General features: G+C 38.0%; 3 protein-coding genes across 9 annotated transcripts; 1 reads left to right on the plus strand and 2 right to left on the minus strand.

Moving 5' to 3' along the window:
* Positions 1–4,900: 4,900 nt before the first annotated feature.
* On the minus strand, positions 4,901–13,092 carry LOC149068074 (heparan-sulfate 6-O-sulfotransferase 3-B-like). The gene is made up of 2 exons (XM_089251625.1): positions 12,404–13,092; positions 4,901–10,032 (listed from the first exon to the last, which is right to left on the minus strand). The coding sequence occupies exons 1-2, from the start codon at positions 12,979–12,981 to the stop codon at positions 9,378–9,380; spliced, it is 1,233 nt and encodes a 410-aa protein (XP_089107751.1). The 5' UTR covers positions 12,982–13,092; the 3' UTR covers positions 4,901–9,377.
* Positions 13,093–13,427: 335 nt separating this feature from the next.
* LOC149068075 (protein phosphatase 1L) lies at positions 13,428–36,355 on the plus strand. The gene is made up of 4 exons (XM_089251824.1): positions 13,428–14,036; positions 33,021–33,246; positions 33,355–33,485; positions 34,617–36,355. Exons 1-4 carry the CDS (start codon positions 13,587–13,589, stop codon positions 34,983–34,985), a joined length of 1,176 nt encoding a protein of 391 aa, XP_089107950.1. The 5' UTR covers positions 13,428–13,586; the 3' UTR covers positions 34,986–36,355.
* A 10,686-nt stretch (positions 36,356–47,041) lies between these two features.
* On the minus strand, positions 47,042–81,502 carry LOC149068076 (cysteine protease ATG4A-like). 7 transcript variants are annotated; one of them, XM_089251818.1, is made up of 13 exons: positions 81,288–81,502; positions 74,664–74,800; positions 72,010–72,099; positions 67,842–68,012; positions 67,521–67,619; positions 66,075–66,147; positions 65,108–65,187; positions 62,877–63,058; positions 56,045–56,123; positions 51,343–51,488; positions 49,019–49,075; positions 47,588–47,705; positions 47,042–47,428 (listed from the first exon to the last, which is right to left on the minus strand). In XM_089251818.1, the coding sequence occupies exons 2-13, from the start codon at positions 74,701–74,703 to the stop codon at positions 47,313–47,315; spliced, it is 1,251 nt and encodes a 416-aa protein (XP_089107944.1). In that variant the 5' UTR covers positions 74,704–74,800; positions 81,288–81,502; the 3' UTR covers positions 47,042–47,312. The 7 variants fall into 7 exon arrangements, with proteins under 7 accessions (XP_089107944.1, XP_089107943.1, XP_089107948.1 ...); XM_089251817.1 differs by having other exon boundaries at positions 81,199–81,379; XM_089251822.1 differs by having other exon boundaries at positions 74,670–74,800; positions 81,199–81,334.
* Positions 81,503–109,105: the final 27,603 nt, after the last annotated feature.

Consider the following 109,105-nt stretch of genomic DNA (forward strand, 5'->3'; position numbering starts at 1 on the left):
CATCAGGTTAGGTTTTTTGATTTCAAAAACCAACTCAGTATTAAAACAGTCATAAACTTATTGTCAATGTTGTCATTTTTCTTCAACCTGCTATTTTAAGTACAAAACACTTACTTTTATGTAGATTAAAGGGTTTTACATTCAGAATTATAATTGCTGAGGAAAAATACCTATTTTGATACATTAAATTTTCTGATCCGCCTAAAATTTTATTCCATATAAAAATTCTCATGCAACATCTGTTAATGCACTAATTAAACTCATTTATTTTCCCCTAAAAATTTCTTAGCTTAAGCTGTATAAATTCACAGAGTTTTAAAGAGTATTTTCAACCAAAGCAGAGCTCTGATAGGACTTGATACCCAAAGCATTTGTTTTGCACGTTTAAATAAAGCGTCAATTGGAAAACCATTGCATCATAAATGCTAGTAAAACTTAGTTATTTTTACTTTTAAACCACGAATACGTTACAGGAGTTCCTTAAGCATGATATACAAGCCAGTACGGTCAAATTAAAATTCATTTTAGTCCTACAATTTAGTATTTTGATTGCTAGATATATTCTGATATGTACAATAAGGGTATTGTGTTGTATCAGAAATCAGGCTTATACTTGCATAAGTATGAATCGTACGCAATATGTAAGCCTTTAAAAAGTTCTTTTACACCATATATTTGGTGTAAAAGAACTTTTAAACACCTATCTATATTAAAAAAAGTACAGCATGTGGTTTATATTACTACACATATATAAGCAGTTAAAGAAATTTTGGAAGGTCCAAAATCATCTTAAATTGCAGATATCAAATCCTTCCACAGTTTTTCCTTCAGCGTTTATGGTATGCTTTATTCAAATTTTATATGAAAAAAAAAACATGTATATTGTCCAAAATAATTGTGTAGAGTAGAAAATTATTTTTTAATCATATTAAATATTTAATCTTTGTATAACATAGTTACTTTAAACATTACATGCAATTAACGTATTTCCAATGGGAATTTTTATATTGAAAAGCAGTATTTGAGGTTTTTGACGTGACAGTTTAAACCATAGTTTCCCAAACTTTTGTGTCCCATTGCCCCTTTCTTCAGAAATTTTTCCTCCCCCCAACGTAATCAAACCCATAGAATCCTATGTTATACTCGTAGCTTCTACCGCCCCCCCCCCTGGAACATTCCATCACCCCCGGGGGATGTTAATGCTCACATTGGGAATCACTGATTTAACCATCAAAAACTGCCATGCTTCAAAAACCTGCCAATCCCAATTATAATGTGTATAAGGAACCCCTTTTTTCCCCAAAAATAGGAGGGAGAGGGTTTCTTATACATTAGTATTATATGTATTTTTTCAACTTTTAAGCCTGATAAGATCAGCAGAGGTTCCTTATACATATTAAAATACAGTAGGTTATAGTCCAAGCCCCAAATTTAGAGCCTTTGTGAAGTGGCTTCTTCACAGAGACCTCAGACATTGGCCACTGCACGGAGATACTTCAGACATGGCCCGTAACTCATGCACTGGAGATCTGTAACCATCTTATTAGCAGGGGTAGGGTGGGGTCTGTGGTTTTTATTATTCCTGCATTATATTTTTATGAGGGTCGGGTCAAGAACCTCTAATTTAAATGATAGATTCTTTATTCACACGCAGTAACATTGCCTACTTAGAATGCATGACATAGAATGTGCAAATATGGATTTGTTATATTTAATATGCATTTTTTACATACAATATCTTTTAAGTTACAGAATTACATCACATAGATGGCACTTGGATGGTATTGACAGAAAAGTAATAAAAACAAAGTCAACATTTAGGACTTGATAATAGCCACATTTCTTGACCTATCAGCATAAGGGCTGCACATGGCAAAAAAAAAAAAAAATTGTCATCCTTTCCGAGATGAAAATAAATCATCTTTCATTTAATTAATGTTTTCTCATTTGTTAAAAAAATGGGTGTTAATGTTCAGAAAGAACCAATTCTGCGGTCTTGAAATTGTTTTTGATTAATTGATATTTTAATGTTTATACTATGATTTCGTAGTCAATAATCTACATAAGTGCAGCAAACTACAGAAATCTTATTTTTAAAACGCTGCAGCAGATAGGCCAAGAAATACAGAACACATATTTATGATTCTTCTCACTCATTTATTTGTACAGTATCAAAGCTGCTTAAGAATAACAATAGAAAACAATCTCTCTGATTTACAGGAATGTAGCATTTCATTTTTCGACAAGAGCAACTCAATAATTAATGCAATGAGATCTTGATCATGTTAAGTTATCCAACCTATATGCATTGAATTCATTATCGGTACCAAAAAGTCTTGTTACCCCGACGAATTGCTGTCGAAACTCAATTTTACAAATAGACTTGTTTTTACAAGTTAGTCTTACTGGTCCCAATCAGTCATTTCTTTATCTTTATACATCTTTCCCATTAGACAAACTTTAGATTTTACAAACTAATTTCAAGCCCGATTGAGTTTATAAAAACAATCATCTGCTGTGCATACAAAAAAAAATTTTAAAACTCTGACAATATCTGTACAACACATAGACTGTTCCACCCCATGATTGACATTATAACATACAGCTTGCTACATGTGTCTTTAAAAATAAAATGCCTCAGAAAAATAAAAGTTTATCCTGAGCTTTTCAGCAGGGCGGTCTTAACACATAGGCCTAAAGTGCCTCATGAGATCTGGTATTATGGTTTTTGAGACTAAGTATATAAAAAGATGGTAGATGCTATTAGGAATAAGCCCTACTTTCCCCGATTTCAAAACTATCACATGCCATTATTTTTACCTGAATAATTTAAACTGAAGAGAATTTTTGATGGAAGGTGTTTCTCATTCTGTATATCAATATGAACAGCTACAAAAAGAAATCGAAGCTTCAGAGAAAAAATTCCGAAATTTGCATGTCTATAGATAGCTAGGAATCTGAAAATTAACTCAGAGAATGCTATAGTGATTCCTTTATGATCGAATTCAGCTGCATGGGCACTGTGCTCGAAGGGTGCCTCATAATTCGACAGAAGAGCAAAAACATTTGATTGGTACAAGTTTGTGCTGGAAAAATTCAAGGAGGGAGATAAAAACTGGGGACAGAACTTTGATTTTGCAGGTATAAGCCACAGGCGGTAAATAGCGATCTGCAATGTGGTGATTTTGTGACAAGTCTACAACAACATCGAAGAGAGAAGGAAGCGCTAAAGGAAAGACAGTGGCTTCTTTCTTCTGTAAAAGGCAGCCACATTGCTACATGATCAATTGAAAACAAACGAATAGTAACCATAGACATAAATTCATATTATTTTGCCTCAGAGACGTCCTAAACTTTTCCTTGAGGTCTGCGTCATCAAGACCATAATGTGCAGAGCCAAATTTCTGGACTCATTTACAGCAGCTGAGTAAAAGCTATATGCCTACTCGGTTTGACTGTGGGGCAGTGTTAGCCGAAAATATAGTTTTGAAGAGTTTTTGAATCTCTCACTCCTCGCCAAAATTTTGAGGGGGATTTTTTTCTTTTATCAGAGAGTAAAAATTTAAAAGGAGCATCTTCAGTCCACAATAAAATTTGGAAGAGTAAAATTGAATTTTGATGCATAATTCATGCATCTAGATGTGCATTGGCGAATACTGTTATAGGATAATAAAAAAGATAGGTATGAATTTTGTTTTTTTTTAATTTTCCCACCCATGCTTAAACTATTTGCAACAGCAAGCGCCGCATCCTTGCACCATACTATTTCTGAGAGGCAACATGCAAGTCTCTCTGATGAGTCTATGACGACTATTACTACACAGCACGTTTTGTTAATATTCCTCTGAGGAACTTCTAACATATTGACCATAACTTGTCGACTAACATACACGGCACATGTCGGAATGTACCATGAAAATACGTTCTGTACCTAACATGAAGTTTGTTTCTCAGGAAGGCGTGTTACATGTTTAAAAAGTGCCGCCACCTGCCTTTCGAATTTGGAAACGAATGACTCTGAAGGCTATTTCGCTCATTGTATTATAAATGAGATTTAAATGTATGTCTGATTGCTCTCTGTGGAGAGACTTTTTTGAATAGGAGATCAGCTCACATTTGTGCCGGCAGTAATTTGATCCACACACATATTGTCATTTGCCTAATACTGATTCATAATAAAAAATTTCACGACATCCATGCACATTCATGGGGGGAGGGGGAAGTTCAGCAAATCACACAAGGACAACACATAGCATGCAAATGTAGACAGACTTTTGTAGAAACTCTGAATGACATTTTTTAAGACCAGCAATCAGTGTTTTTCGGGATAATCAGAAAAAAAAATCTGTGGCTGCTTTTCTGGAGATTACTTCAAGACGAGTTTCTTTGACTCGAACTCTTACTTCTTTCGACCAGTTTATATTGTTAATGAAATTTTGGTTCTTAAAAATTTTTTTAATGACCATGTATAATGCAAATCATTGTAAAAAGCTGCAGCGGCATGAATATCACAAAAAATAAAGTGTTTTCGATTTTACGAGATCATTTTTTCTAAATCAACTTTTTTGTAGCGCCAGATTTTCAATTATATGCAATCGAATCAAAACTCATTTTGCCCAGATATACCAATACGCTTTTCTGTTATTAGTCATACAGATAAGTGTTTCTTCACCAGGGGGAATCTGTCCAAACAAAATTCTGTCACATCATTCTGTGTGTTGTGAAAGCGCATTTCACTACCTTTTGGAGACTTCTTATTCAGAAAATTTCCTAGATCTTTCTGTATTGGAAAATTGAATCGACAATTTTCAACAAAAATAAAGGAACGTTTTCACAAAAGCAGGCCATTGTGTGTGTGTGTGGGGGGGGGGGGAGTCTGGACAGACCCCCCCCCCCCCCCCATTAACATAATTGACGCCAATATATAAATATCACTAGTTGTATATTTAAACAAAATAATAACAGATAGCTGCTGCAATTAAAAAATATATATAGAATAAAAATATAACATGAGTATACAAAAAATGGCAAACAGCTTTGGACATATATACAGGGTGTTTTGATTCCTCAACCCTGAATTTTGCTCATAAACAAACTATTGGTCAGAAGGTAATGAAATTTTGCAACTTCTCAAAGTGCTACAAGTATGAAAGCTACTTGTGCTGTAACAGCATGGAAGGTATGCATACTCCTAGAAATGTACAGGAAGCTTACACATACACCTGAAACACACAAAGAACCTGTCATCGATGTTCCATCTCCAGGATCGAACCCGTGAACCTGACAGCAATCCTCATGGTGGCAGAGGAGCATCTTACCACTGTGCCAATCTGCACGTATGGAGAGGTAGTGATGCTGACGGCAATTAATTGCTGTGTTAACAACCATACCACTCATGCATCTAGGTATGCCAATAGTGAATCTCATTACATTAATGACCAACCGTTCGACCTTCATAAGCAGCGAAAATTCAGGAGGCGAGAAGTGAATGAAACCCGATTTCATTCTCAAGGGTAGTGTAAGTAATGATTTGAAGAGCTGCAAAGCTCATGAAAGAGCTATGGACGAAAAAAAGACCAAAAAAAAAAAACCATTACTAAAAACATGAAGATCAATTTGCCACACCAAAAGAGTCCGAACGTGAAAATTCCTACTACAGCCGAGTTGGCTAGAGATCGTATTTTACATGGTACGGGTGGTGATCAGCCATTTATACAAGAGCCAGTCAAAAGAAAAATGAGACCGATTCAGTCACTTGCAAAAAACAGTGTTCGTATTTCTTTTTTTGGAAGTGCCCAGCATCAACTCACATGCACATAACCAAGAGTATCTGCAATTCCTCAAAACATGCTCTGGAGTCTTTTTTGGCATCACTTTCAAAATGACCTTCCGATTCTTCAAAACCACTGTCCCAAAGAGGTCACATTCAAACTAATGTTATGCCATGGGCGATATCAGGGGGAAATCACTGCTGCAGCAGCCCAATGAATGAAAGTTTTTGATATAGCATCTTCTTCAGAGCCGTTGACGTCACAGCAAAATTAGTGGACTATTTTCAAGGAGATAACCATTGTTGCACAGAGCATGTTTATGTTACAGTCAAAGCCTGAAATCATCAGTTGACCCAGCCAATGTTCAAAATTCAACAAAATTTCGGCTACTGGCTGAAAGTGGCTGGAAATCCTTTTAATGATGTAATAATCAATCCCCTAAGATATCGATATTCTGATTCCTTCGATCATTAGGCGACAATATTACCACAAAAAAGTATGCCAGCTTGGAGATAACCCTGAATCATGCCTCTTCTTTGGTCAGGAATCTCCAGCCACTTCACGAACAGACTGGCGAAATCCCCAATTCGGACATTCTCAGGTCAACTGGCCAATTTCTGGCTCTGGCCATAATATCTACAGTTGAATTCCGTTATAACATACTCTGAGAGACCGGAGAAATCACTTCATTACAACGAAATTATAAAGGAATTCCAGGTTTTTGCATTATTTCTTTGTTTATCTGAGGGATTTCTTTGTTAACTGTTTGTTAAAATGGGATTTTTGCTATAATGGTATTCGACTGTATATGGTGGCAGTAGTGCATGTAAGATCCACTACTGAACCAGACATGCTCCTCTGCGGAACTTCTAAGGAATTGGTACATGTTGGAATATGTGTTTGAGTAGTGAACCTAACGTGAAGTTTTGTTTCTGTGTAATGCTTGTTATGTGTAGTGCTACTACTACTAAACCACACATGTACCTCGTCTATATTCCCCTACGGAACTTCTAACGAATTGGTACATGTTGTGAACCTAACGTGAAGCTTGTTTTTGTGTAATGCTTGTTATAGTGCTGCCATCTACCACATATTTTTTAAACTATGAGTGAAGTGTAATGTTTGAAGATTTTACCATTATAGGCCTGTTGCTCTCTGCAGTGAGACTTTTTAATGGGGAGATCTGCTTGCATTCGCACCTCGAAGTTGGGAGAAAACCAACTTCAGCCGGCCACCACTGCGGCAATGGTGAGGTTCGAACCAAAGGCATTGCGATGAGAGTCTGTCACTATGACCACTTGACCGCCACAGTGGCTATGTGTAGTGCTGCCATCCAGGGGCGTAGCCAGAAATTTCGTTCGGGGGGGGGACCAAAGTGACAGAACAATGGATTTGGCCATCTTTTCCCCTTTTTTCGGTCATTTTCTCACATTTAGGGGGGGGGGACCAGACCCCCAAGTCCCCCCTCCCTCGCTACACCCTTGCTGCCATCTGCCATCAGTTTTTTTCCTAACTATGGGTGAAGTGTAATGATTGAATAATTGTACTGCTGTAGACCTGTTGCTCTGTGACGAGACTTTTGAATGTGGAGATCAGCTTGAAGTTAGGAACCACAGAAAACAAACTTCAGCTGACCACCACTATGGTCATGGTGGGGTTCAAACCCGGGTCCTTGCAATGCAAGTCCATCTTTTTGGACGAAATGTCAGGTACTGATATTGGCCATGTGAAGGCGTGCAGCGATTTTACTCAACAATGGTGATACTAAAAAAAAAGTGGTGGTTTCGAAAGCAAAGTTGAAAGGCAGGTTCCAGCATGTCTATCGAAAACTGCAGATACGCTGAATTAAGTGCATACAAGTTGGGGGGGAAGACACACACACCAAAGTCATTTCAAGCTCGACTAATGTAGTCAAAGGCATGAGTAAATAGAAAATAAATTAACTTACATGTTGGCAAAATTTCTCCCGTTCTAAGCATATTTGTTTTTTTGCGAGAAAAACGACCCAAAATAATCCTTTTTCAACTTAACAGAGAATTGGAAAAATACAGTCACCAATTCTGATTTTGTATCTCCCCCCCCCCCCCCATGGTGATTTGATGCTCTGGATTTGTCAAGCCCTGATATAGTATTTGACAAGTCTACGTACTTCAGAGCAAAACTCTGCTATAATAACCTGCTCACAATTGGAATGGAAAATTGCTATAAGAGCAATGGGTTACCTTTCACATCGGTTCTTTGATGATAATTTGTAAGTCACTCAGAATAGCTAGCTTTTCTCGTTATATAGAAACTGTAGAGGGTGATTCAAAACGCTTCATGAAAACTATAGAGGGATGAATGTATGATTTTTTAAAAAAAACTTGTAATCTAAAAAGGGCACATGGCCAGAAGTGGTACCAACCCCCCCCCCCACCTTTTCTCGAAGTTTGTTCAAGAAGTTTTGAGCCACCCTGTACACATAATGGATGAGTTTTGATACTATAAATAATCTACAAGTTTGAAAAGATCACTGACTTGCATGATGATGATAATCAACAAAATCCTGTCTCTGTTCAGCGATTTTGGCAAGCTTACTCATGATAATAATGACTTTGTGCAATGCAATGGCGATAAGTAACAGGAACCCCCTTGTTACTTATCCCCCTAGTGACTGATGGCTTGGAATCTGTTATTTTCAAACCTGATATCACACATACTTTAGGTGAGATCAAACTGTATGCGTGCTGTCAGTGTTTCAGAGCTAATATGCCCCCATTCCAATTCTGAACAAGTCAAGATTTGGTTCGATATTAATCAATCAAATTAGTAACAAATTGATTAGATGCAAGCCGAATCCAGGAAAATGTGTTGTTAGAGGGGCGATTTATCACATTGGTTTGTTGCATCGTCCCATATTTTACAGGACACGCCACATTTCCCTCATATTATTTGACTCTTGGGAGGAGCGATTGCCCCCCCCCCCCTGAATCTATGCTTGATTGGATTGCAAGGCAAACAACGTAGGCATGATTGTTCACGTGCAAATCTGTTACTAGAATGTGCCTTTTTAACATCGCACCAGTAAGTGTTTCCCGAACAAGAACTTACTACATTAAAACGTCATTGAAAGAACCGACGGGTATCCATCAGGGATTTAAACAAGTTAAAAGTTTGCCATAGAATTGATTCGCCAGATTCTAAAAAAATTTAAATATCGGACACGATTTTCTCAATCAGGTGTCAGTACTTACCAACATACAAATAACTAAATCTGTCTGCAACAGATGGTGCCGCAATATCAACTGAATGTATGATACCCTATCAGTACCAGGATTTATTGCACAAGAGACTAGGCTTAGCATCCCAATGATAAAGTATTATTTGAAGCTGCCATAGGCGAAATTTTATTGATATATTCTGGCAAAATATTTTTTCGATCATGGGATAAATAAGTGACTGGGACATTCATTTGGAGTATTGGATGCCCGGCAATCCTAGTCCACATTGATACCGCAAAGTTTTTTCACTTGTTCAGAAATGAGTTAATGGCACATTTTTTCCCTTTTTGCCCCCCTCCCCCCAAATAAATATCCAGATAGTTAATGAAACGAACTTGATGATCCCTCACGATTCATCAGTGTCAAACAACTCATCTATTTTTTTGCGTCTCGCACCCAGGGTCTTGAAATTTTCCTCAAAATTAGCATCCATGTCTTTGACCCGTTTGAAACGCTGAAACAATAAAGATTTGGCAAACTCTAACAAAGCGATATCGAGATGGTTGAGCTGCTTGATTCTTGTCAGGTCCTCTGGGCTGATTTCATTCATCGTCAAGCTGCTGTAAGTGGTGTTGAGCTGAAAGAACGGCTGGTTGAAGTACAAGTGGAAGGTGTGTTCGAACAGGTACTGTGATATCTTCTGGTACTCGCAGATGCCAAAGAACGCCATCTTCTGAAGGTTCTGCTTTGCACTCGCGAGAAGCATAACGTCCCTCTCACGCTTGCTCATTATGGACCTGTTGTAACAGCCAACCAACGTCAGGTCTGCAAGCATTCTCGTCTGCCTGTTGATTGCCAGATTCGATTCGCAGTTCATGAACTCTTCCAGAGTGACGTCTTCCCATGTCTCGCCGCTGTAGCATTGCGGCAGTTCTTCTTTTGTCGGAGATCGTCCTCCGCATAAGTGTCGGGCGGTTTTCCACGTGGCACCCCTCTGTACGTGTCGGAACTCGCTTAGAAACCTTGCAACTGGATCCCGCAAAAGAGTCACATAAAAATACCTGAAAATAAAAAAGAATATTTTTTTAAACAAAAGCTGTTTGCGCCTGACATCTATGTAATCACAAGGTTAGCTAAAAACGTAACCGGCGTAACCGGCTGTTTATGTGAGTATGCGGAAAATTCACAGCCAAGTAATTCTTCATCAAAACTGCTACTGAAATTCACCAACACACAATTCATCTACAACAGTTTGACCTGCATAAACAACAAAAATTCAGGAGGCGAGGAGTGAATGAAACCTGATTTCATTCTCAAGGGTAATGCAAGTAATAATTTGAAGAGCTGCAAGGCTCATGGAAGAGCCATGGACGAAAAAATACCAAAAAAATGTACTCACTCACTGGCTCACACAGACATTCATTCCCTTTGCTCAATCACTCTGTTATCACTCACTGGTGATGAACTGTTGCCAATGAATTTTTCATAAATTTTTTTTTGTGCAACCTCCCCACAATCAGATTGTGGCCTGTCACTCTGGCTAAAAAAAAGACTGACCTCTGCTTTTATTTCTCTCGTTATGTCAGGCATTTTCAAGGGTGACAATGTAAAAATGACACAAATTTGGTGCTGATTCGTTAATTTTAGATACGAAACGAAATTGTTCATAATTGTATTAAGAGACTGACTACATCACGACAGAGAAAATATGTGAGCCTGCATTCCCCCCCCCCAACCGGCTCTTTATTAATTTTTTCTTTTACAGCTTTTCTACAGCTGCCTCGGCAAACTTTTTTTAACCTGTCCAGAACTTAGTTATTGAAAATTAAAAATTAGTTATGAAAATTTAGAAATTAGTTTATCCTGTCACACCAGTTTCAATGCAATACACATGTTCCCCCCTATTTTCCGCTTCTAAATTCACCTCTTTCTCTCTCTCATTAGGGGCCATTCAAGTATTACGTAAGCATATTTTCAGCCATTTTTTACCCCTTCCACCCCCCCCCCCCCGTCAGCAAAACACTGACCCCCCTCCCTGTCAGCAAAATTTCGTCAGCAGCTTAGAATATTTCATATCTTCAAAAACGGGTGGTTGATGACATAAGCAACCTTCAACCCCCCCCCCTGTCATCAAAAGTCAGCAAATCCGAAACCCCCCCCCCCTCGATGCTGACGTTATACTTGAATGACCCCTTACAGGTGTATCTCTCGTTTTATACATATTTGCCATGGCTTCAACAATACTCCAGCCAAGGGAACCTGGAAGAAATGTTTTTTTATGCTGTAGACAGGTCCTGTAAAGCATACCGGCATAGGGCCCACAGAAGATCTCACACCCCCCCCCCCCCATTGAATAAATGAGACAAGAACGAGACTGGTGTTTGGCTGTGTTGCCTTCAACAGCACTGCTAAGAACCACGCGTATTGAGTATATACGTGTCTGGCAGAGGGAATTAAGAGGAAGAATGTGTGATCACAGCAAATGGTATCCTAGGATCGTCATCCCTTCGACAGCAGCTGCAAGACATGTGAACGAATTAAACTTCGTGATTGGTCTCATACAGAACAAACAAAGGTATCCTACACCGGCAGCTGGAAAGACATGTAAACAAAACACGCTTCGTGATTGGTCTTGTACAGAATGACTCCAGGATTTGGAAGAGAGCAGTATTTGCTATAACACAATTAGAAAAATCACAAGAAGAGATTTCGCAAATCTTCTTAGCCATTTCAACACATGGGCCCACCCAGGCATGGCCCAGGGTACAAAAAGAGACCCTCCCCCGTGATAATAAGATCTAGTTATAATTATTTTTAAGGGTATGCAAACTGGTAGGTGGGTTATTTCTAAATCTGTAAGGGGGCATAAAAAAATCACTTTGCACGAGGACCTACGATTCTCTTAAGACAGTCTAGCCTCTTGAATGGTGGCCCCATAATGGGCAACAACAGCTTTAATTTGCTGTTTTACAGAAAGTATTTATAGCGAAATCCCTCTCGGTTGCTGCCCCCTTAGATGCCGGCCTGTTCTAACCGGGGCCTGTTCCTCATAAGTGCAGGCCCTGGGCAAACAAAGCTTTTTGGGGTGATTTAGCCTATATATAACATTCTTTGAGGAAGAGGCTTATGCAGGAGGTAGAGTGGCACGGAGAGCCCATGAGAATTTGTGGCTCTTGGGCATGTGCCCACATTTACTCATGCGAGAAACATGCTTTGGCGGCCAAAAGATAATTTCTTTTCCATAATAAAAGTATGCATTACAAACCCCTGTTATGGATGAATTCAATGTCCCGCCAATATTTGCAAAAGAAGAGTTTTACAGTACATTCAAATGAAATATAGTGAATTGTATAGGGAGTGTTTTGAATGATTAATGAATCAATTAAGAAATCAATGAATGAATGAATGATTAATTAAGATAAAATACACAACCTTCGCTTAGCGGACTCTTTCTCCGTCTTGTCCATAGCAGTGTCGACACAGTTTGTGAGTTCGGTCCAATCCGCATGCAGGCCGCACTTCCAACCTGTAGAGTATCTACTAAATAGCCAGTACCTATCAGAGTCTGGCCTGAAGCATTTGCATTTCTTTTTCCCTTCCTTGCACTGGCATGGTTCCTCGAGGTCGAGGTCTCTCACTAGGTGTCTCCCGAACGCCGTTCCGCCAGTCTTCTGTATGTGGAGGAACACCATGACGTCGGAACCCTTGATGTCGAACTCGAAATCCTCTTGCTTGATGAGATCCTCGTAGGAGAGCTTTATTCTGGAGCCCCTCCTCGCAACCGGGTGAGACAAGAACGAGACTGGTTTGCCCATGTTGTCTTCGAGGGCTCCATTGAGACCAAGTCTGGACCAAGAGTATTGAGTGTACGCGTGTCCGGCGGAGCGAGTTAAAATGGAGCATGTCTGGTCCGAGCAAAGGTACCCTAGGATCATCATGCCTAGGACAGCAGCTGCAAGACACGTGAACAGAACGAGCTTCGTGATTGGTCTCGTACAGAAAGACTCCATTTCAAAAGTCTTTCGTCATGAGGAAAAACGTTCCTGTCGTCTGCAAAAAGTCATCTTTTCTGTTTTGATCAAGCTCTCTCAAATCTTTCAGTGTTTACATTATTGTTTACACTACATATTCCTATTGCTAATCAATTATACAGAGTTTTTGGTTACATGACCGATTTCTGCTCGATAATTTACACACCACCAGACCATACTTTTAGAAAATGAATGTTGCTAGATACGGGACATCAGTTGTCACCAAAAAAGCGAAAGCTTCGAAGAGTAAAGAAATTGCTGATTGTTGTCTCTAAACTAGCATCTCCAATTGAATATAACTGGTTGATAATAAGTGGCTAAATTCTGGAGTAAAATTTTTCAATTTTAATGTTTTTTTTAATTTCTGATCATGAACTCGGTAGAATTAGAAAATCCGTAGGATTCGTCGAATCAGCTGATCGATGGAAGGGATACAAGAACTTATTCGTGGTAATAGTTCCCATATTGTGAAGTATGGGGTGTTTGTGTACCAAAAGAGGAAGGGAACGAACATAATGAAGCAAGCTGAGTAAATAAATACGTATATTCGGAAACATATCGACGTCGTGATCCGTTACAGTGCGATGGAAGACGACACCGCCGACGAGGTAACGAACATCCACCACACGCTGTCCTCCCACGTGAAGATTATTACGCACTTTCTGTGGGGTCTGCCACCTCTGAACGTCGCGTATTTCGGCAAACACCTGTGCATGTATCTGCTAAAGCCCGAGTCCGTCATAGCGGTCGTGGCCGCCGTCGTCCTGGCCGTCCTGCTGTGCAACCTGAACGATCACTTCTGCCAGAGGTTTTGGCTGACCCGACTGCTGAAGAGGAAGTCGTCCCTGTTGAATCCGATCTCCATCTCGGATTTCTTGAGCGAGAATGAGACGTGGACGTTCGAGGACAAGAACGGTTGCGGCGTCTTCGCGCTCAGGGGCAAGAGATCACACATGGAAGACAGGTTCAGTGTCATCCAGGATAAAGAGAGCGGCATATCCTTATACGGCATATTTGATGGCCATGGAGGGGAGGTAAGTCCCAACTATATTTATTGATGCAATAAAATATATTTAGGGTTTATATATATGATTGAAGCTGTTGGAAAAGCTATATTATAATCTCCTTTGGAGACTTTTAACTATTTATAGTTACTTAATATTTAAAAAAAAAGTTTTTTTTTAATATCCAGTATGTCTAAAGCGTATAGGGTCCACATATCTAGTGATTTCCAGCCGCTGATTCAGATAAAGGTAATTGATCCTCCAGAGAGAGGGTATTATGGGAAAAAAATGCATTGGATTGATGCAACGATTGGTTACTTCCTAGTATACGGTATATCTTTTTGTCACTAGGTTTTGACTATGCCAAAGTGCAGATGTGTCGTTAACGTAATCCTCTCTGGAACATTTTTAAACGCTATTAGGCATTTTTAGACGCTGAATCTGGATGATTCAGATAAAGGTAATTGCTCCTCCAGAGAGAAAAGGTATTATGAGAAAAAAAAATGCATTGGATTGATGCAACGATTGGTCACTTCCCAGTGTACGGTATACCTTTTTGTCACTAGGTTTTGACTATGCCAAAGTGCTGATGTGTCGTTAACGTAATCCTCTCTGGAACATTTTTAAACGCTATTAGGTGTTTTTAGACGCTGAATCTGACTGATTCAGATAAAGGTAATTGCTCCTCCATAGAGAGGGTATTATGGGAAAAAATTCATTCATTGGATCGATGCAACGATTGGTCAATTCCCAATATACGGTATACCTCTGTGTCACTAGGTTTTGACTATGCTAAAGTGCAGATGTGTCGTTAACGCAATCCTCCCTGGAACATTTTTAAACGCTATTAGGCGTTTTTATCATTCCATTGGTAACCCTAGCAAACAACGTCAAATTTGGTCTGGCGATAAAAAAAAATAGTTGCAGAGTATTTGGTATATTGGGAATTAACCCAATGGTCCTGCAAACCTATGGCTTGACAAATTACAAAATGATCTAGGTGCCTGAAGAAATGTTTTCCCCATGAAAAACAGGTAAAAAATTTACTTGTTTTGGACGTCTTTTTTTGCCAAAGAAAAAATCACCAACACATCGCCAAAAAGGGGATACTATGACTTTTGAAGCGAAATGACAAAAAAAACTACGAAAATAATAAAATATTCTTAGACTAAATAAAGAATCAAGATTAAAAATGTGACGTTCTAGACCAGAGATAAACGATCTCCTGCCTTCACGCCACAAGGATCCAGGTTCAAACTCCACCGTCACCGCAGTGGTGGTCGGCTGAAGTTGGTTTTCTGGGATTCCCAACTTCAAGGCATGAATGCCAGCCAATCTCCTCATTAAAAAGTCTCGCCGCATAGAGTAACAGGCCTACAACGGTATAATTATTCATTCATTAGATTTCACTCTTTATCAGTTGAGAAAAAACTCATAGTTTAAAAAAATTGATTGCAAACGGCACGGCAGCATTACACAGAAACAAACTTCACGGTAGGTTAACATTCCAACATGTACTAATTCATTAGACGTTCCGCAGAAGAATATGGATGAGATGCGTGTCTGGTTTAGTAGCCTTTATGCAAAATGTGGCCCACCAAGAGACCATCTGGCTCACGAGAGGTTGTTTCAGTAGAGAAGTATCACAACTCACAACATGATAAATACATAGGTGGGCCATATTTTAGTCATAAAAATATAGGAAATCTCGACCCATATGAGGTGTCACCAATTATATTGAAATTTGAGTAAAGTTGCCAATAACAGCCAAAAAATTTTCAAAGGCAAATGAAGTTGTGAATTACATCCCAAAAAAAATTATCGAGGGTGTAATTAATGTCATGAAAATAATCTTAATTCTTGATCTCAAAATTTCAAGTTAGCCTCGTTGAAAATATGAGGAAAAAAAACAAATTTTTTTGCCATCATTGAAAAGTTGGGACGACCAAAGTTTTTGACCTGCGAGGGGCAGAATTATCACATATCTGGCCCAGGGACTAAAAAGGTTGTACACCCCTGTCCTAAACAATATACATCATTGAAAATAATAAAAGCGAGAGAAACTCTTCTTTGAATAATAATCAAGACAAAAAATGCTCTCTGGGTTTGGAAAAAAAAGTATCTGGCTTCAATAAATACTGTGATTGCGGGATTAAAACTATAACGGCTAGTATTAAAAAAATTGATAAAATCAAAATAAAAGGAGACAACCTGAGAAAATGAGATATTCCAACGAAAAAAACAATGTAACATACTGGGAAAACAGTACACCATATACACGAACAGAAGAAAAGCTCTAGAATGCTAACAGACTTGATGTGGAGCTCAATACAAAAGCCTATTATTACTAGCGACCTCTTGGGGGGGGGGTGCATGAGGTCACCTTCAGTCGATAACCAACAGTAAAAAGGAAAATGGCAACCTAGAAGCCAAAGGAATAGTAATAATAGCCAGCAGAAAAAAAACGCGAGACCATCACCGACCAAGAAGAAAAAGTTCCAACAGCCTACAAAGGACATCCCCAACATCTGACTGTTCCTGTACAGTCAACATACATGGACAATCCTGTGTGTGCGCATGGGTTCTAAGGAAAGATTTGTTGCCTTCGTACTGTAGTGGTCCAGCAAGTGAGAGGACGTGGGTTCGATTCCCAGCAGAAGCAGTTGAATTTTCTTTCCTGAATTCAGCTTTGCATCAGCCAGTTGTTAAAACCTATGTACAGGAAGACATTCCAACACAAGAATGATGAACCAACTAAAAGCAAGCGTTTACATATACGGAGAAGTATGAGAGGGAGGACGCACCATTTATATGTGAAACGATACACTACAAATAGCAACATGTTGGAATGCACTTTAGTCCTCTTAAAAAAAATGTCATCCTCTCTGGAGCCGTTCTGTTCTTGCACTGCCGATTGAAGTTTATTTCATCACCAACACGTTGTGGGAATCAGTGTATTTTCTCGCTTGGCAAAAAGTTTCCAAAGGTGGCAGCATTGTTTTCTTTGTTTCTGTATTGATAATAGGAGAGGAGAAAGAGGGAGGGAGGAGTTGCAGAGTTGCTATCAAGGTTTTTGTACTTCTCTTCTGTGATTCCTGACCATTTCAATAAAAATTTAGTCACATTTAATTTGTTCTTTTTTGGTTAACATTTGGAAGTTAAACGTTTTAGGATGTGATTTTATTTGTATGGCTTTCGTTTGCTTACAGGTATGTAGTAAAAATCGGTTATAACGTCAATTAAGATTTTTGTCGTCACACACACTCAACCAGAATTTTTGTTGTTACAACTGAGGTTGCCTTTTTACATGGCACATTTTTGTTGTAAAAAGATTTGTCAGATACAATCAAATATCGTGCATGAAGTTTTTTTCCAGGGAAGAGGGCTTAAAGGGTGCAGTCACCGGTTATTAGCGGTGATAGCTTTGGATTTAATAGACACAAACAGTTTTAAAAATCTCCAATAGGTTATTTATCATCCACATCATATGTTTTTGAGCCATAATTTGGCAAAGGTGATGTTGAGAACATTTGAGGCAGTGTCTCTTGATGCATGGGCCCCACCTGAGCCTCATGATAGTAAGATCTAGTTATAATTTATAATTTTCTAGAATAGGTAATTAAATTGGAGACAATTATTTATAATAAGAGGGGGGGGGACAAAAACTTAGCGTGGGGCCTATGATGTTGCTACGACGGTTCTGATTTGAGGGAACAAACAGGACCTGGTACTGTAATACCAGAAACAAGAATGTATTTTGTCAGAAGCGGGCAAATGTTCATTTTTGTGCCTCCACCCAGTTATGTTTTTCAGAACGATCAAATAAAGGCATAGGAAGAATTCGGCTTCTCACTTATCTGGTCTCTGGAGCACCAGAAACGCCTTTGAAATAAATTTCTTGATAAATGTTGCCTTATTATATTTGCTCTTTACAAGGCAAGTGTGAATATGATTGATCACCAATAAGAGCTGTAATCCGGTTCAAGTTATCTGGCATAATTAAGATAGAATGAGGAAAAAGGAACAATCTTGGATTAAAACGTGAAGGACGTATGGGCAGGCATGTTTTGCTCAATAAACAATGATGAGCGCCTTTATACTAAAGTAATATGTTTGTCTCTGGGTTCAGCCTTCCACGAGGGTTGTCTTTTGGGGCCATACATGAAGCTTTTCAGCAGTTAAGCTTGAGCCACTCCGGTTTTAACATTACTATGATTAGGATGGCCCTATTTGATTGAGTAAAATATGAGAAATTGGGATCATAAATACTAGACATTGCCAATTCTTGCGTCAAATATGTAATGTAATCTCCCCCCCCCCCCACCATTACACATCAATAGAACAACAGACAAACATCGCCTCAGTGTGATGAGCTTGAATTCTAAGAATTTCTTGGAGAAACAGTATAAAAAATGGATGTGAAAACGACAGAAAAATGTGTAGCTATATACGAGTTCTTGAATTTTCATCATCGTTACAAGCAAGATTCATTAGCATGTTTCTCTATAATAATCGGCCTAGATAACTACATATTCATGTTAGAGCTAAGGTGTCATTACAACTGATGTCGTTATAACAGCAGGGTTTACAACAGTGCTTAAAAACTCCTTATAAAAGTCATTAATTTTCATTTCCGCTTTAAGGGTCAGGGCTGTGGTGTGGCTTCTCAAGGCCCCAGGGTAGACTTCACCTTGGGGCTCCCCTCTTGAAAGGGTTATTATTATGCAAAACAAATGTACATTTTGGGGGGGGGAGTGGCCCATTCGGCTAGTGGCCCTGGTTTTCCCATCCTAGTTAGGGCCATGTTAAGGGCCCTTTAACTCTTCCAGCTGTTTCTAAAAGAAGTCATTACTTTTCCCCCCACTTTGGAATACTTCCTGCTAAGGTTGATGATACTTGATACTAAAAGAAGGTCCGGAAAAAAAGGGGTTGGGAGATTTCTTTATATAGAAATTTCAAGGCCACCCTGTAGCGGGCGAGAACAGCTCTGCGGACGACCAGCGCAGCTAAAGCCGGGTTTTCCTAGAAGTAGGTTTTTTGTGCCGCTTGAACCGAACGGGATCATTTCACGACGGCAGAAACGTGTTGCATAATCACGCTACTCGTTTGTGTTTTCCTAGCTTGGCGCATCAGCTTAGGGCGGCTATATATAGTATATGGCCCAGGAATCGGCTATTCTGCCGTCTGCATGCTCCGGTTTGAAGGGAAGGGAAAGAAAATACAACCACAAAATGAAGATCGGCGAAACGCGCGGCGCACGACGCATTTAACTCCTCCAGAAGCAGTCGGGCAATCACGCCCGACGTGAGGTGCTGGCGTGAGCATAGGCGGAGATAGACTTGAAAGTATGGGGGGGGGGAGGCATGATGATTATGATGTCAATTCATATATACATTAGATCAGTCATCTCCACCTTCGTCGTTGGGGGGGGGGGGAGCGTGAGGCTTGTTGCGCTCTGTAGGAAAACATTCGTAGCGCTTTTCTTATTGGTGAGTGGACGGCAAAATGGTAAAAGAAAGTTATTGTGCTGTCGAAAAAAATTGACTATGAAATCGAAATAGAAAAAAAGTTGCTAAATTCTAACTATCATTCTTGCCAGAACATGGTGCTACTACCAGTGGTGGGAACTCCTCCTCAAAATTAACATTCTGCTCCAATAGTGTATTTTCGTATTTTTCTGCGCCAAATAGCACTTGCTTGCAATTTATATTTTTTGTGTGTTTTTCGCAACTCATCGAAATACTTTTGTATGTACGGTGTCGCCAATGACGCACTCAGCGCTTTAAATTCCCGGTCTTTCGGAAAAGGGCGGTAAAAATTTTGCTCCCGTGCACCGCGAAACGAACCTTTCCCAGAAAACGTGTTTTATTCCTCCTTCACTTCAGCGCCACTTCTTCCATAGTCACACTCAAAATTATCCGAAAAAAATGATTTTAAAGATTACTTTCACTCCAAAATTTTAAAGGGTAATTTTTGAGAAAAATAAAGCGGTATTTTATTATATAAAAAGGAATTAACGAAATTTAGAGTAAAATTGAATTTTAATGTGTATTGGTGAACAGCATGCGTGTTGCTCTATGTTCTGACCTTGGAAAGTAGAGATCTCCGTTGGAAAGAAGCGTGACTACTGCAAAGTACAGTACTGTATTGGGAAAAACTCACGGGCTATGTGTGTGAGAGACCATGTGTGCTTTTCACACTTTGCAAGCACTACAAAGCTATTTTTTTTTTCATTTGAACGACAATTTTCAATCCAAAAATATTTAATTATTATTTATCCTTCATCACTTTACTTCAAGACTCGCAGGCTTTTTTAAAGACAAAAATGTCGAACCCCGATAATCCACCCGATCTCTCCTTGAAAGCAGGGCCATATTTACGTTTTTTCCGCCTGTGGGCTATACAAATTTTGCCGCCCCCTCCCAATTCATTCTAACTTTTTTACCCCCTCCCATGCCATTACTAATAAATCATAAACAAAAGACAAAAAAGTGGTTCTATATAGTTGCGCCTAAATTTTACTTTTCTGTCCTGTATTCGTATCCTATTCCGATCCATAATGATTGCCATATAGGTCTGGACACACATATCCGCACCGTGCCAGGACCGTAGCTCGGACGTCAGTTGGCCGTGGCTCGGCTCGTTCCTCTTCAGACCACAGCTTTCCGTGTGTTGCCCGTGTCGCTGCCGTATGCTGACTACGAAGCTGTGTCGATTGCTTCAAGTCTTTAACGCAGCCGGTTCGGTGTAGTCAAAATGTTCAGTAAATTAATTAACAAGAGTGATTTGGATATAATAACCCTAAATTAACAATAATTAATTGTTCTAAACATTTCTGTAAATAATCTATACATGTATATACATTTTTTATCTGTCTGTATATGTGTGTGTGCATGTGTTTTTTATAGAAATTTTAATTTTGTTTTTATTTTGGATTGATAGATTTTTTTGTATGTGACAAACCCGCAGAAAAGTATAGAATCTTTAAATGCAGCTGAAAATAAAAAGACGGCCATTTGCTTAGTTTGACTGTATACATTCTTGTTTTATAGTTTGGATAGAGGAGATTATTTACAGAGTGATGAAAGAGAGGGGAGAGAAGAAAAAAGTCATTATATATATATATATAAATTAAAACAATCTGTTGGGGAGAACGGTACTCTTCCTCACTCGTTTTTATTCAGAGTCAACGGCCATCATAAATATAATCTTCTGTAGGGGCAGGTGGTGTCAAATTCCGATAACACCTCGGAGAAGTGTATCTCAGCTCAGTAGGAGCATATTGTACGAAAGAGCGCGCATATCTTTTACTCTGTGTGTGTGTGTGTTCGCGGAATCTTCTAAACTGAAAATTGGCTCCTCTGCGGATGGCAAATGGGTATTAAAATCAATAACAATTGGGGTGTTTAGTCTGCCAGGGCAAAATTCAATGATAAAGCCTCACCAGTATTCGATAGTAATTTAAAGCACTCATTGCCAAAGTCCCAGTCGCTGAAACACCTTTGTCAGATATTTAGCACAAAGGTGCTCGACTTTTTGGAAGGTGTGGGCCACTTCATTGTTTTGAAATATTTCGCGGGCTTCTTCAGTTATCCAGAAACGAGTCTCGATCCTCCAAAATTATCTAAAAAGAAGTGGCACGTGCCGCTTAAGTGATCTGCAAGCGTGCCGCGGGCCACTCGAGAGATCTGGAAATGTGCCACTAACCACTCAAATAGGATAATCTGCAAATATATCACGATCCACTTAAGTGAACTGGAGGTGTGCCGTTAGTCGCTCAAGTGATTTTGAAATGTGCTTGAGACCACTCGAGAGCCTTGTTTTGTTTTTTGTTGTCACGGGCCACATCAAATGCTTCCGAGGGCCGCATTTGGAGCACAGGACATGGGTTAAGCATTTATGGCTTAACATGTTGCATCTGATGTGAGTACCAAATTTAAAATGTCTCCTATATTTTCCCATAAGAAAAAAACCCAAAAATTTTCGAACCGTTTTCTATTTATATATATAATTTATGTTAAAACCAAAACGATGATTCATTTATAGAGCATCGGAAATTAAACCCAGTTAGTTTTCCAAGTTTACATTATTATTTTAACAAAAATCTCCCCGGCAAAATTTCGTTATGCGCTATGTGAAACATAATTTTAAACTTTGTTTTCCCATCAAAGTTGTGAAAATGTTTATCCATATGTTTTCTACATATTACGCTAGTACCACAGAAGCGGGACCAGGTGCGTCTAAACAATTTTGGGGCACGAAAAATGTTTAGGACACCCCCTCTCTTTAACAAGATTTCATATATTTTGTGGGGAAGAGGGAATCGGCATACTGAATACACACGAACGCTAAGAAATACCCCCGTACAAAAAAATAATAATAACTACACAAATGTGAATTAACACAAAAATCGATGGAGGTAGTTTTAAACTAATGTGAGAAACCGTTTCCGAAATTAAGGAAAACTTCAGAATCGATGGATTAAAAATAATTGAAAGAAATTATTTCAGTACCAATGAAAATTCAGAATTAATAAAAGAAATAATTTCGGAATAGATTAAAATTTAGAATTAACGGAAGAAATAATTCCAGAACTATTGAAAATTCAGAATTAATAAAAGTAATAATGCGGAAATTGATTAAAATCAAGAAATAAATGGAATTAATAATTCAGCAATTGATGAAAATTGAGAAGCGACATAAAATAAATGAGCGCTCTCTCCTCTTTTATAAAAAAAATCTGCGCTCTCTCCCGAGACCGCACCGTCACCGTAAAAATATAAAATAAACTAGACGGTGACGGTGCTCGGCTACGGTGCGGATATGTGTGAACGGCTGCATTGCTTAGCAAAGAATTATTCTTTGACCGTGTGATGACCTACACTCGGCCGACGCACGTGTCGGGCACGGTGCGGATATGTGTGTCCAGACCTTATAACGGGGAGGTGCTGAACCTCCTGCCCGCAGGCGTCAACACATCGATGAAAACACTCATAAATTTAATTCGAATGTATGGTGCATAAATTCGAATGTGAAAGTATCTCGGCACTATTGATTGGTGCCGAGATACTTTCTGCGTACTTGGTTATAGTCTAGCAACAAAATCAATAATGCATTGCATAATATCTATACATTTTATGTTTTACCGCAGGTCCTAAAGTGTATTTTGAAATAATTTCTCAAAATTGTTTCGTGGACCGATTAAAATTCTAGACGGGGCCCGCCAGTGGTTCGTGCACTCGTGTGATTTGAATGCTTGCGTTACTTGAATGTACAGTGTGTCTCACAATCGCCTGACGGCTTTGAAAATCGGAATAGCAAGAAAACGGTGACAGATATAAAAGCCATTCTTGCGGAATGTAAATGTGCGAAGTCAGGAATTTCAGCTACGTCATTCGTGTTTCATGGGATTATATTGTATTTAGAAGAAAAGAAAATTAACCTTTTATACGGACAACCTGTGCCCAAAAACCGAATTAAAAAGTTGTTGCCCCTGTCTCTTCTGACGCCAACGAAGAAATTTCCACGTTTCTAAATGCAGTTTTCGCAGATATATCTGAATTAAAAAAATCGGAGAAAAGTTGGGAAAGAAACGTTGACCGTTAGTTTTCCATCCGCTTTTCTCCCGATTTTCGCATTCAAATATCTCAGTAAATACTTAGAAACAAGGAAATTCTTATTAATTAAACTGCTTTTATTCCTTCCATTTTTGTTCTTTTCCGCATGCTACTTTTGTATTTAAAGCGTGAATTGAAAAAAAAAATTGTTTTTCTTCTCTCCCTCTTTCTATACTCCAAAATTTGCCGCCCTGCGCTATAGCCCGCTTAGCCCCCCCTGTAAATACACGACTGGCTGGTCTATTGTCCCGGACCAGAGGGAACGCAAATTTCACCTTTCAACTTCTTCATCATTACAGGGGAGCACCAATCCTCTTGCTTACCCCGGCTGACCAAGCGTCTAGTTGCGGCCCTGCGTGACCCATAGCTCAGAAATCCCTGACTGTAAGTGGAATTGTACGATTCATCTTCTCGGCAAATCAAATTATGGGTCACGACAAGAATCCCCGGCTTCAAGTGAAATTTGTGTGATCCTTCACGGAAAAGCCCCTGTGACCCAAGTTTGGGTCGCGACTCATAGGTTAAGAACCCCATAGGTTAGAATTTCAAGGATTGAATCAGCTGTGCCCTATTTCAGTCGGAATGGTGCCGAGGCCCGCCTCAAAAATGCAGTCGTTGTGATATCTGAAGGTTTCGATTGATACGAGTCTCGCTTATCTTTTTTTCTTCTAAAACATCGCTGCGACATTTTATGTATAAAATGAGATGAGAGTGCTTATGGTTTCTCTTAAATGTGATTCCCCCCCCCCCCCTTCGTGATGATGCTGCTGCCATATCCTCTTCAGTCTGTAGGAACTTATCGCACGTGTTTGACATTCTGCGAACCAGCTGCGACTGAAGCCCGCTCTCAAACATAATAATGAAAAATAAGATAGGGCTTCTTCACCCAGACATGATAAAGCATTTTTTTTTTTTCTTTCTCGTAAAGCCGAGCCAATTCGGTAGTAGCAGTAGCTGTGCGTTGCTCTGGTTTTTGAGGCTTATTGGACGAGGAAAGAAGGATACAAGACACCACACACTGAACGTTTTCTTTATTATTATTATTTTGTTTCCAAATTTAACTACGCCATTAAAGCGGGAAAATTTTATTTTATTTTTTGGCGTGAATTGGCAACGGCAGTTCATTATTCTCTTTTCTGATTCTTGTTGGCTGCGGGAAGGGAAAGCTCTCGAACCCATCGTCCTTATAGACTTTTTTTTTTTTTTTCTAATTTCTAGAAACCACGTGATTGTGGCTCTCTTGTTATTATTTTAGAGAGAAAAGCGTGTGTTTAGTGCGAGATAGTTGTGCAAACACGGAGGGAGGGTGACTGAAATCGGTTTGGGAAACGTGCGGGAATGAGTATTGCAACGCTTGAGGTGTACATTGTTTTCACAATTCGTTGCGAAAGTGCGAACCCGTGAGATCTCCATTGCGCATTTTTTGCGCCGTACTTCTTTTTTCAGCATTTCATAATACGTGCCAGTCGAATGAGAAGCTCGGTTCCGGCCCCGATTCTTACCTTTCTTTCGATTTGAAATGGAAGTAAATTGCCCTGCCGCTGTTTGTGCATCGTAAGGAGCCGGGTTCCAGTGGCCGACACGCATAGGCGGTGATAGACTTGGAAGTCGGGGGGGGGGGCACGATGATGATGATGTCAATTCATGTATGCATATACTGTATACATTAGATCAGTGAACTTCACCTTTGACGCTTGAGGGGGGGGCGCCCCCACCCCGTATGTCCGCCCATGCCGACACGGTGGCGGTCGGGTGAAGTTCGTTTCCCGTGGACCGAGTGCTATCATTTAAAAATATCTTCCCACAGAGAGGAGGAGGTGGAAACTCAGCAATGCAAAAAAAAAAAAAAAAAATTAGCAGGGCTCCCACTCAAAAAATGAGAAAAAGTAGGAAAACGCAGGAATAAAAAGTAGGATGGGGGAGGGTAACCCCCCTTAGACAACATAATCATAGCATAATGGAAAAAAATCCCTAAAAAAAATTTTTTTTTTTGCAAAAAAATAATTTCAAATTTAATTTTGAATTACCTTTTTTTTTTCATAGCACTATTTCAGTTTCCTATAAGATTGACTCAAGCTAAAGCAAAATGATAAATGACTTGGCTACAAAACCAATTTTTGGCCGAAACAGTGCACTAGCAACCACAGATAATTCTTTGCTGTTTCTCCTCATATATATTACATTCTTTTTTTGGAGTCTTCCAAAGTGCAGAGCTTGTCAACTCTCTTCGACAAGGCACAGCAAATTTTGAAGCCATACGTTTTTAAAAAATGATGCTCACACAAAGACCACTTTCACAAGCACAGTGCAAAATGTGTAGATTACAAGATCCAATGTAAATAAGGCAAGGTGAACCTGTTTTACTGCGTTGTCCATCATTTTTTAAAGGGATTTGTTCACATTGTACTGTTCAATGCCAGTGTAATCATTTTTGACAAATGAAGCACTTCCATTTCTAGCTCTTTGCTGAGCATTGTAAATATTGTTTATGCTTCTTCATGCCTTAACAATACAGAAGACAACTGAATGCTATTGGGGAGCACCAGAATCACCAAACCTAGAATACGCCTATGTATCTAACTGCTTTGAAATGCAAACTGTTGTTTCACCTATTTGCACCGTAATTTTGAATGTTAGTTACTGTCCAAGACCACAAAGTAATAAATACAAAATTATTTTTCCCATCCAGACAGAAGTTTTTAATGACTACTACACTTGTTGAACCCTCAAACTAAGCAAATGAAAAATTAATCAACCAAATGGTCCACATACACCCCCCCCCCCCCACTCCCCAAATAACCTTAAAAACGAAACAATTTCTGCTTTGGCAGAATCATTAATTGCATTCTTCAACATTTGTAATATTTGGCAATATATCTATGATTTCCTGCTCAATTAAAATCAATTACACAAATTTTTGTCGATAGGATTTGGTAAAAACAGTAGGACGAGTGGGAGCCCTGAATTAGGCTTCTGACAGTTTCAACTTAGATACAACACGATACTGACATAACATGCAAATTCAAGCATTTCCATCTGTATTCCGAAATAGATTGACAACACCAGCAAGAACATGAACAAGCACAATTCTGACAACATAAATACATTAGGGCCACACGTGCACTTAGAACAGACATTCGGGCGTATACCAATTCGTTAGAAATTCTGTAGGGGAATGTGTGTACGATAAGGTGCATGTACGGTTAAGCCCCAAAGCAGAATGTTTTGCATTTTTCTGCAACGAGCCCTTAGCTGACTGGAAATGTTCTGCAGTAAAAGTTCCCATAATAGTGTTTTTTACATAAGTGTTTTCTTAAAATTCTTCCAGATTGTTCTGCGACATACGTCGCAGATTTCGGCATATTCTGCTTTGGGGCGGTTAAGTAGTTGTAGTTTCAACTTAGAAAATAGATGGCAGAACTCTATATATATATATATATATATATGTATGTATTTGCACATGATCCCAAATATACCTCAGATCGCATAAATATGTTGAGATATACACACTGGGTGATCCAAAAAAAAGTCACAGAAAAAGTGAAAATTTAATCATTTGAAATGTATAGGCATTGCAATTCTGTAAAAAAGCACATATTGCTATAGAAAGACATAGGGTATTTTTTTAATAATAAGAAATGCGTATCGCCAGAACATTTACATATGCTACCAACAGTTGGTGCTCCAGTTCATGGACATGGGCAGAGATACGGGGGACCATGGGGGAGCCCCCCCCCCCCCCAGCATTGAAGGTAAAGCTGACTGGTACAATGTATTTGCGTACATATGAATTGACATCATCATCGTGCTCCCAGACATGAATGTTCAGTTTTGCACCGTTTAATGATTGGTAGTAATGGATCTGTTTTGATAGGTTACACCAGTGATTCCCAACGTGGGGGCGATGGAATGTTCCGGGGGGGCGGTAGAAGCTACGGGAATAACATAGGATCCTATGGGTTAGATTGCGTTGGGAGAAAAAAAATTCCGAAGAAGGGGGCGATGGGACAAAAAAGGTTGGGAAACTATGGGTTACACTGTCAGACCGCAGCCTGTTGCTTTCTGTCAGAAAATTTTTGTAGCAGTAATTTTTTTTTTTTTTTTGGTATGTAAAAGAAATCCAATGTTTTTCTGCATTAACTGCATCATGCTACTCTGTCTATTTCAAATTATCTGAATTCATGGGCGGAGATACGGCGGGGGGAGGGGGCAATGCTCCCCAGTGTTAAAAAGGGAGTGGGCAGATCTAATGTATAGTAGCAGATCTAATGTTGTGTAGGAATTGACATCATCATCGTGCCCCCCCCCCCAGCAACAATGACCTTGCCCCCCCCCCCAGACTTCCGAGTCTATCTCCGCCTATGTCTGAATTTATACTTTCCCCTGCGACTTTTGAATTGCCCAGTGCATACACTTTTCAAAAGTATGTTTGCTACCGATTTGTTAGAAGTTCCTCAGAGGAGTGTTTATGAGGTGCATGTGTATACTTTAGTAATAGTAGCAAATCGCCTTATGGCTATGAATAGGATCTGTAGGTGGGCTATGTCATTGACCTTGGCTGCTATTTTGAACTTCATTGCAGTACTATGAGGCCAATTTGATGTCCAAATATGAAAATTTATGCTCGTGAAGGAGACATTGTTGGATTTGTATTTATAGGTCCATCAATAGAGAGGACATCTCTCTGGCCACCTTTGTTAAAAACAGAGTTTCCCCTAATAGATCTTGTTGCCAGAAATAGAAAAATGAAATGTCAAATTAAAAATGATCAATTCACAATTAGAGTCATTTGTTAACATCCATGAAGACATTACTGATTTGTAGATACCACCCACTTCTATTAGTTACATACTTAGAAGACTTCGAGTGTAGCTGGTTTTGTCATTGGTGACCTATTCTCAATACGATATAGACATGGATTTGGTACGCAGAAGATGCAGACCTATGTGTAGGGTGCTGAGGTATTCTAGTTTGAGAGCACTGCCCCAGTTTTTGAGTTTTTCCACGGGATAATTTTAAATTTTAATTGGTTGTACTAATGGTTGTAAACGGGCAAATATTTCATAAATATAGTCGTAAATATTTTGCAAGAATCTGCTACATATCCCTGTTTCTTCCCATTCAAAAATTGGTCACCCCCATCTACACACATCAATAGGGCATCGTTTCAATGAGATTTATCCATAGATTTTCTTAAATTTCCATACATTACAGAAAACGGCTCATCTTTTATGTACACTTCAAGGCATACTCATATGATTATATGGTACTGTGTTGGATTTGCCTATCCATACATGAACTCCCTTAATCATATATCTATGATAATCAAAGTTGGACGTATTGTTCTGAGCTGTTTACAGCTGTAACTACCCATCAGTAAATTATGAAACTTTAGACATGTCCTACCCTTATAGTGACAATGGTGAGATATCTTGTGTAACTTTATGTGCTTTATTTCGGTAATCAAGAAATATCACGGCTCCTTAAAACTCTATTATTTTGGCAATGACGAGCCTAACTACTGCATTGAAGCTGTTTTCACAGTCAAACATGTTTTACATCCCTCGACCTATTGATCGCCAGAGGGCGGAGTCAGCCTTTGTTCAGAGTTTGGTAACAGAAAAGAAGCAGTGTTATTTTTCTTCGTGGGAGTAGTATAGGAATGTGCATACAGAATAAGTAATAGAAAAAGTTAGAGTATTTCTCTTCCTTTTTTTAAAATTCCTATTTGTTTCAGGGCAAGAGGGCTTTCCGCCTGGTGGCGACTCAGTATCACATATGGTTCAGGGTTTCTTAATTCACTCTATGTACAATCAAAGAGTCATTCAGCCTCAGCTAAATGAAAAGCACATTCTATTGACAATTCTTGTTTCTTGCACAATCAATGAATGTATTTATTATGATTTGTTTCCAACTTACATGATATTGCTTAATAATTTACACATTTCTGTTCTTCCACAGATTTAATGAGTTTTGGTAAAAAACAAGCAAACTCTAGGCTCTTTCACTTTTTGTATTAAAATTTCAAGTCCAATGGTTTTCATGTTGGTACAACATTTATCATTATTTCAAATTGACAATTAGGGCATCAAATTCAAAGCTTTATACAAAAACAAATTGTTCTTTTTTTTAATCAGAGGAACCCTAGTGCCCCATTGCAATGAATTGCAAATACTTTGTACAGTTATATCAAAGTGTTAAGTTAATTTTTCTGCACTGTACCTAGGGGAATTATGTTCAAAAGCGTTGTTTTTTTTTCCTTTAATTAGAACAAAAATGACCTACCAAATAATTTATATGATAACTACTAATTATCATTTATACTTTTAGTTCAATTTATTATAGTTTTCTTATTCTACTTTTCACAATGTCGGATATAAAGGGTTAATCAAGAACTTCATTTCAATAATATGCATACCACATACTAGGCTACTTCTACTTCAATATCATTGAAGTCAAATAAAGGAAAAATGAAATTTAAATTTAGTGGTTTCAGTCATAATTTAAATTAAGCTGATTTAAATCAGCATACCCTGGTGTTGTGGATAGAAACTTTGAAGAAAAGTTTAAATTTTTTGATTGTGCTTGCATGCTCAGAAAGGCTGCGAAGTCAAATAATACGGTCGCAATGTTTTGATATACACTGCTCAAAACAAATAGGGGAGCAAGCAAAAAAGTGAAGAAAACCGTGCGAGACAGGTATTGGCATACAATGGATAGTACACGCGTATCAATGCACAATACAGAAAAAAGACGTAAAAAAATTTGGAATTAAGCTTTAATTCTTTGAAAATATGGAAAAAACATGAAAAGATGATTTAGGGCAACAATTTGGTTACATGTAAATGATAAAAAAAAGTACTGTTTAGACATGATGCATGAGTTTTAATAGGGCACATGGTCTCCTCGAACAGCTAAGACTGCTGCACACCTGTTTGCCATGGATGCGATGAGGTTATCGATCAGACTTTGGGGAATACTGTTCCACTCCTCAAGAAGTGCAATCTGCAAGTCTCGGACAGTAACAGGCGGCCTGGGTCGCGCAGCAATGCGTCGTCCGAGCATGTCCCAAACATGCTCGATTCGATTCAGGTCAGGAGAGCACGCTGGCTATCCCATACGCTGTATTGTTTCAGCTTCAAGCATGTTCTCCACCAGACGAGCTCTATGCGGTCGGGCATTATCATCCTGGAAAACAAAGGAATCTCCAATGGCTCCAGCGTAAGGGATGACATGAGGTCGCAGTATCTCGTCTGCATACCTTCGGGCCGTCAAAGTGCCATTCCGAATGATATGCAGGTCCGTACGTCCGCCTATGCTGATTCCACTCCATACCATCCAACCAGCTCGTCTGTATTGTGACCTTTCACGAACGAATGCAGGGTTATTTCGAGTGCCCCTGTCCCTCCATACCAGAACACGTCGGGTGTCACACTCCAGACTGAATCGGGACTCGTCTGTAAACAGCACTTGGCTCCAATCATGTTGCTCCCAATCTCGATGTTCAGCAGCCCATCTTCTTCGAGCCGCACAGTGGCGTGGGGTCAACGGAATGCAGACCATTGGCCTACGTGCATAGAGCCCTCCCTCATGAAGCCGATTACGTACTGTTTGGCTGGACACCCTTCGTCCTGTTGCCAAGAGCAACCGTCTTTGCAGCTGCGTAACATTCTCTGTTCTGTTTCAACGGGTTGTTAACCGTACATACGGGTCATCAGTTGCTGTAGTGGTGCGAGGCCGACCTTGCCCTGGTCGACGTCTAACATTTCCTGTTTCTTGGAATCGATTCCACAGCCTTGCAACAACACTTCTGGTGACTCCAACAGCGTCCGCGACACTACGTTGTGTTTGCCCGGATTCCAGTCTGCCTATAACACGCCATTCCATGGATTCCGGTAAATCACGTTTTTGAGACATCCTCAAGTCACCTTGTCTCAAAAAAAAAATACTGCGCAATCGAATTTCACAGTTACGGCAGTAAAACAGACGTTTCTGCAACATCCCTTTTTCTGGTTTTTGACGTCATGAACTTTGATTTGCATATCAAGTTTTCTTCTTCCGTTTCCTGCTAGGCTTTAAATTATGGATGATTCATTTTATGTTACTTATCGGTATACATCTTTGCGTAATTTTGTTAAAACCAGTGTACTACAACTTTTAACATCATGACTATCCTTGAGCATAATGCAAAAACAGTCATTTCTGTATTAAACTCTTGTCTTCTCCTAGTTTCCTTTAACTCTTTTACAGACAGGCAGATATGACCGCCCAGAGAGACCATCTTTGGATGAACTCTTTTACAGCTGGTTTCCCCCCCCCCCAGAATACTCGTCTGAGTTTTGACTAATCTTTTTTTCTCTATTTTTCACCTCGCCCTTCTATGGGTTTCCGCCACTGACGAGATCTTTCACTTTTTTCACCCTTCACAAATCCAAAAAATACCCACACACCCTATCTGGGCCGTCTTCGCATGTTTTGGACTTTATATGATTAAATGCACGTGATACAAATTTCCCTTTTTTTTTTTTTTTTTTTTTTTTTTTGGCATTGATTGTTTGCGATTGTCTAGTCTGGAAGCATCTTTGAAATTTAGTTATTACTTTTTGCATTTGTTTTAAATCAGCATTTCTCAATTTGCGGCCAGTGTAAAATAAGACAGATGGTCAACAGGCCAGGGCTTGACAAATCCAGAAAAAATTAAAAAATTAAGCACCTGTAAAGTTTTATAGTCTCCTAAGCATTTTCCTCCCGATGAAATTGATCCAAAATAGTATGCTGTACACATTGACCTTTCTGGGACTCTGGGGAGCTTTCATTGCCAGCAGACAAGCTAACATAATTTCTAATTATTTTGTGCTGTCCCCAGACTTCAATTTATTATTACACATTAAAAAAAGAATAGATACCAATGTGATCTTTTAAGTCCCCATGGTGACGGGGCACCTGGGATCTGTTTAGCCTTGCTGTTGGCAGATTCCAAAATTTAATAATAAATTGAATTAAAATGATTAAGACAATTAATAACCAATGAAATTGTATATGAATACCATAAGTTGCAACAAAAGATTGGACGCATTTGATTTAGAGGATTTTCCTAAGTGTTTAAGCCCCTTTATTAGTCGTTGGGTCTAGAAAGATTGAGAAACACCAACAATACGCTCCTCCATAAAGGGGAGAAGCCATTTGATAATTGGTGCCAACAAAATTACTATTAAATGCTACTAAATGAAGTATATTCAGAGTTTCCACACATTCAGAAGCGTCTGAAATTTTCACTTTCAACTTGATTATCCCAATACATGTTGGAAATTAAAAAAAAGTGAGAAAAGTGAATTATGGATTATTATCATGTTAAAAATTCTTTCCCCCTCCCCCCCCCCCCCCCCTCTTCTTTCAGTTTGCTGCCGAATATGTTGTAAAGAACCTTTTCTCGGCTCTCTTGAAAAAAATGCAGACTGCTGCAAAAAGTGACGGAAGCCAAGAATGCCCAGTGAATCCACCAGTCAATGTCAGTGCCACGACGAAAGCGTTCATCAAAGATTTTGCTCAGCTTCTCACCGAGGAAATATTAGCGATTGACTCGAAACTCTTGGCAAAAGTTAAAGCAGCCCATGATGTTGCAGGTAAGATAACTTGATTTTGTTGCAGATCGCTGTGACCTAAATTGATTTGATGAAGTAATTCTATGCCATTAAACTCCTTTTTTTATTGACATAATCATTTTTATCCAGGTACGACAGCTTTGGTTGCAGCTGTATATAAGGATCAACTCATAGTAGCAAATGTAGGAGACTCCAGAGGCGTCATCTGCGATGCTAAAGGCAATGCTGTACCGTTGTCTTTCGATCATAAACCACAACAGGTATGTTGTGTATTTATATATAGCTGCATCATTGTTTTTCCTCAGATTAACCTCTTCATTTGGATGATGAGTCATCAGCTCAGTGTTCACAAGCACCCTGGTGTTCATTGTGTCTTTCTTTGATACCTGGGAAATGACTATTATAGTACTGTATCAGTAGTTTTGACATAAAATTCAGCCATTTGTACCTGCAGTTTTTTGGAAGAATTTGAACAGCGCATACTTAACATCATCTATACCAGGGGTTTTTTTCAATCCGTGGCATGCTCTTCCCCTGATCAACACTTATCTGTGACTCCCCCATGCACTTTAATAAAGAATCTATTTAAAAAACTTTGTTGGGGTTTGAGAAGCTCTGAACAGAGAACAAACAGCAGTGCAGTTTGAGAACCCCTGATCTACACTACACATGCTCAACCCATGACCCACAGGTTAGCCCTTGGAGTCGTCTGATGTGGCCTATGACCTCAAACCTAATTTTGCAAGAATGTATTAAGTGGCACATACCACTTAAGTGACCCATGGTGCAGTTCCAGATAATTTAAGTGGCCAGCTATACATCTCCAGATCATGTAGGTGACCCGTGGCATATTTACTAATTTTCAAGTGACCCGTGGTACAGTCCTAGAACACTTTAGCATTTACAAATTATTCAAGTGATCCATTGCATATTTCCATATCACTCAAGTGGCCCATGACATAGCTCCAGAGCACTTGGCCTATGACACATTTTCATATCACTTGAGTTACCTGAACAGCACTGTTCCAAATCCCTTAAGTGGCCCACGATACATTTTTAAAGCAATGAAGTGGCCCCACACTTTCCAAAAGGTTGAGCATCCTTGATCTATACCTAAAATGCTACGTGCTGTCCTTGGGGAGGGGGGGCCCTGCCATTCATAAAGTTTAATAAGAATCACCATTATTCACCGGTTTGCTAATCACTTTCTTAATGCATTGAAATGCAACTATCCTCAAAATATTTTGCATCTCACAGTGATCCGATCAGTCATTGTGAGCATAAAATTACTCTAGTGTAATGAAGTAAATCAAAAAACTACAAGCTGCACTTTACGTGTAGTATAATTCTGGATTAAACAGCATTTTTTAAAATTCTATTTCATGTTTTAGCTAAAAGAACATCGCCGCATCAAGGAAGCCGGTGGTTTTATCACCTTCAATGGTGTCTGGAGGGTTGCTGGTGTTCTGGCAACATCGAGGGCTCTGGGCGACTTTCCGCTCAAGGACAGGAAACTGGTCATAGCTGAACCAGATATCCTGACATTTAACTTGTCTGACATGAAGCCGCAGTTTATGATCCTAGCCACGGATGGACTCTGGGATGCGTTCTCCAACGAAGATGCAGTGAGTTTCGTCCGCGACCACATAGGCGATGCTTACCACGGTGCAAAGAGTCTGGCTTTGCAGGCTTACAAGAACGGCTCCTTAGATAATATCACTGTCATGGTGGTAAATTTCCAGGCCGGTAACGGTCTGTAGACAGAGAGCATTCTTTAAAAAAAAAAAAAAAAAGCTTCGCGCATACACTATTGTGATATTGGAAAATTCTTGAATACTATGCTTTTTTGTGTTCAGATTTATCTGCAGTATTCTATAGTTCAAAAAGGAAACAACAAAAAAAGTATTCTAGTGGTATTTAACTTCTTTTACTTACATGTTATTTGTATAACGTACGAAAAAATTCCTTTACTAGTTACTCGTATTGATTTGTTGCCAAAATATTGTGCCTTGTTATCGGACTGAAAATCATAACCAAAATTTGCTTTTCCCTCGATGTAATACACGGTCAGTTTGAATTTCAGAGAATTTTTTATCTGGATTTCGCAAAAGAAAAAAAGAACTAGCAATAGTTTTTAGAAATTTTACGTTAATGTCGGGATTCAGTTCGCATCGAGTGTAGGATATTTTCGATTTCTCGGAAATGTCTTCTATTTTTTATATGTGTAGTTAGAAAATTATAATGTTCGGAGAAACGTGTCTGTGTGTATATGCCATGATATCCATGCTTAAACTAAGTTTCAAGTAATGGTCACCAAGTTCTTATAATGTATTTTTTTCCCCATTTGTCTTTGAGCGTAACTGACTTTTTGCACGAGTAGCGCCTTGAGAGGGAAAATGTTGTGGAGTGCTGTGATACTTGCATGCATTGGATTTATATTTGTCTCTACATCGAGTGGTCCCCTCTCCCCCCACCACCACAATACTGGACATGCTAATAACTGAATGTTAAATATGGTTGATGTGATTAATGTGCATGTCTTACACCATTCTCAATGAAAGTAGAAACCAGTATTTCTTAAATTTCCATCACTTGTAAATCCCTAGTCATAGTTTATGCAGACTACCGATATATAGATGGCGCCTTTGTTCCCCACTCAACTCCATTGGTTGCAAGTAGCCATATGGCGATATATGCCCTGAGTTAGTGTGCAGTAAAGTAGCAGTCAAGATTTATCAGTGACTCCCCATATTAGTCTAATGAAGAAATGCTTTGAAGCACCGAACAGGGGTACACAGAGGTGGGATTTAGTTTTGCTGCACATTTGGGCTACACAAATTTCTCCCATTCTAGTCTAATTTTCTTGACCATTCATTCCTTAAATTTAGCCTACCTAACCCCCTCCCCCAACTCCTGTAAAAATATGCCTGTATCCAAATCACTCTTCCGATCACTTCCATGCTTACACACCCTCTAGGTCACTTTTGATCATTCACATTCTTGTACATGCGCTAGATCAATGTTTCTCAACCGCCGGCATGAGTCAAACCGGTTGCGAGTGATTCATCATTTCATATATTGTCATTCATTCATTGCCTATTAGTCTTGCTTAAGACCAGGCCTTCCACTCAAAAGAAGAAAAAGGATCCTACAGGGCTGCTGTCTTCCAAAGGTTGAGAACCACTGCTATAGATCACTCATTTGGTCATTCACATTCTTGCACACGTCCTAGTCACTTACCGACCTAGATCCTCTCTATTTCCAGGCCACTCATGAGCTTGCAAACTCTTTAGATCATTCACTAATCCGATCTCTTACTTCCTAGGTTATTATAATTATGTACCTATGGGTTGTATAAATTTTTTCACCGTTCTGTTCATCTTAACCACTCATTCCTCAAATTTTCTGCCGATTTTCCTCTCTGAACTTGCTGCATTGGGCTAAAGCCTGCTAAGCCCCCTTTCCCTTGTAAATATGCTCTGGGGCATACATCTGCAACTTGCCATGATGCCCCTAAGAGTTGACACACATTGTAAAAACTACTGCAATAAAATTTTGTACATATGCATTGAGTTACATTCTACAACCTTTTGCCTTGTGAGAGGCTGTAAAAGTCAGTGATTTTTGCAATACCCATATCTGCCAGTAGTCCATGGTATACTGATTGCTTAACTCTCAAAGGATGTATGGATGACACACGTATGTGTGCATAGATACATGCATCACTACATATATTTTTTGAGTAAATGACATTGCTATCCAAGATGTGCAAATAGAAGATGTGTCTGTTTATGGTGATTATGTTGATCGCTTTGCCTTTCACTTGATATCTTTATCGACATATTTTGGTCAGACAGACAGAAACAAAAAGAATGGGTAGAGCTGATTCTATCATCTGATTATGAAGCTCCATTACCATCAGTGTTGAAAATGAGTTATAAGAACTTGATGATTAGTTTCTTAGTATAGGTTTTGGGAATTATGTATGTTTGCAACATATTATGATGAAGACTCACAGCAACGAGAGGAAAAATTACTCCTATATATTGAAACCCTTGTGCACACATGACATTAGCAAACAACTCTGTGCAAGAAATCTGTCATGATATCATGGCATTGTTTGCCACTGATTTTTTTTTAAATTATTGAATCAATGTAAAAATTTTAAGCCAAATTAAGTTTTCGAAATCTATATATAATGTGTTGTTGATCGGAAATTCAACTTGTGTGTGTAACATGCAAGGCTTTTACAGCCATCATATAAAGAATTATACTCTGTTTTCTGGTTATTATATATATATATAGGCCTTTGTGGTTCGAAGTTTTTTTTTTCTTTCGTTCCATTTACAAGAGTGAAAAGCATCTTTGAGATATTTACAGTTTCGATCTTATCTTTGCTTGCCCTTTTTTTTTTTTTCTAATTTGACGATGTGTCAGGGTAAGATACTGTTGACATTTCATTTCAAGAGTGGAAAGCATCTTTGAGATTTTGATCTTATCTTGCCTTTCCCCCTACCCTGATGATGTTGGGGTCATGACATAAAAAGTCTCGAAGATCTCCTTCGTCACCCCCTTAATCTTTTCTTTTTGTTGGTAAGCTCTTCAAAATCAGAAATATGTGCAATACAATTTGCTAAGCGTCAGTTCGTCCACATGGACCGATCTTGGCATCTTCGGTATTTTCTATCATGATGGAGTCCTTCAAGGAGTTTTAAGCATTTTTTATGTTCAAGGGCTGTGTTATGCTCTCATTTCAGCCGCTGAACTGTCATAAAAAAAAAAAACTCATTCTTAGCATCGTGATTGACAGGGGATGGCTGTAGAGCGAAAACAGCAACATTTCGAGAAAACTCCACAGAAGCCATTTCACAAGAAATGATGGAATTTAGTTATACTTGTTGTAATTTTGCAACACTCCCGACCAATTTGCATATCAACAATGAGTGCACGGCTGGTGCCATGCCCACCTTGAAGAATATGCATTGCTGCAATCCAATGTGATCACTACTACTTCAGTGCCTTTTACTATTGCTATCATGAAATAAATTCTATTCAGTTACCAGCATGGTGTTGCTGTTTCGATCTTTCCCCCTCTATAATACTAACCCTAAATTATTAATATTAAGAATATAATAACATGCCAGTACTCTTACTGACGAAGCTGGGCTCATTTGAATGATGTCTGGTGAAGATGGAGCTTATATGTTCACACATTTTCTATGCTTCACTTGCACTATTCTGTCGATGTTGGCCAGTTGATAGCATGAAATAGACGATCAAGATGTTGCCAATCAAATAGCTTGTGCTCAACTGACCAATCCTGAAAGGGTAGTGCAAATTACTTTGGGATGATTTTTGAAACGGAAGGGAAATTTCCGTTTTTGTCGGACATTTTTTTTGTAAAGAGACGCTATAAGTTTTTTCAATTGCTGTAATAATGACTGCTGACATTCTCAGTCAGCCAGTCATCATAAACTCGAAGATGCTCACCACTCATGTGAATAAAACATTATGAATAATCATAAATTGTTCCTAATGTCAGTCATTATCTTTATTATACAATAGCGTTTTTTTTTTGTATTGTTATAATAACCATGTGTATTATAAGAGTATTTCCCATAGCTTTTCAATACAGAAATTGTCATTATTCATGCGCATAAAATAATGGATCAGTTCACTGTTATTGAAGCAATTATAACTTTAGCGTTCGTTATTTTTTTTTTTTTTTTTGCTCCCAGGGAGAATAGAATGCCTGTTTACGGGATCAAAGGGTTTTCCCCCTCTGGCATTGTTTATTTTGGCTGCTGTGTTTTTGCGTTTGCTTATATGTTGAAATAATATGTTTTGATCGTGTGGAAAGGTATATTTTTCTCAATAAAACCTATCGGATATCTATTCGTAGAATGATCTAGTCAAAGGAAAGGCAACTTTAAAAGTGTATTTTTGGATGGAAATGCATGACGCATTTATATTTTTCATTATATCTTGTATTAATCATGTAAGAGATACTATTGCTTATTCAAGAGCATTTATCTATTGTTGATTGGTCGTTGAATGATATGAAATTCTATGAACAACAGATATGTACATTTACATCCTGAAACAATTTTTTTAAATATGAAAATTTATTGTAAGAACGTTGTTTTCTAAAAATTGACATGACTCCGAAAGTTAAGTTTTCATTGTCTTGAGATTTTGTAAGCTGAAAATAAATTATCTTTTCATAATAGATAGTTATGTCAGAACCTGTTCATCGTAACACTTGGGCAACAGGCAAACTTTATTTCTTTGGGAAACCCCCACACTTGAAGGAATCATGACGGAGTATTGTGTGTGTGAGAATCCGCATGGTCTCCAAATAGGGAAAGGGGCTAAGGCTTCAGCCCAGGACAAATGCTACTATTTTGTGTTATTGGTGGTTGTTACATACTCGACAATTTACTACAGAGGGTCTGTGGAAAATTATGGTATTGGGACCCTGCAGAAAATACGTGTAGGCCTGTGGGACATAGTGTTCGCTTATTTTACAGTGTTAACATTTACAAGTATGATAAAATTTGGGGTTCTAGGCAAGTGTGTGTCCTGTTTGCTCTTCCAAGAAAAGGGCATTGGGTCAAGAGTAATTGAATTAGATACAGCTGGTGGTATGAAAGCGAGGGTAGATGGCAGCACTATAGCAAGCATTACACAGAAACAAACTGTTAGGTTCACAATGCATGCACAGACATTCCAACATGTACCAATTCGTTAGAAGTTATGCAGAAGAATATGGACGAGGTACGTGTGTGGTTCAGTAGTAGTATGAAACAGGAGCTGGGACATCCAGAGAGTTCAAACGCAGACATGTAAGCAGGGTCCCAAACAATAAAAGGAGTACTGCTCAGTGTGTGTTGTCATATATAGAGTAAGACAAAGGATCTAAGTGTATTTATGGCAAGTTGTTCATGCCTGACATGGATCAGTCTATCTTGGATGTTGCATAGCAATGGGATATTCTTGAACCCGACATCAAGAGTCTATCGTGAGTACATTGATTGTGGTAAAACTATCTTGGAGTCAACTGATGAGGACAAAAAAGGTTTCTATGAGTGAGGGGTCAATGCCGGCTAGTTCACATGGTAACAGTGCAATAAATCACTCAGAAATTTAACACTAGTGCATCAAAATGTATAAACAGCTACACCCTACGGATCATTTCCTTGCTATGGAGTACAGAAGCCATTAATCCTCTCATGAGATTTAGTTCCGCATACCTCTAATGCAATTATATTTGACTGTAAGCGTCTTTATTTATTCTCAGTCATCATGGTTAGAACTTTCTTCTTCGTGATAAAGCATTTTCATGCCCAGGAAAGTATCAAAAAAAATTGTCAAGCTAAGCTCAGCAGGCGCTATTTTGATAGCATCATAAGTCTGTGGGTAAAGTGATATCTCTAAGGACTTGTACCTCCCTATCAATTAAGATACTCTCAAAAATTGTGACCAGATCCCACTGAACTCATTTGGGTGAGTCCCCATGTGTTAAATTAGCTGATTTTAGTGCCCTCTTAAGTAACCAAAATAAATAACTTTCAGTAAAAATATCAGTAACGGTTAGAGAGAAGTGATCAATTGAATCTGTAAAACTATGTTTTCATAATTGTTGGGCTTTTTTCGCAGGTATCATAGAGAACCATGACTGTTTCTCTATTCATACAATTCCGTATAAATTCTCCATTTGAATACATACTCTTGTCAATACATTAATTTTTTTCAGTTGCAGTTATATACAATCTAATTTGTTGCAAAAGACAATTTCCACTTAAAAGATTTTTTGCTTTATATTTTTCCCGGCTTTATATAGTTATTTGAACCCGAGTGCTATATTGTACGTGTACAATCACATCGCAGTGTATTTTAATTACGATCAATAAAAAATGTATATATTAAAGAAAAATTGATTCACTGATTGCAAGAGAGAATCGTGTCAAGAAAAGCTGATCAAATGTATTTATTTCCAGAGAAAAAATAAAATCTATATATTATTCAAGCGCCTTTAGTTTTTGTTTCAAGTATTCAGCGGAATAATTTTATATCTATCTTGTTGCTTCCATCAGTAATCAGTCAAAATTAAATAAGTAATCAATACCAGGTTGTGAAAGTCTTGTCACTCAGAAAGCTTAAAGAGGTTTATTCAAAAAGCATCAGACCATAATTTTTCGTACTTGAATCAATGAAGTTAGGCAGGAACGCCGGAACATATATACTCATGTTGCTAAAGCAACACCAATCATTTGAATGGTATTGCTCAGCAACACTAATCATCATTCAAATGTAGCTCATTCCCCCCTCCCCCAGTTTGGGCGATGGGAGATTTACCAAAAACGGGACATTTTTGTTGAACATGTGACGTATGGTCTTCATATATATCCAAGTGAACATTATGTTCATTGCTCGAGCAATACCTAACATTTTTCACTTCCGGCGTCCCTGACGTTAGGGAAGTATGTATGCTTGAACTTTTTCCTGCAGAAGCTGCCAATCCACAGACAGGACCGTCTTAAGAGCATCATGGGGGGGGGGGGGCCCCTGGCCAAGTGATTTTTCTGAGGCCCTACCAGGCAAATTCTCAAAAATTTCAACCAGATCTCATTTTTATGAGGCCCCTCTTCTCTTGAGGCTGGCCTGGGTGGTCCCATGCCTTAAGACAGCACTGACCACAGGTAAATGAGTAAGTGCGAGTCAAATCTTCGTTTTTGACAAAATGGCAAAAAAAACTTCAATATATAAGGGTACTGCATTAAATTTTATGTGAAGCTTGATTCCAAGTGGAACCAATGCGCAAGATTCAGCAGACCTTCGTAGATGAACAAATGGGCACCACACAGACAGGGTTGGGTTTCTTCCGAGACAGTGGAAGAGAATGTGCACTAATTATTGTTTAATTAAAATACGTATTAATCCTTATTATTTCACCTCATTAGTTGTGAAATAATATAAGTTTTAAAAACAATACGTTTCTAACATTTCATTCTAAATATCTTACCACAGGGTGTGCAATATATAATTTTTCAGTAAAGAGCACGTATTAAAACAAATTATTTCAATTACTGCGCAAAATGTTAATCTGAATATAAAAAAATTATGCATCCTAAAGTGTAGTTAATACATGTTTGTACAAAATAATTGTATACATCGCAGAATCATTTCATGGTAAAAATGTGTTAAGAACTTGAAAAGGTTAATCAATGGCTTTCTACATGATAATGCAATGAGACCAAAGCTACTGGGAGACATCACATACAAAGCCGATCGAAATGCTTAAGAAACATTTTTTATTATTGTGAGGGGGAGTGGTAGCCCAGGTCGGTAAGATACTCACCTAAAGTACCAAATGATGTTTAGGTTTCGCGAATTTGATACCCGGTTCGTCCTTGTCAGAAAACTTTCCTGACACAGGGGTACAACAGAAATGGTGACATGACCGGGAAAAAAAAATTCTATTGCAGGGAGTCCCCCATCAAGGGGTTAGCGCACCAACCTCCTGAGTATAAAAAAAAAGCCTGTCGTTCGGAATTGGCAAGTAGGCCCCAGTCTAATTAGCCCTCGTATGTAGTAAATTACCGCGGTGCGACAAAAATGATCAAATGATTATTGTGAGAGACTATCTGCATGAGGTGGATAGAACCATACTCAACATAATTAGAAATTTTCAGTAGTGTGGATAGTTCAAAGATTTAATGAAGCAACTCTAACCCATTTCTATAGCACTCAATGTATGTATCAGCTACAGAGATTGTAGTGCTGATTCCTTATCATGAATGAAACAGACTTTTTACGAAATGCTGACTTGATGCCTTATTTCTAAGTCATAAAATTAAGATACGAAGAGGCCATTCTCCTCTTCATCATTTGCTTGCATGCCTCATTGATTCTGAACTGACCCTAATGGGTGAAAGATTAAATTCTAAACAGCAACGGTGGCAAATAACTATGGAAAAATATAGTAACTTGTGTTTTTTTTTTTTAACTTCATGTGCAAAAACTTGTTTCAATGATACTGTTCAAACTACTTTTAATCTAGTAATGCGATGAGAAATATCAAAAAATCCTCAAAAAGCTGCGATTGTGTTCAAATGCTTCTAAGTTGTCCCACAAATTCAGGTTTAAGAAAAGAATTTAATATATATTTTTAGATCATCCACTCAGCTTCGGAACAGTCTAATGGCTGCCCTAACGAAAAAAAAAAAAAAGTTCTATTACACCATATTGCATTGAACTGATAAAAGGAAGAATTTCAATTTTGGAACTTTTATATTTCTTGTCAATAAAAGCAATTTAAAAAAAGTTTACGCATAAATAAAGGACTTTTTACTTAAATATACAACTAATAGAACCTTCCAAAATGTATACTATATACAAATAAATACAAATACAACGCCACAACAGGCAAAATACCCAACCAGGTGGCACATAGTTGATAACATCCTCTAGTAACTGCAGCAAATTATGATTGTGTGACTATAGATCAGTTTCTTTCATTTTTTTTTTTATTCAGTTTAGGAGACCTATTTCTTCCAGGTGGTTTTCTCCAACTCTGAGGAAACTTCCTAACCTTAGCAGCACATACTTGATGAATTTCGTAAATGTGCTTTTAAGCACTTCAAGTTCTGCAGGACTCAAAAGAATTTTCTCGTCTTTTGCATTCATTCTTTATAAGCTGAGAAATCGATTACGGCATACAACTGCTAAAAATACTTTTTGTTTTTCCAGTGTTGCATTGCAGTGAGGAAAATGAGGATTTTGATAATATTTTCCGATATCGAAAATTGTAATTACCGTTTGTAATAATCTGTGTCTTCTAATGATCTTTACATTAAGATGAAATTTTCTTTTTTGCAATAGTTCGAAAGAGATCAGTGCCATTTAATAAATGAATAATTTTTTTTTAATTGTTTTGTGACTTAAAACGCTAAAAATACTTTTATCAATTAAACTAAAATTAGATGAATGAATTTTTAAACTTGCAATGAAATTTCTCCAGGTCTAATGAAAAGATTCAGCTAAATGTGTGACCTTGATCAAAAGACTGACACAATTTTTACATTATAAGTGTAAATGATGAATAATATAAAAGGAAGACTAGTTTTTTCTACTGGGAAGAAGCAGAGTTTGCAGCACAGTTTCTTCCGAGCGGAAGAAACCGCTTAACTCTGCAAGATACTGATGCAGTTATTAATTTGCATACATAACTAAATTAGGGAAATTAAATTTAATTAATTAATTAATTAATTAATTAATTAATAGATATAATTTTTTTTAAGAAAAAAAATTATATCGTAAATCAGTCTATATGATCTTTTTACTTACACATTTGCACCAGTCTACACTCAATGGCCAAAAAATTAGGAAAACCCCCCCACTCAAAATTTGACTCGTTCGTGCAACACATACAGTGACGTAATAAACCGGATTTGCTGATAAAAAGCATTATTCTGTTCAGAAGCACCAGTTAACGTTGCAATTTGCCTGTTTATGGAGAAAGTAAGAGATTTGAGTGACTTTGAATGCGTCATGATTGTGGGCACCAAATGGAGCGGTCTAGTATCTCCGAAGCCGCTAACCTTCTTGGCTTTTCTTGTACAACAGTATCTCAAGTCTTCAAAGAATGGCAGCTAATCCAAAAAACTTCGTGCGGAAAACAGAATAGTGTGCTAAAATCACTTGTGAACAAAAGAGGTGCCAGGCGACTGGCACTCATTGTGTGCAGCAACAGAAGAGCTAAAATGCAACAAAATTGCAGCGCAATATAACTAAGGATCATCGCAAAGCATATCTGTATGCTCTACAAGATGGATTTTAAAACGAATTAGTTTTAATAACCGAAGACCAACAAGAGTCAATTTGATTTTGCTGCAAAAACGAAGAAAATGGCTTTTTTGGGCTAGAGAACACAAAAATTGGGCACTTGATTAATGGAAGAAGGTTGTCTGGTTCCCCCTAGTTGCGACCCTGCTCCCATGAAGCTGGAATTATGTTAGATTGGTTTGAGGAACATGATTCAGAGTTTCAATTGCTTCAATGGCGTCCTAAGTCACCTGATCTCAACCCAACTGAGCATTTGTGGGACAAGGTTGAAAGGTCTGTGTAAAGCTCAGAAACACCACCTTCTAATCCGTGGGAATTAAGAGCTGATATTTCATTAGCATGGGCTAATATTCCCCCTCAACGGTTTCAGCAACTTGTAGAGTCCATGCCTAGAAGAATATCCTCTGTCATCAAAGCCAGAGGAGGTCCCACATGATATTAGTGGTGAGTAGCAGAATGTTCCTAATTTTTTGGCCACTGGGTGTAGATAATCGCTGTGCCCTATCCTGCTTTTTTTATCAATGACTTTCAAGAAATCACTTGGAATGGCAAAAGCCTGTTCTTTATTTTTAAAAAATGCTCTCCTTCTACTCTCCTTCATAGGCACCTTAATACAACCAATCACACGCATAGGTGACGTTGCAGTGAAATTTACGTGTGTTTTTTGAAAATTTGTATTTGATCATATCAATTTCTTTGGCACTTCAGTGTTGCATGCATGAGAGCACATAGTTAATGTTATAAAAAATATGCATTCGCTATATCTAAAGCATAAAAATCGAACTTATATGATAAATTATTGAAGGAAAAGTAGTTTCTTCCGGCCATTTTTCCCATGGTTTTTTGCACTGTTTTTTCCATTTTGGAAGAAACCGTTCAGCCCTACACATTAATAAAGGACTGGTACGACCGCTTCAAAGATGGTCGCATATCAATGGAGTGAATCACGCTCTGGTAGTCCCTCAACATCCAGAAATGAGATCGTTACTGACCAAGTGAAGACTTTGGTGATGCAGGATCATCGAATCAAGATCAGAGAACTTGCAGACGAGCATCAGCATTTTACCTGCTCATTCCATTTTGACTGATGATTTTGGTCTTCGGGAGATGCAATGTCAAAGTCATGCTTACTGTCTTCTATGGCTTCAGTTGCATGGTTTATCATGAGTACACACGGCACAATTAATAGCACCATCAAGAGTAGCGTTGTTCATGTTTTTCCTGCCATTTTGTCAAAAACAAAAATGTGATTGCATACACACACCTACAACACACCTACACTTCCTCACTCATCAGTGGTTTGCCGGTGATTGACAGCTTCTGCAGACAGAAAAATTCAAGCACGTAGACTAGGATTGCCTATATACGTACTCTTTTTTAAACCATGCTTCCCTAATTTCATTGATTTGAGCACGAAAAATTATGGTCGCATACTTTTTGAACCACACAGAACTTACTCCCTATGGAACTAAGATAATAAATTTGGACAACAGACACTTTCAGATGACGTGCTAAATTTTACTGAATCTGCAAAAATTTACTTATAGGTGGCGTTGTTAGCAAAGTTCCTCAATTTTTTTGCATTCATCACAGTTGTAGCTTTGCAAAGAGGGCATCGTCCAAGGTGATGCCTTTTCCTCCAATTAAACACTTCGTGAATAACGTTCATTTTGCTAACCAGAAATACATTCCGAGGCCTTCTGATGTCGTACTTAAAATCAGTGGGCACTTAAGATTTTATAAGCTTATTAATCAGTGACAAATTACTCAAAAAATATCAGCTATGACTAAAAAGACTCCTATTTCACTCTCTGGTAGGCGCTATTTACACAATACAAAAAAAAATTGATATATTTATGAACACAAACAACATATTTCTAATTATCATCATCTCACAAAACAAGGTAGTTATGAACATAGACATATTTTAAAAAATAATAAATCAGTAACTTTTCAACAAAACACAAAATGAAGTAATTTCTTCTGCGATATTGATGCCGTTCCTTTAATAGCGATATTGATTGCAAGCTATCACCGCTGCTGCAGCTTAAATGTTTTTGAATCGATATAAAAAACTTATTCCTGACATATTTTGTACATGCGAATGTTTCCTCGTGTGTGTGATCGATATACATTTTTACCTTCCCTGTGGCTTCGAAAGCTCCAGTGCATAAGTTCACCGGTTGTCAGATATTACCCACTGTAGAGGTTTAAAGTTATACAATAAATAGTCGAAAACTTCATATAACGCCAGAGTTTGTTGCAGAGGGACTGTGATTGACGAATACCGGATCGAAAATCTCAAAGTCGTCGTCAGAATCGTCTACTCTTCTATCCTTTTCGACGAAATAGAAATCTGAAAAGACGTAATGAATGCTCAATAGCAATTCTATCCTCAAGGAATCTCATCCACTATACCACATTCCTAATCATTTACTAATTAACTGTTATAACAACAAAATCCTGAAATGCAACAAAACACACATTAATTGCATTTAACAATGAAAATAATTACCTTCAGAAGTACAGACAGATGTCGGATTCATGTCAGGCACCAATTCCAGCGGTGGCCAATGGGATGGCCTCTTCTTCTCAAGCTCGAACAAAGGCGGCTTTTCATGGGCAATAAGGGTCTGAAAAGTTTAAAGAAAGAAATATACTTGTGCAGACATTATATGAAAGTTTATGATTTCTGCCTCTACTTCAGCTGACCGCAAACATGTCAATCTTCAGGTTGATTCCGGGCATCCAATGCAAAGTCCAGATAATACCCACAGGACCAACCAAGCAGCATACAATGTTTACTGAATTGCCCAAGAATGCTTGTTGTCTATGTCTGATCTCACAGAATTGACCAACTCATAGCTGGATACTGGAGGGGAAGGGGGCAATCTACTTTCTTCGCTAAAAAAGTGTATAGCATGGGTGGGAGGACAGAGATGGCCTGTTGACAGCCCCCCCCCCCATTTGAAAAGGGCTCCTTTCAAATTAACTCCATAATTAAACAACTCCCTCCTCCCTGTTAAATAACATTAGAGAAATTACTGTTATGCTCTGACTTGAGTTTGGATATGTGCCAGGGGGGGGGGGGAAGAAGGGGGCCTTTGCTGAAAATTCACTGAAAACAGTATATTCACCTGGAAAAAAATTCACTGTCACGCAATTCATTGACAAAGTGTTATAGTTAAAAATGAGCGGGTGAATGAATAAGGGAGTTAGTAGGCAAGGAAGTTGGCGACTGAGCAGGCGAGCAAATGAATGAGAGTGCGAGGGAGTTGAACAGATTAATAATTGAGTGAGCAAATGAACAAGTGATTGAGTCACTCATACGGTCATGCACACACTACATTATCCGCTAGCTCATTCACCAACTCATTCCGTCACTCACTTGATCAATCATTCTGCCACTCACTCACTGCTGATGAACTGTTGTCAGTGAATTGGGGGGGGGGAAAGCAAGAGTAATTGCATATTTTAGGAGAAACAAAAAAAACAATGTTATAAAATCACCCCCCCCTCCAAAAAAATTCAAGTTACTGCCCCGCAGAGTTGCAATCTGCTGCACTTAGTGCTGCAGCATAGACAGAGGATAACTGATCAAACTACTTTTCTGAATAATCTGATATCAAAAATGTCGAGTCATCTCTGGCTAAATCTTATGATATCCTAGAAGACTACAGCACACCTCCTTTAACTGTGCGAATAGTTGTGTACCTTAATCTTTCTGTACACAAAAGTTAAAAACATTCCTCCATATGACATAGCGGAAAGAAATTCAACATTATTTGACATAAAATAGCAGTTTAAAGTTTAAGAAAGACTAGTTTCCAGAATAACAATGTAGGATGCAATAATGAGCATTTTCGACAGGGATGAAAACACCCAAATATTGTCAGAAGAAAATATAAAAATAAATATTTTAAAAAAAAGGAAGCAATATTCTTACATCATAGGCTATGCGGCACCAAGTGTCAAAATCCTCTTCATTCTCGAAGAAGAAACACTGAAAATAAATAAAACCCATCACACACAGACATCACACAAAGAAATCCTAAAGCAATAAACATAATCCACATTGTGGATGGTATGCTGAGAAGCAAATTGACCTTCAGCTCCCGCACATTTGTAACACACGATAGACCTCCACTTACCACAGAATTGGATGCATTGTCAGACCAGCCACCTCACCAGAGACTCCAGATTGTTTTTACCTTCCTCCCGCTCCCTGTATGTTACAAATTTCTCCGGATTTTCAGAGAAAATTTTTTTGATTTCTTTTAGGTCAAAATATTTTAGATTTTTCCTGAGCTTTACCGGTGTCATGACACCAATGACTACAGTCACCGGTTGGGGAAAACACCTATAGAGGGCAGCCAAAGTTCACGGAATCTACCTACTCGGTTAAAAATGTCACTTCCGTCGTTCAGCCATAAAAAAAAGTCTTGGTGACTGCATTTAAGCGAACTGGTAACGACGTAACTTTGTTTACATAGCATTTATCGGCAACCATCTACCAACATCCTGTATAATTATTATTCTATTCTATCAAGAACCATGCGGCAAACATGATAACAGAGAGAGATTGATAGTACACCATATGATACGTGATAACTCTGGAGCTTTTTCGTCAGCAGACTCATGTTTTGAAGTTTTTTGCTTTCTCTGATCAAATGTCTTCAGAAGGGAAATATACAACTGCTTTTGAGAGTCTGTATATCCAAGAGTATACATCGCTGATAGCGTCCACAATGATTATATTCTGCTCAGGGACTACCCAGGAACTTCTTCTCACTTGACGAAAAAAGATTTCCCGAAAAAAAAATCACAATTTTTTTTTATATCGGTTCTGAGGGGAGGATCGGGATAATCTCCGGATTCCAAAAATTGACACGTCTGTGCGTAGGTTCTTAACATGGCAATAAAATGACAAATATGTGACATGCAAAAGTATGCTTGTCGGATTTTCAAGTAAATTGCCAGAGAAAATTGCAGGATTTTTACCTTCTGAAGGTTGACAGGTGTGCATTGTGTTCGCAATCATGTCCACTGTTATTTTACCGATTAAAAACAATTTTTATATACATTCCCATCATATTACAGTTAGATTGTAACAAAGAGATAGAGCATGCTTGGAAATGCATTTACCTTTTTCTGTGCTCTGGAAATAGAAATGCCTTTCTTCCATCAACAATGTTTGACAGGTGAAGAATGTCTTGTCTTGTTGACAATGTGTCAAAATTACCTCAAAGTATCTCAAAAGGTATTATAGTACAACACAAGGCCTTTTCTGTTTTAAATAAATGTATACGAATGCCAGTAAATAAAAAAAAGATCAATATTTTTCGATTTGTTACACCCAGGTGTATGGGGCATAATAACAATTTGTAAGGTCACTAGACCATTATTTTATGGAAAATGTGCACACGACAAAATTGTAGAGCAACCCTGGTTTTCTGCCGATAAACGTTACGTAAACAAAGTCACGTCTTTGCTAGTTGCTTAAATGCGGTCACCAAAACTTTTTTTTTTAAACGGTTGCTCGATGGAAATTAGCAAGGCTATCTCTCTATGGGTGTTTTCCCTAACGAAGAACGGCAGTCATCGACGTCATGACAAAGTGATAGCTTGCGGAAAATCTAATTTTCTGCCAAAATCTGGAGAGCAGGAGAAAGAGTGGAAAATCCAGAGTCTCCTGCCTAAATCCAGAGAGTTGGCAGGTCTGTCTATGTGAAATGTTATACATTAGCATTCTTTAGCATATAGTCTGTCGAGATTTCCTGTTGGTCCACAAAGAATTTTGCCAAAATCATTGGCTGTCAGCAGGTCTGCGAATTGTTTATCCTATTTCTGCCAATCCGTGATATTGTTCGATTATTTTCACCACCCACCGATATATAAAGGTAGAAAAAAAAACACTGTTACACCCTCCCTGTATAACAGGCCATGCAAATAGATTGATAGTACTATCTGTTTTGATTTTGTGATATGGATATTTCCCGAAAAATAAGGATGGCTTTCTAGTACAGTGATATCCCGGCCTACTTCAGTAATTCGTTCCAAGATGGACGACATAAGTAGAGGTAAACTTTTCCAATAGTAATGCCCCTGTGTATAGTAGAACATCTCAGAAAGAAAAGGGAGGTAATTTACAGATTCTAAGGGCCCCCAAGCTTCATCATTCTTGGTACAAGGTGATGGTCCTTGATGCTGGGTGAGGTTAAGTCAGGCTATTACTTTACCCTATATTGTACGATATAATAAAATACTTGCCACTGCTATAGATGGATCCATATCTGAAATATGTGTGTGCTTCGTGCGGCCATGTGGAACGTGGAATGAAGTATCGTCAGGAACCTCGCAGTCTAAATTCACATATGGCTGCGTAGTATGAGGGTCTATACACAATAATTCGGAACCTGAAGAGAAAAAAAAAGTAACTTAAAGAATTCATCAGTAATAAAAGTACAAGGATCACCATTTGCAGGGTTGGTAAAAAAAAAAAAGTGTTTTTTTTGGTTTAAATATCATTAAAAACAATAAAATTTCTGAAAAATCATTAAACTGCTAATAATTAATTAAAATAGAATGTTTATTAATGTAATTAACACAATTCCCATATTAATTTATCTATAAATATTCTTTACATTTTAATAATATCAACTTTTGCAATTTTGTTATTTTATAGCTTAAGTCAAGAAAGTATTTTGTATTTGAGAATTCTTAATGTTATAATTAACCATATAATATATAAAGATGTTCAACCTAGTTACTCTTTCAATATGCTCAATTAGGACTCTATTTTGCAAAAACTATGATAAAAACAAGACAAATATAATGTGTTTAATGAAGCATAATTAATGCAATTTAATTAGCAATGATTTGTGATATACAAGGTGATTATAACTAATATGTTATGATTTCAAAACACTGTGTAAAATGAAAATCACTGGTCGGAATGACTTGAGAACTTGTATGAATATTCCTGAGGCAATGGAATTTTATATGGCGAAGAGGGAAATTTTTTTTAAAAAGGTAAGATAGATGACACTGTACTCAACCAGAATGCTCGCAGAATGGATATGACTGCCAGTCAAGGCAAAATGATAATGCAATTAGCATGACACGATTTTGTAATTCATGGAAACATCACAAAAATGAAGCCATTTAAACAACACAAGAAATGTTAAATAGATTGCCCACCGTGTTTTAGCTGTGAGGTGGAAGAACAAACATGTTTGTTCAACAACAGGTGAGAGTAGACTTATGCCACATTAATGATGTGCTTTCGATTCAGCAAAGTTTGTAATCTGACCACTGCACATTCCATTTTGGGGTATTCCTAAATCCAAAAGTTGCAAGGGTTATAGTAGCGTTCACCTGTCAGGTGAACATGGTGGCCAGGTGTTGTGTCATGTTGTTATTGTCAAAATGGTTCTTCAGCAGCTGCTTCGCTGGTGTTGCATCTTGATAAAAGTTGTGCTAACCACCAGGACTGGACAAATCAAAAAAAAAAAATTTAGGTGCCAATTAAATCCATTAAGAGCAAAGCATGTTTTTTCCCCAAGAACAGTCGAGTATTGGGGTTTTTTTTTTTCACTTTTCCGGGACTTTATGACTCATTCTCATGTTGGAAGACACATTATTACAAAATCAAAAAAAAATTGTCTCATGCTTACACTTCGTTTTAGCAATGATGCATATAAAATTTTACGCTCCAAAACTGATTTTCTAGTTGCCCCAGCATCTGGGATTTTCCAACCCTGCTATTCACACAATGATGCTGCTGAAATGATGTGGTTGCGCAGAATAGATTACACCACTGGCCAAGTAGATCATCATCTACTTGTACATTTTAAAGTTGTTTTTTTTTCTTTCGCCAAAGAAAATTCCATTGCTTCATGCAATGGACTCATGCATATTTCCAAGCCATTCTGACCAGCAGTTCTTATTCACGTTTTGGAATCGAACTTTAATTAGAATCACCCTTAATATAGCTGATTATTTTTCATTTATCACTTACTACTGTAGATCCTAACCAAGCAATGACCCAGTACATATTCCAAGGAATTTCTAACTGAAAATTTTTTTGGGCAGGGATCACCAGCCACTTCACGAACTCGTCAATTTCAGGCTTTTACTACTACACAGTGGAACCTTAATTAACTGGGGGGTAATGTTGAAAATATGTAAAAATAACAATAATTAAATATTAAGCCTGGTGGAGTTATACAGTACGAGATGTGCTGCTTCCTATGGAAAGAAAATGAAAATGTCTGTCATCTACTAGTAATGCAATTACTAGTACACTGGTCTTACTACATAAATGAACTTGTTTCCAGGATGCGTTTAACGAAAATTATATAAATAGACGATACTTAGTTTTCATTAATGTTAGCACACATTTTCTTAACAAATATAGTAAGACCTCTGTATATAATGTTGATCACTTTAACACTAGAAAGAGAGATCGTGGGACTATATCTAGAAAGACGACAGGAGTATCTGTGCCCCCCTCCATAACTTTTTCCGGCAGTTTTTGAACATTGATTTTATAAAGAATGGGTATAATATTTTTTTTAAGACAGAATATAGTTGTAGCACAAAGAGTTAATGGCAAAACTCATAATCTATTCATCTATTTTTATTATTTAGTTTTTAAAAACATTCTGTGTGCATGACCTCTCTTGATGTGTCAGTGTGGAGGAAACTCGAGACAGAGGGATTTGTATTTCTATATTCTAGGTTTTTAATAGGATCAACGAGTGTGATCTTACTTTACTTTTTTTGCAGTTGGAAGCACCTGACGAAGACCTTTCCGAAGGATTTTGACCAAGTTTGCTGATTTCCATGTAAAAAATTCACAATCCACTGATGTGAAATCAGTATTTGTATCTAAATTTCTCAGAATATTTTTGAATCCTTGACATTCTATTCATGCGGAAGGGTCCCGCGATATTTCACGTATTTCCATCTGCAGTAGTTTCTTCGCAACTGATAGACAGGATATTATTGAGATGTCAGTTATTTATGGAAATCAGTTTGGGTGTAGTTCTAGGTTGTTTTTGTCTCTTTAATGTAGTTTTCATTTATTGCTTCCAGTAGCATTTTATTTTGCATCAGCTGAAGCACTGTTAGATGTATAACTTCATTCTGATTCACACATCTATCACCAATGATATTGCTTAATCACAAAAGTTTTGCTTTGGGTAGTTTTCATTCTTGAAATTCTCATCACCGCTTCTGGATTTTTCTCACACAATACTTTTTTCAACTTCTGAAAAATTTTCACTTTGGTATAAATCTGCATCTTTTTATAATTTTCACAGCAATCATAAGCATGTGGATATTTCTACTTTGTAGAGCAAACGATTTATCGAACAAAATGACAAGAATGCTTGACCATAAAAAATGACTTCTGCTGACCGGCATCTGCAGATAAGAATGAATGTAAAAAAAGTCTCAGGAATGGAGATTACATCATATTAGATGCACAAAGAGATTATCAGAAGAATTTTGACCTTACAAAATCAATTGTGGCAATGTTGGTAGCAGTGCCATAACTAGGCAGGTGCACACGCACAGGGTTCGCTTGGAAGGGGGCAAAAGAATGGGGCCTAAATTCAAATTCTTGCACAAGGCACTGGAATGGCTAGTTACAGCACTGGTTGATAATATTATAGTGATTGTGTTCTAAAATGTATGGGAGGGTCAGTGTGATCCCTTTCTGTCTTTCTGGATATATCGGTTCGTAATTTCATTGTTGAGATGATGAAAGAAAGCTTTGGTGTACAATAAAAACTTAATTCAGAAAAAGTCAAAAAATTTTGAAGCATTTGGTTTATTCTTCCTTAAGACATGAGAGCAGAGAGAGACACTGACCCTGTATGTCTTTCTAGTGTTATAGGTCATGTCATTCCACCTATAACATCAGTTCTTTAATGGTCCTAGGAGCTTAATTTGCAAATTTGGCTTGCTTGTTATTAAATCACTTCGTTTATGAAGTCATTTTTATTCATTCCCAAGGGGTTGCGTTACACCAAATTACCGAAGTCTAACAAAATAAGGCCATTACATCACACCTTTTGTGCAAATTTTTTGTCTTGTTTAGTTGAATTTGTATTTTCAATTTTTTATACTTCTTATGCAAGCGATTCTGAGCTGCAATGGCAAAATTGTTTTGTCATTTCTTCTAGGAGCAACACTGGCATGATATTGTAACCTTGTCAATACCTTTATCTATTTTATACTTTCTTTTTTTATCTTATTACCGTTTTCATAGGCGAATACAGAGGGCGAGAAATAGGGGGTGGTGGATTCCCCTCTTAAAAAATTTGAATTATTAGCAGGTGGTGAAAAAAAAAATCCAACCCACTTTACACACCTCTCTGTGATCCATCCCCTCCTTTTGAGGTGCTTGTATTCCCCCCCCCCCTCTTTATGACCGTACATATATTTTTTTCATCAATTAAAATTAGATGAAGGGAAAAGAAAAGGATCTACATAATTTGAGAACACCACTTTTCCCCTCCATTTTCAAAATGCGACAAAGGATTCTGCACTCGGCCGATAACTTTCCACAGCTGAAGAATGAAGCTCTTCAATCTTTACACTTCACTCATGGTTCGAAAAATAAGTGGCAGATGGCAGCACTATAACAAGCATTACATAGAAAAAAGCTTTACATTAGGTTCACAACACGAACACGCACATTCCAACATGTACCAATTCATTAGAAGTTCCTCAGAGGATGATGCATGTCTCGTTTAGTAGTAGCTGAAGAATGAGCTCTAAATTCCAGTCAGGCAAGGTTGGACTGAGATCTCAGTCCCTTGCTTGAAATGTGTTAGTAAAAAAATTTGTTAGAGGGAAAAAACTCTTGGCTGTCCTACTGATACAAGTATTGTTCATATCTGGCATCATAAACAAAACAAAATGTTAGTAATAAATCAGGTACCAATAAAATAATAATTACCTTTGTAGCCAATGAACCATAAGGCATGATTTGGTTTACCGCCGATTATACCGACTGACTGTTTCAATGTGAACGTTTTCTGAAATGAAATTCCAAGATTAAAAACTATTCAAATACACATATTTTGTTCTGCAAAACAAAAACGACTGGTGTATCTTATTGAAGAGCGTCTTCAAAAACTTTGCATTCTTCTTAAATACACAAAACAAAAATAATTTAAATCAACCATCTATTTCTATATTACAGTGAAACCTGACAGATAATGTGTGAAACAGAGACCTGTGTTGAACAGAATAAAAATGCAGCCCCATTGCTGATAAGGGGCCGTTCAAGTATTATGTAAGCAAAATTTCATCATCACTGCCCCCACCTCTTAACGCATATTGGTGGGATCAGAAACGTATGAGGGAGAGGCATAACGGCTCATGCGCCCACCCCCCTTAGACGAAAATGAAATTATTTTTTAATTAAAAAATATTTTTAAAAAATTGAATTGGTGGGATCAGAAACGTATGCGGGAGGGGGGCATAGGGAGCTCGTGCAGCGCCCTCCCCCCAGATGAAAAAAATATTTTTAATGCAAAGAATATTTTTTTTAAAAATTAAAATTTCGAAAGAAAATACCTTAATGTTATAATGGATTTCCGTTAATTTCAATGCTATTTGAAGGGTAAGAACTCAAAATTTCTCTTTAAAAAATTCATTGCGGCCCACCCTTTACGCCATATATGATAAACACTTGACCCGCAGACCAAATGGGGCCCTGAATGTGGTTTCCCCTTTGAAACCTAATTTTGAAAAAATGAACTAAGCGGCACATTTACAAATTGCTTAAATGACCCATGGCACAATTCCAGAGCATTAAATGGCCCGTGGCACATTTTCAGATCACTGAAGTAAGCCTCAAAGATCACTTTCACAATCAAAGATCACTTAAGTAACCCGCGACACAGTTACAGAACACTTAAACGATAAGTGGCACATTTAGAGATCCCTTGAGTGACATGTGGCACAGTTTTAGAGTACTTAAGTGGCCCCCAGAGTAGTTCTACATCACTCAAGTTACCCGCGGAACATTTTCAGATTACTGAAGTGATCTGTGGCATAATTACGGATTGAGTGATGCGTGGCACAGTTGGCAAAGTTCCAGAGCACTTAAGCAGTCCGGACAAATTTCCAGAGCACTTGAAGGAACTGAGAAACATTTAGAGATCATTAAAGTGGCTTTGTAGGGGACTTATCAATAGGGAGAATTTTAGTTCAGGTGCCCAATAACTATCGAAAGTTTTTTTTTCCGTTTTTGGCGCACAGAGTAAGATGCCATTAAGAATATTTCATATCTTCATAAAGGTTTGGTTGATGACGTAAGCATTATCCAAACACCACCACCCCCCCCCCCCTGTCATCGAAAGTCAGCAAATCGGAAACCCCTCCCCCATCGATGCTGACATAATACTTGAATGACCCCTAAGTGCTTTAATACACATTTTATGAAACAGAAACCTATCTAAAATGGAGTATTATTTCAGTCTTTTGACAGTCTGTTTTCTACTGCATATTATCGGCTACTAGATATTTACAAAACAGTGCATGGTTTCTCACACGATTTCCAACAACAGCATTCCTCATTTAAAGTTAAGAAATGGATCAATTTTTAATGATTTATCTTAGAATTCTCTATTCTACTTGACTCGTAAAAACTATAACAATAGTCAGTCATCTCTTTCACCTGACATCGAATCCATTTAACTTTTGAGTCACTGTGCATCTATTGTTTCTCGCTCCCTTTTGATACTGTAGGGCAGAGTTGGGTTTTTGACATGACAAATATCAAAAAATGATTTAAACCATCAAAAACCTAAATTAATGCTTTTGGGTAATGTTTTGAATACAATAGGTATACAACATGATGCAAAAATTGCCTCTTTTGCATATTACGTTTTGTTTTTAAGCAATTTATTATAATAATTAAAACAAAAATAATTATAATTTGTATTATATATATATTATATATATTTAAATTTTTCGACATAAAGAGTCTAGACGATATAAAATATAATTTTATGATTTATTTTATTTAAACTATTGATTTCCCGTGTTCAATTAGGTAAGCAAAATAGAGCTGTTTATTCAAAATATGTGTGATAGAGCATCAGGGTAAGGTTTTTGACCTCAGAAACTATCTCAGTATTAAAACAGTTAAAAACTTATTGTCAATGTTATCAAATACTTTTTTAACCTGACAGATATTTTAAAAATAACAAAACACTTATTTTTATGTAGATTAAAGTGTTTTATATTTTGAATTATATAATTACTGAGTATAGAATATCTATTCAGATATTATAAATTTTGTCATCAGCCCAAAGTTTTGTTTCATATAAAAATTTGCGCCCACGCACACACACACACACACACAGTCTGTTAATACAATAATTAAACTCATTTATTCTCACCTAAAACTAGCTTAGGTTGGTTGTTTAAAATCTAGAGTTTTAAAGAGCATTTTCAATCAAAGCAGAGCTGACAGGACTTCATACCCAAGACACTGTTTTGCATGTTCAGATACAGTTTCAATTGGAAAACCAACCATTACATTATTTAAATGCTAATAAATAAACCATATCATAGTCAAACTTGGTTATTCTTACTTTTGCACTAAGAATGAAGTTTATACAATCAGAACACTGGCAAACTAAAGGACATTTCAGTCCTACACTTTAGTATTTTGATCGCTAGGTATATTTCAATGTTATGCACAATAAGGGAATTGTTTTAAGTATCAGCGATTATCTAGGTAATTTGATAACTGAAATTAGCATTACATATATAGTGCAAGAGAGTTTTTTAAACACCAATCTGTTATAAAAAGAATACAGCAGATGCTTATATAGTAAAACCTGTCTTCAATGGAGAAGCGACCATGTTTTTTTTTTTGTTGTTGTTGTTGAACACAGGTTTCCGCTTAATAAAGGTTCAATTTATATAATGTGTAAAATTATGCAACGAATTTGTAGGCAATTGAAATAAAATATAAAAATAAATCAAATTTAAAAACACAAGATAAAAATTAATTATATTTAAAATAATTAAATATATATAAATAAATGAATAATCAGTCAATAATTACCAAATACTGTATTTAAGTTTTGTTCACATCTGCACAAAGTTCCGACCTACACAGTTTTTCTTCTAAAATAACGACATTTACCATCTTTTTTAACTTCTTCAAAAATTTTCAATCAGAGTGTCAATATCTGTTTCACGTCAGTTTCAGTTCGTACATTCTCATGTTTATTTAATTCTCAGAATCAGGGCCGTAGCAAAGAATTTTGTGAGGAAAAGAGCAACATGATTTTGCCACACCTAACCATTGTAAAATTCAATGATTTTATAATGGTGTTTTTGTTCCTATCTAAAATTTGCAGCCCCTAAATTTTGCCGCCAGGGCAGTTGCTTCTTTCCCTCTAATTAATTCCGGCCCTGCTCAGCCTTACGATCATGGAATGCACACAGCTTGCATACAATTTTTGAGTCTTACATATTATTTGGAAATTTAACTCTTACGCTTATTTCTCCCATGGAAAAGCTTTTCCGAAAAAAAATTGTTGCAATTTCAGAAAGAAGTGCCAAATGCTTTATGTATGCCTTATCAAAAACACAGCATCAAATACAGAAATGGTTTTTGCTAATCTGAGGTGTTGATGACGTAGAACTCATATTTACAAGTATAGATTGAGTGAAATCGGCAGTAGATCGGTGTAGCACTAACATTTTTTATGATCTTTTGCTCTATTGGTTGCCAAACACTCAGTGTTTGCGTGAAACTTTCCATTAAAGGGTACAATTTTCTTTTCCGTTTCCGCATAAGACAGGTCCTGTTTAATCTAGTTTTTTTAATGTGGATTTTGGCATTGAAACCACAGGACCATGGTTTTTTTCTGTTGAAGACAGGTTTCCACTTAATACAGGTTCCGTTGAAGACAGGTTTTGCTGTATCTATAAACATATAGAAGCAGTTGAAGAAATTTTAGAAGGTCAAGAATAATTTTGAATTGAAGAATATCATATCATTCCATAGTTTTTCCTTCAGCATTTATGCTGTGCTTTATTCAAATTGTATATTTTACCACAAAAAAAACAACATATATATTGTCCTAAATAATTCTGTAGGGAGTAGAAAATTATTTTACAATCATATCAAGTATTTATTCTTTAATTTGTCACTTTAAACATCACACGCAATTAACATGTGTATTTCCAGTTGGAAATTTTAGAAATTTAAAAGCAATATTTGAGGTTTTCGACGTGACAGTTTAAATTATCAAAAACTGCCACGTGTCAAAAACCTGCCAACCCTGCTATAGGGATATTAGGAAAATACCGAAACATATATCTTTGCTTTATTACTTATAGATACTTCTTAAAATATTACAATACAGTGGAATTCTTTACATCATCGTCCTTGGAGACAGAACAAAATGATGGTAAAAGAGGAGTGAATAATTGTGATAGAAGATTAGAAGATATCAGCTAAGAAATATCTCGGTTTCAAGCCTGAAAAAATTAAACAGTCTAGAACAGGGACCTTTAACCAGGGGTCTGTGAACTTCATTTTATTGGCATTCATTATATCTGAATGAATGAACCTAAGAACTCAACCACCAAACTTATCCCATTACCAAAATCTCTTCCAGCACCAGCTTTGTGGCAGAGTCAAGAACATTCACCGGGGGAAGAGGCATTGGCACAAAGGGCCCATGGACCACAAAATGTCAAGAATCCCCAGTGGGGGGGGGGGGGGGGTCTAAGGTTTTCTCTCTCAAGATGGATCAGGAAATCTTGAGCTAATCAGTTCTACAGCTAACTAAACACAGCTCTGAACCCTTGCCGTAATTAGTGGCACACTTCCATTTTTTTTTTTTTTTTTTCTGGTTGTCAGTAACCTGATCTTGAGATGCTGAAATATATAACAGTTGTTTTAAGAATCCCATTTTTTGTGAGTGCTGCTCCAGCAATATTGAATTCTTCAACCAATTTGCCCCCCACCAGTTGACACTTGAAGATCTGGATGTAAACCAAAAAGAACAAAAAACAACTGCACTAATCACTTTTCATATCAGAAGCTGTTTATCACGGTAAAAAAATGATAAGAGCTTTTTTTTATCTTTTTTAGAACGGAACCACAACTACTTTAAGGCTTCCAGCAAAGCAAGATAAGGAGCCGATAAACATGAAAAGCCTGGAAGATATTTATTTGCCCTTTATAAATGGAACAAATTTTAAACCCATTAGCTTCCGGTTTGGAAACACAAAAAACTAGATTCTTCTTCCCCCCCCCCCCTGGAAAACTCTGGCTTATTGCAATAAGCTTGGAAGAAACCAGGCTATTTAAGCAAACAATAGAAAGTTAACAGAAAAGGCAAATAAAAAGGAAAAACCGAGGAATTCCCAACACGTTTTGATACACTATACGGATGTCGTCTTCAGAGGATAAATATAATCATTATCACACTGACAGGGGTATACAACTTGAATAGGTTACTGAAGCTCAACTCTCAATTGCTCAGAGGAAAAAATATGCCTGTTCGAGTCATACGTCATGGTTAGAATGAAGCTGAATGCCTACGTGTAAATCTAAAGAAATGTTCTGATTGGTTGCTTGCGAAATGGAGGGAGAGAGAGAGGGAGGTATATTTGATTAGTCTATAAGAATTTTTTTTTAACTCCCACTTGTAATGAACCTTAGCCATGGCAGAGCGATCTGCGGTGTTGATCGATTATCGTTCACCAATTTTCGGAAGTCAGAATACTTTTGAAGTCTAAATAGGCTGTGGGCATCATATAAATCAGTGGTGCACAAACTTTTCAGTCCGTGGGCCAGATATACAGTATTTCTGTTGCTCGCGAGCCAGAAACTTGATTAAAATGTGACCGTATGGCTTGTATTTTACAGGGCATTTCTGTCATTTTGGATGGCTCAGTTATTATTTTTTTTATTTCCCGTTTTCTAACTTATTTTAAATGAGTTTACTTGAACTTTTGAAATCAAGAATTAAGATGTTTTTCATGATTTAATCATAATTATTATAATATAGTTTATATCATAATTAATTATAGTCATATATACATATAAACATATTTGTCAAAACATATTTTTTTGTTTGGTGAATTACACAATTTTTCACCCATTGAATCTTGTGGAAGCTCCCTACTTCACACCATTCATGATGTTTCGGCTATTTTAACGGTAGTTGGCAACTTTATTTGCCTTTGGCAATTTTCTCTTTTTGGTTGTAATTGCCAACTTTACTTGCCTTTGAAATTTCTTTGTCTATAATTAGCAACTTAACTTGCATTTGACCATTTTTGCCATTAATCGGTGTAGAGGCATGGATTCCGATTTTCAGTTTCCCGTATTTTTATGAAGGAAATATGGTCAGCTTGGGTATTTATTGTGTCGTGTGCATTGATACTTTTCTACCGGAACACCTTTGGTGGGCTAGATGAAACTCCTCGGCGAGCCATAGTTTGCCCATCACTAATCTAAACGCTCACCTTTTTCGTTGGTTCCTTCTGAAATTATATCAAGCAAAGGATTATTTACTCTTTCAATAGCAAAGTTTCTATTAGCTCATTACAATAAGCCAACAAAAAATTAGGCAGATTAGAAAATGCCAGATGATTTTCTTCACGCAAATACCAATCTTTCATGTCATTCTCCCTGGTGGGAGAGGACTATCAAGTTGATTTTTAACACTACAATTGTTTTAAATAAGATCAAAATTTTGCAAACTGTTATTGAAAATTATAAAATCTGTTATTATACACACCCTAATGGCCTTCACGTAAATAGGATTCAAAGTATCCAGGCCAAGGCGTAGAGGAATGAACAACAGCATGGGCCGCCAGCTTACTTTCCGTCTAGAGGCACCACAAGGATCTCTCACGATAGGAATATTTGGATTGCTTATTCTTGAAGAAACCGGTTGTAACATTGCTTTACATATGGCTTCTATGAGAAAGAAAAAAAAAATCTAAAATGGAGTTCACCAATCAGCTGCAAATACCTTATCCCAAATTTGCATAAAACTATTTTCCATGTATTGGCCCATTAATGTTGGCCAAAATATTCCCATATTTTGGGCCACCCCCAAAATATGTTTCTACAAATGAAAATTTCTATTTTATTCTACACTCGAGAGTAATGAAACTAATTAGAGATATGTGGGATAAAATATCTTGGGACAGTGACTTCTGTACCTCATAGCAAGGAGATGGATCTCGATGGTGTGTCTGTGTACATATTTTGATGAACCATTGCTGAGTGATTTGTTGCACTGCAGCCCATCTATCCGCTGTTACCATGCCATCTAGCAGCCATCGACCCCACTCATCCACATGCTGTTATCCATGGCAGTTGGCCCCAGTAAGGGATTCTTTTACTATAATCAATTTACTCACGATAGACCCTTGACACCATGGTATGTGAATATATCAGTGCAGAGTTGCCAACTGCTATGGATTGCCCACAGTTTCTATGGATGGCCGCAATGAACTATGAAGCAATGGGAGACTCTAAATACTAAAGAAATTGGTTTAAAAAAAATCGGGTCTTTCAGTTTCTTGGTGTTTTACTTGACAAACTCGGAGTCAACCTGTTTTGTCTGTGCGTGCATAGCAGTCTCTAAAGTCATGTCTAAACCTGTCACTGTATTTGATTCCCAAATGCTCAAAAACCTGTTTTCTGACAAAATCACCCCCACACTGTGGGCTAAAAACAGGTTTTTGAATGGTTCAGCATGGCGAGTCTGGACCTGGCTTCATTTGCATAGTGCATGGTCGAGCTTGCGGAACTTTCGTCAGAAAGACTGCATCAGAACTCCTATACGACGAAACAAAGAAAACGAGGATTGGAGGTGTCCAGGGTTGATAGACGTCTGTATATAAGGCCCACAAGGGCGTATGCAGGTTGGAATTTCATTGAATATTCATTAATTATTAAGGGATTCTATGACCTTGGAATATTGCTTTGGGAGGTGGGGGCTTCATGTGGCCTGAGCAATCTAGGTTCCAGTGTGACTGAGGTGCCATATTTAATGAGCTTAGAATTAAAATTTTTAAAAAATTAAATTTTTGAGTGATTATTTTTTAATTGTACTATGATTATGTTGTCCTGGGGGAGTATACCCCTCCCAAGGCAAAGCTGAACATTCATCACTACTGACGAGCTTTAAGCCATTGTTGGCATGTGTGCCAGTGCCTCCATGAACTCAAAGATAGAGTGACCTATATGTCAGGCACTGATAGTTTGTCTACAACGTGCTTGGATTCTTTGTCTTGTGTTTAACTATGACTGCTCCTGTGAGCTGCGCTCTTTTTTAATGTCGTATCCTTGCTTAAATTGCATCTCTGTTGGTCACTGGTTGCCTACAGTGCCTCTTTTGCATATCGGCAGGTGTCCCTGATTCGATTGCTCGAGATTACGATGGAAAATTAAGAAAAACTTGAAAATCTTTTCTTGTTTTGTTTTTTGGCTGACACTTTATGAGGCAGCTACAAATGGCTCATGACAGCTCATGGTAGCGTTTCTAGTTGGCCAAATATATGACATGGCTATTGTTAGGGAGGGGGCACAAAGTGATGCAAGTATTGTCTTGTATGAATTGGTACTATTTGATGTAGGGAGCTGTCTTAATACAAGGGCTTGCTGGACACTGACGAGGGCTTTTTGGTGCATGGGTGGGGGGGGGGGGAGATCAAATGGTTTTGCACAGAAAATTAACATCAACAATCTAACTTGGGGTGGGGGGCCTCAATGCATTGCTTGCCCTAAGAGTTTGCAGCACTGCAGATGTAATAAGGCTGTGATTCCTAATCTGTGTGTCACGGGGATTTAGGATATGTATTAAAACAACATTTAAAAATTATCAGGGGTGTCATGAACATGAAAAGTTCGGAAATTCCTGGCCTGATAGAAGATAAAAATTGGTTGAGACACACATATGCAAAAAAATAAATAAAGCACATGCCAAAAACAAAGAGAAAAACATGTAACACTCACTTATGTCATCAATGATGACAGCGTTATCTAGGGCAACATGCACTGCAATATCACTCCATTCGTCATATGTAGCAAGTTTCCTGGAAATACATTTTCCATAATTATAATGAATGTATAAAAGAAATATGTCAAAAAAATGTACCATAAAATTTTAATTTCCATCGGAAATAGACTATGAAAATTGACAGCACTTTACAAACTTATACAGAATGGTTTCATTTGTTAGAAATAATCAGCAACTACATATGACTGATTGGCAGGGACAATGTAGTAATTATGATTTTTTTCAGAAAAGGATAAAAAATTGATTTTGCTTCACCCCGTCTAGCCTCCACTGGAAAAACTCATAATTCTAAAAAAAATGTTTTTCCCATCATGTTTTAAAGTAAAAACTTCCAATTTTAAAATTTTCTTATCAAAAGTTGGTAGGTTCTTCAAGATCACCAGCTGTGGCAGTTCACCCTCTTTTCCCTTCCCCTCTAATTTCAGGATGGGAGATGGAAGAGCAGCAAACCATAAGAATATACATGACAAACAGACAAAGGTATCAAAGGCACAGGTGAAGAAACAACAGCGTAACTGATGCACAATGCTATGTTTCCTTTTCATGTCATTCTTTCAAAGAGAAGTTAATTTTTATATTTTAATGTTAGAGGATGGGGGACCATTTAAAAACTTTATTTTAGGACACACTGTACCAGTTTTGAGAATGAAACTACAGAGTGATTTCTGAAAACATTTAGAGCATTTTTAAAATTAAATTTTTTTAAATTAAAACCATACCTCTAGGATGAACGGTTACTGAGATAATGGCTACGTTAGGACTTACAGGACACCCTCATCTTACTAGAATGCAGATTTAAATTCCTACTAGTGGCTTTTTAGGACACCCAGTACGAGATTAGCTACAGTTAAGACAACAAGCACAACAATAATTAAAAAGATACACTAATTAAAAAAGATTCACCTTAATACTTGGGCTATCGTGTTTGGTCCAAACCACTGTCCTATTTTCTTGCCCTCAGTGACGCCCATCTGTGCTAGAAATAAATAAAATAATAATGTCAATTCACCAAAAAACAAACAACCTTGATATAAGCGATGCAAGGGGGGAAAAAGACTGATGTACGTATTCCTGAAATAAGAAACAAGATATCAAGTTGTTGAAAATCCTTTTCAACAAACCACATGGGAAAATTCTGACGAGTCATTACTGAAACATCAGATTTTCATTGATTTAGTAGAATGCATCTCTGACTTTTGCATGAAAGAACAACTTGTGAATATCAGATTGCTACACTGTAAATTTAAGGTAGGTCGCAAATGTATGTATATAACAATCTGAAATTTGCTAGTACTAAAATCTGAGTAGCATCCCATTTAGTCAGTCAAATTCTGTAATGAACTTGTCCCCGAAGAGCAGGTCAAATAACACACAAATAGCCTATATTTAATGGACAAGAGACATTTTTTTATGGCGTAAAATTATTTACCAACCAAACATTGTGATCTCCTTTCAACTACTACTACTAAGGGCGTGCATCTGACTCGAACATTCCTCCAAGGAATTTCAAATGAATCGAGCACATCAGTTTATTGAGCGTACACGAATACCCTCACTTGGGTCCTCTTGACTTACATCTACCCGCATTTACGTCATCTCATCCTAAACATCATTTTTTCCTTAATAGGGAATTTTTTGGGCAAAGCTTAAAGGTTTTTGGTGTCACCTGCTAAGAAACATACATTTCACACAGAGTTGAATAAAAAAAATATGAATAAATAAGGAAAAATAAAGAAAATCTGTAAATTCACCTCCCTACCCCTCCTAGGAGGGAGGTACATTACCATTGGACAAGTTTACTTAGAATTACGTTGTCAGTCTTGGAACGAATTACTAACATACAACTGAGTATTTAACATATATCTGAGTATCATGCTCTAACACATTTATGACGTCAGAATCGTGTCATCTCCTTTTGATTATACAGTTGATGCTCATTATAACAACCCCCATGTTATGATGATAATTCCATTACAACAACAGGGAAGACAAAAAGTCCCAAAAGTTTTCGCATAACGACTATCTTATATGTTCCCTTTCGATATAACAACCACCTAATATAACTTCTGTTTTCCTTGTAATGATGGGGGACGTTATAGCAAGCATTAACTTTAGTTCACAGATAAGTTGCAAAAAAAAAAAAACCACACACACATACATATAGTGGTGTTTTGACTTGAGAAATCCAAGCTTAAAATGAAAAATGTTTGATAGACATGCTAAAACTCGCATTGAGGTAGGAGCTCATCAAGATGCTAGTGTTATTCTTGGGAATGAACTGATCTCATAAGAGGATGCACCATTTTTTTTTTTTTTTTTTTGTTAAATCACCCAGAATATCAAACTTACCAATCTGATGTATGGAATAAGGCGAATCTTTCTTATCCTGGAACATGTTCAATATTTTCAAGTACACCGGATCTTTTGCTTCAGGGTTCCATATCCAATCTGTCATAGGAAACATTGAGAATCCAATATCAAAACTTATTTATGAAAAGCAAACCAAGTAAGCCAAAAAAGATAAAGATTTTAGCATGGATTCATTGTGGAGGTTTCAAGTCAGTACAGAGTTTAAATTCAATTATTTCCTGAGTATACAGTACAAACAAATGAATCATCACACAATAAAACAATGAATTATTTTGTGGCAGAGCCCACACGCATACATACTTCTTCCCATATGTCTCCGAATTAGAGCTTCAGCCATGACCATTTGACCACAACGAAGCATGCAACCCCATCGCTTGTCAGTTACAGGACCTGTACCACCTATGGGTAAGAACTGGCTTCGATAAGAACACCAAATCTTGCTCCTAATGTACTGTCGCCGGCTTTCTTTATCTGTACAACAGATGTTGAATCAAAAATTTTTAATGGGAGAAAAATAATATTTAAAACTCATACAAATCAACAACCTATGAATACATACAGTGAAACCTCACTACAACAATAATCGATATAATGATGAATCCTTCATCAATGATATTTTTTCGAATCTTGTTTGGAATCACCTATAGAATTGTCACCCTCCTCTTGATACACAATGGTATCCTTCACCATAATAAATCCCTCTATAACAATATATATTTTTGAGATTTTGAAACAGCTCTTTTTACATTTCACTTAGGGTATGAATGATAGGGCATTTATGATTTTTAGATATATAGGTTATATACTTATTATGTTGCAATCTTGATATAAACACCTGAAAGGGTATGAAAAAAAAAGAAAAAAAAAAAACAGAATTTTTTTTATTTAAATCGGATTTGTTAAATTTTGTTAATCATTAAGAATGCATATTTTCATATCACCTAACTGATTTTTTCTCCTAATCGGTCAAATTTAATCAAGCATTAATGAATAAACTGCAAACAAACTATAAGCAAAAAATACAAACACCAAAAATCTGTTTATGTAACATGAAAGGTCATTGAGCTCAAATTACCTTCATGGATTAAAATTTTTTTTTAGAGAAAAGTACTTTTATTCGAGGCCCCCCCCCTCCATTAAAGTAAATGAGTGGTGGCAACTAAGTGTGACACATATGGTGCAGACATCTCAATTCACTCAATGTACAACCAAACGGCCCTTCGGCATACACTAAATAAAAATAATTCTATCTACAAGATTGTTTCTTGTACAATGAGTGGACGTGTTTCCGACTTCCATGATGTTGCTTAATAGTTTACACATTTTTATTTTCATACAGATTTAATGAGTTTTGGTAAAAAAAAACGAGTAAAATCAAAATTGTAATACGAAAAGCAAAGTCGAAAGCCCAATGAGATATCTATGTTGGTACAACATCTATTATTATTTTGAATCAGCAATTAGGGCAAGGCTTTATACAGAAAATTATTCCTCTGTTTTTTAATCATGAAAACCCTAGTTCTATTTATCTGCAATGTTTTCTATGCACAAAATCTAGAAATAGAGCAGCTTTCTTTCTCCACCGTATCCTAGGGATTTTAAGTTCATGTCTACACACATTTACCTCCAAAAAGATCTTCTATACTTCTTTTAATCACAAATATTATCACATATCAGTAACATGCAAGCCATACCAAGTTACATTTACTTCAATACAGGGTTGGTAAAAAAACCAAAAAACCGGGTTTTTTTGGTTTAAACCAGGTTTTTTTGGTTTAAACTGGTTTTTTTGTTTTAAATAGTATTAACATTAAAAGCAATGAAATTTTTTCTGAAAAATCATTCAAACTTCCAATAATTAACTAAAATAAAATGTTTATTAATGTAATTAACACTATTCCCATGCTAATTAATCAATAAATATTTATTACATTTTAACAAAAACCAACTTTTGCAATTTAATTATTTTTTGCTTAACTCAATCAATTACTGTGTGTTTGAAAATTCTTTTAATGTTCTTATTAATCATATAATATATAAAGGTTTTTCTCCAGTTACTTTCAGTATACTTAATTAGGAAGCTATTTTGCAAAAAGTAATAAAAATTAGGTGAATATAGTGTATTTAATGAAGCATAAATAATGCAGATTAATTAGCAATGATTTACGATATACAGGGTGATTATAACTAAGGTTCTGATTTCAAAACACTGTGAAAAAAGAACGATTGTCAGAATGACTTGAAAATTGACATGAATATTCCTGAAAAAATTCAATTTTATTTGATAAAGGGGAAAAAATACTTAAAAATGTAAAATTAATGACATCATCCAACATGTGGGAAATTTGCTCGCAGAATGGCAACGATAGCCAGTCATGGCAGAATGATACCTTAATTATAGCATTTAACGATTTCATAATTCATGGGAAACATCACAAAAAATGAAGTAATTTACAAATAACTACAACTTACTTAAGAAATGTTAAATATGTTGTCCACCGCGTGTTCTGGCTATGAGATTGAAAGCACAAAAATTACATGTTCAACAACAGAATCGGAGTATGCCATGGTCATAATGTGGATGTGTTTGCAATTCAGCTTTATTAAACCAAACGCGTCCCCCCCCCCTCCCGTTAATATTCCTGAGGAACTTCTAACATATAGGGAATATGCTGGAAATTGCAATTCACCAAAGTTTGCAATCTGACCACTGTCTATAACATTTTGAGGTACCCCCACAGCCAGAAGTTGCAAGGGTTAAGGTGTATCCTGTCAAAATGAGTCTTCAGCAGCTGCTTTGCCGGTATTGCAATGTGCATCTTGATAGTTGTTCTATCCACACACTGATGCTGTGGAAGTGCCAAAATGATGTGGTTGCACAAAATAGATTATACTGCTGGCCAAGTGCAGCATCATCTACTTGCACATTTTGCACTTTTTTCTTTTGCGAAAGAAATTTCCATTGCTTCAGGAGTATCCACGCAAATTTTCAAGTCATTCTGATCAGTAAGCTACTTATTGTATGGTTTTGGAATCAAAACTTAAATTATAATCACCCTGTATATAGCTGATTATTTTTCATAAATCTGTTACTACAATACAGAAGAACCTTGATTAACTAGGCTTAACAGTGTGTGTGTGAAAGTATAAAAAAAACAACTATTGAATATATTAAGACTGGGAGATATACAGTAGGAGATGTGCTACTTCTTATGGGAAAGAAAATGAAAATGTATGTGAGGTAATGTAACAACTAATACACTAGTCCTTGTCCTTTAAGGACAGCTGGTGTCTTTATTGGATTATAGGACCACCTGCCCCTAGCATGATGGTGTCACTACTGTAGCTGCTTCTTTGTAAAGGGAAAAAGAAACTCTGAGATAATACACCACTACATTTAGATGTGTGATGCAACTTTTATTTGATTTTTTGAAAAAAACTAAAGTGGTTTTTTAAAAAAAACCACTTGGTTTAAACCAAACAACCCTGCTTCAATATCAATGAATTTATGTAAAGAAAAGACAAAATTTAAATTTTGTGATTTAAATCAATGATTTTTTAAAAAAAATCAAGTGCACAATTTAAATCAAGCTGATTTAAATCAATTTACCCTGATTTCACTCAAAATATCCTCCGGTATATTTTTAAACTCTTCACATGTTTTAGTTTTTCTGAGGATGTCTAATAATATCGGTATTTGGTGTGTAGCGCCTGATCACCAAAGTTTTAATAAGTTTAATGAAGTTTTTGATATCACTACTTTGAGTGTGATACACCAAAAATTGTACTACGATGAACCTCTTTATAGGGGCAATACCCCTAACTGAATTTTGTTCAACTAATCAATTAAAACTGTTTGTGATGAATAAATACGTAAAAGAAAAGCACATTTTTTTTGTAGTACGAACAATGCTGATTAAGAAAAGATACCAACAGCAGTATAATTTTGTTGGCATATGATGATAATGTTGCCTCTTGATATAACAATACCTCTCCAACTGTATTTTTTCCTTAATATGCAGAATATCGAGATTTCACTGAACTATATTTATAACAGGGCACGACAAATCAAAAAAAATTTTTGGAACAAATTTAGTCTAAAATTTTTGTTGGAGAAAAGCATATTACAAGAAAAATGGCCATCTATAAAAACCATTCTTTTGCCTATTGTTCAGAACTGTTGCTCCTATCCATGATAACGGATGGGCAGACATAAATTTTGAAAATTTAACATCACCCGCAGATGCTAATTTAGTGATCACACTTAGAATTTTTTTAGCGCAAATACCAATTCCTTAGTTGCCATGGTGACCCATCACCTGGAATTTATCAATTCCTGGCTATACACAGTTTTTAAACAGGGAAAAACAAAATGAACTTCCAAAATAAAGCAGGGCCAGTCTAAGGCATGTGCCCTCCGTGAATCAAGACTGTCCAGATAACACGTTTGAAAAAAAAATTGACTTACCGTAAAATTTATTTCCTAATATCCATACTTGATCAGAATGATGGGAGATTTCCTTGATATCTTTATGCTTTTTATCATGGGAATTGAGAGCTGTATAACAGAAATAAAACAAATGCCACACTTGATTATCGTAATCAAATATCAATGATTTGATAATATGGAGAATTTCAAAAACAAAAACCTGTCTTGAACACAAATCAGAAATACAGTAGAGCATTGATTATCCGAATACCAATCAACTGTAACATCGGTTAACCAAAAGCGTTCTAGCCAGCCAATTCACTGCCTTAAAACGGCTGTGAAGTGATTAGAACAGCAAGAAGAATGTGATGTCCAATTGCTGTCTTTAAGACATTTGGAAAACTCAGCGGCAAAACAATGAATCTCAGGACTCATTTCCGACTTTTTTCCTAAACTGTAGGCCTACTTTAATGGCCATTTTGAACTTGTAAAACTAGGCTAGTCAGTTCGCTGTGTTGTTGTAAGACGTGTAATACAAAATGTATATAGTTTTGTGTTTAATATCACTGTTTCTTTGTTTTATATTGCTCCTATGACACTGGTACAATTTTTTTCTTGAATGATCGTTTATCTGAACACCCCTAGTCCCCAATTGTTTCAGATAATTGAAGCTCTACTGTAGTATTGCCTTCAGTCGATGAATGTTCTTAAGGAGAGATACTACTTGACGCAAAATCTAAAGTAATGTTTAGTCTATTGTCCTTTTCGAAAAATCACTACACTAACGTATTTCCTAGTCTTTGCCATATTCATTGGTGATTTTTTTGAGTATTATTAGACAAAGATATCTACTCTTCCATACTGTCCTCATTTTTCTTTTTGCACACTGTACATGCACCTCATAAACATTCTTCTGGGGAATGTCTAACGATTAGGTACATACTGCAACGGGTTGCGCGTGAATATGCGAGACCTTAATCCTGACATATTTATGTTGTAAGAATTAAGTGTGTTTCGTGTTCTAGTGATAATGACACCTGTTCCCGATATTTGAAGTGAAAGTGGCAGATGTCCAAATTTTTTTTGTTGTGTAAATATCATGTTGGTGGTCTGCCTGCTTTCTGAGGGTAGAGACATTTTCAAATGAGAAACTGGCTCACATTCGTGTTGAGTTAGTCAACTACAAGTACTAAACTGTACATGCACCTCGTACACTCTCCAGAATTTCTAATGAATCGGCATGTGCTTGAATGTGAATACTAAGTGTATGTGTGGCCCATGACATATTTATGTTGCCAGAGTTGTGCTTGTTAAGTGTTTTTGCTGGCGCCTTTCGCCATCTATCTTCCATATTTTGGGAGTACAAACTGTAATGAATTTGCATAAGAGAATTGTTTTTTGAGGATATCCAGGCCTTAAGGCTTTTAAATAGTGCATATAGTACTGTAAATAAATAACATGAAAATGGAGCAATTAAAATTACTATAATTCAATATAAATTTACCATATGGCTTAGTTTTGTACTAGCACATATGTACTGGTCAGTGCCGTCACAGTTATCCAGACGAAGATATGTAACTGCGATTTGTAGCAGCCCTTTACTTCCACACCTTTGAGCAATTTTAGCAGTAATTAGCAAATTGCATTTAAAACAATAAATTTCAGTTTTCTGCCAAATTTAGTGACATCTCATATTCAAGATCCTAACTTCCTGCATTCTCCTGGATGAGATGTATGGTGAACCCAAGTATGAAGGTATAATTTTATTTGAACCCATATGGATATTACTGACATCAATTACAACGGGTGAATAGTTTTATCAAGTGTGCCTGCGCACCCACCTATGCCATTATTGCGGACCATAGGTTGAGAAACGCCGAACTATATATATGTTACTGTCAAACCCAAAGTGCGGCCGATTCACAAAGTGGCTGGAGATCCCTGACCAAAAATTGCTGATGTAAAGCCCGGTAGGAGACAAATACATTTTTTCAAATCGCTGTGTGATACATGTGTATATACAGAAGCTGAATTGGATTAGCTTCATGTGACAAGAGAAAAAAGTGAAATTGAAGAGAAAAACTATATAAAAGTAATAATATAAAAATAGTTTTTCTGCCAAATTTTGTAGAAAAAAATGATTACCGCATCATGAAAATGGTTTGTCACAACTAATGTGACATAATTATAATGAAAAAATATGCCAACTTGAACATGCCACTTCAATCCCGAATCATGTCTTGTCATTGGACATTGGCTGGGCCAATATTTATTGAAATTGACCAATTCACAAAGTGGCCAGCTCGTCACAATTGACCAATTTCAGGCTTTGGCTGTAACATATATAAGCACATGTACATGACATTAAATGATGTTTAAAAATTTGGACGGTGAGATCAAATGAAACCTCGCTAACTTGCCATCCACTTATATATAAGTCGGCATGCCCATCGATACTTTCCACAGGGTCGTAACTAGAGGAAGGGGTAAAATTTAGGGGGGAGGCAGTAAAATAATGTTTGCCCCGGGAGGCAAAAATCCTAGTTACAGCCCTGCTTCTGGGGTGTCAAGTTATCAAGGTTTTACTGTAATTACAGAATAATGGGAATAACATTATAGTCGATACAGCTGGCTAGTGCCTACAGATAATACATGGAAAATGCATTAAAAGTAAAATCGAAACAAAAACTCACACAGACCACTCGAACTGGCCAGGAAATGATAGAAATCCATGTCCAGTTGTGTAGGAACGGTGGGGGTTAAGACGAAGATTCACAATTCAGAAAACCGGAAAGCATCATCTTGGAGGATGTTGGTGTTGTAGACTTCACTGAAATGAATAAACAGATAAAAATTATCAATAATGTTTCAGATTCAAATTCTTCTCTTAGAAATGAGCTGCTATGGTCGCAGCGACACACTTTAACGAGGCCCCCAAAGCAGAATATGAGGGGAAACTGACGTATGTCACAAGAACAACCATTGTTGCTACTACTGTTACTAAACCACACATGCATTTCATCTACATTCCTCTGCAGAGCTTCCAATGAATTGGTACATGTTGTAAACATATCGTGAAGTTTGTATCTGTGTAATGCTTGTTATGTGAAGTGCTGCCATCTATTTTTCTCATTAAGAGTGAAGTGCAATGACTGAATAATTATATTATTGTAGGCCTGTTGTGCTCTCTGTGACGGCGAGACTTATTAATAGGGAGATCGGCACAAATTCGTGCCTCGAAATTTGAAACCATAGAAAACAGACTTCAGCTGACCACCACTGTTCGGGGTTGGAGGGGGGATGTTTCGATGAGAGTCTGTGACAAACACTATTATGGGAATTTTTACCACAGTACATTTCCAGTCAGTTGACGGACTCATTGCAAAACATTCTACTTTGAGGTTAATGAGCATCCCACACTATGACGGGACAGTTCACAAGCTATTCCTCAATGATCAGCCATACCAAGCAAACATTCATGTTATCGAGTATCAGCAAATTTTCAAGAATAAACAAGACCAAAACTGGCTTAGCGGAGAGGCTCAGAAAAGATGTACTAATATTCCACTGGGCTTCGGTACAGAGAAATTATCTTGTTTATGCTTGCTGTGCCAATCTAATCCTCCAAACTGGATGGCACCAATTCACCATAGCGATTAAAAAATTGGCATAGAGTCCTGAAGTTTTACGAGTAATAATAACTAAGGTGTTATGTATCTGGCAACACCAGAAAATACAGTATTATGTTTTACGAAGGTGGCAACACTTGAAGGGAATGACAACATGGCGGGAACGAGATGTAAATATTGTTCCGTAATAAATTAGTTAAGAATTATCGTTCATCTCATGATTCACTACCGAAACGGCTCATAAAGTACAATAAAGTTGGCGACGAGTGAAAAAAAAAAAGAATCGGAAATGGCAGACATCGACGATCTAGTAACCGTTTTAAGTAATTTCGTCTCGAAACTAAACGAAACTCATCCAGCATCTTCAACCAGCGTCAATGTGAAAACGCTTCTCCAGTCACAATCGATCTCGTTTGAATGCTACGACGAAGCTAACGAAAGTTTCGGTGAATATGTACAAAGACTCGAAAACTACTTCCAGCTCAAAGGACTCACGGATTCAACAGCCGACGTCGCCGAAGCCAAGAAAATGGTGCTAATCAACTGTCTCGGATCCAAGTACTATCACCTGCTTTCCAGTCTAACTTCACCGGATCTCCCTTCATCGAAGACGTACGACGACCTGCTGAAAATCTTGAAAGATCATCTCTGCAAAAGGGTAAACATCCTGACGGAACAACACAAGTTTCTTTGCCGCACACAACACCCAGGTGAGCCGATTTCGAATTATATCGCTACATTAAAAGAACTTTCGAAAACCACCGAATTAAAATCTAGTTGTGAAAATGCTGAATGCTCAAAATCTGTCATCAACCTCATGTTACGTGCTCAATTTATACGAGGATTACAGGATGCCGAAATCCGCGAAAGAATTCTACAACAAGCTGAACTGACATTCGACGAAACACTCGAAGTCGCATTAGCGATTGAAGCTTCGAAAATAAAGAACTCTACAAGAGTAATTACGGTTCCAGTGTGAATAAAATTGCGCAATGTAATAACAGCGGGAGTTCGCGACGGAAATCGACTCCGCATCGACGCGACAGATCGGCAAGTCGGAAGCGAAACCTCAATTTGAGAGACATCGGGTTAGAAAACGTGTGTCTCCATTGCGGAAAAAACAACCACCAGACTCAAAACTGTCGAGTGAAACACAAGCTCTCATGCCAGATTTGCTTCAAAAAAGGTCATATCAGTAGAGTATGTATTACAGAGCTTCTGAAACGGAAAAATAAAAGCGGATCTGAAGGAAATACTGTTCAATATGTCGAAAATCCAGATCACTTTCAAGTGAGCCAAATTGTTGATATATGCACTAACACTGCTGAAAAAGACGATAGAATATTTGCAGTCATTCAATTAAATGGGAAAAATTGTCGTTTCGAATGTGACTCTGGTAGTCGTGTGAGCATCATGAACATAAGTGACTACAGGCGCTTAAACCTAATTCTTCCGATCCTGAAAACAAATATATTTTTCCGAAGTTATACAGGTGAAATTTTCAAACCTATCGGATACGTCAAAGTGACTGTATGCTACAATGCTAAATCCAGTGAAGAAGAATTATACCTTGTCAATTTGAAGAGAGAACCTATCCTTGGTCGAAATTGGATGCGTAAATTGGATATCAACATAAATGACATTCATGATTCCTCAAGTGTCAAGCATATACCTGTGTGTGCCGTAAAAAGATCTGTTCCTAGTATTGTCAATGAATACTCTGATGTTTTTGAACAAACAGTGGGCAAGATTCCAGATTATACATGCTCCCTGAAATTGAGGAAAGATGCCAAACCAGTGTTTGTTAAACCTCGTCCAGTACCATATGCTTTGCGTGAAAAAGTTGAAAAAGAACTGGATAACTTGTGTGATCAAGGGATCGTAGAAAAAGTGGATCATTCAGAATGGGGAACTCCACTTGTCATCGTGCCAAAATCTGATGGTTCTGTAAGACTTTGTGCTGATTATAAGGTGACTGTAAACAATCAACTTCATGATGCCAGACACCCAATACCCAAGATTGAAGATATATTCAACAAGCTACGAGGTGGATCATATTTCTGCACCTTGGACATCCATAAAGCATATTTGCATTTAGCAGTCGATGAAGACAGTGCAAAAGTTCAAACGATCTCTACACATCGAGGTACCTATTTGGCAAAAAGATTGTTTTTTGGTATTAAAACTGCACCGAACGAATTTCATTCTTTCATGGATCAGTTTGTTCAAGATTTAGATGGAGTAACTGCATATTTTGATGATTTAATTATACAAGGCAAGACTTATGAGGAATGCACAACACACTTGCTGAATGTTCTAAATAAATTACGAAAATATCATTTGCATGTAAATATCAACAAATGTAAATTTTTTGAAAAAAGTGTAGAATACCTTGGACATGTTATAACTTCCAAAGGACTGAACAAATCTCCAGCTAAGATTCAAGCTATTCAAGAAGCACCCAGACCAAAAAATGTTGACGAATTGAGACAATTTTTAGGCTTAGTTATGTATTACTCGAAATTCATCAAGAGTGCATCAAGGTTACTTCACCCACTAAATAATCTTCTCAAGAAAAGTATTCCGTTCAACTGGACAGCTGATTGTGAAGCAGCATGGATAAAAATCAAGTCTGAAATTGCTAGTGACCAAGTCCTCATACCATTTACTCCAGAACTTCCAGTGACTTTGGCTACTGATGCTAGTCCACATGGTCTATCCGGAATATTATCGCATATTATGCCTGATGGAAATGAACGTCCTATTGCATTCGCTTCAAGATCACTAACAGCTGCTGAGAAAAATTACAGCCAGCTCGATCGAGAAGCTACAGCTGTGTATTGGGCATGCAGAAAGTTCTATGATTACATCTTTAGTCGAAAATTCACATTGGTTGTGGACAATAAACCAATGATGACTCTCTTGCATCCAGAGAAAAAACTTCCAGCATTGTCAGCTACAAGAATGTTGCGGTATGCACATTTCCTTTCCAACTTCGACTATGACATCAAACATCGAAAATCATCCGAACATGCAAATGTAGACTATTTGTCGAGAAGTCCCTTACCACTGACAGATGTACAAGTCAATACTGTTGATGATGAATACATCCTGCAAGCATCAGTGATTAGACACATATCCACAGACACAATTACTTCTGAAGAAATCCGAAAATATACAGAATTGGATGATGATCTACGTGAACTAAAGAAAAATGTGATGGAAGGAACTTTATATGACCCAGAAATAACATTACAAGAAGGAATTCTACTTCGTGGACAGCGTGTAATAATACCTAAGACACTTCAACCAACCATCCTTCAAGAACTACACTCAACTCATTGTGGAATAGTAAAGATGAAAGCACTTGCTCGAAATTACTGCTATTGGAAGAATATTGACTCTGACATAGGAAGTCTAGTGAAAAGTTGCAAGAACTGTTGTGATGTCAAGAAAAACCCCCAGAAAGCTCCAGTGCACAATTGGGAAAGTCCAACAAGAAATTGGCAACGTGTTCACATGGACTATGCAGGACCTTTCATGGGACATTTTTTCTTACTTGTCATCGATGCAAAGTCTAAATGGCCAGAAATCTACTACATGAAGAAAGCTCCAGATTCTGCTATTACAATTCATTTCCTGCGAGAAATATTCAGTCGACATGGACTGCCAGAAATTCTCGTTAGTGATAATGCTTCAATTTTCAAATCACAAGAATTCATGGACTTCTGCAAACGAAATGGTATTCGACAACGAATGATAGCTCCTGGTCATCCCTCAACAAATGGACAAGCAGAACGTTATTGCCAAACCCTGAAGACAAAACTGAAATGCATGGAATTCGAACGAGGAACACTTCACGAAAAATTATGTAAACTATTGTTTCGGTACAGAGCTACACCTCTTTCATGTGGAAAGACACCAGCAGAATTATTGTTGGGAGAGAATCTCAGAACAAAGCTAGATCTCCTCAAACCTACAACTCCTGAGTCATACAAGAACAATGCAACACAGCCAGTCTTTGACAAATTTTTCAAGGAAGGAGATAGAGTACAGTCAAGAAATTACACTCATTCAAGCCTATGGAAGTATGGAACTGTTGTTCAACGATTGGGTCGTGTTCATTACCTAGTTGAACTAGATGATGGATACATTATCAAGAGACATTTTGAACAGCTTCGACGGTGTGAAGTCAATCGACCGTCTTCTCCAACTCCTATTCGACTATCAGTTCCTATGAGACACTTCCCTCAAAAGAAATCTGTCACTTTTAGTGATCATGTATGTCAACGAGAGATTCCTGCAGTTTGCCAACACAAGACTTCATCTATGGTAGATGCTTCTACTGAAACAGCAAACTTCAAACCTACAACTCCTCGATCAACAAGAACTATTTTTCCTCCAGCTCAGACTACTCAACTGAGACGCTCAACTCGTTCCAGAAAACCAGTTCAAAGATTGAACTTGTGACTGTTCAAATGTTGATTCTTGTGTATAACTTTTGTTTCTATCATTAATCATCTCTTAATTTAGTGTGGGAGAATTGTTATGTATCTGGCAACACCAGAAAATACAGTATTATGTTTTACGAAGGTGGCAACACTTGAAGGGAATGACAACATGGCGGGAACGAGATGTAAATATTGTTCCGTAATAAATTAGTTAAGAATTATCGTTCATCTCATGATTCACTACCGAAACGGCTCATAAAGTACAATAAATAAGGACAGCTCAAAAACTCTATTAGCATACCTACCGACATGGACGTCGGTTACTAAGTTCCAAAATAGTAGAAAAAAAGGTTTGGCTCAAACTATTTGTCAATCACCGATATACATATCACAGATAGAAATAAATTTACATGAACATGTGTTTCATTTAAATAAACCTAATAGTTAATTGGAACAAAACACTGTGTACAACTCACACATAATGCTCAAGGGAACAGAGAAAAGTATCGTTATAGCTGAAATATTTCAACGCCAGGGGGGAAAGTGTGCCGATACCAGCGACTAATATCATTAAAATAGGCATCAATACATAAGAGAGGATACATATAAAGAGGGCATCGATACATAAGTCTCACTTATTCACTATGGGGTAAGGGGGTCATATGAACTTTCTAGTCTTCCTTCGGAGAGTTAACATGACCCCATTGTGTTTATATTTCATTAAAATTACTGACCTAGGCTCCAGCAATGCTGTAGTTGATAATAAGAAGCAAAACAAAGTATTAACAAACATTATTTGTGCAAGATGTAGAACCTATCAATAATTCAGTGAAAATTATACCATTATTTCTATGAGGCATATTCACTAAGCTAATTCCCCGAGAGGTTTTCAATGGCATTTTAAAAAACACCACCCATACATGGATGAGAAATTTTCACTGAAACTAACACAATTGTTGTTTCCAAACTAACGAATTACATGTAATTAAGTGTAACATAAAGGAAAGTAAACCAAGCATTTAAGCTCAATGGAAACAAAACCTTGTATAATAATAATAATAACGTTAATCATTAACCAGATCAAAGGTCACACAAACTCGTAGAGATTACACACGTTTATGACGAATTTGACAACTGAAATGTCCAACCTGATGACGAATGCTTTCTATTACAAAAAGGGTGATAATCAGCAGCGAGAAATAAATAAATAAAAAATAAATAACTGGGGCGCTCTTACTCTTAATTGGGAACATTGCGAAAGGGGGAGGGAAAAAAGAAACAGTAAACAAAACTTCATTTGCTTTCGTGCGGACGCTTGCGACTATCCATCCGCGAACGAATCAATCATGAACATTTTTCGGTTTCGAATTTGTTATCGCAGAGAATAAGAGAACCTCTGTGATTGGTCGTTTGTTTCTAACACAATTGGGTTCGTACACGTCAATCACGAATGGAAAAAGTAAACAAGACTAACAGAAAGGTTTCCACATATTCAGGAGAACATATAGATCCCTGACCATATTTCTTTTTAAAAAAAAAAAATACGGGTCATTCAGATCCTGAATACAGGATCGATTCCACTTGGAACAATTGGGTGAAACTATTATTCCAAAATGCAATTTCCTCAAATAATTTAGGTTGTTGAATCGACAAAACTCCGACCCACCGTTCTTCACTACTACTTTTTTTTTTTTTTTTTTGTAACGGGAGTTGAAACCATTGAGAAGAAATATAAGGACATATTCTAATTTCTCCTCTAAGGTTGAAACCGTTTAAAACCTCATTTTTGTTTTTAATTTTTGTCAACAGATGTCAGGCATAATAATAACAATAACACGAACGTTCGGGATGCTAATTTCGCAAATTTGGCTTTTCAGCCAATCACGTCTCTTCTTGGTTTGAGATAATTTTTGTTTACGATTATTCCCACTACCTTAATATCGTACGATCTGTTGTGCATTTCCGTCACAAGGTGGCTTCGTTATATAATTATTGGAATGTATTCTGAAAGATTAACACGCTTGTATACTAAACAAAATTTCAATTCGCGTAAGGGAAGGGTTAAAATTCTGTGGCTAATGGTAGCGAGTGATGAAAAAGTGGTAATTTTACATTTCGAAAAAAAAAAATTTCTCACTAAAAGCATATGCTTTTAGCAGTAAACAGTTTTAGGGCCTTTTCCTTCAACCGAGAATTGGTGTAGGTCATAGTTTCCCAACCTTTTTTGTCCCATCGCCCCCCCCCCCTTCTTCAGAAATTTTTTTCTCCCATCTCCCCCCAACGCAATCTAACCATGGGCGGAGATGCGTGGGGGCATTGCCCCCCCCCCCAGAGTCAAACGTGGAGTCGACTGATCTAATGCATATATGTATAGATGAATTGACATCATCATCATCGGCCCTCCCCAGCAATAATGACCTTGCCCCCCCAGACTTCCAAGTCAATCTCCGCCTATGAATCTAACCCATAGGATCCTATGTTATACCCGTAGCTTCTACCTCCCACTGGAACATTCCATCACCCCCCCCCCAGGGGGGAGTTAATGCCCACGTTGGGAATCACTGGTGTAGGTGATAGTACATCAGACTGTAAACCTGTCATGTAGTTTTTTTTCGAATCCAGCTCGTGGAACTTATCTATTTTTTTCCCGCCAAAAAATGATTTAAACATTTTAATTTCTTTGGCTGATGCAATACATTTTACAATAATATATTTTGCGGACTCTTAAAATGCAAAGTACTGCATATAGTAAATCAGTTAAACATTATAACAAAAGCATGCAGAAGAAATTAAGACCAATAATGTTATAAAAAATGTAGTTGTCTTTTAATATATTTTCTTTCCCTAAGTTGCAATTTTTAAATAGCTGTTTACGTCAAATTGTATAACGTGTACATAGGCGGAGATAGACTTGGAAGTCTGAGGGGGGCACGGTCATTATTCCTGAGGGGGGGGGCACGATGATGATGTCAATTTATATATACATATATACATTAGATGAGTCAACTCCACTTTTGACGCTGGGGGGGGGGGGTGCATCACATTTTCAGAAATCTGATATCGTTATCCTCCTTTAACTGTTTGAATATTTAAGTTTGCTTTCAATGTATAAATTTGTTGGTTTAAAAAATAAAATTGTTTATTTAACATTGAAAATAGCACGATTGCACATTTGAAACATCTCGTGGAAATGTCTACCTTGTTTGCACCTACTCCAGAGCGTCTTTTCGAATTTGAATATTCAAATATTGAGATTGCAATCTTGGATTTTGTTTGTGGCAAGAAACACAAGTAATGACATTGAAGAGCTCATATACAGTGAATCGCACTTACATCATTTTCCAAAAACTCATGAAAAACGTTACAAATACAAATACAAGGCCACAACAAGCAAAATGCCCAGCGAGGTGGCTGAGAAAAAGATGCCCATAACAAATATGGATGTCATATATTTCAAAAATATAGCAACCCAATTAAAAATGCAATTAATAAAAATTGTAAACAATATATACACATGATAAAATATTATAATTGTTGGCGGAAAAACGTTTTAAACGGGAAATTTCAATAAGGCAAAAGTTTCACTTGGCCTGGGGTCCATGGTGCTCTTAAGACGGCCCTGGCACCCGAACAAAGTGATATATCTGAGCTCCTTCCCTTCCGGATGGAAATGCTCACCTAATAATTTTTATGAAAAATGCTCCGAAAAAAATTTCATCAAATCCTATCATTCTGAGCCCCTCACCCCCCCCCCGAGTGAACCCTGGCCCGTAAAAGGGCTGGGGCAACCAGAGTCCTGCCTCGAGCAAATAGGGTGGAGGCTTACAAAAAAATATACACTTATTTTGCGTGATAATAAATCTTTTCAAGAAGCCCCAAGAAAGTGTGCCCCAGGGCCCCGAGCAGGCAAGCTACGTCCCTGAGTAGACCCCCTATAGGCTCTTTCCCACAAGCAGGGTCGCAACAGGGTCGATGCTTGGTCAGCCGGGCAAGATCACATTTTGGTACCCTTTGTAATCTTTGGTGCCCTCTCTGGTACGGTGCCAGGGTCACTGGATACGCTTGCCCAACCCCACTAGTTGCTGCCCTTCCCACAAGAGTAGGCAGGACTGCAACGACTGCAACTATATGCTTAGTCAGCCGGGGCAAGGACGCATTTTGGTGCTCCCCCCTTCCCGATTCAACGCCCGGGCTACAAGACACGCTGCTCTCAAGGGCCGCAATTAGAGGGGAGCAGACAAGGGACGATAATTATCATTTTTTGTGTATTTTCACACATTATAAACTTACTACGGGGAGGGGGAATGAAAAGTTTGACCTGGAGGTGTAGCAGAGATCCCAGGCTAGGAGCCATGCTGTAGGATATGGGATCCATGGTTTTTTATAAATTCATTACAGAGTAATGAATATCCGGTAAAAAAATCTGACACAGCGGCCCTGCTTCTAGAGGGTGGAGGGAGGCCTGATGCACCAATATGCGTTTAATAAGATATGTGTATATATAAGAACAAGGGTGACTCGAGAAGATATCTGTACTTGTGCGGAACCTATTTTTGGTGTCCCCTGCCCACGTTTTTTTTTTCGACCAAGCTTCTCACTTTTCAACTCTGATTTCGCACTAGAGCAGTGCTCAAGTGCCGATCCAGAAGGGAAGCGATCGCCCCTTCCAAGATTTGAATAATAGGGGAGAAATTTGTCTGTCCCGTGAAATACGGATGATCCAATGCACCTACGCAGGAAGTCGCTTCTCCGACACATCGCCCTGGATCCGCCTGCCTTCACTCCATTCGAAACTGAAGATGTCTGCCACGGCTATATTCGCAGCTAAAGATAACGTCTCGGCTTCATTAGCAGCTGAAGATACCTGCTTGCGTTCCATTCGCAGCTGAAGATACCTGCTTGCGTTCCATTCGCAGCTGAAGATCTCTGCCTCGGCTTTATTCGCAGCTGAAGATCTCTGCCTCGGCTTTATTCGCAGCTGAAGATCTCTGCCTCGGCTTTATTCGCAGCTGAAGATGCCTGTACCTCCGCTACATTCGGAGCTGAATATTTCTGCCTCCACTCATTTCGCAGTTTAAGATGTCTATCTTAGCTTCATTCCCAGCTGAATATTTCTGCCTCGGCTTCATTCCCAGCTGAATATTTCTGCCTCAGCTTCATTCCCAGCTGAATATTTCTGCCTCTGCCATTGGAAAATGTTCCTGTCCCGTAAAATACGGGATGATTCACTTCTCCGGACACATCGACCTAGACCCGCACCTAGTGGTGCCCCATACAGCCGCGCAGGTCGCACGGCCAAAGAACCGTCCCTAGTTAAGAACGCCGATCATTTTTGAATTGTTTCCAACTCTGCTTCAACATTACAAGGGGGTGTCAAAATGCTTGCTTGACACAGCTGATCAAAACTCTAGTTGTGATCCCGGGTCTACAATGGTCTAAGGTGCGCCCTGATGTACAAATGGGTAGGGCAGAAAAGAGAAAGGAATCTCTGACCGCATGTGCGGGATCAGTTTTTGGTGCCCCCCCCCCCCCCCCCCCCGATGACGTTTCTCAGCTCAACAAATTTTTTTTTACCTTCCAACTCGGATTTGGCACCCTTTGCTCGATAGGTGCTCCATGTGGCTGCACAGGTCGCACGGCCTCTGTGAGGGCTGAAATGCTTCAGCCTAGTTTCTTATAATTTTTGTTTTTTCATACTATAAATTCTTTATCGAGGGGTCAGTGAAAAATCTGGCCTCTAAGGCCCCCGCCAAAGATCCCAACCTAGCGACCCCTGTTGCAGGACGTGGGTGCGATAAATGCATCCAGTCTTCCCGACTAGGCCAGTACGTTCTATAAATATATATAACGAATAATATATAACGAAACGTTACGCCGTCCGCCAATAGCAGTTTTTTTTTTTTTTTTTTGCTTTGTAGCATTTGCAGCGAATTCAAAATCGCACTAACAATTTCAAGGGAATTAAAATTAATTTAGTAATCTTGAATACTTTAAGACATTCGTTTTTTAAAATATTGTTGGTGCTGCTATCTACTTTCAAAATCAGAAGTGCCTTACGTGGTGTGATAACGAGAGAAGCTCAGGTATAAAAAACTAAATTCTTCCATTCAGCTTTGCTCCTTATAAACAAAGCTTATAAACTGACCTGAAAGATCAAACTTCCAGTTCAGTAATTTTTTCAAGACCCAAGGAGACCTTTGTCCAAAACAAAGGACCTCCACACACAAGCAGACGACAGGTAAGGTCGTAAAAAGTGAAATTTTCTACACTCCCCCTTCATAGTAATGTGCTGCCATCTAATCTCAAATTTAAAAGTGACTCATGTGGGGATGATGAAGTTTAAAGTAAAAAAACTATATTATTTATTCCGCTCAGTTCCTTATAAACAAAGCTCATAAACTGAACTGGAAATTCAAACTGAAAGTTCGGTTATTTTATTTGAGCACAAGGAGCCGTCCAAAACAAAGAACCTCTTAATGAGCAGACGACAGACGGTTTGTTCGGTTCCCTACAAGCTAAGCTCACAAACAGAACTGGAAGTTCGAACTGCCAGTTCAGTTATTTTTTCAGGGCACAAGGAGACGTCCAAAACAAGTAACATGGAGAGAAGCAGACGACCGAGATTCTGAGGCTTGCACCGAACTTATATTACTGGAGGGAGCATCCAGCAGCCGCGACGGCAGCGACATCAAATGCAAGGAAATCACGTGACTCAGTGAAAACAAACTTCCCGCCTGGCAATTTGTCCATTGAAATGTACAGCTCGGTCTCTAAATATTGGGTTTTAAAGATTAAAAAAGTATGGAGAACTCATCTAAAGGTGAAAAAAAGATTAAATTATTTAATTATTTCATGAATACACTGGAATAATTTCTTTCATCAATTCTTGAATTTTCCTTCATCAATTCTGGATTTTCCTTCATTATTTCTTGAATTTTCTTTCATTAATTCTGGAATTTTCCTTCATTATTTCTTGAATTTTCTTTCATTAATTCTGGAATTATTTTCTTTATTAATTATTATTTCTTTCATTAATGCTGAAATTATTTCTTTCATTAATGCTGAAATTATTTCTTTCATTAATGCTGAAATTATTTCTTTCATTAATGCTGAAATTATTTCTTTCATTAATGCTGAAATTACTTCTTTCATTACTTCTGGAGTAATTGCTTTCATCAATTCTGGATTTGTTTCTTTCATTAATGCTGAAATTATTTCTTTCATTAATGCTGAAATTATTTCTTTCATTAATGCTGAAATTATTTCTTTCATTAATGCTGAAATTATTTCTTTCATTAATGCTGGAATTATTTTTTATTAATGCTGGAATTATTTTTTATTAATGCTGAAATTATTTCTTTCATTAATGCTGAAATTATTTCTTTCATTAATGCTGGAATTATTTTTTATTAATGCTGAAATTATTTCTTTCATTAATGCTGAAATTATTTCTTTCATTAATGCTGGAATTATTTCTTTCATTAATGCTGAAATTATTTCTTTCATTAATGCTGAAATTATTTCTTTCATTAATGCTGGAATTATTTTTTATTAATGCTGAAATTATTTCTTTCATTAATGCTGGAATTATTTCTTTCATTAATGCTGGAATTATTTCTTTCATTAATGCTGGAATTATTTGTTTCATTGATTCTGAAATTATATCTCATTGATTCTGAAATTATACCTCATTGATTCTGAAATTATATCTCATTTATTCTGAAATTATATCTCATTTATTCTGAAATTATATCTTTTTCATTAATTTTGAAATTATCTCTTTCTTTCATTAATTTTGAAATTATCTCTTTCTTTCATTAATTTTGAAATTATCTCTTTCTTTCATTAATTTTGAAATTATCTCTTTCTTTCGTTCTGGAATTATCTTTCATTGATTTTATTATTATCTCTTTCATTAATGCTGAAATTATCTCTTTCATTAATGCTGAAATTATCTCTTTCATTAATGCTGAAATTATCTCTTTCATTAATGCTGAAATTATCTCTTTTATTATAATTTTGGAATTATCTCTTTTATTATAATTTTGGAATTATCAATTTTATCAATGCTGAAATTATCTCTTACATTAATTCCAGAATATTTTCTTTCATTAATTCTGGAATTATCTCATCGATGCTGAAATTATTTCTTTCATTTATTGTTTAAAATTCCTGTGGATACCGTTAATTCCGTTAATTATTAAGAAAATAACGGGGGATTGTGTTTATTTTCACCGAGTCACGTTCCGACGAAAGATGTTGGGGGAACACCGTTCTCAGCATTATTTATATACTGTTGGTGCTGCCATCTAATCTCGAAATTTCAGGCAACTCATGCGATGATGAAAAAAGTGAGTGAGAGAGAGAGAGAGAGAGAGTTTGTTGTTTTTTTTTTTAGCATAAAATGTTTTTATGAGACGAAAATTTCGGTAACAAAATTCGTACATTTGCTATAATCAATTTTATGTAGATAAATAATTATTTCTTTCCACAAAAAAATTACGGATTATGTGTTCTTCAGATAGGGTTGCCAGGTTCAAAACTGAAAAAGGAGGACACCTGGTGCGAACCTTAGGCAGTGCCGTCTTAACACGTGCCTTCCCACCCCGGGCCGTGCCCGAAAATCCTCAAGTTCAATATGGTTCGAGCCACGATGAAGTGTCAGCAGGTGGACCACGTGCTAATTATTATTGATAATTTATGAATTTTGTTAAAATTATAATTTAAATGCCATTCCCTCTCAATGGATCGTGTTTGATTACGATCCAGACTATCAACGCGTTCCTGAAATAATGAAAAAAATGAGTGTAATAGAATTCGTTCTTTTTGTGAAAAAAAATTTTCCCCTTCAAGATTTACGTTCGTAACTCGAAAAGTTTGTAAGTCGGGAAGCAACTACATAAAAAATTTTTAGAGGGGGGGGGGGGCCCGCAAAATTTTTTTTCTTGTATTGGGCCGCGAAATTCTCCTAAACCTGGACCTGTTTCTAATTTTTGAATTTAAATATCTCAGGGAATAATGCAGTTAAAAACATGTAATTTGTTTGTTGGGCTCAGAAGAGAAAGAGCAACAACAACTGTCTAGTTGGAAGTTAGAGGACGGGGAAAGGGATCGTATAAAAATTTAAATTTTTTTATTTTGTGTACACTGTATTTCAATCCTCAAAACTCGTACAGGGTGGTTTCTGGTCACATTTTGAGAATTTTTAAAATTAGAACCATAGGCACTACGACGAACGGTTGATGAGATAAAGGCTGTAACAACAACACTCCAAGGTGAAACCATTGAATCTTAAAATGGCCATAATATTACCAATTGAGGCAGGGCCACAAGTAGTGGGGGGGGCGGGGAGAAGCAGGCGGGTGCCGGGTGCATCACAAAAGGGGGCGCAAATCCTCCAGCATCACTGGGGGAGGGGGGTGTGTGCCTAAATGAGTAGTTGCCCCGACTAACCAAGCATAAAGTTGTGGGCCTGCCTATAGGTATCTTATTTCCGATGAATCACCCGTTGTATTGGGTATTTTTTTTTTCAGATACATTCTCAAGTTTGTAAGGCCTCTTTCACACGGAGCGGATGTGGACGCGGGTCCGGAAGAAGTTTTAACAATTGGTATATATACTGAGCCTTTCAGACGAGCCGAAATTCGCCCGCACCTTCGAAGTGTTCATGCGGGTCCGGAAGTCGCGTCGTCCGCATGTGTCAAAACCTAAGTGCGGGCTCCGCATCCGCACATACAAGTTTTGACAATTAGGTTATTCGCAGCTATTCACACGACGCGGATGCGGAGCGAATTCGTCCCCATCTTTGGCTACTTTTTAAAGATGATTTTGCACGGAATTTTTTTTAATTATTTGCCATAAATACCCTTAAAAACACCAGATGAGGGTCCCCGTTCATCAAATATGATGTACCCACACACGTCTATCCCTCCGTTTCCTTCTGAGATGGAGATACAGCAACTTTAACTGCCTTTTGTCCACACTTTACAATTTTATACTATAAAACTTGTCAACAACGGCCACTGACGGGACCGAAATTACAGTCAAACCTCATTAATGCGTCACCCGGTTAACACGTCACTCCGCTTACCGGGTCAGTTTTTGGAAGTCCCAATTGTCGTCAGGCAGGAATTGGCACAGCTATGGCTTACTCCGCTTACTAAGTCATATTTTTGCTCTCCCAAGAGTGACTCATTAACGAGGTTTGACTGTATAAGCTGTTCATTACGAATATTTTTAATTGACTAAATACTTTCATAACTTTTAAGTTTAATTAAAAAATTTTATTTTTTTTCTTTTTAAATATTTAAAATTATTTTAAGTATTTATTTTTTTATTTTTTGAATTTTCAAACTTTTAATTTTTTTTAAACTTTAAAAAAAAAAATGCTTTTATTAAACAACGTTATCCACGTACGGGCACGTTTTTTCACTCGGGGCCGGATTAAGTCGTTTGAAGGCCCTAAGCACTTGAATATTTTTGGTGGTTTCCCCCGATACCTACAAGTTTATTTTACTCGATATTCAGTCTATAAACTTAAAAAAAATGAAATTTTATATTTCAGAAGTGAGACTAATCTAAGGATGGGATTTCACTCTAAAAGGTTTATGAAAGTTATTTTATAAAACTTTGAAAAAGCAACCAATAAATTTTTATGGTGTAATCCGTTCTTAAGGCAGAATTAAGTATGATGTGAATATTTCTAAGTACAGACATTTTGAAAGTCTCCACCCCTCCCGCTTTTTATACTTGCAGTCTTTGATATCTATGTATGTACGTTTTCTTTCAGGTGGCAAAGGAGCTGAAGCGAGTGATTGGCAACTGAGATCCCACGGGTCCATCTGTGGATGGATTGGTGGAGACGGAGTGCGGTGGTGGCATGGACGGGTGCGGGCTGCCGGAGGGGGACAGACGTTTGGTTCTGTTCTGTTGCTCCTTTGGGCGATGAGTGGCGGACGGGAGTGTTCTTTCGTGGACTAGTGGAGTCGAGGGCCGGCGGAATGTTTTTGCTGGGTCGGAGATCTGGCGAGCGGTCCACCTGTGCTCCTTCTTGACCATCGGAGGTTTCCGGAAGCTTCTCGGAGTGTGGCTGCTTGGGATGGAGTGGGGTCCCGGCGGGACGGACCCGGTGGCTTGCGAGTCGGGGGATGTTCGCCGGGCCTGGATGTGTGTCAGGAGAGTTCTTCCAGCATGTCCCAGCCGCAAGGTAATCCGCTTATATCCCGCAAGGGACAGAGCGGGGGCCATGTTTGGTGTTATAGTCTTTGATATCCTCTGATTTTTTTTGGAACATCACTGGATGTTTTTGGAATTTTTCTTTCATATTTTCCAAAAAGACAGATCTTAGATTTTTTTTTTTTTTCAAAATCTTTTGAAAATATTTTCTCCCATCGACTACTTGTGAGGATCGAACTAAAGGCAGGGCTCTAGATTAAACCACCAAAGAATGGCTCTAGGCTGCCTATGAGCACTGAATCGGGGTGAAGGAGAAAAATAATTACAAAAATTGCAACAAAAAAAAAAGTTTTTATGCACAAATTTTAAACTAAGAGCGCACTGGGCTGAGTGACTCGCAGAGAAAACCGTGAATAAAACTTAGAAAAAATTAAATACTTTTATTAAACAACGCGCTATCCACGTATGGCGTTCACTGGGTGAAAACTGAAATCAGTCTAAGATCAGGCGTAAACGCCCGCATCTTCAGTGCTCGTGTGGAAGGGGCCTAATTTACACCTGGTAGCATTTCTTTTACTCCTATGTATCAAACTACACAGTTGATCTACTAATGATCCACAAAAATCAGGTCCTTATTCTGTAGAACTTGGTTTACTGCATGGGCCCATCTGGGCACTTCTGGCACCGGGGTGTTAAGTGACTATTAGATCTGGTTCCGATTTTCAAGAGTAAATATGCAAATAGGTAGATAGTAATTTTTAGCTAGGTTGTAGTGCCTCTCTCAGAAAAATCGCTTTGTATGTGGGCGTATGATAATGTTAAGTACTTTGCGTACTTTATGCAAATTGTGAAAAGCTAATCGAAAAACTCAGCAATAGTGTGAAGTCTAGTTTGCAATATCATTAGTTTCTCATCTTTTGTGACATCCTTGTGATAATGATCTTCAACAATACAATCAAATGTTCTTAAAATTTTAGGATCTTCTATCTGCTAGGTACCGTTTCGTCTTTTCCCGCGATTCATATTTAGGTCAAAATAGTCCTGTGTGTGTGTTTCATCCGATCGCTCCTTTCCCTTCCCACTTCTCTGGATTACTGTCAATCAAGATAAAGCACCCCGTAGTTTCACACTGAGAAGAAAGGCGAGTGGGGGTTGAAGTACCAGCAAAATGTCTAGCAAAACTGCAACGAGAAAAATGCGGGAAATTGCGATCCATAATACGAGTCAAAATTGTAATAACAATTTACGACGAATTTCCTTAATTATTGCTGAAATTCCTGAAGGACAGAGAAGTGAAGAGCTGCTACAAATCGCAAATTAAAATAATAATAATCTTTTAATAGATATATTTCAATAGAATATATTTCAACATGACTCGCGCGCGCGCGTGTGTGTTTGTGTGTGTGTGTGTATTTTATTATACACCCAACATATATATCATTCAGAAAATACAAGAAATTTGGAGCTTAAATATAGTAGAATTCGGAACATCGGCAATTTTCACCAAAAAACTTGGTCAAAAGAGGGCGAAATTACCAGGTCCACTTTCTCTCTCACAAAAATAGGATCTGGTTGAGATTTTCGAAAATTTGCCTGGTAGGGCCTAAGAAAAATCATTTGGCCCGGGGGCCCATGTTGCTCTTAAGACGGCCCTGCCAGTTATTGCTCATAAATTATTAATTATTTTGAGTACTGGAGAATTTACTGGAAATCGCAATGTAGTCCACGGGGGAAAAAAAACTTAGAACACAACAAATATGTGTGTTTAGATGAATATTTATATTTATACGTAATTATCATAATATAATTTACAAGTGATGAAAATTATCTTCATTCATAATTTCAGTAGAGATTGCCAATTCAAATAAGCTTCTTCGTTAAAAAAAAACTGGAAAAGTGTATAAAAAAGTGAGAGCGCGACAGAAAACACAGGACTATCACTAAAAATACGGGGCATTCCTGTGTAATGTGGTCGAATATGAATTATTTTTCAGACATTTTGCTGGTACGTCAACCACTCGCCTTTCTTCTCAGTGTGAAACTACGGGGTGTTTTATCTTGATTGACAGTAATCCAGGGAAGTGGGAGGGGAAAGAAGAGATCGGATGTGAAACGGGACTATTTTGACCTAAGGATGAATCGGGAAAAAACGAAACGAGACATGACTCTTCTATCGGATGATCGATGTTGAAAATAATTTTTACATTAAAAAAAACCATTTGATATCTTTTTTGTGGTGCCCCTTTAGTACTGATGCCCTAAGCACGTGCTTATTTTGCTTAATGGTTAATCCGGCCTTGGGCCTAACAGAAAACTCAAAAGCACTGCATCTTTGGATGGTGTCTGGACCTGAGATGGCCCGTTTAGTTGACGAATTTAATTCTTCAAGACAAAGAGGTGGGGGAAAAGATGAGCGTCACCACGAAGCGAACAAGCATTTACAGATGGCGTTTGCAAAAGATGTCATTTCTCTTACTCATGTAGTGCAAGATCTGGGAAACCCATTCAGATCTTCTAGTACAGCGGTTCCCAACCTTTTTCAGTCCGCGTACCCCCAGCTGGCTCGGTTCCTTTCCGCGTACCCTCAACCCTCCAGACCCCCCCCCCCCGCCCCACTCCAATCTATTTCACCCATTACAGTTTTCGAAAAACTTCAAAAAAAGATGCATGTTGAATAAAATAAAATAAATTTATTATTTCGGTTTTTTATTTTTCATGTAAGAAACAAATTATTAACACAAAGATTGGGAAAAAAATTAATGTGATCTTTGGGACTGTAAATTGAATTACAAAGTTTTGAAAAATTAAGCTCAAAAGAGGATAAATACAAACTCAAATCTGGAGCTGCGTTCAATTTGCTTCTATTATTTACGAGTATTTTTAATGTAAGTATACGGAGAAAACGCCTGTTCAACAAGCTCCGCGCTAACAGACGGAAACAAAAACATTATGGCTTTTCTAGAGAAATTCAACGTATTCTCACCGCTGCAAGACCAAATACTCTGACTAGGTTCACCATTCCACCATTGAAGAGGATCTTCAGAGGGGTATATGATGCGAGCTCTAGCAATTTCTCCTTTTCTGGAATCGCCTATAAAGCCGGTTCAAAATACTTTGAAAGGATTAGATATCCACCGATCACCCATTTCCGGCTCTGAAAAATATTTTTCAAACGAGGATTTTAATCCTTCCAAGTGGCCAACTATTAAATTTAGCTCAGCTTGTGACAAGAAATCATGAAGTGTTTCAAACACTTCCTAAAAAAATGGCCACCTCTTGCCGAAGTTAAAGCATCCACGTCAGGACTTTACCCCTGGACAACCACCTAACTTCGGTGTGCAAAAGCAAAGAGTTGTGAAGGATGTCCATGTCTTCACACAACAATTGAAACAACCTGTCGTTGGTAGGATTCACCTTGACAAAGTTGACAACCTTGACCGCTTCATCAAGAACGTTTCGTAAATTTGGAGGCAACGATTTCGATGCAGGGCTCTGTCTGTGAATACAGCAGTGAGCCCATTTCATTTTGGGAGCGTCTTCTGCCACGCGTGCACGAAGGCCTGAGTAGTAAACTTCCGTGGATTTTCCTCCATCTGTGGTGATCACAATGCATTTTGACCATTGAATTCTTTTTTCAACAAAATAATGATTAATTGCTTCAAATAAGTCTAACAGTCGTACGACCCCTTTAATGGGTGACAAATAGAAAGACATACTTTTCTCTTTCAAGTACCTAGCAATTACAAGTAGCACAGAATATTGCGCAAGCAACGTCGATACTTTCTCGTCGACTTGGATAGAAAAAAAATTCACAACCTTTGACGTGACTTATGACTGTGCCCTCAACATCGTCTGGCACGTCCTGTATTCTTCGAGACACCGTCTTATTTGTCAGCATTAAACTCATTATAAGAGCGCTTTCCTCTCTAAATATGCATCTGACAGTATCTTTTCACCAAGTGTGATTTTTTTTCCCTCGTCTCGCAATGCGACAGCTAATGTAGTAGGAGGTCTTGGTAGCTTTGGCAGAATCACTTTTCGAAAATTCAAAATATGTTTTCACGTTTACATGTCCACGGTATTTCATTTTTGTGTTTCAGTCCGCTTCCGCACAGATATAGTTTTTAGCCGCTGATCCATAACGCAAATCACGTGAGTAGTAGGTGCTTGGTAGAAAAGTTGACGTAGAAAATTGTGGGAATAACCAACACCTTCTAAAGGAGAAGCTCTAGAAGGTGTTGGAATAACATGCACACTCCTCAATACAAACGCCCACAACAAAAGTTAAATACAGCACGAATTAATTCTTCGCTTTTATGCGCAGCCCGACATGCGTCAACAATCAAATCTAAAACGTCGAAGAAAAGTGAGCCGAGAGGAAGGAGTTCTCGAATTCCGATCATAGGTTGGGTGCGGGCGGGAGGAGGGAAGGCCGAACCCCTTCCATCAATCCCCTCTGTTATAGAAGATTCTATTGATGGGGGGGGGGGGGAGTCAATGTATTACAACTGGCAATATTAGTAAAAACCTCTACCTACATTTAAAATTCTTTTTAATGTTTTTTAATAATTTTTTTCTTTTTTTAGATGGATGGCCGCCATTACCATTTTCTTTTCGCGTATTCCCTAACGGCCTCTCACGTAACCCCGGTTGGGAACCGCTGTTCTAGTACTTGACAGGAGAAATATCGTACATACGGAAGTTGCAGACACATTGTTAAATATTGAAAAAAATGGAGTTGAACAGTATCAGCTTTATATTAGCAGAAGCTCATTAATAAAATTAAACGTATATCTGATCCTATTAAGCGGAATAACCTCCATCCCCGTTCAGCCGTACTCCAGTTCATGAAAAGTCCAATAAACAGTTATGGGTGACATTATTTAAGAACGACTGCTCGTTGTTCTCTGGATTGTACATTGCATCAGATACGTAATGAAGATTTCAATGGGTTCTTTAGACACGAGAACCAAGCTTATCCCCCATCATTGTCGAAGTTGGGGAGTCTAAGATCTGGAACGAAGTCTGATTCATTGACTTATTGTCTTGAAGGACTCATACCTACTAGCACTACCAAACCAACAGCAGAAATTACAATCATTGACAGTGATACAATTGCCAACATGCTGCGCGACCAGGACTGGCAAAAACACTTGAAGACTATTGATTTATTATTGTATATTATATATTATGATTATTGCATTACTGTAGTCATTCCCTACATCAAATACAAATACAACGCCACAACAGGCAAATTGCCCAACGAGGTGGCTGACTTAAGAACATCATGGATCCCCGAGCCCCTACCTACTACTGCTGCACCACACATGCACCCCCCCCCCCGCGGAACCCCCCAACGAATCGGTACATGCGGGAATGTGCGTTTACGTATAGTGCAACCTGACGTAAAGTTTGTTTCTGTGTAATGCTTGTTATGTGTAGTGCTGTCATCTGACCCCAGTTTTACTAACTATGAGTGAAGTGTTATGGTTCAATGATTTACCGTTGTAGGACTGTTGCTCTCTGTGGCGAGACTTTTTAACGGGGAGATCGGCTCGCATTTGCGCCTTGAAGTTGGGAACCACAGAAAACCAACTTCAGCCGACCACTACTGTGGGGTTCGAACCCGGATTCTCGCATCACGAGTCCGGCACTATAACCACTCGACCACCACAGCGGCATCTAAGCTTCAACGTTAAAAAAGGCTAGATATCATCTAGCACGTGTGCGTGCCTGACAGCTTGAAGAGTGACACACGCTGCTAAAGGGGAAAAAGTGTTCGAAAACGTAATGAACCCCAAGAAGTTCACTTTCTAAAAACTAGGAAGAGTTTCTCTGGGTTGATGAGAATAAGACTGAATTGTTCTTTCTCGCCTACAACCTTAGTAGCTATCTGCATGGACAAGCAGGTGATTACCACAATTGGTAGCGATGTTCTCTTACTATAAATCGGCGAGATATATTAGAACTGGCTCCATGCCCATACGAAGAAACAGACGCTCGAATCCTACTTTATTTATGTGATGCTGTGCAGCAAGGATACACCAAAGCCGAAATACGCACTGTGGGCACCGATGCTTTAATTCAGACGTTGTATCAGTACAACGTCTTGAAACTTTTATCAAGATAATTTTTTTCCCACTTTCACTCAAAAGAGACCCAGATTCTTTTTAATATACTGGGCCCCAGGACCAGCGGCAGCTTAAGCGAGGGTGCAAGAGGTGCAGTGCACCCGGGTGGCAGGTTGTAAGGGGCGGCAACTTGGGCTATCGTTAGACCAAAAAAATTTTTTTTTAATTTCTAACACTAAAAATATCGTCCTCATAAACATCCTCATAATCGTCTTCGCCGTCGTGGGGAACGGACGTGCTATTATCGCGCTCCGCTCACCGACACGCCAGTGCGCCATTTTGTGTCTTTCTTTGTGTTTTTCTTCGTTCTCGTGAGTTTTACTTAGCGTGTTGTTTATTGTTGGGTCATATTCTGCGGTGATTTTCTTTTTTTTTTTTAGCGCACGTTGGATTGTGAGATAAGTGGTTTTTTTTTTTTTATATTGCTCTCATTTTTTTTTAAATTTTCGTTGTGTATTTTCGATCGACTTATATTTATTTTTCTCGTTCGCATTTCATTTTCGTTGTTTTTTCGCCAGGTTCGGTCGCTTCTTTGATATAAGTTCGTAGGTTTTTGGACGTTAGTGTTAGCAAACAGTGCATACTTTTTCCCGGGTACTCTCAATAACGTTGTTTTCCTTCCATTTGGGCCTATTGTTGTAGTGTTAGTGTTTTGAGATAGTTAGCTAATTCTAATAAGTATAAATTGTACTTCGTAGCTTAATACTTTTTTTAGAGGGTGTTGTATTCTTTATATACATATTTATTTTATTCTTCGTGATTTAGTGCTGAGCATTCTACTTTACGTAATTTTTTCGTATAATCTCTTACGTATATTTTGCATAGTAATGTATTTTACATTATTTTAATTTCCAGTTAACGTTTCTCATTTTCGTATTGTTAAGTATTATTATTATTATCTAGCTTTAGCAATAGTGTTAGTATGCCTCGACCTCGACTAGTGTTGTGTAGAGCTTGCGACGGGAGGTTTCCCTGGTCTAGGGGTATAGTAGCTGATAGTTTCAATTGTAAAGGGTGCTTGGATAGAAAAAGGCTGGAACACGAGGTCGAAGCTTTACGGGAAAAAGTTAGGGTGCTAGAGGGTCCGGTTATAACGGACCCTCTGGTCGTCGAGCCACCTATTGATGAAGAAGCAATCTCCACGAACAACGACATTTTAGAGGGCGAATGGGAGGTCGTGGATGAGGTAGAGGGGGATAGTGATAGGGGTTTAATCATCGGCGATTCTATGGTTAGGGAACTTGGGAACCGAGTGTGTAGGGATTTTCGGGGTTTCGAGCGCTGTTGTCTTCCTGGGGGGAAGATTGGCAACGTTCGAGACGTTTTTCATCGCCGAAAGTTGCCCTTGCGGGTGATTCTGTGGGTGGGAACAAATCAGGTAGGAGCGAATATTAGTGAGTCTCTGTCAGAATACCGGGATTTACTATTATCCGCTAGGGAGGGGGGTTCAGATGTGGCAGTGATTCCAGTGCTGCCAAGGGGTAGTAGGGGATATAGGAGTAGGATCCACCAATTCAATATAGGCCTGAAGGACATTTGCTCCTCACTTGGGGTCACGTTCTTGGAGCTTCCCGCATTTACCGATAGGTGGCTTCGTTCGGATGGGATCCATCTAAATAAGAGAGGGGTCTGGGAGGTTTACGATAGTCTTAGGTCAGGTTTTTTACTCCCAGACCACGTAGTCGGGAATGCGGGTTAGTTAATGATAATCACAACAGTACTGACGGGGAATTACCCACCTCTGACTTGGATGGCTTCTCGATTGACAACAAACCACCGGGCAAATTAAAATGTGTGTTAATAAATGCCAGGAGCTTGGGTAACAAGAAAGATTTTTTAGAAACTATGATAGTTGTGGAGGACTTGGATCTTATAGCCATTACAGAATCTTGGGCAAACGATGGGGATGAATCTTTCTTACACATCTCCGGATACGATACTTTTTTGAGAAATAGATCTGATAGGAAAGGGGGTGGAGTGTTGATATACGTGAAATCATGTTTGAAGGCTAGAGAGTGTAACGTACAGAGAAGTGATATTGAAACCATATGGGTTGAACTTGAGAACAAAAGACGTCATAAGCTTATTGTTGGGGTTTGTTACAATCCACCGAATAGGGATCAAAATTATATCGCCAAAATGCATGATGAAATTTCCTACATGTGTAAGCGAAAGAGGGTTCTCATACTAGGGGATTTCAATTACCCGGGTATTGATTGGGAGAACCTTTCATCTGGAAATCAGTATGAAAGAGACTTTCTTAAGTTGGTGCTCGAAAATTTTTTGTATCAGCATGTATCAGAAGCCACTAGGGGTACTGCTATTTTGGATTTAGTTCTTACTAGTTCTGAGGATCTAGTTGAACATGTTTCGGTGGGGGAAGAGTTTTCTTCCAGTGATCATCGTATCGTCAGATTTCACTGTAACTTTTCCTCGGGTAAGGTTGATAACAAAAGACTGGTTCCTTGTTTTCGGAGAACTAACTTTGATGTTTTGCGAAGAAGGTTAGCGGAAGTTTTCAAAGACCGGTTGGAATCAGTAGGGGTGGTAAGTCAATGGGAAGAATTTAGTACGAAGCTGTCCTCTGTTTTGCACGACGTCATACCCTTTGTTCGAAAAAAGCGTGTTTGTACATCACACCCTCTATGGTTCACGGATAGCGTGCGGAACCTTTATCTTGAAAAGAAAAGAGCATTCAGAGAGTATAAAAGTGGACGAGGTGACCTATCATTGTTTACTGATAAAAGAAGACTGTTGAAGAAAGCGATAAGGGATAGTAAAAAGCAAGTTGAATCTAGGTTGGCAGATAACATTGGCTCTGACCCAAAATCATTTTTTCGATACGTCAATAATGGATGTAAGGGGACAGTTGGCCCCCTCTCGATAGGAGGCTCAAAAGTAGAGAGCAATGTAGGCATGTGTAGTGCTTTCAATGACTTTTTCGCGTCGGTTTTTAATGGAGATAATGATATTCGATATACGGGTGTTGCATGGGGTAATAAAACGCTCAACGATATTCAAGTGGAAGACGTGGAGGTCCTAAATCTTCTAAGAAATGTATGTGCAAGCAAAGCACCAGGACCAGATGATATCTATCCCAGGGTTCTCAGGGAAGGTGCTAATGAATTGTTGGGGCCAGTCGCACAGATATACAGGAGTAGTGTTGCTGAGGGTATCGTCCCGAGAGATTGGAAACTGGCTAACGTTGTTCCTATATTTAAGAAGGGTAGTAGAGAAGTGGTGTCTAATTATCGTCCAGTGAGTTTGACGAGCTCCCTCTCGAAAATTTTGGAAATTATCATCAAAAGGCAGTTTGTGAAGTGGATAGACGAGAATAATGTATTGTCGGATAATCAGCATGGGTTCAGGAAGGGGAAGTCATGTGTAACTAACCTCCTTTGCTTCTATGATTACGTGACTAAGGCTTTGGGTAAGAGCAAAAATGTCGACGTGGTTTACCTTGATTTCCAGAAGGCATTCGATCGGGTCCAACATGGCAAACTCTTGAAGCGTTTACACGAGATTGGAATAGGGGGCAACTTGCTGAATTGGATAGAATCGTGGTTAAGAGATAGGTCGCAACGAGTTATGGTGAACGGGGAATTCTCTGGTTGGACAGACGTCACAAGTGGAGTTCCTCAGGGAAGTGTCCTTGGCCCCATACTTTTTTCACTTTTTATCGATAAACTCGATCAGGGTATCGATGGAATTACTAGCAAATTCGCAGATGATGTGAAGCTAAGGGGGGTAATCGGGAATGAAAGCGATAGGGAGTTGCTCCAGACCAACTTAAACAAGATTGCAGCATGGGCAAATGAATGGAGCATGACGTTTAGCGTAGATAAGTGCATGGTCGCTCATTTTGGTTCGAACAACCCACGGTTCTCTTACGAGTTGAATGGTGTCACTATCCCGGATGCAACTAGAGTCACCGATTTGGGAATTCTCATTGACGAGCGACTTAAGTTTTCTGAACATTGTTCAGCGGTTGTCAAAAAATCGAATAGAATGCTTGGTCTCATTTTCAAAAAGGTCTCTTCGCGTTCTCCTAAAGTCATTCTTCCGCTTTTTCGAGGCTTAGTTCGTCCTGGACTGGAGTATGCTGTAAGGTTTTGGAGACCATACCTACAGAGGGACATAGACTTGGTTGAAGGGGTGCAGAGAAGAGCTACGCGTGTCCTTATTGGCACACAGGGCTTGAGTTATGAAGAAAGACTTCATTTTTTGAATATGTTTACATTGGATGAACGCAGGTGTCGAGGAGATATGATCGAAGTGTTCAAAATTTTCAATGGGATGGATAGGATGGACCATGAACTTTTAGTACACCGCCAATCGACTGCTTTTACAAGGGGACACCAGTATCGATTGGTGAGGGACAATGCAAGGTTATGGTGTCGCAGGGAATTTTTCTCCAATAGGGTTGTTAATAAATGGAATAGCTTACCCCCGGAGGTAGTAAATTGTAACACAATTGACACGTTTAAAAAGAAATACGATAAACATGTTGGGGTAAATCGGGAAGCTATCCATTCTTAGAATAAGACAACCATAAGTATTCTTTATGGGCATTGTATAATATTTTATCATGTGTATATATTGTTTGTAATTTGTGTTAATTGCATTTTTAATTGGGTTGCTGTATTTTTGAAACATATGACAACCATATTTTTATGGGCATCTTTTTATCAGCCACCTCGTTGGGCATTTTGCCTGTTGTGGCGTTGTATTTGTATTTGTATTTGTATTTGTATTTGTATAAAATTCACATGACATCACTCTTTTGAGCCATACGTTGACAACGGAGATGTTGAGCAAACTTCTTGAAGAAAAAGACAGGGCTTGGAACGATAACACCACAAATAACCTGGGGCAAGTGTGGTGTGCATTTTGGCGCTCTCAAACAGCAATTTTTTTCTGAAACAGTCAAATAAAAATGCAAAGGAAATAATTCGGCTTCTCACTTTGCCGGTCCCTGAAGCATCAGAAACGCCTTTAGAGTAGATTTCTTAACAAAACTCACCTCGTTATATGCAGAATAAGTGTAAGTGATCAGTAAATGCTGTGAATTAGCTGGTGTAAAGAAGAATGGTAAAATAACGAGAGGAAAAAGACAACTTTATTTTGAAAACGAAACATTCTTTAAAAGCGGGACATATGGTCACGTATATTTTCTCAGTGAAAATGGTGTGCGACTCTCCTCTAAAAACAAAATAGGTTTATCCCAGGGTCTCCTATGATATATCTCTGTAGTCTTTAGGGGCGGCCCATAAGGCTTTGCACCTGGGCGGTGAGTAAGCTCGAGCCGCGCCTACCCAGGTAAATTAGAGCACAGCGGCATAACGCATATTGGTGGGATCTGAAACGTACGCGGGAGGGAGGCATAGGGCTCAATGCGCTCCACCCTCCCAGACAAAAAGAAAATATTTTTTTAATGTAAAAAAATTATTTAAAAAATTAAAATTTCAAAAGAGAATACTTTTATATGTTATTATAATCAATTTCTGTTAATTTCAATGCTATTTGAAGGGTAAGAACTCAAAATTTCTCTTCAAGAAATTCATTGCTACCCGCCCTTTTAAGCCATATATGGTAAACCCATTTTCATTTTTCATTTCATTCCGTGCACCGCCCAGGCTCTATCGACCATTGTCAATTTTAGCCATTGCCCGGATGAGGGGCTGGGCGATGTCGGGTGCTTTATTATGCATATAAAATATAAAATACATGAACATTGAATATAAAAACACATTAAAAAAAAAACAAAAAAAAACATATACAGATTTAAATATTTCTATTATACAATATACAATTTATTCCGATGAGCTCTTCCGATGTCCTTTCCAGCTTTATTGAGCCCGAGCCCCCGTTCCTCTCTGTGGCCAAGCGCCAGGTCCTGAACCATGTTTTCCCTCGTTGGCTTGTTGGCTAGTGTGAGCCCTTCGTGTCATATTGGTCGGACCAGGTGCCAGGTCCTTCAGCATGAGGGGAGGGGGTTGTTCGATTATTCAAAAGCTCCTCAGCTTTTGGTTGGGTGCTTCACAGTTTAAACACTGATCATTGGGACTTTGTTTCTTGATTACTCTTTCACTGGATCATCCTATTTGAAGTCAGAGTCTTCCCATATTTCGACCGCTTCTTCTCTCTCCGATTGCTCTCCCTCTGTGTCGTATTCTTCGTCTTCTAATTCTTCTATTTCCTGGGAGAGTACGCTATCGACGCTGTCTTCGGCTTCTGCCCTTGCTCTCAGTCTTTCGCTCCTCCTCAGTTTTTGCGTTTCATGTGGAGTCTGGATGGTCTCATCCCTCTTGGTGTGAAGATGTTCCTGGTTGGCCTCTAGGAATTTAACCAGGTCCTTGATGGTTTCCAGGGCTTTTCCATCTCTTTCAACCCTTTTGAACCATTCATGCTCCAACTGAGGGAGCGGCTTAACCAGGTGGAACTCTGAGGTCTTTTCGCACTCTGTTGCGTAATGCAATGGGCTTTCGACTCCTCCACACAGACACTTGTCATTGTTTGAGATCCCGAAGCGGAGGAAGTGGGTGGGGAACGGCCCGTGGCCCGAGAAGAATATCGTCTTCTCTCTGCTCCAAGATCTCTCTCTCCACTGTATTTTGGGCAGTATATGGTAAACCCTTGACCCGCAGACCAAATGTGGCCCTGAGATTATAAGATGTGACTTGCCCCCCTCAAACCTAATTTTGTGAAAATTAAATAAGCGGCACACATTTACAAATCGGTTAAATGACCCATGGCACAATTCCAGAACATTTAAGTGGCCCGTTGCACATTTTCAGATCACTGAAGTGGGCCTTGAAGATCACTTTCACATTCAAAGATTGCTTAAATAACCTTGATTCAGTTCCAGAACACTTAAACGATCCGTGGCACATTTAGAGATCCCTTGAGTGACATGTGGCAGTGCCGTCTTAACGCATGGGCCCACCCGGGCACTGCTCGGGGGCCTCAAGAGAAGAGGGGCCTCACAAAAATAAGATGTGGTTGAAATTTTCTGGGATTTACCAGGTAGGGCCTCCGAAAAGCCTCTTGGCCCGGGGGCCCATGATACTCTTAAGACGGCCCTGACATGTGGCACAGTTTTAGAGCTCTTAAGCGGCCCCCCAGTGCGGTTCTACATCACTCAAGTTACCTGCGGAACATTCCCAGATTACTTAAGTGATCCATGGCATAATTACAGATCACTTAAGTGATGCGTGGCACAGTTCCAGGGAACTTGAGCAGCCCGGATAGATTTCCAGAGCACTTGAAGGATCCGTGAAACATTTAGAGATCACTAAAGTGGCTCTGTAGGGGACTTATCAATTGGAAGAATGTTAGTTCAGGTGACCAATACCTCCTCCCAGAAATGGGTTAAAGCTGCAGCAGCACATGGCCCCGAACTTTGACGGGCTGCACACTTGCGGGAAAAAAAATGTTTTTTTCTTTTTACTTATTTTTTTTCCAACAATAAAACAGTTCGACACTGCTCTTCATCATGATGAGCAGCTCAATCACACTCAATGCACGTGCCCGATTTCTTGCTCACGAGCACTTGATCAACGCTTCGATTGAACACACTGTAAAAACAGCATTCAATTAATGATTTGTATATGTATGTCAAAGTTACCGTAAGGTGCGCTCTTCGTTTGATGATGGGTATAGGCAGTTCTCGCCGCCACTCGAGAAAGTGTCCAACCTTTTTTTTTTTGTCCCACACATCGCCCCCTTCTTCAGAAATTTTTTTCTCCCATCACTCACCCCCCCCCCCGAACGCAATCTAACCCATAGGATCCTATGTTACACCCGTAGCTTCTACCACCCCCTGGAACATTCCATCGCCCCCAAGGAGGCGTTAACGCCCACGTTGGGAATCACTGTTGTAGACCCTTGATCTATGACAATGATTATCCAAATCAATAGAGGCCTACGTTATACAATGAGATCTCTCGCTGAAACACCCCCTCCCACCTTGGCACTGAGAACTTTTATCCCATTACGAAGTGAAATACTATACATTAAAGTTCCATTCCGCGAGCCCCCCCCCCTGCCCCCCCCCCAAAAAAAATAATCGGAAAACGGGGAATGATCGTTATGGGACGTTTCCCATATAAGAAACTAAAAAAAGCTATTCGTATACAAATACAAATACAAATACAACGCCACAACAGGCAAAATGCCCAACGAGGTGGCTGATAAAAAGATGCCCATAAAAATATGGATGTCATATGTTTAAAAAATACAGCAACCCAATTAAAAATGCAATTAACACAAATTATAAACAATATATACACATGATAAAATATTATACAATGCCCATAAAGAATACTTATGGTTGTCTTATTCTAAGAATGGATAGCTTCTCGATTTACCCCAACATGTTTATCGTATTTCTTTTTAAACGTGTCAATTGTGTTACAATTTACTACCTCCGGGAGTAAGCTATTCCATTTATTAACAACCCTATTAGAGAAAAATTCCCTGCGACACCATAACCTTGCATTGTCCCTCACCAATCGATACTGGTGTCCCCTTATAAAAGCAGTCGATTGGCGGTGTACTAAAAGTTCATGGTCCATCCTATCCATCCCATTGGAAATTTTGAACACTTCGATCATATCTCCTCGACACCTGCGTTCATCCAATGTAAACATATTCAAAAAATGAAGTCTCTCTTCATAACTCAAGCCCTGTGTGCCAATAAGGACACGCGTAGCTCTTCTCTGCACCCCTTCAACCAAGTCTATGTCCCTCTGTAGGTATGGTCTCCAAAACCTTACAGCATACTCCAGTCCAGGACGAACTAAGCCTCGAAAAAGCGGAAGAATGACTTTAGGAGAACGCGAAGAGACCTTTTTTTGAAAATGAGACCAAGCATTCTATTCGCTTTTTTGACAACCGCTGAACAATGCTCAGAAAACTTAAGTCGCTCGTCAATGAGAATTCCCAAATCGGTGACTCTAGTTGCATCCGGGATAGTGACAAGTGATAGGATAGTGATAGTGATCGGTGAAAGGGATCCTACGTCGGATCTATGCTGCTACGCATAGCGCAAGAATTCGAAAGCTCTTATAAAAACTGATTGATCAAAATGAATCTACACTTTTTAATAAAAAAAAATCACATAAATTGTACATAAACATTGAGCCTTTGAATGGTAAATACCAACATCAGGTCTTGATTACAAGTCCCTACTAAGAGCATATTATTCTTGTTCTATATTTATGTGTACTTACAAAAAATTGATGTTTCATGCCACTTTCAAGCTCTTCAGGAAACTATAGATTCACCAAATATTTACTCATAGACGTCCCGCAGTCTTCTTGTGATATATATATACATCGTCTATTGTTGTGTCATCTTAAACCTTCTATTGTTATATACAGGGTGGGCAAAATGTCCGTAGAAACTTTAAAAATGAGTAAAAACCAGAAAAATAACCGAAATAAAAAACGGTATGGAGGGTTAGCATCGCTAGATCAAGGGAATTTTTTTGACGGGGGGGGGGGGGATAATTCAAAACACCCGATAGATGGCACTGGCGCGAGCGACTTCGGTGGAAATATGCAAATGACATGGGTATAAGAACTTGCGCTCCTAATCCACAATCAGTTCACCGTTGTAAACAGTATATGTGGACCTGCTGCACTCTGCCGTCGCTGGATTTGTGACGATTTGGAGGCATTCTGTTTGTTATTTGCGTATCTTTTCTTTGACTTGTGGACGTCAGTGCCACTTATCGGCTGCTGTTTTTTTATTTTTTCCCTCTCTCATAAAAAAATTCCCGTGACCTAGCGATGCTAACCCTGCAAACAGTTTTTATTTTTATAGTTTCTATGGACTCTTTGCCCACACTGTATTTAAGGTATCCGACTACGTTGAAAACGTCATTTTGGAAGAAAATATGAATTTTCATTTATTTTATTTTATTTTTTATAAAAGCCCTATTTGTTGTGATTCCAAAACGGGCCTTGTTTTGTTTATATGATGCTTAGAATCAAAGTTACGTTCACTTTAGTGTTGCGTTTTTACATACAAGTAATACGCGAATAAAGACTTTAAATGTGTTTTACGAAGAATGCTATTTTTGACATTTTACTTGACTTTGTGACATGATTTGAAAAATTGATGCATTGCATCCTTACGAAATTTTAATGTGATATTTTGCTATATATTGTTGAGGTTATGAACCAAAATCTAAGGTCTATCATATATATTTTTTGAATTGCAGTGTTTTATAGACAAAATGTAGGATGAAATTACAAAAAATTCACACGTACTTAAACATATTTTGGTGTAACTTATGAACATATGATGCAATCCTTTAAATTTTGGTTCATAACCTGCAACATTACTAGCTAAATGCACTGTGAAAATCACAAAGCATTTCATTTATAAAATTTTTTGCAATCGTGTTTCGAATATCACATGAATTTTCCCTAAAATTTGACATAAAAACGACTTTTTCATAGAAAATATAATAGATAGACCAAAATTTGTCACTATTTTCACCATTTCAAGACACTTTCTATAAAAAAATGTATTTAAAGTTCACTCCAGAACCATTTTAAAGAAAAGCGGCAAGAAAGGTAGTCGGATACCTTAAAGAGTACGGACTCTTTGTCACACGCAAATAGCATCATGAAAACCAGTTTGGAACTATAAAAAAAAAATGTTCGTTCTAACTTGGGTCCTGATGTAAATAAAAGCACGTGTGCGATGTCCAAAATGATTGGTTGAAGAACATTTCACCTTTTCTTACTGTGCAACACCGCCAAAAATATAGTCCTTTGTCGTTTGCCCCTCATATCATAAAATACCTCATAATTTTCATTTTTTTAAAAATATTTATTCCGTATTATATCAAAGTTATCTGGAAGACGTAAAAAAATATTTTTTAAAGATCGGTCACACACACACACAAAGCGTTTTTGCTGCTATGTCTTCAGAGTGGGTGTTGACACGACAGGATACGCCATTCTCACTCAAACATTACTGAGTTATTTTATTATTACTTACTATTACCGTCCCCTTTTTTAAACGGAAGTTTCAGTTTTTTATTATTATTATTCCTATTCGCAAACAGATTTGATATACACTTGTATACGCTTCTTCAAGAGGTCTTGCAAGAAAAACAGTTTTCTTCTTTATCGTTTGATGACATAAATGAAATATGCGTGTCTATCTTGTTTGGCAGAGCCATTTGAAAATGCATTTCTTTGCAGCTGCTCTGGACTCCTATAAACAAAGTTTCTGTCAACGAGATTTTTTTTCTCACCCACACGCTTTGACGTACACTGAACGGGGGGGGGGGAGGGGGGTCACTTATCGTTCGTGGTGAATATACGCATTTCAAAAGAATTCACTGTTCTGCTTGAGCAGCTTGTTGGGAGGAAGTAATATTGGTTTCGTCGAAGGCGGCGAGCCGAAGAAGTCTGAGGATTATCACGTAGACGTGAAGGTAACGTTTTGAAACTACGGTTCGAAAGAATAATGCTCATTTTTGATTCAGTTAGCCTCATTATGACAGACACTATAGATCCGGTGAGAAAGCCTGGCCTGGGGGCCCATTAAAGATCCCAGTCCAGGGGCTCCTGCTGCTGGATGTTGGGGTCATGGCTCGCAACCTACGCACGGATAAAAAACCGAAATTGTCTTGACAAAAAACAGGACGTCAACAACAAGTTGAAGTAAAGAAACGAAATAATGTGGATGACTCTCTCTCGTCAAATTGGAACAGCTACAACCCGTG

Source organism: Pholcus phalangioides, unplaced genomic scaffold (genome assembly GCF_987345545.1).
Source record: "Pholcus phalangioides strain wild (caught in Gottingen) unplaced genomic scaffold, Ppha-v1.0 ptg000027l_1, whole genome shotgun sequence".
In the NCBI taxonomy this organism is placed as follows: Eukaryota; Metazoa; Arthropoda; class Arachnida; order Araneae; family Pholcidae; genus Pholcus; species Pholcus phalangioides.

What these genes read in the sequence shown, in the direction of transcription:
- LOC149068075 (XM_089251824.1), top strand. Translation starts at nt 13,587, where the DNA reads ATGGAAGACGACACCGCCGACGAGGTAACGAACATCCACCACACGCTG. An exon ending in TTGATGGCCATGGAGGGGAG is followed by an intron (nt 14,037 to 33,020) that starts GTAAGTCCCAAC and finishes CTCTTCTTTCAG; the next exon opens with TTTGCTGCCGAATATGTTGT. An exon ending in TCGATCATAAACCACAACAG is followed by an intron (nt 33,486 to 34,616) that starts GTATGTTGTGTA and finishes TTCATGTTTTAG; the next exon opens with CTAAAAGAACATCGCCGCAT.
- LOC149068074 (XM_089251625.1), bottom strand. Translation starts at nt 12,981, where the DNA reads ATGGAGTCTTTCTGTACGAGACCAATCACGAAGCTCGTTCTGTTCACG. An exon ending in AAAGAGTCCGCTAAGCGAAG is followed by an intron (nt 10,033 to 12,403) that starts GTTGTGTATTTT and finishes TTTTATTTTCAG; the next exon opens with GTATTTTTATGTGACTCTTT.
- LOC149068076 (XM_089251818.1), bottom strand. Translation starts at nt 74,703, where the DNA reads ATGGATTTCTATCATTTCCTGGCCAGTTCGAGTGGTCTGT. An exon ending in ACGATAGCCCAAGTATTAAG is followed by an intron (nt 65,188 to 66,074) that starts GTGAATCTTTTT and finishes ATGTATTTCCAG; the next exon opens with GAAACTTGCTACATATGACG. An exon ending in ATCTGTCTGTACTTCTGAAG is followed by an intron (nt 47,429 to 47,587) that starts GTAATTATTTTC and finishes ACGTCTTTTCAG; the next exon opens with ATTTCTATTTCGTCGAAAAG.